Source organism: Mirounga leonina, unplaced genomic scaffold (genome assembly GCF_011800145.1).
Source record: "Mirounga leonina isolate KUSES-001 unplaced genomic scaffold, KU_Mleo_1.0 Mir_115, whole genome shotgun sequence".
Taxonomy (NCBI): domain Eukaryota; kingdom Metazoa; phylum Chordata; class Mammalia; order Carnivora; family Phocidae; genus Mirounga; species Mirounga leonina.
The window spans coordinates 30,388,829-30,533,007 of record NW_023270268.1 but is presented as its reverse complement, the minus strand read 5'-3'; the positions used below and the strand labels follow the sequence as shown (position 1 = coordinate 30,533,007).

Sequence of the window (144,179 nt, the reverse complement as noted above, 5' to 3'; positions counted from 1 at the left end):
GGTTGTGAATGTTGCCAGGAAAGGTGGGAAAGCAGAAGCCAAACTCTCATTTGGCTCACCTGCAGGAAAGGGTGGGGAGTCAGGAGAGCCGGACTGGTGGCCAGGCTTGAGAGTTAGCCAACCTTGCTCGGTTGGTTTCTCAGACTCTAAGAGGAGGAAAAGACAGAGGTCCTTTCCTACCTGGCAGCCTACTCAAGCTAGCTGCAAAAGAAGCCCCAGTGATGAGCATATTCATTTTACAGACAGTTACTGAACCCAGGCCCTACCCTCCTGGAGACACTGCCCACTGGGGGAGGCAGACACCCAACTTGGCCTATGAAGCACAGTATGATAAGCAACAAGACAGAGGCAGGTCCAGGGTGCTGTGAGAGGACTGGGAACGAGTGCCGGGCCAGGCTGGGGCAGAGTGTGGGCACAATGGGTCTTCCGGGAGGGGCTGTTCTCCGGTGAAGTCCTGAAAGAGCCGGGACTGGCCAGGGGATACAGGGCAGGGGGAAGCCTCTGCTGGAAGAGGAAGCTCTAACTATGGCCTCTACTCCAGAGTCCTCTTTAGTATTCTGAGACCAACATGCCATTGTGCTGACTTTTTGCTAAAAAATCTCCATGGATTGTGCTAGATTGTGGTTAGATTGGCTAGCCTTTAAGCCTTGAGTTCTGAGGTCACTTGGTAAAGATGAGTGGGATTATAATTTCCACTGGGCCCAAGCAGGCAGCTGGTCTCAGGGATGAATTTGCTTCAGAAATGTACCCCCTTGGGGCACCTGGGTGTCTCAGTCGGTTAAGCATCTGCCTTCAGCTCAGGTCATGCTCCCAGTGTCCTGGGGTCGAGCCCCATGTCGGGTTCCCTGCTCTGCGGGAAGCCTGCTTCTCCTTCTGCCTGTAACTTCCCCTGCTTGTGCTCTCTCTCTCTCTCTGACAAATAAATGGATAAAATCTTTAAAAAGAAAGAAAAGAAAAAGAAACGTACCCCTTGCCATGGAGCTGCTGTAGGCCAGGGCTCTCTTCACTGATGTGTGGACTGTCCTCTCACCCCCCACAACCTATGTGTCCAGCACATGTACCCTCTGGTACACTTCAGTGAATGGTTGATCCCTAAGTCTCACTCCATTTTTGTGCTTAAAATCAATAGAAGGCTATAAGCCCTACCTATCCCATATTAAGAAAAATGAGTTGAAGTAATAAACTCTTTGAAAAACCATAGTTTCCCAAAGTATCGTTATATAGAGTAATAGTTCTTAAATGTGAGTATGCTTCAGAATCACCAGTTAGTGGGGGTTGAGGGGGAAGGGTTTGTTTAAAATGTATTTCACTCACAGATTCTGAGTGGGGAGGTCTCAAGTAGGGCCCAAGAATCTGCATGTTTAAAACCTGTCCTAAGGAATCCTGATGCCACTGGTCTTTGGACCGCACTTGGACAAGAACTGATACAGGCGAACTAACCTCTGTTCTCAGTAAGTCCACTTAGAATGGACTCTCCTTCTGTCAAGGTTTGGACAAATCCCATAAGTTTTTTTTTTTTAATCTGTCCTTGAAAGGAAGCATGCAGGGAGTGGGGCTGAGAGGCACACCCTCTATCGTGCAGGATGGGGACCCTTAGGAAAACCAGGGTGGACCCTTGGGAGTCCCACAAAATAGACATAGTCCAGTGAGCACAGAGGAAGGCTACCACCTCCCCCTCTCCTCCTCTTCTTCCCCCTCCTGTTACAGGAATTGGACACATATGAAGCAGACCAAAAGCAAACAAAAACCACCCGATTTAAAATGCCTCCATTGGAATCGGAACCAGATCGCAAAGGCTCATAGTTCCAATGTCTGGCACCTGAGCAGTGACAGCAATAATCTTCATCGAACCCAGCGCTCAGGCCCTTATCTAAGAATTGTCAGGACAGGAAGGCTGACCTGTGGGTGGCCACACACACCAGCGATCGCCAAGCTCTTCCGATGTGTACCTCAGCCTCCAAACATGTTTTTGCTTGCACCCCGGTCTATCATGTAGTTGCCCTCCTCTCACTAGCTGCTATTGATATAAGGCAGTTCTTTTTGATATTGTAGCAAGGCTCATCATAAATGATAGTAGCTATAACTTCAAAAGTTTTGACAGGCTTGAAATTAGGAGATTTGTGTCATGTCAGATCTGTTCAGACTATCATTGTTTTTATGTCACCATGCAGCTAAGAGCTCAGATGAGGAGAAGTGACAGCTCAGTCACTGATCTGTCTCTGGCTCACTCGTGCAGGTACTGTTAGTATTAACTTCAAACCTTGGTTTCTTCAGAGGAATCTGTAACATCTACTTGTCTGTGCCAAAGGGATTACTTTAGTTAAATTATGTAATATATGGGCGCCTGGGTGGCTCAGCTGGTTGAGCGACTGCCTTCGGCTCAGGTCATGATCCTGGAGTCCCGGGATCGAGTCCTGCGTCGGGCTCCCTGCTCAGCAGGGAGTCTGCTTCTCCCTCTGGCCCCCCCGCCCCCCCCGTGCTCTCTCTCTCTCTCTCTCATTCTCTCTCTCAAATAAATGAATAAAATCTTTAAAAAAAATTATGTAATATACTCTGTAAGTCCAGTCCACCGGGAACACATAAACCATACTGGGTCCTGGACAGTGCCCCACTCTTTCTTCAGAGCACCACTCATTCTTTGTTAATACAGGACTACTGGGCATATGACCCAGTGAGGGAGCCAAGGTGGCACCAATCTGGATATGAAATATTAGTGAAACTGTATTCTTATTTTCAGATTAAAAATATAAATGCATACATAAAAGTTCTAGTATTTTCCTCCTGCGCCTCCAACATCATCTTGCATACCTAAGTTGGAGACAGCTGACCTAACTGGATCCTGCTCCCCCAGGGGCCCACCCTGGGAGCCAGCCTTCCTCTCTCAGGAGGAGGACCCAGCCATTAACCAAGCCCCTGAAAACCAGGCAGGCAGACCCCTACCCCTGGAAGACATTCTGGCAGGCAGAACAATCTCATGTTCCAGTTTAGACTTCTACTTTGGCATCTGCAGTTGACAACCTCCTCGTGCTCCCTTTTGTTGGATTGGGATTTTGGCAGCCTAAAGATCGTGCTGAGGCCCGTGGTAAGGTGGGGCCGGCCCACAGAGTTTGGGGGACTCCCTTAGGCTCTCTGGTCCAAGCTTGGACTGCATTCTTGAGGTTTGTGGGGGGACGGGAGCCAGGCTCCGGGCACCAGCATGGGGAAACAGCAGCCCCTGGTGGCCAGGACGCGCCATGCCTCAGACCCTCAGCATCCCTCCTGCTTTAAGACTTGCCAGACCCTCAACTTGACGGTCAAGTGTCATGGTTATTTGCAGAGAGCTAGGTAGGAAAGACCCGGGTTTCTAGCTGGACTCATCTGTGTGGCCCCAGGCAGATTAACTTCTCTGAGTCTTAGTGTTCTCGGCGTTAAAATGGGATAAGCGGACCTACTTTTTAGAGCTGCCACTAGGGGGTAAATGAGATGATGAATGAAAACTAGTACATGGTGCTCAGTACCTGGGAAGGACTTGTGCTATGACGGCGGTCATGATGATTAGATACTGATGCCTCTAGACATCTAAAAGCACCTGGAAAATGTCTCTAGGCACAGCCCTTGAGGGAGAGTGGGAGATCCTAAGCAGGAACACATGTGTTTCCGCGCTAATAGATACGGATGAGCAGTGAACGTAGGTCCAAAGTAGGTGCGGGCAGCGTGAGCCTATGTGTGTGAGCCTGTAGGTGTGTATGTAGGTGCACAGCACGGACACAGTAGAAAGGCAGCGAGCTGCGGGAGATGCGCAGTGCATATCCCAGAAGGGAGCAGTGGTGACAAAAGGGAAGCCAGTGTTACTTAGTCCTGTAATCACACTGCAGAATTAAACTCTGAGAGAGGATAAGAGTTTATTAACTCAAACAACAATTACCTATCGATCATCTACAATGTGCTGGGCAGAGTTGACGAAATTGAACAAACAGCCCATCACAAGACACTTTCATATAGAGACAGACCAGTGCTGGTTCTTACCCAGTGGGGATGGTGGGGGGCCAGTCTAGACTGGTGGTCTGCGGACTAAGCATTGTATTCCCTGCAGTCACCAGAACAGAATAATTAGAAGTGCACAAAGCCAGGCCCTGACAGAGTAAGGATTTTTCTACTCAGGTGGCCTGACAGAGGTATGGCATCATTCAGCTCTTTAGAATGTGCTTGGGCCTGCATGCATAGTCCCAGAATAAGCCAGAAAAATGCATGAGGGGCACTCTCTCAACCCCTGCTTCATCACTGGGACTCCCTCCAACTGAAATCCAGTTCTATGAAAAGCTAGTAACCTCAGAGTGTTCTCCAGCTTTCTCTTCGCCACCTTCAGAAGGGGATGTGGGCCTCACCTAGGTTTGCTAATGGAGAAGGAGAGAGGAGCTGGTGGCCCAGAGAGGTACAAAGGATCTGCCAACACCTGGTAGGGCCCCTATGGGACTCTCAGTCCTTCCACTGTCTGGAAGAATTTACACATTTGTCCAGATGAACTGAAAGATCAAAGGGCATGAACCATTTGTTCCTGTGCTCCGCATCCTGCCCTTAAATTACCTCTGATTTATGGATATTCATCTTAACACTCTTGAGAGGCACCCTGAGCTTACTGTACTTCCTGCTTAAAGTAATTCTTAAACACCTACTATGTCCTGGGCAGGGTTAACAAGATTAGGGGTAGAGAAGGATGGGTGCTGAGGTCAGGGAAGTCTCTTGTCCAGGCTGAAGCCTCCCTTTCTCTTGACTTGGGCTTACCTCATTTGCCCTGCCAGTGACATTGAGGGTCTGCCTTTGGCCCACTTTTGCCTTCACCAAGCAGGAACCATCAGGTATTCTCTCTGCCCCCCGGCATCACCATTTAAGATAAATGCAAAGTTGTTGGTGTTTCAATGTCTCTGCTTTCTTGCTAGTTTGAAAAGTAACGCTGCTTCAAAATTTTACCTCTCCTGCAAAGATTCAAGACAGATGTTCAGCCTGGAGATGGGCTAGGGTGGGAGACAGGCTGGGAACCACGCACCATTGAAAACGCTTCTGTGGAGACATGAGGTTAGACAACAGAGTCCTAAGGCTCCAAATCCAGGGTTGCTGTGGATCTGTTTTTCTGTTCCCAGGCCCCCAGCCTTTTCCTGCCTCTCTTCTCTCCCTGACACACTGGTCCTGTCTTTCTCGGCTCTGTCCTCAAACTTCAAGAAGGAGAGAAACAAAGGAAGGAGCCAATCCACGGAAAAGGGCTCGTCCAAATTCAAGTCTTTTACAATTCCTTTCGGAGGGTTTAGAAGGCTTTAGTTAAAGGTACATATAAAACTAAGCCAAATCTTTTTTAAAGGTAATTATTAAATTCAGGGAAAAGAGACAAAGAAAACATAACCATAATGAACTTCTTGGCTCAGCCATGAACTATACTCATATATTTATCCCCCCGAAAGTAACTAATAATTTAACGAAAAAATTGGCCATAGCAATCACAGCAGGATGGAGAGAAATGCGGTGGTGGCAAGGAGATGTTATTAGTGCTAATCATTCACCTTCTATAACACAAAGTCAAAAGATAATATCCAGAGTTGAGAAATACAGAAGTACATACCAGAAAAAAATAGCTAAAAGGTTAATAGCTAAAAGGGTATCAGGAGCAAGAAATTGCTGGACAGTGCTACCAATAAACCATAAAGCCGCATTTTATTTATAAAATAACCTTCATGCACTACTTCAATTTTTGAAAAGTAATAATGGAAAATTTTTAAACACAAGCTGAATGTGGAAAGTAACATTGAAAAACATTTCCTTTAAAACAGAGTAAAAACCAACAGATGGAACATACGAGATAAAAATAAAATGACACAAGAACAAATCTAGATGTCTGGATGCAGGAGAAAGACAGAGAAGACAACAGGAGGAGACAGTTGAGGAAATAACCAAAGGACATTCTCCTGATGCAAAGAAAAACACAAATCATCCAAGCAAGCATCCACAGAGGCCAGGAACATGAATGGGGAATTAAGGAAAAGAAATTCAGACGGCCGATAAACACAGGAAACAATACTAAGTCAGACATTCAGCTAAAGAGATACATAGGAAAACACCAAATGTTTTCGCTAATCCCAACTGGCGATACTTAGAAAGCTGGATAATACCTAGTATTAGTAAGTGAATGAGACACTTGGATAGTATTGAGAATGCAAACATTTTGTGGGAAAAACTGGCAAAATATGATCAAAATTTAAAATGTCCTTACTCGGGGCACCTGGGTGGCTCAGTAGGTTAAGCGTCTGTTGATTTTGGCTCAGGTCATGATCTCAGGTTCATTGGCTCTGACTCCGTGCTCAGCGGGGAGTCTGCTTGTCCCTCACCCTCTGCTCCTCCTCTCTCTCTCTCTCTCTCTCAAATAAATAAATAAACGAAACCTTTGAAAAATAAATAAAATGTCCTTGCTCACCATTCCAGCAATGTCACTACTAGGAATTTCTTCCATGCATATACTCATTAAAACATGTCAAGATACTAGTAACAGTTCAACGGTGTTTACTGCAGTATTGTTTATGGCGATGTAAAACTTGAAATGTCCATCAGCAAGGTACGGGTTAGATCCATGATGCTACAGCTACAAGTGGAATGAGGGAAAGCTGACTTTGTTAAGTAAAGCAGAACTGTTTTCACTCTTTGCATGATATTGTATTATTTTATGCTTTAAAAATTGTTAAGTGGAGGGGCGCCTGAGTGGCTCAGTTGGTTAAGCGGCTGCCTTCAGCTCAGGTCATGATCCCAGGGTCCTGGGATCGAGCCCCGCATCAGGCTCCCTGCTTGGCGGAGAGCCTGCTTCTCCCTCTCCCTCTGTCTGCCGCTCTGCCTATTTGTGCTCTCTCTCTATCTCTGTTAAATAAATAAATAAAAATCTTAAAAAAAAAAAAAACAAATAAAAATTGTTAACTGGAGTTATCTGGGTGGTGGTATTATTGCCATCTTTGTTTTCCTCATAATACATTTTGACATTAAACCAAATACATGTTTTATTTTAGTTTTGTGTTTTTAAGGGACCCACAGAGGGCCAATGAGGGTACTAAAGAAATATCACATTTAAATGCACTTGGATAGGGGCGCCTGGGTGGCTCAGTGTTAGGCGTCTGCCTTCTGCTCAGGTCATGGTCCCGGTCCTGGGATCGAGCCCTGCATCGGGCTCCCTGCTCGGCGGGAAGCCTGCTTCTCCCTCTCCCACTCCCCCTGCTTGTGTTCCCTCTCTCGCTGTGTCTCTCTCTGTCAAAGAAATAAAATCTTTTTAAAAAATACATAAATAAATAAATGCACTTGGATAAAATTTCAGAACTAAAAGCGTAAAAAGAAAAATCATAAAAACTTCCAGAAAGAAAAACCAGCTTATATATGAAGAAATGAGATTCAGCCTGACATCAGATCTTGCAGGAAAATTAATTTGAATCTGGAATTCTATAGCCAGCAAAATTACTACCCAAAGTGAAGATACAATAAAGACATTTTCAGAAATCCAGAGAGTCAGAAAATTTACCATTCATGCATAGACAGTCTTTGAAGAAATCACTCAGGAAGATGTCCCACTAAAACAAAGTAATCTAAAAAGAAATATGTGAGATTTGTTTTAAAAAGTGGAAGCTGCATATAAGAAGCAATATAAACATAGAAAGAAAATGAACCCATTTTCAAACCTAGTTTGAACTTTGATGCCTGGAACATTCTCCTTTGACCTACAAACGTTTAGTAATCTAAGACTGTTTTGTTCTTAAGAGCTCCAGTCACACTGCTTGATTCTGCAGCAAACAATATTTACACAATTAAAACATTGTAATTATATGTTAAATAATGTGATTTATATGGGGGTTTAATATCTTAGACTCAATCTGTAGACAAAACATGCAACGAAATGAACAGAACAGAATGTAAATATTACAAACCTAGTAGAGGTTTGTACAAAGTAGAGGGGGAAATCATGCTGAAAGCCAGGAAACTAAATTCTCTAAATTCCTTTAGCTGCAATTAGTATAGCACAAGCCAGGCCTGGCTGATTAGAGTTTAGGGTTCCATTAAACGTAAAACTGGGGTAAGAGCCCAGGCCAGATGTAAAGGAAGTGGCTGCAGTGATATATTGGAACTGTCTTTAACTGCTCCCTAGAGCTGATTGTCTTCCTCCCTTTCCAACTCCTCATTGGCGTGTTGTTAGCCTGAAATTAGCCATAGTGGGAATATTTACACCACAGATATGGTCACACTCTATACATGAGGGCTTTTTGTCCTCCCAGAGAGCCCATTGTTAAATACTTACCAGCATACCAGTTGGAAAGCCTGAGTCTCTGGCCTGAAGGATTGTAAGAGGAAAAAGAGGAGGAAGGTGGTGAAACCCTCAGGGTTAGATGGACCCTGGTGGTGGGGCAGGGGGAAGCAGTGGCATTCTTAGACAGTGAAATCTTCCAAGGCCAAAAGTAACTACTATCTTGGACCTATTGAACTCTGCTAGTACAGCCCCAAAGTAGCTGCGGACAATATCTACAAGAATAAGTGTGGCTGCAATGCTTTGAAACTAGAACTCAATCACAAGAGGAAAGTCGGAAAGAACTCAAATACATGGAGGCTAAAGAGCATCCTACTGAAGAATGAATGGGTCAACCAGGAAATTAAAGAAGAATTAAAAAAATACATGGAAACCAATGAAAATGAAAACACAACTGTTCAAAATCTTTGGGATGCAGCAAAGGTGGTCCTAAGAGGAAAGTATATAGCAGATCACAACCAACACCAAAGAAATACAAACAATTATAAGAACATATTATGAGCAACTCTATGCCAGCAAATTAGATAACCTGGAAGAGATGGATGCATTCCTAGAGATGTATCAACTACCAAAACTAAACCAGGATGAAATAGAAAACCTGAACAGACCTATAACCACTAAGGAAATTGAAGCAGTCATCAAAAATCTCCCAAAAAAACAAAAGCCCAGGGCCAGATGGCTTCCCAGGGGAATTCTACCAAACATTTCAAGAAGAATTAATACCTATTCTTCTGAAACTGTTCCAAAAAATAGAAACGGAAGGAAAACTTCCAAACTCATTTTATGAGGCCAGCATTACCTTGATCCCAAAACCAGACAAAGACCCCATTAAAAAGGAGAATTACAGACCAATATCCCTGATGAACATGGATGCAAAAATTCTCACCAAAATACTAGCCAATAGGATCCAACAGTACATTAAAAGGATTATTCACCATGACCAAGTGGGATTTATCCCTGGGCTGCAAGGTTGGCTCAACATCCGCAAATCAATCAATGTGATACAATACATTAACAAAAGAAAGAACAAGAATCATATGATCCTTTCAATAGATGCAGAAAAAGCTTTTGATGAAGTACAGCATCCTTTCTTGATCAAAACTCTTCAGAGTATAGGCATAGAGGGTACATACCTCAATATCATAAAAGCCATCTATGAAAAACCTACAGCAAATATTATTCTCAATGGGGAAAAACTGAGAGCTTTCCCCCTAAGGTCAGGAACGCGGCAGGGATGTCCACTATCACCACTGCTATTCAACATAGTATTGGAAGTCCTAGCCACAGCAATCAGACAACAAAAAGAAATCAAAGGCATCCAAATTGGCAAAGAAGAAGTCAAACTCTCACTCTTTGCAGATGATATGATACTTTATGTGGAAAACCCAAAAGACTCCACCCCAAAACTGCTAGAACTCATACAGGAATTCAGTAAAGTGGCAGGATATAAAATCAATGCACAGAAGTCAGTGGCATTCCTATACACCAACAACAAGACAGAAGAAAGAGAAATTAAGGAGTCAATCCCATTTACAATTGCACCCAAAACCATAAGATACCTAGGAATAAATCTAACCAAAGAGACAAAGGATCTGTACTCCAAAAACTATAAAATACTCATGAAAGAAATTGAGGAAGACACAAAGAAATGGAAAAACGTTCCATGCTCATGGATTGGAAGAACAAATATTGTGAAGATGTCAATGCTACCTAGAGCAATCTACACATTCAATGCAATCCCCATCAAAATACCATCCACTTTTTTCAAAGAAATGGAACAAATAATCCTAAAATTTGTATGGAACCAGAAAAGACCCCGCATAGCCAGAGGAATATTGAAAAAGAAAAGCAAAGCCGGCGGCATCACAATTCCGGACTTCCAGCTCTATTACAAAGCTGTCATCATCAAGACAGCATGGTACTGGCACAAAAACAGACACATAGATCAATGGAACAGAATAGAGAGCCCAGAAATGGACCCTCAACTCTATGGTCAACTAATCTTCGACAAAGCAGGAAAGAATGTCCAATGGAACAAAGACAGTCTCTTCAACAAATGGTGTTGGGAAAATTGGATAGCCACATGCAGAAGAATGAGACTGGACCATTTCCTTACACCACACACAAAAATAGACTCCAAATGGTTGAAAGACCTCAAGGTGAGACAGGAGTCCATCAAAATCCTAAAGGAGAACACAGGCAGCAACCTCTTTGACCTCAGCCGAAGCAACTTCTTCCTAGAAACGTCGCCAAAGGCAAGGGAAGCAAGGGCAAAAATGAACTATTGGGACTTCATCAAGATAAAAAGCTTTTGCACAGCAAAGGAAACAGTCAACAAAACCAAAAGACAACCAACAGAATGGGAGAAGATATTTGCAAATGACATATCAGATAAAGGGCTAGTATCCAAAATCTATAAAGAACTCATCAAACTCAACACCCAAAGAACAAAGAATCCAATCAAGAAATGGGCAGAAGACATGAACAGACATTTTTCCAAAGAAGACATCCAAATGGCCAACAGACACATGAAAAAGTGCTCAATATCGCTCGGCATCAGGGAAATCCAAATCAAAACCTCAATGAGATACCACCTCACACCAGTCAGAATGGCTAAAATTAACAAGTCAGGAAACGACAGATGTTGGCGGGGATGTGGAGAAAGGGGAACCCTCCTACACTGTTGGTGGGAATGCAAGCTGGTGCAGCCACTCTGGAAAACAGTATGGAGGTTCCTCAAAAAGTTGAAAATAGAGCTACCATATGATCCAGCAATTGCACTACTGGGTATTTACCCCAAAGATACAAAAGTAGGGATCCGAAGGGGTACGTGCAGCCTGATGTTTATAGCAGCAATGTCCACAATAGCCAAACTGTGGAAAGAGCCAAGATGTCCATCGACAGATGACTGGATAAAGAAGATGTGGTATATATATACAATGGAATATCATGCAGCCATCAAAAGGAATGAGATCTTGCCATTTGCAATGACGTGGATGGAACTGGAGGGTATTATGTTGAGTGAAATAAGTCAAAAAGAGAAAGACATGTATCATATGATCTCACTGATATGAGGAATTCTTAATCGCAGGAAACAAACTGAGTGTTGTTGGAGTGGGGGGTGGGGTGGGAGGGATGGGGTGACTGGGTGATAGACACTGGGGAGGGTATGTGCTCTGGTAAGCACTGTGAATTGTGCAAGACTGTTAAATCTCAGATCTGTACCTCTGAAACAAATAATGCAATATATGTTAAGAAAAAAAAAAAGAAGAAGAAGAAGAAGGTAGCGGAAGGGGAAGAATGAAGCGGGGGAAATCGGAGGGGTAGACGAACCATGAGAGACGATGGACTCTGAAAAACAAACAGGGTTCTAGAGGGGAGGGAGGTGGGAGGATGGGTTAGCCTGGTGGTGGGTATTGAGGAGGGCACATTCTGCATGGAGCACTGGGTGTTATGCACAAACAATGAATCATGGAACACTTCGTCTAGAGCTAATGATGTAATGTATGGGGATTAACATAAGAATAAAAAAAAATTAAAAAAAATTAAAAAAAAAAGAATAAGTGTGGCTGTGTTCTAATAAAACTTTTTTTGAGAGAGAGAGCGCGCACATGCAAGAGCATGTGCAAGTGGAGGGAAGGGAGGGGCAGAGGGAGAGGGAGAGACAGAATCTTAAGCAGGCTCCCTGCCCAGTGTGGAGCCCAACGCGGAGCTCCATCTCACAACCCTGAGACCATGACCTGGGCCGAAATCAAGAGACAGATGCTTAACTGAGTCACCCAGGCACCCCTAAAATTTCTATTTATTAGACAGGTGGCTAGCCCATGAGCCATATAGTTTGACAACCTGTCATCCAAGGCAAACACCACAGGAGGGCACTTCAGACGTGGCACAGAAAAATGGCTCAACAGCCATAGAGGGAGTTAGCTGGATAGCTGGATATTAGAGCCAGAGGCCCCATCTCTGGCTCCTCATGGCTTCCAAGTGGCTTGCAAGGAATCCAGAAGTTCCGGTATCCCAGGTGAAGGGACACAAAGGTGCTATATCAGATAGGATTAGGTTTGGCTTTATAGTAGCTTAAAAATGCACAATTTAATCATGGCTTAGAACACACACACAGGGGGCACCTGGGTGGCTCGGTCAGTTAAGCGTCTGCCTTCGGCTCAGGTCATGATCCTAGGGTCATGGGATCGAGCCCCAAGTCGGGCTCCCTGCTCAGTGGGGAGCCTGCTTTTCCCTCTCCCTGTCCCCTACTTGTGCTCTCTCTCGCTCTCTCTCAAATAAATAAATAACATCTTAAAAAAAAAAAAAAAAAGAACACACACACGCAGTTATCCTGCCATGTAAAAGCCTGGAGGCTGGCTATCCAGGGCTGGTAAAGTATGAGAGACCCAGATCCGTCCCATCTTTTCTCTCTGCTATTCCTAGATGTGGCCCTCATCCACATGGTCCAAGGTGGCTACTGAAGCTGAGCCATTCTATCCACCACACCCAGCAGGCAGGAACCAGAAGTGGGCAGCCCTCCCCACGCCCAGCTTTGTGGACGTGTGACCCGTGCGATTGCCTAAAGCCCCTCACTCAGAAGAGTCCACACTTATTTTAAAGATGGACTATCACCATCTTGAAATTCTGAATAACATTATCTTTGAACCTGTATTTTGTAAGCGAAATTCAATGGGACAACGGAGTGTGTCCATGAGCAGAGGAGATAAATGTGATATGTGTGTCATCAGCCCTTGCAGACCTTGTTCTAATACAACATAGGTCAAGCCTGCTACACATCTTTCATAAAATGCTTGTAGTGTGCTCAGATCCACACAATCTTCTGATTGGGCCTCCATGCAAGCATTAATTTAATTCTTTGTTCTTCCTGTTTTGAATATTTAATTGATTTTATGTAGGATGTACAATATGCGTGCCTCCTCTTCCTTGACACCCATTTGCATATGCATATAGTGTTTGCAATGTACTGGGAGCACAGATTTCCAGTGCACCCATAATGTGTGGGATTTCAGCAAGATTCCAAGCAAGGACAAGGTAAGCATGTTATGTCCATGTCTGAGTAAGCAGGAGCTAACAGCTCCAAGAGGACAGGCTTTCCATTCAAACCAGAACTTGTTTGAAATGCAGAAAGAAGGCAGTGGCATTCTAAGAAACACAGAGGACCAAGGACCTATTGTATCCTTATTTACTTGTGTTACGTACCCGTATTAGTCGATCACTCACTTTGAAAGTGATGACAGATAAAAGATAGGGAAACCCATAGTTCATTTTACATTCAGCCCCTCTTTACTAGTCAGTAAGGTAAAGGTAGAGAATGTTGGTACAATGTGAGCACATCAAGAGGTAAAATTGAAGTACTAGTTTTATACAATGTTTCCACTCTTAGGTATGAGTAAAATACAAATGCATGCCCAATCTATAAAATATAAATTGTATAATTCCTGTGATTTTGCCTAAGAGTTAAATGCTTTTAGATTTTGTGTTTAAAACCGGCATTGCACAATATAAAGATGAATGATAGAAGTCATACTAATAGTATGAAATTTTAATTTTGCTTTACTTAAAATGTCATTAAATAGCAAATAAAAAACTATGACAAGTAAAGAGAGAGGCCTCCAAAGAAAAAGGAACACTTTAATATTTTAGTACCTGTAGTAGTACTTTTTTCCTGCTTTTTGAACAAGGGGATCCTGTGTTTTTATTTTACCCTGAATCCTGCAAATTATGTAGCTGGCCCTGGCAGCACATTGCCCCAGGAAGCCATATGGGACCAGTCTCACCTCTCATGTTAACTGACAGGAGCCGACGCCCCTCTCATCACAGCAGAGGTCCAGAGGATCCAAGGATCCTGAGGGTCCCCACTTCAGTGGATATGGCAAGGGTCCTTACTTACCCAGATAGTCAGACGACATCTTGAGGAGAGGAAAGGAAGGGGACAGAGCTCAGGGTTTTCCAAGAGTCTACGGAAATCAGCCACATGAGGGAGTTCAACTCCAAGTAGATTGAACGCTCCAGTTGAAAAGAGACGGTCTATTGTTACAAGGCAAGCCCAGGCTTCCCCACTACGCAATAGGGCGGGTCTGCTAGGGAAGATCCCATTTTCTCCGCAGATCTGATGAGGTGTATACACTTACAAGCCTGCTACCCTCTGGATCCAAGCCACTTTCTGTCTGAAATACCCTCCTTCCTGCTTCCCCTTCCCTTCTTCCATCCCCTAGTCCTGGGACCCTTGGTTACAGGCTAACTTCTCACCTCACTGCACTCAGCTCAGGTGTCTCCTCACTCTCTTCCAGCGCTCGCTGCAACCTGCACCTGCCTAGTTTCAGAGAAGCAGTTTGAGGGACAGCGGGCATGGCACTCGCCATAGGGCCCACGGGCCCAGAGTGGAGGCTTCCTGCGGCTCACTTACCGTCTTTGAGCCTGTTTCTCCCTATGGAAAATGGGGGTGGGAGGGGATAACACTAGACCCACTGACCTTCCAGGATTTTTAAAAATTTAGTTTTTGAAAAGGTACTTACACATACACCTAGTACACAAGGCAAATAAGTGTATACAATGAAAAGTCACTCTCCTTCCCCATTCTCTCCTCCAGACTCCCAGTTGGCTTCTCCAAAGACAGTCCCTGTCACTAGTTTCGTTAGCTTCCCTCCATGTGCGAACATATCGTACGTCATCACCTATGCAGCATTCTGAGGGAGAATGCATAATCAGACTATAAGGAAGCATCAGATAAACCCAAAATATTGTTTTTTAAAAAGTGGTGGTTATAAAGCATCAATGTCACAAAACACAAAGAAAGGCTGTAACTGTGTTCCACAATTAAGAAGGCTGGTAGATTAAAGCATTGTATTCATGTCAAAGTTATCAAAGTTGGTATAAGTGTACTGTGGCTATGTCAGAGAATCCCTTATTAGAAAATACATACTGCTGTATTTAGGGGTAAAGGGCCATTATGGATATAACTTACTCCCATATGATTCAGGAAAAAAAAGTGTGTGTGTGTGTGTGTGTGTGTGTGTACAGGTGGGTGTGTTTGTATATGAGAGGCGGACAGAGGGCATAAATCATAAAGCAAATGGGGTAAAATGTTAACAATAGGTGAATCTGGTAAAGTATTGATGAATATTCTTGTATTATTTTTATTTTTGCAATGTATGTCTAAGTTTGAGATTATTTTCCCTAAAAAGCTGACGTTCATATTCGCAGGTTCCCTATTTGCAAATTCACCTACTCACTAAACTTCAACCCCGACAGCAATATTCAAGCACGTCCACAGTCATCTGCAGACTTTTACAGAGATGTGAAAGATTTAAGTTGCCCAACCCACATGTTCCCAGCTGAGGTCAAACGAGGCGGCATTCTGCCTTCTGGTTTCGGCTCTCATACTATAAATAACTGTCCTTTTTGCAGTCTATTCAGTGTCATGTTTTTCACATCTTTGTGCTTTCTGTTGATGATTTTGCTGTTTAAAATGGCCGGCAATCACAGCGCTAAAGTGTTGTCTAGTGCTCCTACGAGCAGGAAGGCTATGATGTGTCTTCTGGAGAAAATACATGTGTTGGACGAGCCTCTTTCAGGCATGAGCCCTAGTGCTGTTGGCTGTGAGTTCAATGCTTATAAATCAACAATATATATTAAATAAGATGTTTTTAAACAAAAACACACATAAAATCAGGTTATATGTGTATTGGTCAGTTGATGAAAATGTGACCAAGGTTGGCAGGAACCTAACCTTGTATTTCCTCTGGGAGCAACAGTTTGGTATCGGCTAATTCAGTGTTTGCGGCAACTTCATAGAACATAACTACCGTGAATAACAAGAATCAACTGTTCACATACGTGTATTTCCTGCACAAATGACAGATACAATGCACTGTTCTGTACCTCGTATTTTTAAACACTAGTTTTAGAGATCATGCTATTATATTCATTCTCTTGAACAGATGCCTGGTATTCCCCACATGGATGTATCCTAACTGATCTAACCAGTTCTCTAATGACAGAGTTTTGGGTTTTGCCTTTTCAAAATGCAAAGCTAATCATGTCACAGTCCTGAGTAAAGTGCTTCCATGGCATCTCCTGGCTCTTGGGATAAAAACTGAAGTCCTTAATCATGACCTGCTGGACACCCTCACACAGCATCCTTCATCTGCTTGTCTCCTCTCCAGCCTTCTTCCACCCCCTGGTATTATCCACACTCCCTCTGCCACAGAGCATTTGCACTAGCTTTCCTCACAAAACAGTTTCCCCATCTCTCACCCCTGACCTGATCAACTACCCTCTTCCCTCAAACCTCAGCTTCACAGATCGGTTTTTGTTTACTAATGAATCCTTGGGCCTCGCACAGAACTGGCATATAGAAGATGCTCAGTATACTTTTGCTGAACAATGGAAGGAATGAAGCAGAAGGCAGGCAGGGAGGGAAGCCAGCTGGTAAGGATTATGTTTACGTGGGTCTCTTATTGACCAAACACTTGGTCTGAAACTTCATGGAACAGAAACCATACAGCTGCCGTATCTTCTCCTCTCAAGCTCTCAGTTCATTAGCACTGAAGTGATTTTTGTTGGATTCAACAAGTAATGATGATGGAAAATTGGTGAGTTTTTCTGAAAAATTGCTGAACTTTTCTATGCTAGTTCCTCACCATGAAAAGAAGGTGATAATGTCTGGCTCTGGCTTGTTGTGAGTAACACACCTAGAACTTAGCACACATTGTAGGGGCCTTCCCCTCCCCCAACTCCAACAATCCAGAAGAGGTTGGCCTGTTCTCTAAGAACATTCTCAGCATATTGGCTCAGAACAAAAAATGTGAGTACAGAACAAAAATACTGAATACAAAGATCCACTTACTGTCACCATTGCCCCATAGGCCATCTTCTACTCTTCTTCGAGCCAAGAGGTGTCCACTAGAGCCAAGCTAAGGAGAAGAAACCAAAAAGGAAGTGTCATGTCAATGTGTTTTCCCATCTCCCCAGGGGCTGATCACTGTGTTCCTGAGCAGGAAGGGAAGGAGCTCTTTTAGGATTGTCACTGGCCTTTGGCTCCTTTCTACCTTTGAGTGACTAATTCTATTTTCACGGATTCTCTAAAACTATATGAAACTTGTGGTTAAACCCACATCCTTCCCCTATGCCAAATGGCCCCCACCCACATCCTCCCAAGTTTGGGTTGCAAAATGAATCAAACTAGTTCACAGAAAAGGCCTGAGAAAGAGAGAGAGAGAGAATATACGGGGAACCCTCTGTACTAGAATCCAACCAACAGCTTCTCACCATCACCACCCCTCACCTCGGTCTGAACCACCTTCATTTCTTGCCTGGTTTATTGCAACACCCTAGCTGATCCAGCTTTCACCTCTAGCCCTAATCTGTCTCCATGTATAGGATTGCCAGATAAAATACAGGACACTATGTTAAATTTGCATTTCAGACAAACAACAAATCATTTTTTAGTATAAAGATGTCACAGATACTATATGGGATACATTTCTACTTAGAAATTATTCATTTATCTGAAATGCAAATTTAACTGGACATGATTAAATTTTATTTGCTAAATCTGGCAATCCTATCCATGTAGCAACCACAGTCATCCTTTTAAAATGTAAATTAGCTCAATTCTAGAAGAGAGCCAGACAGTAACTTCTCTGACATCGGCCATAGCAACATTTTTCTAGATAGGTCTTCTCAGGCCAGGGAAATAAAAGTAAAAAATAAACTATTGGAACTATATCAAAATAAAAAGCTTCTGCACTGCAAAGGAAACAATCAACAAAACTAAAAGGCAACCTACTGAATAGGAGGAGATAATTGCAAATGACATATCTGATAAAGGGCTAGCATCCAAAATATATAAAGAACTGATAAAACCCAACACCCAAAAAACAAATAAGCCAATTAAAAATGGGCAGAAGACATGAACAGATATTTCTCCAAAGAAGAAATACAGATGCCCAACAGACACATGGAAAGATGCTCAATATCACTCATCATCAGGGAAATGTAAGTCAAAACCAATGAGATGTCACCTCACACCTGTCAGCATGGCTAAAATCAACAACTCAAGAAACAACAGGTGTTGGCAAGGATGTGGAGAAAAAGGAACACTTATGCACTGTTGGTAGGAATGCAAACTGGTGCAGCCACTGTGGAAAACAGTATGGAGGTTCCTCAAAAAATTAAAAATAGAACTACCCTACGATCAGGAATTGCACTACTGGGTATTTACCCAAAAAATACAAGAATACTAATTCAAAAGGATACATGCACCCTTATGTTTATAGCAGCATTATCTACAACAGCCAAGATATGGAAGCAGCCCAAGTGTCCATCAATAAATGAATGGATAAAAAAGTGGTGGTATGTGTGTGCATATTATCAATATCTATATCTATAATGGAATATTATTCAACCATAAAAAATGAAATCTTGCCATTTGCAACAGTAAGGATGGATCTAGAAAGTATAATGCTAAGCAAAATAAGTCAGAGAAAAATAAATGCCATGTGATTTCACTCATATGTGGAATTTAAGAAACAAAACAAATGAGCAAAGGGGAAAGAGAGAGAGAGAGAGAGAGACAAAGCAAGAAACAGACTCCTAATGATAGAAAACAATCTGATGGTTATCAGAAGGGAGGTGGGTGGGGGGAAAGGTGAAATAGGTGATGAGGATTAAGGAGTGCACTTGTTGTGATGAGCACCAGGTGTTGCATGGAAGTGTTGAATTACTATATTGTACACCGGAAACTAATACTATACTGTATGTTAACTAATTGGAATTAAAATGAAATAAAATGAATAAAATAAATAAAATGTAAATTAGCTCATAACATCCATCTGCTCAAAATCCACCAATAGCTTCCCATCTCTGAGCAAAGTCCTTACCTTGATCTGCCTTCCCCGGTTCTTCTTGAACCTCATTCCTTACCGCTCTCTTCCTCTGCCACTCAACCCAGCCACACTGGCTTCCTTGTTGTGCCTCACACTTCCCTCAGATAGCCACATTGCTAGCTGCTTCACTTTCTTTAGGTTTTTGTTCAGATAGGATTACCTTCTCAGTGAAGCCTTCTCTGATCACCCTTTAAAAACTGGAGCCATCCTATCCTCTGTCACCTCCCCCTGCCTTTTCTCCATCACGTGTCATCTTTAACATACCACATTTACACATATTTGTTGGTTTGTTCTCCAGTTCCCTGACAAAACGTATGGTCGACGAGGGCAGGCATTGTGTTTTGTTCAAGCTGGATATCCAACCCCAGAACCCTGCTTGGCAAATCAATAAATATTTGTTGAACCAATGATGAAACCAAGGGCAAGAAGCACAGCCAAGGAAGCCCAGAAACAAGGGGGGTTTGTTTTGTTTTTCTTTCTCTGCAGGCCTGCTCTAATCTTTCCCCACTTACTCATCTTGCTCAATGCCCCCTTTGGCTGCCTTCCCACATCTCACCAGGACTTTTCAGGGGCATCATCAAAAGACTGGAATGATCTGATCAGCTCAGCTCACCCTCCCTTCCTCTCTCTCTTTCCCTCTATCCTTGCTTCCCTTCTCCCCTCCCTCCCTCCTTCCCTATCTCTCTGTGCCACTTGTGTTTTTAATATTTTTAATGAATGACTAATATTTCTAAAAACAGACTTTATGTTCTTAGTGTGCCAAACAGGAGTGGTATTTCTCTGACACTGACACTTTTTAAAGAGCTTTTCCCTCCATGTGGATTTCACAAGAAGTAGGCAGAGATTATGACATTTTTATAAAGGAGAAACCAGAGGTTCAGAAATGTGAAGAGAATTGCCTAAGGTCATAGAGCTCATAGGAGGCATAACTGGGACTTCAGCAGCTCTGTTTGCCTCTGCCTGGTGCAGAGCTCATCATCACATCACACTTCCTTTGACAGGCCCTTGGGGAGAAGAAGAATACAACCAGTTCCACATGGATCTCTGCAGCCACACCGCATACATAGGAAACTATTACTGCTGCCTCTCTGTTCATAAACAGGTTAAGATACAAACATTAGGTAAAAGTTAGCTCTGCTCAGGAAACAGAAAGCAGGCTATCATGTGGGAGGCAGGGAACAAAGTGTAGTGGATTTTCAAAGCAGAAAGATAAGGGAAGCTTCCAAAAGTCATACTCTTTCCGGGTCTACCAGTCAGCTAAGTTGTAGAGCTGAACAGGCTGGTTACAAGGAAGGTGGCCCTGGATTTGAATCCTGGATCTGCCACTAACTTGCTACGTAACCTTAAGCAAGTGATAACTTTGCTGAATTTACTTACTGAATTACTTATCCACTTTCCACACTGGTAAAATGATCATTGTAGCAGCAACTTTATCAACTTTTTTTAGATTTATTTATTTATATTTAGAGCAAGAGAGAGAGAGAGCACAAGTGGGAGGGTCAGAGAGAGAAGGAGAGAGAATCTCAAGCAGACTCCATGCTGAGCACGGAGCCCAACACGGGGTTCACTCTCACAACCATGACCTGAGCTAATACCAAGGGTCAGACGCACAACTGACTGTGCCACCCAGGTGTCCTACTTTATAGACTTCTGTGTGCACATAATGTATATAAGCTTTTATGGTGCTCACACATAGCTGTTATCACATAAAAGTTGTCTGTATAGGGCTGCTGGGTGATTCAGAGGAAGTCAATGGGGCCCTGGGGCTCAGAGATGAGAGCACAAGAAATGGGAGCAGGGGCTTCTCAATTTCTTTTCCTTTATTCCTCCCTTCCTCCTTCCCTCACGTTGCTTTATTTTTAGTTATAAAGACAGTAGAGCAACAATTTTTAAAGAAGTTTAGGAGTAGAGAAGAAAAATGCAAAGGAAACGCTCATAACCTCAGTATGATAACTGAAACATCTTACTTTGTCCATACTTAAGAGTCAGTTTGCATTCTCTAAATATTGTGTTTTGAAACATCTTCTGTGTTGCCTCTTAGGATAGGTTGTGCTTCAGTATCAAACAACCCCCAAATCTCAGAAACTTAACATGGTAAGAGTTTATTCCTTATTTACCCAATTCCCCCTATGGACCTAAGTGACTCTCGTGCAGTTATCCACCATGTGGTGACTTAAAGATGAAGACACCTTTAACCTTATGGCACCTCCATCTGAACACACAGTCTTCTCCCTGACTGTGATGGAGAATCAGGCGTGGGCTCTTAAACGCTTGAGCCCAGAAGAATATTTATCACTTCCTAGTCACGAGGCCATATCTTACAACAAGGCAGAGTGTGGGGAGGCCTGGGAAATGTAGTCTTCCATGTGTCCAGGAAGAAGAAAATTGAGAGTACTGTTGAGCCATCTTTTATGCAACTGTTTTTTTTTAAGACTCCATTTATTTATTTGACAGAGAAAGAGACACAGCGAGAGAGGGAACACAAGCAGGGGCAGAGGGAGAGGGAGAAGCAGGCTTCCCGCGGAGCAGGGAGCCCGATGCGGGGCTCAATCCCAGGACCCTGGGATCATGACCTGAGCCGAAGGCAGACGCTTAACGACTGAGCCACCCAGGCGCCCCTCTTTTATGCTGTATGTTTGCATAACTTTTCATTGATTGCACATTCCATAATTTATGGTTAGCTATTTAGATTGTTTCCAGTACTTCAATATTATAAATATAAGCAGAACTCCCCAATTTCACTATGCTCATAGTTGTAGCCACACTGGCACCGAAACTACCATATTGTCAGATCTGGGCCCACTCCACCTCTTCATTCACTGCCTCAGCTCTTATCCTCACCAAATCAGATCAGCCTCAGCTCCTTCTCAGAGTCTGCAGGTGGGTGATGGATATTTAAATTCTTCTACTCATTCAGGTATATACACCGAGTGTTTGCTGTATGTGAGGCACTATACTTGACATACATATGGGGACATACTACCTCCTCTGCCCGGAGCTGTGTGGAATACTGCTAAGAACTGTTTCCTAACAGTCTGCTGGTCTATGGCAGAGGGGAGAGGGTAGGAGAATACTCCTGTCCTTGCTCCACATGGCACTCAACCATTTAGGCCCTGAAGCTGCACTGTTTGGACGTGGGGTCTCACATAGTCCTTTGTTAATTCTTCTCCTTCCACTTCTCTCAGTCTTATGGTAGTAGAGATTCAAATCCTCATATTCCCCATGGTCTTCATCTTTATCCTCCCTAGAGAACACTCACTCATTCTTCAACCAAAATGCCAAAGCTGCCATGTACATCAACTGATGCAAACACATGCTTGTGGAGAGGAGCATCCCCTAATGCCACCCACCAGGAGCATTGTAGACTCAGGGCCACCAGGTCATCCAGAACCCTCTCAGATGTCAGTAATACTCAGTAGACATCACCAAGAAAAGTTTCTTTCTTCCTTTAGATTATTTCCCTAAGATAAATTCCCAAATGTGGGATAATTGGGTCAAAGTATTAAAATATTTTTTATGGCCCTTAATTCAAGTTGACAAATTGTTTTTCAAGATTTACATGGTGGATAAGCACTATCTACAATAATATCAGTTCCTTGCACTGTCACCAGGATTAGGAATAATCATTGTTGTAAATTTTATCACTGGGATGGACAAAAATCATACTTTTTCCTTGTTTTAATTTGCATTTCTGTGATTACCACAGGCTTTAATCTTCTGCCATATTTGTTTCTAGGAATTTTTTCACTTGTATGATTTATTAGCACAGATGTTGGTTTATTTATTTATTGAAAACATTTTTTATAAGTACTCTATATAACAAAGATGTTAGTCTTCTGGCCATGGTTGTTGCATCTTAGAGCCTCCACTCCACCCTACCACCCCTCTTCTGCTCTATTTGCCTTTTTATTTTGGTTATTTTATTTTCATTGTTTTTGTTGTGGTACAGAAATTTAAACTCTTTTTTTTTAATTCAAAGTTGTCAGTCTCTTCCTTTGTGGTTTCCTCTTTCTTTTTTGTTTTCATTTCATTCATTTTGTTTTGTTTTCATTTCAAAGCTTGCAAGCATATTACCTGTCCATCAATAGGGGACTGGGTAAAAAGTAATCAGAAATATCAATATATTCTGCTTTATTATAAAGTTATCTCTGGGATATATTGTTAAGTGAAAAAAGCAATGTGTAAAACAATGTGTATAGTTTGCTATCTTTACTTTAAGAAAAAGGCAGGAGAAATATGGAGATATATATCTATATCTATATCTATCTATCTATATGATAGATTGTATGATATTTTTTAAAAAGGAAAAAGTAGAATAATAAACCAAAAACTGAAAAGAAAACAGGGCCCTTTGGAGAAATGGCTAGGGCAGGAAATTACAAGACAAGCCTGGAATATCTTGGGTACCAGAAAACAAGGAAACTATCAGAGACTACTGGGTTTGTGCCAAAAAGACACAATAGCCAACAGGAAGGACTTTCCACTAATCAAAAATGGAATAATTTGAATATTAAAAATAAACAAAAAATGTCTGAGAAAATAATGACATATGTGTGTACTTGATTAAAACACAAATATATTAAGATCACGAGTCCATAATGATATTAAAAAATAATTCACTGGTCAGGTAAGTGGATGCTAGGGCAACTCATTATTTTGAAAAGTAGTAAAGAAAAGAATAAAGAATTTATTTATTTATTTATTTATTTTTTAAATGTTTTATTTATTTATTCATGAGAGTCAGAGAGAGAGAGAGAGAGGCAGAGGCAGAGGGAGAAGCAGGCTCCCCGCCTAGCAGAGAGCCCGATGCGGGACTCGATCCCAGGACCCCGGGATCATGACCTGAGCCGAAGGCAGACGCTTAACCATCTGAGCCACCCAGGCGCCCAAGAATAAAGAATTTATTTTGCCTCTTCTATACAAACTGTATTTCAGAGTAACTGAGTAGTTGATGAAAATGAGTTTTCCATTATAGATTTCCAGCTAATAGATGAGAAGGAATGTGGTAGACAGCCTCCAAGATGGCCCCCAATGATCCTGACTCCTGGTATTCACACCCTGTGTGGTCCCCTCGTATGCTGTACCAGGGTTGACCTTTGACCAACAGCACATAGAAATGATGGTATGTCACATCTGAGATTAGACTATAAAAGACTTTGGCTTTCATCTTGTTCTCTTATTCTCTTCTCTCTCTCTCCCTTTCTCTCTCTCTCTTTCTGTTTCTCTCTCTCTCATTACTCATTCTGGGGCAGCTGCCATACTGTGAGACATTCGAGTAGTTTATGGAGAGCCTCACTAGGTAAGGAACTGAGTTATCCCGTTAAAAGCCAGTAGGAACTAAGCCTGCCAACAACCAGGTGAGTGAACTTGGAGGTAGATCCTCCAGCCCCAAATGAATGGAGTCCCAGTTAGCAGACTGACTGCAATGTCATGAGAGTCTCTGAAGCAGAATCACCCAGCTAAGCCACTCTCAGATTCCTGACCCACAGAAGCTATGAGATAATGCTCATTGTTTTAAGCTACTAAAATTTGGAGTAATTTGTTATGCAGAAATTGCTAACTAATACGAGGGATGATAGAGTTAGAATATCACAGATTTGTACTGACTAATAACTGGATGTGAGCAATGCTCATCAATGACTGCTAAAACCATAAGGCACAAGGCTAAGGGGGAACTTTAAAACTGATGGGTCTGCAGGGTGACAATATCTGAACTTAGTAATCAAATTAAAAAAAAATTTTTTTCATACTCACAATTATGGTTTATTATTGTGAAGAGTACAGAGCAAATTCAACAAAGGGTGAAGTCCAGGGGAAACCAAGTGCAGACTTCCAAGAGTCTCTCCCAGTGAAGTCACCCAGGACACACTTAATTTCTCCAGCAACAAATCCCTGCAAAGTGTTGTCAGTCAGGAAAACTTGATTGAATCCAGGAGTCTGGTGTCAGTTACCCAAACTTATAGTGCCTGTGTGACCAACTGTACCACTGGAGCTCCAGACCCCAAGAAAGAAATTATTTTTACAAAATATCTACACAAACTGGTACAGTGTGAGGAATCAAATATTTAAAACAACTTTATTTTTTATTAAATTTTTATTTAAATGGGCACCTGGATGGCTCAATCATTAAGCATCTGCCTTCAGCTCAGGTCATGATCCCTGGGTCCTGGGATCAAGCCCCACATTGGGCTCTCTGCTCAGTGAGGAACCTGCTTCTCCCTCTCCCTCTACCTGCTGCTCCCCCTGCTTGTGCTCTCTCTCTCTCTCTCTGTGAAATAGATAAATAAAATCTTAAAAAAAATAAAGCTTTTAAATTTTTGTTTAAAAAATTTTTATTATGTACAATTTTTTATTATGTACAATTTCAAACATATAAAAAGTATAGACATTAATAGGCTGGATTCTATATGCCTCACTCAAGCATTAACAATTATCAGCTCATGGCCAGTCCTATTTCATCCATAACAGCACCCAACTCCCCTCTACTCCATCACCATACTGGGTATTTTGAAGTAAATCCCAGACACCACATCATTTCATCCACTGATCAATCTTAACATCACAAAAAGAGAGACAAATAGACATTACATGTCTCTTATGTGATGCAATTAGAAGTCTTCGACATTATCTATGAAGTGTTATTGCTAAAAAAAAAAGAAAAGGAAAGGAAAAGACCTGAACTTGAAATCAGGTCCCATCTCCAAGTTCACAGGAAAATACAGAGGATATGTAGGAAACGCTACATATAAGTGACTTGATTTCTTCAAAACACAAATGGATTGAAAGAGTGCAAAAATAAAATTAGGAGATGTATCAACCCCAGAGATGTATGGACTATATTAGTCAGGGTTCTTCAGAGAAACAGAACCAACAGGATGTATATAAGAGGAGCTTTATTATAGGCATTGGCTTACACAGTTATGGAAACTGACAAGTCCCATGACCTGTGTCTGACATCTGCAGACCCAGGAGAACTGAATTATATCACCAGGTCTAGAGGCCTAAGAACTGGGGATGCCAATGGCATAAGTCCCAGTCTGAGTATGAATGATCTAGAGCCACAAGTGACAACGTCTGAGGGCAGGAGAAAATGGATGTCTCCGTCCAAGCAGACAGAGCAAATCTGCCTTTCCTCTATCTTTTTGTTCAACGCAGGCCCTCAGTGAATTGGATGATTCCCACTCTGAACTGGTGAGGGTGACCTTCTTACTCAGTCTACTGATTTAAACGCTAATGTCTTCTGGAGACAACTTCGCAGGCACACCCAAAAATATCGTTTTATCAGCCATCTGGGCATCCCCTAACCTAGTCAAGCTGATACACAGCATTAACCATCACATGAACCTATTTGGAAATCAATTCAAATAAGAAGACATTGTAAAAGATACTGTGAGACCATCAAGGAAAAGAGAACATGAACTAGGTATAAAAGGATATTAAGGAATTATTATTGATTTCATTAGGTGTGATAATGGGATTTGTGTTGCTTTTTCATTGTTGTTCTTATCTATAAGGATACATATTGAAGAATTTATGGATAAAATTAAACTGTATGATGCTTCTCCCTCTCCCACTCCCCCTGCTTGTGCTCCCTCTTTCGCTATGTCTCTCTCTGTCAAATAAATAAAATAAAATAAAATAAAATAAAATAAAATAAAATAAAATAAAATAAAAATATTACTTATCTTGATTATGGAGTTCTCCTTTAGTTTTGGATCCAAGGCAAGTGTCTCACTCAACTCACACTAGTGGCTCTGGGAGACTAAATGTAAACACAGACGTCAAGAGGTAAGCAATGCAATAGCAGGATGGGATGAACACTATAAAGGCAAGTGTGGTAGAGAAGCGCTAGGGAGTGAGAAGAGAGAGATTAGGAGAAAGTGTGTATGTGTATGTGAGCATGTGGATAGTGGTGGATGGCGGAGGCAGGATGGGGAATCAGGGAGCTTTCCAAGGAGTTGCTGAAACTAGAGAGAAGTAGAGGGAATTCAGGATATGTTTTCAGGATGGAAAAGATGTGACTTGCTAATGGCTCAGAAAGAGGAGGGGAGTGAAAGGTAGGAGATTGGGTTCAGCTTCAGTAATGGTGAACAGGGGTACCTTTAACTGAGGTGAGCAATACTGGGGAGGAACAGGATTCAAGGGAACCAAGTTTGACTTTGAACCATATTAAGTGTGAGCTGCTTATTAAAGACACACAGAGCTGAAAAAGCCACTCACAAAGACAGGTAGAAAGAGAGGAGCAAGAGACACAAATTTGGATGAGATCACTTACGGAAACAGTGTCAGGAGAAAAATGGACTGGGCACAGATCTCAGCTCTGGGGCCACCAACACTTAATGGTCAAGTAAGAAGGGGGAGCCAGGAAATGAGGCCGAGAGGTCGCCATCAGTGAGGTAGGAAGAGAACATGGAAAACATTTCCTAAAGAAGAATTGTGTGAAATACTGCTGAGAAGTGAAGTAACTGAAAAAAGAGAACTAACCATTGGGTGTAATAACAGGCAACCCAGATGTGGGCAGTTTCCATTGAGTAGGGAGACAGAAGCCAGATTTGGAATGAATTGACAAATGAGTTTGAGAGAGGCAAGGAAATGAAGACAATGAATCTGATAATGCATTTAAGCAATTCTTCAAGGATGGAGAACAGAGAGGCGGCTTGGAAGAATCAAGTTGGAGCATAATCCATAACCCTCAGTTCTACTATTACTTACAGTATTTTGTATTGAGTACAGCTCTGTTTCAGGAAGCTGTAGAGATTGATTTCATGAGCATGGAATACTTTGTGAGAAGATTATAAAAAGGAAGTAATTTGTTTCACGTTTTGCACATATTTTTTATATATTAGCTTTTAACCAACTATGACCATGGCAGAGAAGGACATTAGCTAAAAACATTAGGTCTAAATCTGGGGCTGAGTTTTTATTTTTTTATTTATTTTTCTTTTTTCTTTTATTTATTTATTTGACAGAAAGAGACACAGCGAGAGAGGGAACACAAGCAGGGGGAGTGGGAGAGGAAGAAGCAGGCTTCCCGCTGAGCAGGGAGCCCGACGCGGGGCTCGATGCGGGGCTCGATCCAGTCCTGGGATCATGACCTGAGCAGAAGGCAGATGCTTAACGACTGAGCCACCCAGGTGCCCCAGGGGCTGAGTTTTTAAAAGCAAGAATCATTTCTTGGGGCACCTCAGTGGCTCAGTTGGTTAAGCATCTGACTCTTGATTTTGGCTCAGGTCATGATCTCAGGGTCATGAGATCAAGCCCTGTGTCAGGCTGCATTGGGTGTGGAGCCTGCTTAAGATTTTCTCTCTCCTTCTGCTCCCAACCCCCCACATGCTCTCTCTAAAGAAAAAAAAAAAATCATTCCTTAAGGCAGGATCTAGGGTACAGGTAAGGGAGGGGTGAGGGAAATTGAGCCCCACTGATGAGCAGAGCATCTTATAGCTGAGACAGGGATCTGCCTACCACCACCCACGTAGTGAGTGCGTTGAGTGGACAAACCTTTAGAGCAGCCTTGAGAGGGAGCAGCCTCAGTGACACTTTGCACCTCAGAATCTGTGAGCAGCGCACCGTTGTCCCTTCGCTTTCCCACAAGAGTAAAGCCAGAACTGTCCCTGATAGCTCCAGTCACCCATGGGGGGGCTCCTTCCCTCACCAACAGAAGCAGTAGAGGTTGCATCTCTTCTCTCCCACCCCCCAATCCCCCTGTTCTCCAGTGAAGAGAGATGGAGAGAGGAGAACAGTAAACATGCATTTAAAAAGCCATGGACCTCATCTCTCTTATCCATTTATTTTTAATTAAGCTCAGAGGGAGAAATTGCCTGCTTTGAGAGGTAAAGAAACTTGTTGTGGGTTTTGAATTCTAAACCCAAGACACCAGGTAGTATGCTCTCCTTAATATTGAAGGATTAGGGAGGACTCCATTCCTCATTTCAAGCAAACTGTACTATAAAATATGACAACCTCTCTGAGTCCTGCTTGTTGTGCCCTTATCTGTGGCTCTTTTTACATTTCCTTCTCAGACTTTGGGCAAGGACTGCTCAGACGGGCATACGTTTCTGTACTTGAGACAAGGAAATGCAACATTCATGTAGTCAGCAACTTTGGCTGCTCTGTGGCCATACTTTGCCCAGAGGTACATCCAGAAACACACAAATCCACCTCCAAAAGTTTGTAGAGTGAGACAGCTTTTACTGAATGTTCTCCCCAAAGGGGCAGTGAAGGGAAAAATTTATGCCATCCAACATAGTAATGTCTCCCAGTCCCTCCTCTTGGGAAGAGAAGTTGTCTCTTTCATAAAATGACCTCACTTCCTCCTCTGGCCACTGGCTCCTCACTGCCCTCTCTTGTTCCTCACTTTCTCAGGAAGGCCTGCTGTCAGCTTCTGCTAGCTTCCTCTCCACCCCTCACCCCAGCAGTCCTGACTAGTCCTGACCAGAGATTTCCTGCTGTTGAATATTATCAGTCAAAACAGGTGTATGGGCCCCACTGTCGCCCTGTGACAGGACTCTCATTTTAATCACCGAGGCCCTTGGAGTTTGGATTAGTTTCCTATGGTAGCTGTAACAACTTACCACAAACTTAGTGGCTTAAAACAACACAAATTTACGACCTTCAATTCCGTAATTCAGCAGTCCCAAGTGGGTCTCAAGGTGTCAGCAAGCCTGTGACCCTTTCTAGAGGCTCTAGAGGAGAATCTGGGTTTTGCCTTTTCCAGCTTCTAGAGGCTGCCACATTCCTTGGTTCTTGGCCCTCTGACATCTTCAGAGCCAGCAAGCACATTACTCCGACCTCTGCTTTCTTCCCCGTATCTCCTTATCTGACTCTGGCTGTTCTGCTGTCTCCCTCTTCCACATTTAAGGACCCATTTAAATACCCTGGCCATGCCCTTATAATCCTGGATATTCCCCCTGTCTTCAGCTGATGAGCAACCTTAATGCCATCTGCAAACTTATTTCCCCTTTGCCATATAACAGAACATATTCACAGTTTCTGGATATTAACGATATGGACACTTTTGGGAGACCATTTTTTGTCTACCAAAAAGTTCAAAGGCTAGTGTGGCTTGTGGTAGCTTGTGGGGGAATGGTCTCCTCTTCCTGTAGCCAAAGGTTATACAGGAGAGATGTTGTGCTGGGCCCTAAATTCAATTCAAGTGGGTGGCTAAGGGCTTAGCTAAAGTCTTCCTCCAAGGTGAGCATCGAGCAACCCTTTCTCAATTTTATTTTTATTTTATTTTATTTTATTTACTTTTCCAATGAGTATTTATTATTAGTTAAGCCATGATTCAGAATCCCAGGGTAGGGATCACCATGCACCCTGGTCCCCCTTCACCACCCTGGGAGAAGGATGAAGGACAGAGGAGAGTTGGGTAGAGCCAGTTCAGATCTTCCAGGAAATGTGCCTTCTGCCTGGCGGTCGTCCGAGGCTGACACCCAGGATATAGGGCAGAGGGACTTGTACACATGCCGGTATCATTCGCACACGGGGACATCACAACCTTTAGCAGTCATTGCCTTCTCACAGTGGTGGAAGTCCAGGTAGTTCTGCCAGTAGTTCCTGGTCTGGTTCTGGTTGGGGAAGCGGCTGTTGAAAGGTGCAGTCTGGTTGATTTTGGTCTTGACGTCTTCTGCCATGGTGCTGACTCTAAACACATCACAGCATCACCTCGCAGCTCAATGTGACCCTCAGCAAAGACGCCAGAGTCGGACCAACCCTTTCTCAATTTTAACTCTGCTGCAATTCTTGTCCTTTACCCCCATATTAGGGGTGGTTGGGCCAGGATGGGTGGCAAGTGATTTTCAGAAGAAACACTGATAAGCAAACACTTGATTTTTTTTTTTTTTTCTTGCAAACACTTGATCTCTAATCCAGAGACATTTTCTCTCCATAACCACTTCCATGCTCTCCTGGAAACCTCTTGGCTCACAAACAACTGAGCCATTCAGATTTTGGTAGACATCTTGGCATTTGAATGTCTACCCCATCCCAGGTTAATGCCAGACTAACATTAAATTCTTCTCATTGACTCTGGGAGGAGGGAAAGCACTGTCTCCCTGGGGCTCTGATTTGTAGATGAGGAAATACAGGGTGGACATTTGTTTTGATCTGGGAGTGACCATCACTCCAGAATCCAGGTTTACACGGTATGATAAGATAGTCTCCAAAGACAGCTGTCATTAATTCCTTATCTCCCTGAATGCACCTGCTGCTTCTCACATCAAGATGTGGAGTCTAATTCCCCTGCCTGGGCTGGCCTTAGTGACTTGCTTGACCAATAGAATGTGATGAGAGTAATATTCTGGGTCTTTTGTGGCTAAGTCACAAGGGTTTTGCTCGATCCTCTTGGAATCTAGCTATAATTATGTGAGCCCATGTAACATGGAGAAGGCCAATGTAGGCTCTCTGGTTAATAGGACCTGCTGACTTCCCAGCTGAGAGCAGCATTAGCTGCAAGCCACAGGGGTGAGCTGTCTTGAGTATCTAGCCCAGCCAGGCCTTCAGCCGATGCCAGCCCCACTTGTTATCTGAATGCAACAGCATTCAAGGCCCTAAGTGCAAACCAACCAACTGAGACCCAGCCAACTCTTAGAACTGCGAGCAATAAAAATAGTTACTTTAATCCACTAAATTTTGAGGTAGGTAGGTTTGTTACAAAGCAATTGACATTTAAGGTATACCTATACCCTTGGGGGAACCGAGAACAAGTCTAGGCAATGTGATGCTGGGGAGGCTACTGAAAAGTGCCAGATATTGATAGAGAAGATATAAAATGTGTGATCAATAAATAATAAAGACTAAGTGCCATAGGATTTTGGAAGAGGAAGATAATCACTTGTGGGGAGCTTATCAAGGAAGGCTCCCTGGAGAAAATGAGATTTAATCTGAGTCTTGAATCCTGGGTAGGCTTTAACAGGTGGAGAGTAGGGATAAGAGATGAAAGAAGTAACGTGGACAAAAATGGCCAATCAAAAGAATGAAGGGTAGATGAGAAATGCGAGTAGATTTCCTGAAAACACTCATCTTTCAAGATTCAGCACAAGGGTGCTCTCTCCTAGGCACCCTCCTCCACTTTCTCTAATTTTCCTACCTTCTGCCTTACTTGAACTGATCGCTCTGCTTTTGTCATAGCACCAGGAATACTTTGGGCTATACTTTTTTTTTTAACACTCCTATTATGGTTAGGCTAAAGGTTAAGTGTCTATAACAAAGAGTTCCTCAAATACAGTGGCTTAAATCATGTGGATATTTATTTTTCTCTCCCATATAACAACTTTCAGAGAAGACCTGCCCCTCATGGTCATTCAAGGACACGGGTCCTTCTAAGTCATTGCTCTGCTATTCCCTTGGGCAATGTCACTAACTTGCCTGGTTGAAACTTGGTCACCAGCACATCCAGGCTCCGGCCAGTCTGGAAGTGGGAAGAGAGGTAGAAAGAAGGCAGACCTGAAATTCCCAACCCAGAAGTGGTGTATATCACTTCCTTCACATACTTTTGGCAAGAACTTGGTCACATGGCCTCACCTAAGCCCAAGGGAGGCTGGGGAATTGTAGTACAGCTGGACAGCCACATGGAACAGTAATTCTATCCCTAGGGAAGAGAGAGATTTGGGGTGGGCAGTAGCAGTCTGTGCCACTTCCTCTGAATATAGGAGCTCCTTGAGGACAGGAACCACATTTTCTTCATCTATTGTCCCTGCACTGAGCCTCCTGCCTGACCCAGAGGAGTATTCAATCCATACCTGCTGAATGGATAAAGCTATCACAATGAGTGTCCTAGGCTGGATGTGATAGTCCTAGGCTGGATGTGATAAAGGTGCAAGGCAGTGTGGGGACCTGAGAAAGACAGGACAGATGTGGAAGTATTTAACAGGGAAATGCACAGGGCTTGCCAGAACAGAGAGCTTTTAGTGTTACGATCTTTCGTGATCTGAGTTGACAGCTCTTTGGCACAGGTTTAAAGAACTTTAACTGAATACCTCACTTAACAGACATTTATTGAACCCATTCCAAATTTAGGAAATTCCTCAACTGTTTCAAAATCACTTTAGGAAGAAGCGTGCCTCGAGCTTGAAGACTTTCAGGGTTCTTTCTCAATACTAGCTTCTGCCACTGTTATCAGGTTCGAGCACCTAACCACACACCAGGGTTTTCACCCGGCAACCATTCCGCACCATTGACCATACCTTCCTGCTCTGATACCACCTCTCTGGAGTGCTCACAGACCCCCAGAAAGTGAATGTGTGTGCTCATTCTCGGATGTCCAGACACTTTCTCTTTTCTAGAAAACCAGGCTCTGTGGCTAAGTGCAGTCCAAACATGTTATTCTTCAACATCAGTACAGGTCTTAGAATCAGTACAGACTGAGCCTGAATTCTGGCTCTGCCCTTTACTACCAACGTTGGTAGTAGGTTCCAGTTACTTCATCTGTTTAAATCCCAGCTCCTTCACCTGTAAAATGGGTATTGGAATGGGGCTACGCCACTGGGTGTGCGAGGATTTAATGAGGTTCTGGGCATGAAGCTCTTGGCCCTTAGTATTGCACTCAATAAACAATAGCTCATCCACTATTATGACAACTAGGTCTTCAGGCCTCCGTGGCTTCTCACATCAAAGGCTATAAACAGGTGTAACAGAAATAATAGCCAGTTATGGCTGTGCACAAAACTCAAGGGTGCAAATTGGAACCTTAGTGATTTCTTGACCTGGCCTTAATTTCTGACCCCGTGGCTCTGTCCTAGACTCCAGAGGACAATCTGATCCTGGTGCATGCAGTCCCACCCCAAGATTTCTTGGCCACATTTGGGATGATTATCAAATTGGAGCTCAGAGCTCCATTTTTACTTCCTCTGCACTCCTCCCTGGTGCAGCATAATCTGACAACTTTACTCATCAGCATAGTCACCATGCAGAGGGAGAACTGGATCCCTTCTTTGGTCTCCTATGCTTCTGGGACCCATGCTTTTTGTCAGCTACTGATGTCCCATGGTTGTGGTGCTCTCTCAGAGATGACGACTCTGAGAGAGGTGGCAGCCCTAGTCAGTGGCACATTCAGTGTCATCCAATAGATCAGGCCTGTCCCTCTTACCTCGTGGGACAAGCTGAGTTCACTCCCCACACCCTGCCAGGCTAGCTTGTCTCTCACTCCTGGCTAATCTGTGGCTCACTACAAGCTCATAGAAACTCTCCAAGCCATACTTGGTCCTGTGAAAAACTGGGGCCCTCTCATGTCCAAATGGACAATGCCATTATCCCTCTTGCTTCCTATTATCAGAGGTGTGAGACCCAGTTGAGCAAGCGCAGCTGGGAACCTGAACCCATACGTCTTCCTTCCCGTTATATCCCCCTGCCCTTGAGAACGGTGCCCCTTCTCTCCCTCCTCTTTCTCCTCTCATGAGAACTCATGCTGAGAGGAGTGTCCCACCACTTATCATCTTGTTTTTCCTTTATAGCTCTGCTCCTCCATCTCTGTCCTCCCCAGCACAAAGCTCCTTTTATATAGGTGGAAGGGACTTACACATGTGCACAAACACATACACACACGCACACACACAGTAGAAACCAGTTCTCTGAGTTTGTGCATACTTTCCAGACTGTCTCCCTACCACCAGAGAACAGAAGTTCTTTGAAATGATAAGCTAAGGAGTCTGCCATTCCTGTTAGCAGGGTTTTTTTTTCTTGTGGTGGCCAAGAGGAGTGAACATGCCATTTGATGTCTCAGCTATCAGTCTGCCACAAATTAATAGTTCATGTTTTATCCTGTCTTGTGAGTTACACAGGTTTTTACCAGGTTACTGTAGTTGCAAAGGAGGCCTACCAGCCTGCTCAATTCCCAGAGTGGGCAGAACCCACTTCATGGGGCTCCCATCAACCCTTCTATTTCCCATTCCAATCTTTTCATTTAACTTTTATCAAAGTTATACATATAATTTTAAAAGTCAAATAGTCTTTCTGGGCTCCTCTCCCGTCCTCCATTCCATTCTCCCTTTAGTCCTTTAGCTGGTTCTTTTGATTTGCCTCTATATTGCTCAAATTGGGATCACATTGCTACTGCTCGATTTATAGGCATTATTTATGGATTTCCAAGTAGGGAGATGAAGATTCCATTTCTTTTAAAGACTTCCACACATACTAATTCGCCCTCCCTCCACCAATACTTAAAGTTTACTTTGTTTTGACGATATAAATGCTAGTCACCGGTGAGCTGGATGGTATAGTTTAATTGCCTTTCCCTTCTCAAACAACGTTTTGTTTTCCCTGGAGCTCATAAATGCCCTTTTCCTCCTCCGCTTAGTTTTCTGTGTACTTACATCTAAATTCTGTCATCTCCTTGGGGACTTTGCTCCCAGATCCTTCCACCTAACACTTTGGACCACAGCCTTCTTGGTCTATAGCACAACTCCCATCTCTTATTTATTCTCTCATCTTCTTGGTCTTATTTGCTACCTCTATATGTTTGTTCTACTTTCTGGGATATTTCTTTGGCTTTTTATTTCAACTTCGCTATTGGCTTATACGTTTTTTTATTGTCATAGTTTATTTTTTGACTGTTCTTTGCTTTTTGACCTTTTTTAAAAAAGCAACCTAGTCCTATTTCACAGATTCTACGTTATCGTTAATTTCTCTGGGAATATGATTATCATATTTAAAATATTTTCTTCATTCTTGGCATTGTCTCTATCAATACAGATTCCTTTTCTTTTCTTTTCCTGTTTATTTTGGTCTTTGTCTTTCAGTTGAAGAACTGCCTCAAATGTCTAGTGGTCCTTGCCTTTCCTTTCCTGTTTAGGAGCGCAATGCTAAAAATCTGATTGTTGACTGGTGATCTTGACCTGGAGTAATAAAGGTGGAGGGAGCAGTAGGTGTCAGTATCTTTTGCTGGTTTCTTCTGGACTGCTTAGATTCCCTGTGGAAAGATCTCCAATCTCCAGCCAGCATTGTGGGAGCTGAGTGTAGGAAGAGGGCTGGAGAAGAGAGCGGGGTGAGGGGGGGTGTCTTTTCTGGTCAATATACAGACTTCGACTTTATCTTCCTGTTTTTAGTACGGTATCTCAGCTCTCATCAGTGCCTCACGTCTTCTGGTCCAAAGACCTCTGTTTTATCCTTCCCAGATCATTAATTTTTAGTTTTGTGCTCAGACTGGGGAGAAGACCCCAGGATCTATATGCTCCTCAATCAGTCCTGTTCTTAGCCCACCTTGCATTTCCCTCTTTCTGAGCTATCTGATGCCTCAACTCCTGACTTAGGTTTTAGCGAAGTCAATTGCCACTGATCATCCACAGTCAGCTTCCAAAATGTAGTTACCGCTGTCCCTACCACTGCTTCCCTTTGTTATTTGGGTTTACACCCTTAAGAAAAAATCCCTTTCCTGCCATTTTCGTAGGGTTTGGGGAGAGTGAAGAGATAAAAACTGTGTTCAATCTGCCATCTTCAAGCAGAAGTGTTTCATTCTATTTTAGTCCTTTCTGGTTTCACTTGGGAACCATCCAAGCTAGATGCTATGATGTAGCACTTTAAACATCCTCTACAACCAGGCTCCTTTTTCCTTCCACTGCTCTGGATCTGCATCCGAATGGGGATTATTCCACAGGCCATCTTTTCTCCTCTTGCAAACAGACTGCTCAACACACAGATCACTATGACCTCAGATACCACACTTCTCAATTTCAGCCTCACTCTCAACAGTGCCCAGAAGAGCTTAAAGGTCCCTGGTCAATACCATTTTCCACCTCCCCAGCAATTGCAGGCACTCAACCCTTTTACCAACCCCCCAATTCTACCCTACTCCTCTGTGCTTTAATCCAGAAATACTTCCCTTCATATTTCAGGAAAAAAACAGAAGCAACCAAATGTGGATTTCCTTAACTTCCTTCCCCTATTTGTCTACCCCATGAAGGAATCTGTGTCTGAGCCCATCCGGAGCCCCCTCTTTAGCAGACTTGGGCCAGCACTGTAACAGGCTCTGCTTCTGAAGCTGTCAGAGACACTCTTCCCACCGTGTTGACCACACTGTGGCTTTCAGAACCAGCTCCTCCTGCCTCTTTGGGACTTAGCTCCTCCTGTTCTTTGCATCTTTGACCTCTCTCCCTGTTTTGGCACATTCCTGTCAGCTTAGAAACAACTTAAATGTTTCCACCTCAGAAGAATCTCTGTAAATCCCCACTTAGATACTGCGCTCTCTTTCTCTCCTTACTCTTCCACTGGGCTTCTTGAAAACATTGGTGCTCATTATCTCCACTTGCCCTTCCTTACTGCTTTGACCTTTGCACTCAGGCTTCCGCCCGCCAGTCGCCCTCACCGATGCCCCCTTGGTGGACACATGTGTTGGGCATCTTGCAGTTCTTGGCTTACTTGGCACTATTTAGCACGATGGGCCACCACCTCCCTGATGAACCACTTTTCCTGGACTGCACTACTGCTCTCCTGGTTCTCCTCACTCTCCTGCCACTCCTTCTCTGCTGTAGTTTTTCTTTCTCTCCTGTCCTTGATGTTCCTGTGCCCAGTGTTCCATCTCAGCCCTCTTTTCCCCTCCTTCTCCATAAGCTTCCCCCGTTCATCCCATACTAACCACCTGGTCTCTCTTGCCACCTCTGTGTGGATGGCTATATCTCTACCCCAGTTGTTCTGCTGAGCTCAGACCTGCATTTCCATCTGCTGGCAGGACATTTCTGCCAGGATATTCCACAGGAACCTCAAACTCCGCATGCCCCAAGCCAAAATCACTATTGCAGAACCTAAACTGGCACAAAGTGCTTTTTGCAATCTTCGTGAAATCTTGGGGGAAGTTACTGCAGTCTCATCTGGGAAACTGGATGATAATACATTCCCTATAGGATCAAATGGTCTCATTATGTCTATGACATATGTCTAGCATTCATCAGAGTGATTGACATCCTGTCCATGCTCAACAAATGGCCCCATCATTAGTAGTAGCAGAAGGAGAAGGAGGATGGTGAGAAGGGTTAGGCACTGCCATAACCTGTGCCCAGTCCAAACACCCGGGATTCATCCCAGGCCCCTGCCCCCCACCCACACCTGCACCTCCCTGCCCCCTGCCAACCTTACACAATCTGTCATTACGCCTACTGATCCTATCCCATAAATATCTCTCATATCAGGTTTCCTGTTCCTATCCTCACTGCCCTGCCTTCCCAGTTCAGTCCCAATCCTCTCTCACCTAGGTATTGAAAAGTCAGGCTGCCTGGTTTCCCAGCCTCTGGTCTTACCATTTTTCCCTCCAGTCCATCCTCTAAATCTTCACCAAAATGATATATCTATCATGCCTGTCTGACTGTCACATCTCTCCTAAGCATATTTCAGTAATAATTATAATTGTAGCAAAGAGGGAGAGAAGCTAAATATTTAAAATCATAACTGACTACAGCTGCAACATCCCCTAAGGCATGCATTCCTCCTGAGCACAGGGCTCTGTTTGGTAAAACACCTGAGTGGATGCAGAAGGTGAACAGTTGAGAATATAACACAAAGAGATAGCTAAACTCTTCTGCAGAGGAAATAAACTGGAATTAGGGGTTTGGAAGACATCTAGAAAGGAAAGAAAGTTGAGGAAAAGCCTTGGGGATGGGGAGATTCCAGCTTACTATCTCAGTGGGTGGCTGGAGAGAATTAGGTTATTGTGGAGTGGGGCTGTCACATAAAGATTAGAGGTGTCTAATATATCCTCTCAAGATCTGGACTGTTCTGTGCTGCTCTAGAACCCCTCCCATTCTGCCCTCAACCCCACTGCCCTTTGCTCTGCCTGGAGGCAAAGTTTTGGCTGGCATGCCTGGGAATAGGGAGTTGGGGTGGAGATTGGTGTGTCTGGGGCTGAGCTTTCAGCAAGCAGGGCCAAGAGTTTGCTTAACAATGGAAGGGCTGAGCAAATAAGCAGATACATTGTGGATAATGGGATTCAGGTTTTTTACTGTCAGAGAAGAGAGTTAAAAATAGGTAATGAGGAAGGAATGGTGTGGGACTGGAATCAGGGGTATTGATACAAACTCATGGATTTTACAGACCTATATGTGTATGTAGGCATATAAGTACACAGAATATACACGCATAAATATGTTTATTTCCATACTCTGTCTCCTGAGAGGGCCTAGAATCAGTTATATCACAGTAGCAATTTAAGCACAGCTAGCTCCCAAATCTTGGTTTCTCAATACCATTCTCCACTAAAAGGAACTGGGGCTCTTAAGAAAAAGGGCTGATTCCAGGCTGGGACAGAAATGTACAAGAGAAGACAGGAATATTTTGTTGCTTCATAAAGTAACGAAATGTTCAATGAATGCTAGAGACCTAGCAAAAGAACACAGGAATGAGCTGAAGGAGCTCCCACTGGCCAAATCTCAAATATCCCCAAATACATTTTGAGGATGAACATATATAATGATAGTAACAGATTATAATCCATTGAATAAAACAAGAGTCCATACTGATGTAAATAAATGAAAAAAATAAATAGGAGAAAAGAAAAAGGCCTCCCTGAGGTTAAATGCCAAATAAATATGAAAGGAATAGTTAAGTTAGAAAATCATCAGTGGGTGATCAAACTAGTGGATAAAAGTTTGAGGGGGGGATAAAGAAGATGTGGTATTTATATATACAATGGAATATTATGCAGCTATCAAAAATGAAATCTTGCCATTTGCAGCCACATGGACGGAACTAGAGGGTATTATGCTAAGCGAAATAAGTCAATCAGAGAAAGACAATTATCATATGATCTCACTGATACGAGGAATTTGAGAAACAAGACAGACGATCATAGGGGAAGGGAAGGAAAATGAAACAAGAAGAAACCAGAGCAGGAGACAAACCATAAGAGACTCTTAATCTCAGGAAACAAACTGAGGGTTGCTGGAGGGGAGGGGGGTAGGAGGGATGGGGTGGCTGGGTGATGGACTTTGGGGAGGGTATGTGCTATGGTAAGCTCTGTGAATTGTGTAAGACTGATGAATCACAGACCTGTACCCCTGACACAAATAATACATTATATGTTAATAAAAAAAAACCATAGTTACCATGCTTTCTAAAAAAAAAAAGCTTGAGGAGGAACCAGAAGTTTACATAATTTACAAAATTACATAATCTCAAAGTATCTCCCCCCAAATTTCTTATTAATCACAAAGGAAAAAATAGTAACTTTACTATTTTTCTACTATTACTATTTACTAAATACTATATATTTACTACTAGCAAGGAAATGTATCAGACAACATATTAACCAGGTGGTCAAAGATATTATCACCAGTAATGGGCCAGAGTGACATCATGGGCCTTCTTCTTCTTCTTCTTTTTTTTTTTAAAGATTTTATTTATTTATTTATTTGAGAGAGAGAGAGAGACAGATCATGGGGAGGAGGGGCAGAGGGAGAGGGAGACAGAGTCTTAAGCAGACTCCATGCTGAATATAGAGCCCAACGCAGGGCTCAATCTCACGACCCTGAGATCATGCCCCTGAGATCAGGACCTGAGCTGAAATCAAGAGTCAGATGCTTAACCGACTACACTACCCAGGCGCCCCAACATCATGTACCTTCTGATATGATATACTGAGAATACATCATTTCAGTGATATTCCTGTCAAAAATGCCTAACTACCTAAAAAGATATGACAAATAAATACAAAGTCTGATTCTGGATTGGATCCTGGACGAAGAAAAAACAGTTATAAAAGACTTTTTTGAGACAACTGATGATATTTGAACATGGACCATCGATTGGAAAATAGTATTGTATCAATGTGAAATGTCTGTATTTTGAAAATTGCACTGTGGTTATGAAAGAGAGTCCTTTTTCTTAGAAAATGTACAGTGAAGCATTTGGGGGAAGAGGGCATTATGTCTCCAACCTATTCTCAAATGGTTCAGAAAAATGCATATTTATCTATCCATCTAACTATTAATGATAAAGGAAATGGAACTGAGAATTTCCTGGAATTTTCAAAAGACACCAGATCAAGGAATCTCAGTAAATTTCAAGCAAAGTAAACGGAAAGATAGCCACATTCATATATATCCCAATTAAACTGCAGAACACCGTAAAAAAAAACAACAAAAACTTAAAACAGCTATAGAGAATAGACAGATGATGTGTCAAAGTGGCAGTTAGACTTACAACTGACTTTCCGATGGAAATAATGGAAACCAGAAGACAGGTAAGGAAGAGTATGTCTGGAATACATGAGATCCCTTAGGGGGGGTCTCTTAGTTTATCATGCCCTGTGATTAAGGTTAATGGCAAACTATGACAATTCAATCCAGGTTGTATCAGTAATGGCCAGACTCTTTAGGAAAGATTTGGGTCACCCCCACCAGGTAAAGAACTAGGACTAGCTGCAGAAGTGTATATTGGTCTTTAGGAGGGCGATTCAAGAATCTATCAACGTTATAAAGTAACTGCCTTTGATTCAGCAATTCCACTTCTGAGAATCTACCCTTTTAATATATATAATATGTATAAAGATGCATGTGCAAGGATGTGTGGTCTATCACCAGAACCATGAAATCTATCATGATCCATCCCAACCAAAAGAATACCATGGATATACCTCTGTATGCTCTGTCATGCAAGCATCCTTAAGATCTCAATTTATTTCGATCAGTGAAAATAGCAAATCATGCAGACCATTACCTTTTGTACAATTTCATTTCTATAAAACTGAAAGTATGCACAAACACACAGTTGTGTGTCTAAACACATATACAGACAAGTGTGTGTGTGTGCGCGTAAATATCGAGAGAAAGAGCTATAAGAACATACACCAAACTGGGAGGTGGGGGAAAGAGATGATGATTTGTATCAAGGAGGATGTTTTCTTACTCAGTGTACTTCTGTGATGCTTGAGTCTTTCACAACACAATGGGTTAATATATTGCTTGTGGATGGAGAACATTTAAAAAGTAAACTGCTCTAAAGTAGACAGACCAGCATTCCCAACTGCTCCTTGAAAAGAAAGGGAATGTTTTCAAAACTTAGAGCCACCCCTTTCTAGAGCCCTCCCCTAGCTAAGTGAACTCAAGGCCAGGGTGAGGAATTGTTCTCAGGGCTCTGTGGGCAGGCATCTATTCTCTTGGACATGAGCTGGGACTCTGAGTGGAGCATCAGACTCCGTGTATGGAACACCCCAGTCATTTCCATTATCTGGGAGGCGTCATCCCAGCACTGCCCCATGCAGGGTGGCCGACGGCTCCCATTCACCCACCCTGCTGTATCTCAAACCCAAGGCTAGCCTTTTTTAGGAATAGCAAAAGAAGCCTTGATGATAGTGTTTTCCAGGTCTCTGAAATTTGTGTCCTGGAGTAGAATAAGGTCAACCACAGTGACAAGCAAAACCAAGAATGAGGCAGTGTGTAGAGTATGGTGATGATTGCAGTTTTCATTTCCTCTAGGCAGAGAAACCTCAGGAGGCTGAGGTCAGGGCTTCCCAGCATTTTTACCCTGAGACTTATTGGGACATTTCAAAAGTTTCCCCCCACACCTTGGTGTGTGTGTGGGGGGCAGATGATTCCTTCTCCAGGGATGGGATGAGATTGTATGCTGAACTTTGTGTGAGACCAAGTACCCTGTAGAGACAGGAGAGACTGGGAATTGGTTTGTTCTCTGGGGAGTTAAAGTGTTGGGACGTTCACAATTTTAACCTTATTTAGAAGTTAACATCTGAATATAGATTTGAAGAGGTAAGAGATGAAGCCAAGTGAAAGTCAGAAGGAAGGGTATTCAGGTCCAAGGAGCAGCAGGGCAAAGGCCCTGAAGTAGGATTGTGTCTGGTGTGTTACACAACCAAGAAGTCTTTGTGGGAGGGAAAGAGATAAGATCAGAAGGGAAGGGAGGAAGATGGAGAATGAGAACTGCCTTGATAGCTTGTGAGGACTTTGCCTTTTATTCTAGATGAATTAGGGAGCCGTTAGCAGTCTAAGAGCCAAGTAGAACCATGATTTGGTTGTGTATAATAGGATAGTTCTGGATGCTATGTTGAGAACAGATTTAATGAGTAAAGGAATAAGGGGAAAGCAGGGAGGCCAGTGAGGCAGCAACTACAACAGTCCAAAGGAGAGCTAGTAGAGTTGAGATTTTCTTGACAGAGTGGCCAGCATCACCTGGAGAGCCTGTGATACTCTTTGGGAGACAGGGACTCTTTAGAACAAATAATGAAATGAATATACCACTTCTCTGTGTTTCTACCCCCTGAGGTTGATACTTTTATTAGTCTGGGGTGGGACCAAAGAATTTGCATTTCTACAAGTTACCCCGTGATAGAACTGCTGGTCTGGGAACCATACTTTGAGAACCACCAACTTTTTCTTCACAACACTGATGAAAATGTGCAATGAACATGTGTTTATCATATTTCCTCAAGAGAGCACCTTGCTTACCCTTGTGTCCCTGTGCCAAGCATGATGCGCTGAGCTCAGCTCTGGGCCAGGCATGGTGCTGTACTGAATGAAGTTCTTGAGCATCTCTGGTTTGAATGGTTTGGAGGTAACTGGTGATTAAACTTTTCAGGAAATGGTCATTAGAGGGAAGGGATTCATTATAATAACAATGACAATGGGTGTGACACTCCGCCTGGGCATTTTACTACATCTTCTCCAATTAAATCCTGTGAAAGCCCTGTGAGTCTGGCATTATCACCTCTATTTTATGAATCTTGGGGTTTTATTTTCCCAAGGTCACACCATTAACAAGTACCACAGCCCAGCCAGGCCTGACTGACCGCTCTGCTGTGTTTACATCACAGGCTACGTCAGGAAGTCACTGATACCAGGAGATTGCCTTGAAGACAGGAGCTTCCTCACTTGGGGACTGTGCGCCATTTTGAAAAATGCAGGGAATATGCCATCCTTTAAAAAAAAAAAATGCCTCCTGCCTGAATTGAGAGCCCTGTTCACACAGCACCTTTCCAGCCCCAAGCTCTTCTTGACAGAGCGCTGGTCCCCTAATAGGTAGCAGCGGCTGTCCCAACATAAGGCTTTTTGCTGACCTTTGTGGGTTTTTGCCGTTCTCTGGTGGAGCACGTTTCCTCAGCTCTCACCTTCTTCTCAGCCTCCTCCTGTAGGATGATGGGCACAACTCCGGGGCTGAAGCCTCACAAATCGAGGCCAGCCTCTCTCTAAATGGAATCCATCGCTCTCCCGAGAGAGGGGGAAAATAAAGTTCCAGGACTTCCCGCCTCATCAGTCGCTCTCTTCCCCCGCCCTCCCCAGAGGATAAAAATAGCCTCCTCCCGGGGCCTCCCAGCCGGAGCAGCAACGGCGCCCGGAAACCGGGCCTGCCCCGCGAGCAGATGCGCAGGGACGCGCGGGGCGGCGGGCGGCCCGGGGATCAGGGAGCGGACCTGCCCGCACCGGCGAGGTGAACCGGCCGGGAAGGGACGCTGGGAAGTCTCAGCCGAGAGAGGGGGCACCTGGAGCAAGTTTGAGCGCGATGGTGGGGGCTCACATAAATGCACCCGGAGACCTGGAGGTCCGCGCGCACGGGCTCGTTCGGAAGCCTTTGGAAAAGCCGAGGCGTATCCGCGATTCTTAACCTCTTGAGTGGCCCGGGACTCGCTAGCACAAATGACGAAACGTACCTAGCACTTCTCTGTGTGTGCCCAAGCACACAACGGAGAAACACACACACACACACACTTCGGCACACCACAGGTTAACAAGCCCAGACGAGGGTTGATAATGGGGACGCAGACGATTATAAAAAATAAAAATTCCTAACGTGTAAGGATAAGGTTACTAAAGTTTGCTGAGCAGGATCCTTTTGGAGAATAAATGCATACTGTCTTTATCCATGGGAAGTGACACAGAAATGTTAATGTTCATCTCCGATGGTGGTATAAAAGATGCTTTCTATTTTTCACCATTTTCTCAGTAAGAAAAAAGCAGGTTTCTCTTTTGCTACCAGAGCGGCCGCATCAGGCATTATCCTGGATCTGGGGAGCCTATTCAGCGGCAGCTGCGGCCCGGGCCGGCCTGCCTGGACTGTGTCGCGGGGAGCCGGGGTGTTACAGACAATAGACAAGCAAACATCAGGCTGGTGACAACGTGGGACGGGGTCCCTTTAAAGGGTGCCCAGGGAGCCCTCAGCCGGCGGCAGCACTTGAAAGCCCAAGCGCTCCCAGCCTGGTCGCGACCAGCACGGAGCGGATGGTGCGTGCGTGCGCGATCTCGGGGCGGCGGCGGCGCGCACGGGCGCGCCTCCGCGGCCAGCCCCCTGCAGTGGACGATGCCGCCGAAGCGGCGGCGGCGGCGCGCTGCGGCGGTCTGAAGCGGCGTCCGGCTGCCACGGGCCGGCGGCGCGATGAGCTGGGCGGCCGCCCCCGGCTCGGGGCTGTGAGGGGCTCGGGGCCGGGGGTGGGTGGCGGCGGCGCGGCGGGCGGCCAGCGCTCCTCCTCGGCGGCGGCGGCGGCCATGCGCGGGGCGGCGCGGCCGGGGCCGCGGGGCCGGGGCCGCCTCCCCGGGACCCGCGGCCTCAGGGCCCCGCCGCCGCCGCTGCTGCTCCTGCTCGCGCTGCTGCCGCTGCTACCCGCACCCGGCGCCGCCGCCGCCCCGGCCCCGCGGCCTCCCGCGCTGTCGCCCGCGACCGCGGGGCCCAGCGTGAGCCTCTACCTGAGCGAGGACGAGGTGCGCCGGCTCATCGGTGAGTGGGGCCGTCTGCGTCGGGGTGGGCAGGTCGGGCCCGACCCCGGCTGCTTCCGGCCTCCCGGGGCCCAGCCCTAGAGCGGGGGACCGGGGCCAGGTCGCGTCCAGCTCCCGGGGGTCGTCTCGGGGCCCTGGCCTTTGCCTGCCTGACTTGGCCAGGAGGTGTGGTCCCTGCCCGGACCCCGCCCCGGGTCAGCCTTCCGGCCTGACCCCTACGTCCTCACTGTCCCGCCGCGAAAGACCGGGGATCCACCCCGTTCCGTCTTCCCCGCAGCCTCTTCGGCTTTTCGCCCTATTCCCTATTCAAGCGCCCAAACTTTTCTTCCCTGATGCACCAAGTTTCTTTGATCCTTCCTAGGCGTGTCATTGTAGGGCCCTGGATTTTGGATTTTTCGAAGTCCACGTTTTATTTAGACCAAACCTGCAAACCCCTGGCTGTGGTTTTGATGCCCCAGCAGAGGCCACAATACTGTGCTCTTACTTTCTGGTTATCATACATCTTTTTAAAAATGAGGTGGCGGGGGGAAGGGATAGGTTAGAAGGGCACTACATGTTCGTGGCAGTCTCCAAATCTTGTGACGGATAAGCATATTTTTAAATGGGGAATGAATCTCTGGGTAGCAGACCTGTTAGCTTCTTCAGTATCTTTTTGGTTCTTGTCTTGGATATGTTGGACTGTGGACTGATCTGTATTTCAGGGCCACTCTCCTGCTCTGAATACCTTGTAGGGAAAGGAGAACTTAGCTTTGGGTCAGTTGGTTGTACCTTTCCACCTAATATGCTTTGTCGTTTGGGGAATTAATTTGAAAAATAATGGTGTTTTTGTGCTGAGACTGTGGATTCTGGAAATGAGCCCTAAGAGGAAGGTCTGATAAAAATGGCCCCAAATGGGAAGTCTTTGGTAGTTAAGGATACCTACACATTCTTTGTGTGTTAGACTTTCTTTTGTGTGTTGTGGCACAAAATAACAGTTCTCCCTCCTCTTTATTTAATCTCAGGTTTGTGGTACATCTTAGTGAAGGAGGGGGGATTATTTTTTTAATCATCCATTATCTGTCAGTTTCATTTTTATTTTTTTAAGTTTATCTTGAGGTCGACTCAGTGTTGAAATGGTATTGCTTTTAGCAGTCTGTTTAGACATTGTTACATATATGGGTTTGTAGTCTTTAATCAAAGAAGAATGCTGTGTTTTTGTAATGTCCTGCCCTTCTTAATCCTCTTTTTAGTCTAGTTGAATTAGCTAAATTTAGTTGAGATGAATTAAAACTGCAAATTAGGTTAGTACTTGGAGCATAAGACTAAGGTTTAGGGAAAATAATGAATGCTTACAAATAGACTCATATCACATAATTATTTAAAAATATTAATGCATTCTGCATGGTTTTTAAAGTTTTTTGGTTAAAAGCTTGTATATAATTTGTGACTTTGTTTACATATAAGAGTACATGTTAGAAACCAGCCAAGTGGGGGTAGGGGTTAGGAACAACCAGAGGCTGACATTGACTGCCTGCCATTTACGGGCCCCTACATGTTTTATACACATCATTTCCTCTAATTTTCTTGTGACCCAGTTGAGTAGATACTATTACTCCCATTTTAGAGTTTAAGAAAGTGAGGCTTTAACCTTTTCAAGGTCACACAATTTATAATTATTAAAAAAAATAAACAGTGTTGACATAGGCCACGAAATTATATTAAATTTAATGAAGATATTGTTTATATAGAAGTTTTGTTACGGCATTGTGGAAAAGAAGTCATTGCTAATTAATACTTGAAATAATGTATATGTATTTGTCACCTGACCGATGAACATCCAGCTTTATGACCAGGAATGAGCTGTTGGGAGGCGGGGAGGGAGGATTGCTTCACTGATCAATCTCTGGGGTAAGAGGGACCTCCAGTGGTATTTTTTCTAATGCAGATAGAGTTGACCTGTTAAATTTTGACTCTCCTTGCCAGATCTAGGTCCATCTCCCTCATCCACCCTACCTTAAAGTATTCCTTGGCTGTTCTGGGTGGGGAAGAACAAGTGGGTAGGACTCAGATGTGTACCAGGCATCTTGAGTTCTCAGACTGCAGTTTCTCATAGAAACTCTTACGGTGTTTAAGACTACTTGAAATAATAGTTTGCACTACATTTTTGTATCATTGTGGGTTAAATGCCTCTGAAAGCTGACTTGGGAAACTAGTCATCATTTTATAATATTTCTAAGACGATGAGTTTGGAATTCCAAGTAAGAAACTTATAAATGAACTTGATAGTGACAGCTTTATAAATTGAACTAATTGCCCTTGATATGAGAATAAGTTGGTGTTTTAATCCAATTAATACGTGCACACAGTTTAAAAATCAAATAGTGCTAAAAGGCTTAACAGAAAACACAGCAGTGTCCTACCCTTGGTCTTTTTATCCTCCAGGTCCTACTTTCCAGTGGAAGATACCAATCTTACACTAGTTCTGTTTATTTATTTATTTTCCTGTTTTTTACTTTCATGTTTTGAAATTAATATAGAATAAGCATTCGATTGCCTAATACCATAATTGAGCACTTGCACTGTTCTCTGCCCCAGTTCCTCGATATAGCTACGTAACAATTTTTGGTAAAACCAACAATCAGTATTTACATTATTGCATATATATTTATTGCTCACTTCTGAGTTAAATAGTGATGCCAGATTATGGGGTTTTTTTTCCCTGGAGCAAATAACTGCCTTCAACTTTTTGGTTAGTTTTTCATGTATTTATGGCTACATTCCTCAAATACCCCAAGAAATATGTTCAATGCCTTTGATATTTTTTTCCAGGTAGCACAAATCATCTCTCATTTCTACTGGGTTTCCTCGTAGAGACTCCCTGCTTGGGAGCCTTCGATCCTCTTGTTCCATTCTGGCCAGTAGGATTGTTTTTCTTGTAATTTCTGTTCCCTTCTCTCCTGCCTTGGAGCCTGTTTCCTGGATCACTCGTTTTCTTTTTCTTGGTTTGCTTTGTTTTGCTAAAGCGTATCTTCAGTAGCTTCCTAAGAAGGGATGCATGGGAGGTAAATTATTTGAGGCCTTGCATGTCTGAAGGTGTCTACCATAGGTGCTTTATAGGTCCTTTATAGATAATTTGGCTACATTTAGAATAGTAGGCTGAAAATATATTTTTTTCCCATAATTTTGGATTGGATTTAAGGGTTTCTGATGAAAAACTCAAAATCATCTGATTTTTGTTTGTTTGTTTTTATTTTTCTGTTTTTATTGAAGCTCAGGGCCTTTTTCTCTGGTATTCTGAAATTTATTTTTAAAAAGATTTTATTTATTTATTTGAGAGAGAGAGAGAGAGCAGAGAGGGAGAGGGAGAAGCAGACTCCCCACTCAGCAGAGAGCCCGATAGGGCTCAATCCCAGGATCCTGAGATCATGACCTGAGCCTAAGGCAGACGCTTAACTGACTGAGCCACCCAGGCACCCCTGGCATTCTGAAATTTTAATAAGCTTTTGTGTGGGTCCTTCCTTCTGTTCGCCTGTTGTCTATCTTGTTTTAGTAGGCCCTTTGGTTCTAGAGACTCATATTCTTCAGTTTTCAAAAACGTCTATTACTTTGATGATTTCCTACCCTTTATTTTTTGTTTTTTTCTTTCTTAGACATCTATTGGTTTGATTATTGAATCTCCTGGAATTGATCTTCAGATACTCTTAACCTATGTTTCCTCTTGTTTATATCTTTGTATTTGGAGGTGGAAAATGTGTGGGTGGGAATCTTCTCAATTATGTCTTCTAAACTTTTATTTTGAAAATTCTAATGATGCTTCTAAGTTTCAGAAGCTCTTTTCTCTGTTTTCATTTCCATTTCTTTTCTTTTTTTTTTTTTAAGATTTTATTTATTTATTTGAGAGAGAGAGAATGAGAGAGAGCACATGAGAGGGGGGAGGGTCAGAGGGAGAAGCAGACTCCCTGCTGAGCAGGGAGCCCGATGCGGGACTCGATCCAGGGACTCCAGGATCATGACCTGAGCCGAAGGCAGTCACTTAACCAACTGAGCCCCCCAGCGCCCTCCATTTATTTTCATTTTCTGTTTCCATTTTATTCTTTATGGTTGTATTATCTTTGAGGTGTGTGTATATATATTTTTCATTTTTCCTATATGTTTAATATGTTTTTAATATTTCTTCTGCTTCCTCCAGTGTGCTTGTTCATTTCAGGGTTCTTTTTATGGTTGTTTAGATCACAAACGTCTGGTCATCCTTGGCTGTCTGCAATTAAGAGTGAGATGCTGAAAAGTTGATTAGGAGAGAGAGTATGTGTGCTGGTGGTCTAGTGACTTCCTTTGGAGTACAGGTAGACTTTTCATTGCCCATCTACTCCACATATCGGCACCTTCACATCTTCCTTGAGAACAGTCAGTGTCTGCAGAGAAGATACTTCGAATAGCCTGCCACTGATGTGTTTGGTAATACACTGGCTGCCTGGGTTTGGGTTATGTGGTTGAGGAGGGAAGGAATGGAGATAAAGGCCACCCACCATTCAAGCTGTAGACTTTGACTGCTCCTCTTTACAGTTCTTCTGCCTCTGTGGTTCAGTTTCTTCAGAAAAAACTTAGGGTCTCCTGCTGGATCTGGTGGCGCACCCCTTGTAGAGGCCCCCCCTTTGTCAGTCCTGAGCCTCAGGCTGGCCTTTGGTACCTCAGGGGTCCTGAGGAGCAGTGACCACTTCTTCCTCTGGCTCCCCTCTTGGAAAAGTTTGTTGAAATGTATGTTGTGTTGTTGTCTTCTTTCCCTTTCTGTTTGTCTTTGTGGTTTAATGTCTTTGTGATTTCATTAGTATCATTCAAAGGAGTTTGGGGATGAAATGGGGATAAAGGCCAGTGGTCATTCCACAATATGTAAATGACAGTTAAGGTTGGGCTTTGACTATTGAAGAGCTGTTGATGTGTAACAGGTTTGTTTTTTGTTTTGTTTTGTTTTTTTGTAGTAATATTTAGAAGAGTAGTGGTTGATACTTTTTAGAATGCTGCTGGAATGTAGCAATCTTTTGCCTTTGTCAGGCACAAAGGTAATTCCTGTTTCAAGTATATACTGTTATTTCCATTTTATAGATGAGGAAACAGACTTAGAGGAAGTATGTAGTTAACCCAGTTCCTTGGTTGTGGGGCATATAGTCCTGATGGAAGTCTGTCTGTACAGAGACTCCAAAAGCCTCAGGAGCTTTTACTGTCCATGTGGCATCGCTATGTCCCCAAGCCCAGTTTCATTGCTCTCATTTACTCTTCTTAACAGGCTGCAATGTAGACATTCATCTCCCCATTTTTACTGGTGAGGACTTTGATTTGGGGCCCTTTGGGCAGTGAGTAAAGGGTCTGGTCTTGCCTCAGTCCTGCTTGAATCCAGAATCTTTGCCTCTTTGTCAGCTCTGGAGGAGCTATGATTAACTGAAAACACTCAAGAAGTAGAATCTGAAAGCCTGCTACTACATGTTTGTGCTCTTGACTGTTATCTGCATCCTCCTATGTTCTCTCTCTAATTGTATTAGATAATGATACATAATTCTATGTATCCTCATAATAATTCTAATAGTATTGAGTTCCCTGGAAATCCAGGGCTTGTGAAACTAGTATGTGGCTGGGGCAGTGCTAGGAGTTTGCTCCTAGCAGCATGCTGAGGGGTGAGAGCTATTGTATAAACTGGTTATGGCAGCAGTGGTGGTAGTGATAGGGACTCTTGTAAGGGTCAGGGGTCTTCTAAGAATAGACTCTGCCTCCCACCAATTAGAAATTCACTTTGGGTAACTTGCTTTTCTGTTGAAGTAAATACCCTCTGGAAGAGTTAAGCATTGTTCACATCTTATTTAAAATCAATTAAATACAAGTTGAGATCAGTGCTCCCCAGATCAGTCCAGTAAAAATTTTTGAAGCCCAACCAAGTACTGTATATTGTGGTAGAAAATGGTGACTCAAAATTATTAAATTCCTTTTCTGGAGGAACTCAGAATTTCGGAGGGGAGACTAACCATTTTATTGAGGACTGTAACACTGAGATAAGAGTCATAGTGCTGATTGACATAAGTAAGTTATTGTAGGAGTGAATACTTTCGACTCTAGAAAGGGGAAGGGGAGAGAGCCTTGGAGAGTTTAATGAAAGTGTTCCAGGAACGGAGACATTTGAGGATGACTTTGATAGGCAGAAAAGGGGAGCAGTTCTTGTCAGGTGAGAAAACAGCATGAAAAAGCTATAGATGTACGGAAGTAGATGGGTGTGAAATCAAGAAATAGGAAAAATCTAATGTGGCTAAAATGAGAAAAATTGGCAAAGCCGGGAGTGGCAGAATATAAAGCTGGGAGGTAGGTTGAGATTAGATTAGGAATTTGAATTTCATCTTGTGGGTAATGAGCAGCTGTTGGAAGAATTTAGGAAAAGAGCGTGCACAAACAGGACTGGGTTACAGAAAAGTTGACTTTTGGCTCCAGTGGAAGGGGGCTTGGAGAAAGACAAGCTGGATTTGGGAAATGGGACAGAGTCAGCCTTGTGCTGATAAGAGGGATCAACTAGGGTAGTTGAAGGAGTGGGATAGATTTGTGAGGAATGTGCGCGGAGTTTGGAAAAGACTTAGTGGGGGAGACCTGACGTTAAAGCAAAGAGAGGAGTCAGAGAGGACTCCAGGGTTTCAGATTTGGGCTGTTGAACTGAGGAACTCTTTCCATTTGGGAGGTAGTTGAGGGAAAGAAAAATAAGATGAGCCATGTGTTCCTCTCCTCCCAGCACCTCTCTTTCCTCTTAAACCTCAGGCCAAGTGCTTGGTGGGGGAGGGCAGTGAGAGTGTCCTCCCTACTGATGTGTCTGGCATACCCTGAGAGGTGTGGGGTGCTTGCTGGTGGAGTTGGTTAGCACCCTGCAGCAAACTCTTAACCCTGGGCATTTTGGGTGGGGTTGGTGGCATTGATGCAGCATTAATTTGAGTCCATGTGTTCTTCATTGGGAGAGCAAGGCTGAGACATTGTGCAATTGTGGGTTTTGAGTTTTTTTTCCCCCTTCTTCATGCTACACATGTGGGAGAACTCTACCCAATTATGGCTAAACCTGTCCCTTATGAGTCACATCCTGAGTTGACTAGTCAGTTCTGAAGGTGCTGCCTAAAATACTGTTCGGATTTTAAGGGTCACTTTAGAAACAAATGAAATCTGAGGGTATTTTTTTGAGCATCCTGAATTGAGAAGTTTCATAGCATTACTTTTGTGGTTTTAATGCAGTTATGCCAGTGTGGTGAAAAAACTTGCCAGCTATACATACTAAAACAAAACAAAACAAAACTTGGACATAAAACAGCATGAAGAAGCTATAGATGTATAGCTTTAGCTACTCTGAAGTTATATTACACTTAAAAGTGCTTTTTTGTGTTATCCTTGTTGATGCAAATCAAGTACAATATTTTCTGATCAAAATGTTATTAAACAACTTTCATTTATGTGGGACCTCTTAAGATGTGATGTGCCAAAACAAATGTGTGTATATTGCTGAGTTACATAATAAATACTTAGTGAGTGATTCTTTTTACTGTGCCCAGCAAGTGTTATTACTAAGCAGTAGAATATTTCTGAAAAGTAATTTCATAGGCCTCATGCTTGTTCATGAGATAAATATGTTATGTCTTGTTTATAAATAAATATGTTCTTATATAAATATGTGTGTTTTAGTATACCTCTTGCTATATGCCAAGTACTTCACATGTGTTCTCTTTTTGTTTATCAATCATACAAAGTAGGTGGCATTGACATTTTTTTTTAATAGATAAAGCTGAGGGTCTGGGAAATTACGGAATTCACGGGAGGTCACAGAGGTGTCTGGGGCTTTGTGACTCCAAAGTGCATACTTTCTCTCTGTTTTGCCTCTGAAGGTTAGCAGTTTACTTAGTCTATATAACTAGAATCATCTGAGGGGCTTAAACAAAATAGGGATTCCTAGACCTATCCTGAGCAATTTATTTAGGAGATCAGAGATCGGGCCCAACTCATGAGCTTTTTGAATGCCATGTTTCATTGATTATAAGTTTTCTCACGTTTGAACATCTCTGAAATTGGAACCATTTTACAATCAGAGGTGAGTCATCAGTTAACTGACAGTTCTTTTTTATCTTTCTTAGTGGCACAAAAAATAATGGTGCAGTCTAGATTAAATGAAATATGGTATTGTAAAAGGATTACCACCTTGCCTTTTTTGGGGGGGGTGGGGGAGATATCTCTCACAACTCTCTTTCAGCGTTGTAAAATTCACTGGTGGTATTTATTATTTGCTTGTGGTAATGGCTGTGTAGTAATATCCTTGCAAGGAAAGCAAATGATGGCAGTGAGATATTCCCATTAGGTTTACAAGCAATAGTAATCAGTTATCAGCTAGGAAGTGCTGCCAAAAGAAATATCAGTGATTCTCAACCTTATTTTGTGGAAGTTTTCTGGCCTTTCCCTAGACAAAGGCATGGCTACCCAACCATATTATGTTTTGTGTACTGTGCTGACTTAGACTTTGGGAGCCTTGTAGGGACCTCTGATGAAAGCTTATGGATGCATCTTGTGTCCCACAAAAGCTGGTTCTGGAAGGGGGCATATTACATTCTGTATTTCATCCTGGTATTCCCTGACCTCCTACATGAATTTTTAAAGATTTGCATACATCAAGGTTCACTTAATTGTGTTATATGACTTTTGACAGATGTATAGTGTCATGTATCCACCATCGTATCATATAGGATAAATTTACCACCCCCCAAAGATCCCCTGATTTATTTTAAATGAATTTGCCTTTAAAAATGTATTTATTTTGGGCGCCTGGGTGGCTCAGTCGGTTAAGCGACTGCCTTCGGCTCAGGTCATGATCCTGGAGTCCCTGGATCGAGTCCCTCATCGGGCTCCCTGCTCGGCAGGGAGTCTGCTTCTCCCTCTGACCCTCCCGACCCTCCCCCCTCTCATGCTCTCTCTCTCTCTCAGTCTCTCTCTCAAATAAATAAATAAAATCTTTTTAAAAAAATGTATTTATTTTGGGGACGCCTGGGTGGCTCAGTCATTAAGCATCTGCCTTCGGCCCAGGTCATGATCCCAGGGTCCTGGGATCGAGCTCCGCATCGGGCTCTCTGCTCAGCAGAGAGCCTGCTTCTCCCTCTCCCACTCCCCCTGCTTGTGTTCCCTCTCTTGCTGTGTCTCTTTCTGTCAAATAAATAAATAAAATCTTTTAAAAAAATGTATTTATTTTGAAAAAGCTCACAGATTCAAAAATAGAATAATATAATGAACCTATGGTACCCATCATCCAGCTTCAACAACTATCAACTAATGGCTTTTTTTTTTTTGGTCTGTATCTCTCCACTCCCCAGTCTACTCCTTTGCTCTCACTGCCCTGATTCCCCACTTGGATTATTTGAAGCAAACTCAGACACATAATTTTGCAAAAACTTTTTAGTATGTACCTCTAAAAGATAGGGACTTAAAATTTTATAATAACCATTACCACGCCTAAGAAATTAACAGTTCATAAATATCAAGTATCTATGCTGTTCAGATCTTTCTGATTTATAGAAAAATGTTTATATGGAGACTCTTGCCTGCCACCTCTTTCCTCTTTTATCCCCCTTCACTTCCCATGTGTTTAGTTCCTCTGGTGCCAAGCTCTTTCTCACCCTAGGGTCTGCATTTGATGGTTGCTTTGCCTCACATACTTTCCCCAGGTCCTTACAGGACTGGAGCCTTACAGATCCAGCTTACAACGTCACTGCCTCAGAGAGCCTTGCCTTCCTAGGGTTGACCCCCAGTGCCGCTCTGTTCTTATCACCCTGTTTTATTTTAAGCATGTTATACTTTTGTTGTTTCTGTCTCCCCCTATATGAAAGTTAGTTCTAGTTGAGTAAAGACCTTTTATATTGTTCCACTCTATATCCCCAGCACTTAAAACAATATCTGGCATGTAGTAGACATTCAGTAAAAGTTCAATGAATGAATAAATCATACTTCTTTTAGGGAAGATTCACTATCTTATGCCTTATGGGGGTCATCATTCTCTTTTTTTTTTTCTTAAAGATTTTATTTATTTATTTGACAGAGAGAGACATAGCGAGAGCAGGAACACAAGCAGGGGGAGTGGGAGAGGGAGAAGCAGGCTTCCCGCAGAGCAGGGAGCCGGATGTGGGACTCGATCCCAGGACCCTGGGATCATGACCTGAGCCGAAGGCAGACGCTTAACTACTGAGCCACCCAGGCACCCGGGGTCATCATTCTCTTTATCATTTCCCATTGCCTGCTGAGTTATTACCCAAGAAGGGAGTTGGGCTGGACTTACTTATATTTATGAATGGGAGTTTAAAAAAATTAGTTTTTAATACCTTATTTTCTTTGAGGTTGCCTGATTTTCCCATCTCTGTTCCTTGTACCCCTCTCTCTGGGTAAGGTGTCCCCCATCTTGGCTTCCATAGCTCTACACTCTGTACAAACAAATCAGTATCACTATACCCATCACATTCTGTCTTTTCCATATACTGCACTAAGGCCACCCCAAGGCTTGACTAGCAGCTCCCAGCAGACTGTTGGTCTGCAGGACAGTTGAAGGATGGAAAGTATTCAAAAGAGATTCTGGCAAAAGCCTTTCCAATTATTAAAAGCTGGGAAGTGCAATTTCTCATCTTTTCTTCTGAAATGTTTAAGCTACTGTTAATTCTGTCCAGTGCATTTTTTCATCATACACATTGTAGTTTACACCTCTAGAAAATTGATTTGTGTCTTTTTATATCTTCCATGTCTCTGCTTAACTTTTGACCATGTGAAGTACAGTTATAATAGTTGTTTAAATGTTCTTGTCTACTAATTCTGACATCTGTGCCAGTTCTGGATTTGTTTCAATTTATCACCTATCTATCTATCTATTTATTTATTTATTTTCCTTTTGGTGGGAGGGCAGGGCATGCCTGGTAGTTTTTGAGCGAATGACAGGCATTATGAATTTTACTCTGTTAAGTGCTGAATATTTTTGTATTCCTATAAATAGTCTTGGGTTTTGTTCTGGGACTCAGTTAAGTTACTTGGCAGCAGTTTGATCCTTCTGATCTTGCTTTTCGGACTTGTTAGATAGGACAGGAGCAATGCTCAGTGTAGGGCTAATTATTCCCCACTACTGAGTTAAGACCCCTTTTTGTACTTTCTCTGGTGACCTGTGTGAAGCGTGAGATTTTCCAGTCTCGCTGGTGGAAATAGGTGATATTCTAGATCCTATGTAAGTAGGATTGTAACATTTTATCCCCTCTCTGTCCTTGTGCAGCTTCCTTGTCCATCCTCTGGTCAGTACTTAGCTGAAGACTGGAGGGCAACCATCTGCAGATCTTGAAGGTTTTCTGTGCTGCTTTCTCCTCTGTGGTACTTCATCCTGCATACGCTAGCTGTCTTTGTCTTTCTGAACTCTCATATTTTGTATGGGTCTTGGCTATCTCAGACAAGAGAGTTAGTCTGGTCCTATTATTTTATCTTATCTAGAAGTGGAAATAGTCAAGGATTATCTTTATGATTGCTTGCATCTTTTCTAACTTAAATTATTTGTCAAAGAGAATTTAGTCCAATTTAAAGAAAAAAGTTTTATGGTTTTGTATATGTGTGCATGCACATGTACACAAATGTGGGAATATAGATAACGTGGTGTGGGACAGTACTGAATTCTGCATTTTTTAGTTTTAATTTCATCTTATGGCATATGTGTTTAATCAGTGTAAGTGTTGGTTTCTTCATATGTAAGACGAGATGCTTTTCAATTACAACAGGATGTCTGTTACCACAGTTGGTATAATGTATGTGAAAGTCCTACATAATCCTCAGAACAATTTATTTTAGTTATTTGTGGGAGATTTGCATGGTTTTGGATGAAAACTAAAATTATAGAATGTTTGAAAGAGAGGTCACTTAGATATTAACCTGGTTGATTGATTGTCTTTATTAGCAACACTTAAAACTCATGCTCCAAACAATTATTTACTGAATGTTTACTAGGCCTTATTTTAGGGGCTTAATGTATTTTAATAAATAGATAATATTTTAATAAAGCAAATAAATATCCCTGCCCTCATGGAACTCACTTCTAGCAGAGGGCTAAGTGACTTGCCTGAGAAGAGAATATAGCTTTGGAACTGGACTTTAGGTTAGCACTTTGCAATGCAAGTTGCTGGCAGAGAGAAGTGATGTTTGTGAGTTCTCCATTGTGCTTTGAGCCCCTGGACATAACAGTCAACTCTAAGTTACTAATGGCCTCCATGGCTGACTGAGTTCAGAGATCATGCTCCTATTAGGAGTTGGCTATGAAGTAAGTTGAATGATGATCACATAAAATGGTAACTTATTCCATCTCTATTACAGAGCTGTACCTGCAATGCATGTTTGAGCTGGTGGTCAGATTATTTTCATTTTCAGATAGGATAGGAACCAATGACAAATTATTTTCCAGAGTATCTTTTGACCAGATACTGGAACATTGTAGCACTATGGCAGGGCATGCTTCATATGTTATGCTGTAGTGTTGGAGATTATGGGTTGTTTTTGTCACTTGTTTTACTTGGATAGGATTTGGGAAGCACTTTTATCATCTCTGCAGTTGTGGAACAGATCACATCTTTGGGGGCATTCTTTTATGGATTTTTTTTTTTTTTTAGATGACAAATATGTTGATTAGACCCAAAATCTTGTTCTTTATCTTCTATTTTAGTGTCTAGCCCTCTTTATAATTTCTTATCCATCTACTATAGTATTTTCAGATGGGGAAGGTGACAGTCATGATTTGAGTCATCCATTTGAAATCAAAAGTGACCTTACTCTACTTTTGATTCCACATAGGTGATATCATCACAGGTACTAGAGAGAGAAACCTGAGCACAGTATTTATGATGGATAGCTTTGGGCTTCCATTTTCAGGGATCATGGAATTACATTGAAATCTACTTTCTGAAATGTAATCTCTGGAAGATGGGGAGGAGAGATGCTTAGTAAATGGATCTTTGCACCATGTAGCCTCTGATCTGTTAAATCAGTGGTAACAAATAGCTACTTCAGTGGATTGGTTTTTTAAGTAAACTGTTGATTTTGACCACATTATCGTGTTTTCTTCCTGAAGGGGCAAAGTAAGGAAAGGTGCTCTGTGATTGCAGATGCCTTGATGAGAATTGTACCTTGGGAGGACCAGGAGATTCCCTTCCTTCAAGTTAACTCCTTAGCTATACCTCTCAGGGACCAAGAGGGTGGGCCTGCTTGCCTTTCCTTCAAGGAGGCCAGTTTTAGGCAGGAGATGAGGAGGCAACCTGGAGGAAGGGAGTGGAGGGAGGGGGCATGTTTCCTGTTGTCTTCTATTGTCAATCAGGCATACTGTTTTTCTCTTCAAAGCTCACTTTTATTCTTTTTATACTCTCTGTGTGTACATGTATATGCTCTCATTTGAGTTCTTTGGAGATGCTTAAAGTTGTAGGAGAAAGATTGGAGGAAAATGATGAATTGGTAGAGGATTACATGAAAAATCTTATTCTATAAGATTATGGTTTAAACAGTTACAGAGATGGAAGATTTATGTGCTTTTTCTTTTGAAGATTTTATTTTGTCAGAGAGAGACAGAGGGAGAGAGAGAGAGAGAGTGAGAGAGCACAAGCAGGGGGAGCGGGAGAGGGAGAAACAGGCTCCCCACTGAGCAGGGAGTCTGATGTGGGGCTTGATCCCAGGACCTTGGGATCACGACCTGAGCCGGAGGCAGATGCTTAACTGACTGAGCCACCCAGGCACCCTTGCTTTTTCTTTTTTAATTATAAGGAAAGATGCCCCTTTCCTATAGTCTAATTTAATTTGTAAATTCCTTGTCTTATGATGTAGTTAAATATTAGGTCTCAGCTAATTTTCTAGTTATAATTTGACCATAGCTAGATTTATTAGATTCTGAAGGACAAATTATTTTATTGTACCTATTTCAGCTTATTAGTTTCCATAAACCAGGAATATTTGAAATAAGATTGATCACCTTATTTATTTTCTTTTAGCATTGATTAAAATATAGAGTATTTAGTGGTTTTATGCATAGAAAGCGATGTTGGCTTTTTTTTCCTCTGGCTCATGTATTACACTATACTCAGAACTTAGATTATCTTGGCTAAATAAATTTTTTACTTAAGTTTTGACTAGCATTTAGAAACTGGATGATATCATAGAGTATAAGAGAGGTTTGGCTGACATTTGGAAATCATAGATGATATCATAGAATAATAGAATTTTGTGGCTGGGAGGGACATTAACATCATCTGGTTTAACTCTCTTGTTTTATAGTTGAGAAAATTGATGCCTAGAGAAAGTGGTTAAGTAATTGATTGCCAGAGTTCACTCAGTTACTTACTTGTAAAAAATCTGCTTTAGTTCTGTTTCCACGACATCATTTTTGTTTTCCTGTCTTAACTGATTTCTGACGTTTTCTTTAAAATATGATTTCCCTTAAAATTCATCTTTGATGTAGTTGATTTTTATCAACAGGCTGCCATTCATGCATCTAACATTTGAGTAGCTACAAATATTCTAAGACCCCAGCCCTGCTCGTGAGGTGTACGGGGTAATAGGGAAGACAGATGCGTGAACAGCTCCCTGGAATGTATTTTGTTAAGTGCTATTAAAGGTAGCTCATTTTATAAAGGGAGACGGTTTCCTCCTTGGTACTATTCAGCTATCGTTGTGGCCTTGAGAAACCAATAGTTAACTTTTAAAATCATTTGGAAAATTTTTTGAACTATTGAATTATTTGAACTTGAGCTAGGCAGGCCAGATCATGTAGGACACAGGCCTTGAATTAAAGTTTGGACTTAAGGGACGCCTGGGTGTCTCAGTCGGTTAAGTGCTTGCCTTTGGCTCAGGTTCTGATTCCAGGGTCCTGGGATCGAGTCCCTCATCGGGCTCCTTGTTCAGCGGGAGCCTGCTTCTTCCTTCTCACTCTGCCACTCCCCCTGCTTGTGCTCTGTCTCTCTCTGACAAATGAATAAAATCTTAAAAAAAAAAAATAAATAAAGTTTGGACTAAGATTGTATAGGAAAAAATGAAATTTCCTTAATGAAAATTGAAAGTTTTGGGGAACAACTTTGGTTTCTTGGCTTCGAATTTGGGTTGTTTAAAAATAAAATTATGAACAAATGCCATAATTTCTAGTAAGAGCAACATTCCTACTTTGCTGGAATTGGCAGTGAAAAATTTAAGTCTGGTTATTGTAACTGAACAACTGAAATGTTTTTCGTTCTTTTTTAGAACAGAAAAATTATACTTACTTGAATAACAAAATGCTGCCTCTTCAGTCTGTGGCTGTCCACTCTTGCTTCTCTCCACCTTCCAGCAGAGCCCCTATATCCCTCCACCCACTCTACTTTGCCTGCTCTGTTCTCTTTTCTGCTGGCCCTTTCACTTTATCTTGCAGAGCTCCAGTTCAGTTTTGAGGTCCTCTCTGACTCTTTTCATAATCTCTTTATCTCTTCAGCTTAACTGAGACCTGATTTTCTCTTGTAAGTGATAGTTTCCTCATAATTCTTTCCAGTCACTGAAAGCAATTTTATTATACTCCCTCCCCATTTATGGGGCCAGAGGCCAGCTTTTTCTTTTTTAAAAATAATAATTTGTTGAGGTGAAATTCATATAACATAAAACTAACCATTTTAAAGTGAACAGTTCAGTGCCATTTAGTACATGTACGATGTGCAACCACCACTTCTTACTCCAAAACATTTCCATTACTCCAAAGTAAAAACTCCTTACCCATTAACTCCTCCCCCTCCCCCAAGCCCCTGGCAAACACCAATTTGCATTCTATCTCTATGGATTTGTTTATTCTGGATGTTTTGTATAAATGGAATGATAAAATATGAGACTTTGTGTCTGGCTTCTTTTATTTAGCATAATATTTTGGAGGTTCATCCACATTATAGCATGTATATCAGTACTTCATTCCTTTCTGTGGCTGAATAATATTCCATTCTATATATATATCAAAATTCATTTACCCATTTGTATGTTGATGGACATCTGGGCTGTTTTCACATTTTTACTGTTATGAATAATGCTGCTATGAACGTGTATAAATGTACTTGACTGAGTGTCTTCAATTTTGGATATATACTTAGAAGTGGTATTGTGGGCTATGGTAGTTCTATGATTAACCTTTTTTTTTTTTTTAAAGTAAGCTCTACGCCCAACATGGGTCTTGAACTCACAACCCTGAGATCAAGAGTTGCATGCTCTGCTTACTGAGCCAGCCAGGTGCCCCTATGTTTAACTTTTTGAGGAACCACCAAACTGTTTTACACAGTGGCCGAACCATTTTGCATTTCCACCAGCAATGTATAAAAATTCCAGTTCTCCACATCTTTGCTAACACTTACTATTCTGTTTTTTTGTTTGTTTGTTTTTTTAATTAAAGCTGTCCTAGTTGTGTGAAATGTCCTAGTGGGTGTGAAATGATACCTCATTGTGGTTTCAATTTACGTTTCCCTAATGACTAATGATTGTTGAGCATCTTTTTATGTTTGTTGGCCATTTGTGTATCTTCTTTGAAGAAATGTCTACTCAGGTCCCTTGCCTATTTTTTGAGCTGTCTTTGTTTGTTTGCTGAGTTGTTAAGTCCTTTATATATTATGGATACGAGACCTTTACTAGACACATAATTTGCAATATCTCCTCCATTCTGTAGGTTATCTTCACCTTCTTGATAATGTTTTGATGCACAGAAGTTCTAAATTTTATGAAGTCTAGTTTATCTACTTCTGTTGCTCATGCTTTTAGTGACGTATCAAAGAATCCATTGGCAAATTCAAGATCATAATGACTTACCCTTATGTTTTCTTCTAAGAGTTTTATAGTTTTAGGTCTTATATTTAGGTTGCTGATCTATTTTGAATTGTTTTTTATATATGGTATGAGGTAGGGGTCTAATTTCATTCTGTTTTGTGTGGTTATCTAGTTGATCCAGCATAATTTATTGAAGAGGCTGTTCTTTCCTCATTAAATGGTCTTGGCATCCTTGTCAAAAATCAGTTGGCTAGAAATATATAGGTTTATTTCTGGATTCTCAGTTCTATTCCATGGGTCTACATATCTGTTGTTATGTTGGAACCATACTGTTTTGGTTTCTGTGGCTTTGTGGTGAATTTTGAAATCAGGAATTGTGAATTCTTCAACTATGTTCTTTTTCAAGATTGTTTTCTTTTGGGAGCTATGTGCAATTCCATATTAATTTGAGAATCTGCTTTTCCATTTCTGAAAAAAAAAAGGTAGGTAGAATTTTGATAGAGTTTGTACTGGTAGATCCCTTCGGGTAGTATTACCACCTTAACAATAGTGAGCCTTCCAATCCATGAAGATGGGATGACTTTCCATTTATTTAGGTCTAATTTAATTTCTTTCAGCAGTGTTTTATAGTTTGCATTGTTAAGCCTTTGTTCATATTTATTGTAAGGTAGTTCATTGTTTTGGATGTTGTTGTAAATGGAATTGTTTTCTTAATTTCCTTTTTGGATTGTTATTAAGGGATCAGTTTTTATCATGCATTACATCCTTCCTTTCCTATTTTGATTGTTTTGCCCCAAGAGAGTGATTCCGCATCCTCTTCCTTTTTGATGTCAGTGATATTTACTTATATGACCTTTGACCCATTAGGGTTCTTGGAATCACCTGACTTCTGTAAGATGCTCTTCATAACTTCATACCCTGACTTGTTTTTATTTCCCTCCCTTTATCCCAAAGGGTATTAAAACCTGCCCTGATTGTTTTCTCAGCTATTACTCCTTTGACCATGGGTGTTCTAGTTCCCAGGTCTCTTTTCCAAAGAAGACATTTACTGAAATGGCCACTTTAGACTTGGTCCATTTCTTAGCCCTTGGAACTTCCTTTTTCTCACCAGGACACACCAACCTTCTTTCTCAATCATTCCTTTCTACTGAAACCAGGCTCTGTGACCTAGTGGCCTAAAGAGTTACATATTTCCTGGCTTGCTACAGACTGGCTCAATAAAGCATACCTGAATAAGATTGTTTCCCTCGTTGCCTATCTAACCATTCCCCATTGCCCACTTCACCTCTGTGGAGCCTACCACATCACTTGCAGACAGTGATAACTCCTGTCATCTGCTACTCCTGCTTTGAGACTGCATTTAATTACTGTTGTCATCTTTGACAAACTAATAATTGATAGCAATTAGAAAAGAGTGAATTATCTAGATCCCATCTTCGTTTGTCTTTTATTTTTTCTTTTCTTTTTTTAAGATTTTATTTATTTATTTGACAGAGAGCACAAGCGGGAGAGGGAGAAGCAGGCTCCCCACTGAGCAAGGAGCCTGACGTGGGGCTCGATCCCAGGACCCCGGGATCATGACCTGAGCCAAAGGCAGATGCTTAACTGACTGAGCCACCCAGGTGCCCCTGTCTTTTACTTTAAAAAAATTTTTTTGTGAGGGGCGCCTGGGTGGCTCAGTCAGTTAAGCGTCTGCCTTCGGCTCAGGTCGTGATCTCGGGGTCCTGGGATGGAGCCCCGTGTCAGGCTCTATGCTCTGTGGGGAGTCTGCTTCTTCCTCTCCCTCTATTCTTGCTCTTGCTCTCTCTCAAATAAATAAATAAAATATTTAAAAAATTTTGTGAGCATATGATGGAGAAGGAAAGAGAAAGAGTATATTCAAAAATAAAGCATGATGTTCTCCACAAATTTTATCTTTTCCAAAAAATCAGCTTGTTGAAAATTCTTTTTATTTTATTAATTATATTTTCTGATTATCAAGGTAAAAACATACTTATTTAGCTTGTTTGGAAAGTGTATAAGACCATAAAGAAGAAAAATATACATTATTTAACCATGGCTTGGTAATCTTTGGTAAATATCTTTCCAATATTTTTTCCATGTTCTCATTTTTTTAAAAGATTTTATTTGTTTATTTGGCAGAGACAGAGATAGCGAGAGCAGGAACACAAGCAGGTGGAATGGGAGAGGGAGAAGCAGGTTTCCTGCTGAGCAGGGAGCCCGATGTGGGACTTGATCCCAGGACCCAGAGATCATGACCTGAGCCGAAGGCAGACACTTAACGACTGAGCCACCTAGGCACCCGTATTCTCATTTTTTTTTTAAATGTAGTTGAACTCTTATGTAATGGTTAAGAATATAGGTGACTTTTTGAGGTAGAGAATACTTCAAAATTTGTAGTGTTAAGTTTTCCATTCCTCCCTGCCTCCTTCTCATCGCCCTGTGGTCAGATTGTGGCATATACATTTTCTACTTTAAGAAACTAATTGTGCTTTCCTTATGGCTGATCACTTTTTGTAAATCTCTTACAGATGCTTTGAAAGAATTGAATTTCCTATAAAGTGCTATCTTAATGTGTCTATATATCTATCATTAATTATAGATAGATATATAAATTATATGCTCTACATGCTAGTATCAGTCATAGACTAATAGTTTTGTACCATGATTATACTTACATTGGGTTCTCTCCGTATTTCCAGTATTTGGGGAAGGTTGTACTTCCATTGGGATCTCTTTGTATTTCTCATATTTGGGGATTTTTGGACTCTTGGCATTTTGATTTAGAGCTGTAAAGATTCAGGATTATAATACTTTCATTATGAGTTATACCTTTTCTCAGTATACAGTGCTTCTTTATCTCCTGTTAAAAATAAAACTGTTACTAATGTCTCAAAATGTTTTAGATTAACTTTTGGGGGGAAGAATATATAATTGGTCTATTCTCTGATGCCTTCTCAGAATCTGTTGTCTTTACATATGATGAAAATTTGTCTAGGAATAGAATTCCTGGCCTGCTTGCTATGCCCCTGAAAAATACTGCTTTATTGCCTTCCCTGTCATGTTCAGTTTCTCGTATTACTGTCATTCAGATAGTGAGCATGGGTATTCTAAGAATTTTCTTCTCATTTCAGCCCCATTGTTAGTGTTGCGTGTGAAAATTCTTTGATCTTCTCTTTCCAGTTCTTAGTGCTTTGCCAGATTTTACCTTTTGGTATACCTGGGTATTTTAAGGGAAAGTTAGAGGAAGGTGTATTAGTCACTAATAATTTATCATTGCTAGTGTTAATATCAAAGATATTATCTTTGCCAGTGTGGTTTTTGTTGAATTTCATTGCTTGGGGGCTTTCTCTCTAGCTCTTACTGGCCTTCGTGGATTACTTTAGGCAGTAACTGGATTTTTGTTCAGTGAATTGCTGCAGATATGTGTGTATTTCTTTAAACATGTTTTTGAAAACCATGTTTTTTCCAGTTTTAACTTTCATAGGAAATTTAAGAAAAGAAAAAGAATGAAAGCATACAATAAGAAAATCCATAATCCACCATTTATAATCAACCACTATTAATATTTATTGATATTTCCCTTCTTTTCTGAGAAGTGGAGCATGCACATCATGCATATACATATACATTTAACTTCAGTTCACTGAACATTTATGAACACTTATTACATGCACAGTGTATTCTAGGTGCCAGACATTGTTAAAAATGTGCTGTATATGGTTTGTATCTTTCCTGTTTTTATTTTATGTTGCAGTCTAAGCAAAACCCAATTTATTAAAAAGTATTTGTAACAGTCCTGTTCATGACTTCACACTAAAACATGTCCTCAAAGGGGAAGCTCAATATATCATATAGATGAACAGGGAGATTTGATTGAAGGGGTGTAATTTCTTGGGGTACCACCACTTTCCTTCTCCAAAGAAAGAGAAACTCTTGAAAACTGTTTTCTGTTATGGATGTACAGTATTATAGTTTATTGATTGCTGCTCTATTGTTGGTCATTTATTTTGTTTTCTTCAATTTTAAATATTATTTTGATTAATATCTTTATATATAAAAATTTGAATCTGTATTTGGTTTCCTTAGGGTAGATTCTTAGAAGTGGAATGACTGGGTCAAAGAGTATAAATATTTATAAAACTTTGATATATATTCACAAATTGTTTGCTTGCTATACCCTAACATTTAGTATTATAGTTAAAGACTATAAACATTTCTGTTACAACATCAAATGCATTCCTAAAAAAAACCCTTCAGGATTGCCTGTTCACTAAAAATAATAGGACTTATGGGGAAAATAAGGTTAAAGGCGGACCACTCAAGACCTCTGCAGTTTTCAAACCAAGTACTAACAAAAGCATAATTGGTACCTTATGAGATAACTTGGACAGCCCAGTCAAACCACTTAGCACAGCTGAGGCTGCCTCAGAGGAGAGTTAAAGGATATTAAAATGTAATAGGATGGAAATTGCTGGCCTGCATGGTCTTGAGAAGTGCAGATGTTAAGTAGATTTGTAGGCCAGTGGAGCTGCCATAGAGGTGGGCACCAGAGGAAGTACAGCTTGCTGTGTTCCAGGAACTGTGTAGGCTGGCTGTGCCCCTCTGAGCAGGAAGCCCTGGGTGCAGGTGCTCATTTTTAGTTAAAATAGGGCAGAGAGGGCTCCTGCCTGGCAGTAGCTGAGCCTTAGTGAGGGTCTTTTTCTTTTCCACAGAAAGGCATAATTTTTACCTTCTGACCCAGTTCTCCTTGCCTGGGAAAATTCAAATGTGAACCATTGTAATTTTTGTGTTATACTGGCACTGTTATTTTATTTACTAACCACTTATAAGCTAATTGGTGTTATAGGAACCTGTCTTATGACAAAACAGAGTGTTTTGCTAATTCGTTGGGCAAAAATTTGAATCTCATTTTAATGGTTTCTTCAAAAAAGTTAAAAGCCTTTCAAACTAGGAAGACTGTTAACTATTAATCTTGGTTAATAAAGAATGTCTATTTCAAAACAAATGTTTTCAAAATCGGTAGTCGGAAAACACCAACTGTTTAACGATCACATTAGAATTTAAATACCTTAATCTAGAGTAGTAAATTTCAAATTTCCAATTTATTTTGGTGGCCATTGTTTATAGATACAGATCACAGGACTCCAAACTGTCAGCAGCTTATAGGTATTTTTTTAAATTTTTAATTAACATATAATGTATTATTTGTTCCAGGGGTACAGGTCTGTGATTCAACAGTCTTACACAATTCACAGCGCTCACCATAGCATATACCCTCCCTGATGTCCATCACCCAGCCACCCCATCCCTCCTACCCCCACCACTCCAGCAACCCTCAGTTTGTTTCCTGAGATTAAGAGTCTCTTATGGTTTGCCTCCCTCTCTGGTTTCGTCTTTTTTCATTTTTCCCTCCCTTCCCCTATGATCCTCTGTCTTGTTTCTCAAAATCCTCATATCAGTGAGATCATATGATACTTATCTTTCTCTGATTGACTTATTTCACTTAGCATGATACCCTCTAGTTCCATCCATGTCATTGCAAATGGCAAGATTTCATTTTTTTTTTGATAGCTGCATAATATTCCATTGTGTATATATATCACATCTTCTTTATCCATTCATCTGTTGATGGACATCAAGGCTCTTTCCATGGTTTGGCTATTGTGGACATTGATGCTATAAACATTGGGGTGCACGTGCCCCTTTGGATCACTACATTTGTATCTTTGGAGTAAATACCCAGTAGTGCAATTGCTGGGTCGTAGGGTAGCTCTATTTTCAACTTTTTGAGGAACCTCCATACTGTCTTCCAGAGTGGCTGCACCAGCTTGCATTCCCACCAACAGTGTAGGAGGGTTCCCCTTTCTCCGCATCCCCACCAACATCTTTCGTTTCCTGACTTGTTAATTTTAGCCATTCTGACTGGTGTGAGGTGGTATCTCATTGAGGTTTTGATTTGGATTTCCCTGATGCGGAGTGATGGTGAGCACTTTTTCATGTGTCTGTTGGCCATTTGGATGTCTTCTTTGGAAAAATGTCCACTCATGTCTTCTGCCCATTTCTTGATTGAATTATTTGTTCTTTGGGTGTTGAGTTTGATAAGTTCTTTATAGATTTTGGATACTAGCCCTTTACCTGGTATGTCATTTGCAAATATCTTCTCCCATTCTGTTGGTTGTCTTTTGGTTCTGTTGACTGTTTCCTTTGCTGTGCAAAAGCTTTTTATCTTGATGAAGTCCCAATAGTTCATTTTTGCCCTTACTTCCCTTGCCTTTGGCGATGTTTCTAGGAAGAAGTTGCTGCAGCTGAGGTTGAAGAGGTTGTTGCATGTGTTCTTCTCAAGGATTTTGATGGATTCCTGTCTCACATTTAGGTCTTTTCCATTTTGAGTCTATTTTTGTGTGTGGTATAAGGAAATGGTCCAGTTTCATTCTTCTGCATGTGGCTGTCCAATTTTCCCAACATCATTTGTTGAAGAGGCTGTCTTTTTTCCATTGGACATTCTTTCCTGCTTTGTTGAAGATTAGTTGACCATAGAGTTGAGGGTCCATTTCTGGGCTCTCTGTTCTGTTCCATTGATCTATGTGTCTGTTTCCGTGCCAGTGCCATACTGTCTTGATGATGACAGCTTTGTAATAGAGCTTGAAGTCTGGAATTGTGATGCCGCCAGCTTTGCTTTTCTTTTTCAACATTCCTCTGGCTATTCGGGGTCTTTTCTGGTTCCATACAAATTTTAGGATTATTTGTTCCATTTCTTTGAAAAAACTTGAGGGGGGGCACCTGGGTGGCTCAGTCATTAAGCATCTGCCTTAGGCTCAGGTCATGATCCCAGGGTCCTGGGATTGGACCCGACATTGGGCTCCCTGCTCTGCAGGAAGTCTGCTTCTCCCTCTCCCACTCCCCCTGCTTGTGTTCCCTCTCTCGCTGTCTCTCTCTCTCTCTGTCAAATAAATAAATAATCTTAAAAAAAAAAAAAAAAGAAAAAACTTGATGGCATTTTGATAGGGATTGCATTAAATGTGTAGATTGCTCTAAGTAGCATAGACATTTTCACAATATTTGTTCTTCCAATCCATGAGCATGGAATGTTTTTCCATTTCTTTGTGTCTTCCTCTCTTTCATGAGTATTCTATAGTTTTCTGAGTACACATTCTTGCCTCTTCGGTTAGATTTATTCCTAGGTATCTTATCGTTTTGGGTGCAATTGTAAATGGGATTGACTCCTTAATTTCTCTTTCTTCTGTCTCGTTGTTGGTGTATAGAAATGCAACTGATTTCTGTGCATTGATTTTATATCCTGCCATTTTACTGAATTCCTGTATGAGTTCTAGCAGTTTTGGGTGGAGTCTTTGGGTTTTCCACATAAGGTATCATATCATCTGCAAAGAGTGAGAGTTTCATCACTTTACCACTTCTTTACCGATTCGGATGCCTTTTATTTCTTTTTGTTGTCTGATTGCTAAGGCTAGGACTTCTAGTACTATGTTGAATAGCATTGGTGACAGTGGACATCCCTGTTGTGTTCCTGACCTTAGGGGAAAAGCTCTCAGTTTTTCCCTATTGAGTATGATATTCACTGTGGGTTTTTCATAGATGGCTTTTATGATATTGAGGTATATACCCTCTATCCCTACACTGTGAAGAGTTTTAATCAAGGAAGGATGCTGTACTTTGTCAGATGCTTTTTTTGCATCTATTGAGAGGAACATGTGGTTCTTCTTCTTTCTTTTATTAATGTATTGTATCACATTGATTGATTTGCGGATGTTGAACCAACCTTGCAGCCCAGGAATAAATCCCATTTGGTCGTGGTGACTAATCCTTTTAATGTACTGTTGAATCCTATTGTCTAGTATTTTGGTGAGAATTTTTGCATCCATGTTCATCAGGGATATTGGTCTATAGTTCTCCTTTTTGATGGGGTCTTTGTCTGGTTTGGGGATCAAGGTAATGGTGGCCTCATAAAACGAGTTAGGAAGTTTTCTTTCCATTTCTCCTTTTTGGAACAGTTTCAGAAGAATAGGTATTAATTCTTCTTTAAATGTTTGGTAGAATTCCCCTGGGAAGCCATCTGGCCCTGGGCTCTTTGTTGGGAGAATCTTGATGACTGCTTCAATTTCCTAAGTGGTTATGGGTCTGTTCAGGTTTTCTGTTTTTTCCTGGTTCAGTTTTGGTAGTTGATACATCTCTAGGAATGCATCCATTTTTTCCAGATTATCTAATTTTTTGGCATATAGTTGCTCATAATATGTTATTATAATTGTTTGTATTTCTTTGGTGTTGGTTGTGATCTCTCCTTTTGTTCATGATTTTATTTATTTGGGTCCGTTCTCTTTTCTTTTTGATAAGTCTGGCCAGGGGTTTATCAATCTTACTAATTCTTTCAGAGAACCAGCTCCTAGTTTCATTGATCTCTTCTGTTCTTTTGATTTCTATTTCATTGATTTCTGCTCTGATCTTTATTATTTCTCTTCTCCTGCTGGGTTTAGGCTTTATTTGCTGTTCTTTCTCCAGCTCCTTTAGGTGTAGGGTTAGGTTGTGTATTTGAGACCTTTTTTGTTTCTTGAGAAAGGCTTGTATTGCTATATACTTTCCTCTTAGGACTGCCTTTGCTGTATCCCAAAGATTTTGAACAGTTGTGTTTTCATTTTCATTGGTTTCCATGAATTTTTTAAATTCTTCTTTAATTTCCTGGTTGACCCATTCATTCTTTAGTAGGATGCTCTTTAGCCTCCATGTATTTGAGTTCTTGACAACTTTCCTCTTGTGACTGAGTTCGAGTTTCAAAGCATTGTGGTCTGAAAATATGCAGGGAATGATCCCAATCTTTTGGTACCGGTTGATACCTGATTTGTGACCCAGGATGTGATCTATTCTGCAGAATATTCCATGTGCACTAGAGAAGAATGTGTATTTTGTTGCTTTAGTATGGAATGTTCTGAATATATCTGTGAAGTCCATCTGATCCAGTGTGTCATTTAGAGCCTTTATTTCCTTGTTGATCTTTTGCTTAGATGATCTGTCCATTGCAGTGAATGGGGTGTTAAAGTCCCCTACTATTATTGTATTATGTTTCTTTCATTTTGTTATTAATTGGCTTATCTAATTGGCTGCTCCCATGTTAGGGCCATAAATATTTACAATTGTTAGATCTTCTTGTTGGATAGACCCTTTAAGTATGATGTAGTGTCCTTCCTCATCTCTTATTATAGTCTTTGGTTTAAAACCTAATTTGTCTTGGGGCGCCTGGGTGGCTCAGTTGTTAAGCATCTGCCTTCGGCTCAGGTCATGATCCCAGGGTCCTGGGATCGAGCCCCACATCAGGTTCCCTGCTCAGCAGGAAGCCTGCTTCTCCCTCTCCCATTCCCCTGCTTGTGTTCCCTCTCTCACTGTGTCTCTCTCTGGCAAAAAAATAAAATCTTAAAAAAAAAAATCTAATTTGTCTGATGTAAAGATTGCCACCCCAGCTTTCTGTTGATGTCCATTAGCATGGTAAATGGTTTTCCACCCCCTCATTTTAAATCTGGAGGTGTCTTTGCATCTAAAATGAGTCTCTTGCTGCATATCGATGGGTCTTGTTTTTTTTTTTATCCAATCTGATACACTGTGTCTTCTGATTGGGGCATTTAGCCCATTTACATTCAGGGTAACTATTGAAAAATACAAATTTAGTACCATTGTATTGCCTGTAAGGTGACTGTTACTGTGTATTGTCTGTGTTCCTTTCTGGTCTATGTTACTTTTAGGCTCTTTCTTTGTTTAGAGGACCCCTTTCAATATTTCTTGTAGGGCTGGTTTCATGTTCGCAAATTCTTTTAGTTTTTGTTTGTCCTGGAAGCTTTTTATCTCTCCTTCTATTTTCAGTGACAGCCTAGCTGGATATAATATTCTTGGCTGCATATTTTTCTCGTTTAGTACCCTGAATATATCATGCCAGTCCTTTCTGGCCTGCCAGGTCTCTGTGGACAGGTCTGCTGCCAATCTAATGTTTCTACCATTGTAGGTTACAGACCTCTTGTCCCGAGCTGCTTACAGGATTTTCTCTTTGTCTCTGAGACTTGCGAGTTTTACTATTAGATGTCAGAGTATTGACCTATTTTTATTGATCTTGAGGGGGGTTCTCTGTGTTTTCCGGGCACAGAGAGGGGGTTCTTTTGATGCCTGTTTCCTTCCCCAAATTAGGGAAGTTCTTTGCTGTAATTTGCTCCAATATACCTTCTGCCCCTCTCTTTCTTCTTCTGGGATCCCAATTCTGATGTTGTTTTGCTTTATGGTATCACGCATCTGTCGAATTCTCCCCTTGTGATCCAGTAGTTGTTTATCTCTCTTTTTCTTAGCTTCTTTATTCTCCATCATTTGGTCTTCTATATCACTAATTCTCTCTTCTGCCTCATTTATCCTAGCAGTTAGAGCCTCCATTTTTGACTGCACCTCATTAATAGCCTTTTTGATTTCCACTTGGTTAGATTTTAGTTCTTTTATTTCTCCAGAAAGGGATTCTGTAGTATCTTCTGTGCTTTTTTCAAGCCCAGATAGTATCTTTATAATCATTAATATGAACTCTAGTTCCTACATCTTACTAATGTCTGTACTGATTAGGTCCCTGCCAGTCGGTACTGCCTCTTACTCTTTTTTTTTTTGAGGTGAGTTTTTCCATCTTGTCATTTTGTCCAGGGGAGAATAGATGAATGAGAGAACAAAATAGCAGCTTATGGATATTAATTTATTTGTTGAGGGGAGAAGGCATAGTTTTGTAGTGACTCTCATTTATGGGAATGGCTTCATCCAGGATTATGCAGCATTCAGTTATAGCACCAGAGAAGACAGAGGGTGGGGGAGTCAAGTCAGTTCAAGACGGGTCGTTTTCTAGGGTTGGGTATGTATGTCTTACATAGGCTGGTGGGAGAAAGTTGAGGGTACTAGGAAGAAAGTAATTGAAGTAATTGGGGTTGAGGGCAGTAAGAAGAAAATGAGGAAGTGATTGGTATAATAAAATGGGAGAAACAAGGAGATTTTGGATACTGGAGAGCTTAGGAGCCCAGAAAACAGCTGTTGTAACAATAAAGGGAAGGAGCTGAAGAGTTACTAGTTATTGAGATATTACAGCTCATGATTTTGTAGGTAGAGCAATTTACATATTGCTACTATCCATAGAAATGGGTTGCTTTGGTATAGGTGAAGGTTGTTGGGAGTTGAGGAACAAAAGGAACGCTGAAGGACAGGTTGAAGAGTGCATTGGTCTCAAGGACATTGGGAACCTGCCATAACGAGTCAGAGAATAAGTATGTATAGAAATTTTATAAACTGGTTCCAGGGGCACCTGGGTGGCTCAGTCGTTAAGTGTCTGCCTTCAGCTTGGGTCATGACCCCAGGGTCCTGGGATCGAGCCCTGCGTCTGGTCCCTGCTCAGCAGGAAGCCTGCTTCTCCCTCTCCCACTCCCCTTGCTTGTATTCCCTCTCTCACTGTGTCTCTCTGTCAAATAAAATCTTTAGAAAAAATAAATAAACTGGTTCCAGAGTCCTCAATGAATGAGGTAGCTAAAATACTGGGAAGACTAGAAGGTGGCATAGTTTGATGGTATATATCTGAAAGGAAACAGGACTTTTGATAAGTATACTTAAGTAATCATCTGAAGTGCTTATAGAGATTCAGGGCAATGCCCATTGAGGGTGGGAGAATGGGTCCTTCAAGGCTCTACAGGGCCAGCTGTGCTTCAAGGGGAAGAAGTTGGTGAGTCACAGTGGTTTTAGGGGATGACAGTATAGAAAAGAGTCATTGAAGAGAGGGGGTCATGGATGAACAGCGTAATAAGCATGCCAGCATAAGTTGAGGTCCAAAGAGGTTTTAGAAGCTTGAGAAAGTTAGCAGACTCCAATCTTTATTCAACCTTCTGTTGGAGTGTTGTGGAGAAATTGCTCTGGTGTCTTCAAAGAGAATGTTTTCTAGTTAGGAACCTTGGTTTCTATCTAGAGTTTTAATTGGTAGAACTGGAGAGACCTTGAGCAATTTGGGGAGAACAGATGTCCCTAGGATTTTGGAACAGGAATTAACCATATCCCTCAGTCTCATGAGAGGTAAGAACTCAGAATTTTTAGTAGGACTAAAATCACAGATTATTAAAGACTGCATGCTTGGCTTGAGGATGTGTTTGCTTTTTTGTTTTTTATTTCTTTTCTGCTTTTATAGCTCTTTTTCATCTGGCTTTATAGGGAGTTGAATTTACAGAACCCATAGAGGTTTTTGATACTTAGAACTGTGCCTGGAAAACAAATATTTATACATTATTATTATTATTACTATTATTACTACTACTACCAGTAATAGCATTATAACTGTTATTTATTAGGAACAAAGTTCTTTATTTCCCTGTGAAAGATGTTTTAAGTTTAAATTCGGAAGTTGTTGATCACTTAAGATTATTTTTTTTCTAAAGCTTTTTATCTTAGTGCTAGTGACATAGTATGGTATGCAAGCTTTCTGAGATTAGAAAAAAGAGGTAAAACCTGTTGACTTTTTTCTTCCTCTTTTGAAAATTTTAGGTTAACTTTACATATAATGAAATGTGCAAATTTTAAATGTACAGTTGATTGGATTTTGAGAAATGCATACACCTATGTAAACACTACCCCAGTTAGATAAGAACGTTTTTATTACCCGGAAGTTCCCTGGTGCCCCTTTGCAATCAGTTCACCAATCTCTCTCCCACCCCCTTTCCTAGGCAACCACACTGATCTGATTTCTATCACCATAAATTAGTTCTGTCTGCTTTAGAATTTTATATAAATGAAATTATATAGTGTGTAGTCTTTCATGTATAGCTTCTTTTGCTCACAAAGTCTGCGAGATTCATCCCTTTTGTTACAAAGTCTCAACAGTTTATTTTCATTGCTGAATAGTATTCTATTATATGAATATACCACAATTGGTTGTTAATTCATCTGGTGATGCACATTTGTATTATTTCCAGCTTTGGCTCTTCTGAATAAAAGTGTTATCAACATTCATATATAAATTTTTTTGTGGACATACGTTTTCATTTCTTTTGGGTAATGACCTAGGAATGGAACTACGGGTTCATAGGGTATGTGTATGTTAACTTTATACAAAACTGCCAGTTTTCCAAAGTAATTTAACATTTTCATACTCCCAGGAATGTGTGAGAGACACAATTGCTCCAACATGTTTGCCAACCTTCAGTAATTCTTATAGGTGGAAATGATATCTCATTGTTGTTTTAACTTGTATTTCTCTGATGATTAATGATGTTTGGCACCTTTTCATATGCTTATTTTCCATTTTTATATGTTTTCTTATGAGAGGTATGTTCACATCTTTTGCCCAATTTATTTAATTGTATTATCTCTTTTTAGTTTGTAGGAGATCTTTATATAATTTAGAAACAAGTCCTTTTTTTAAGAAAGTCGTGCTGTGAATCTTTTCTCCTAGTTTTTGACTTGAACTTCATTTTCCTAACAATGTCTTTTGAGGAGCAGAAGTTTTTAATTTTGATGATGACCAGTTCATCTGTTTTTTTCTCTTTTGGTTCATGTTTTGTGTGACCAGTCCAAGAAATCTTTATTTACCCTAGGTTGTGAAGATACTCACTACATTTTCTTCTAGAAGCTTTTATACTGTTATTTTTTTACATTTAGGTTTTTAATCTATCCCAAATCAGTTTTTGTGTGATATGTAAAATAAGGGTCAAGATTTTTCTCTCTTTACTTTTACCAGGTTTTGGAGTCCAGCTGGTGACAGAATATCCACACTAAGTTTTTATCTGTTTTGATCCTTTGTTTTCTGAAATAATATTAGTTTCCAACTATGATTGTGAGATCTCCATCTTGACCTCTGCATACCATAAGGTTTCAGGCTCACAGTATAGATTCAGTAATGAGATTTACATTTTGGTTGATCTCCCCTGTACCCTTTGCCTCCAGTGTGTGGAATATATATGTCATGCATTACTAGAGGGACACCTAGACACAACTTTAAATAACAGCAAATCAATTGAGAGAAAGTAACCCTGCTTTTAGTCATTCAGTTCTTTTGGATTGAGAAAGCCTCTATTTGATTCTTTACTTATTTCAAATACTTGCTAATACCCTCCCTCCCTTTTTGTAAGTAGTGAGATGGACTCAAGCTCACTCACTGCCTTGCTAGGCACCAGTGTTCAGCTAGAATTTAGTAATATTTTGCTTTCCTTTTAAGTGATTTTTTTTTTTTTGCTACCTTGTATTTTTTCACAATAATTACTAATTTTCCACTGAAGAGAGTGATTAAATTTTACCTTTAAAATTTTTGTTTTAAAGGGTGCCTGGGTGCCTCAGTTGGTTAAGCAACTGCCTTCGGCTCAGATCATGATCCTGGAGTCCCTGGATCGAGTCCCACATCGGGCTCCCTGCTCGGCAGGGAGTCTGTTTCTCCCTCTGACCCTCCCCCCTCTCATGTGCTCTCTCTCATTCTCTATCTCTCAAATAAATAAATAAAATCTTTAAAAAAAAATTTTTGTTTTAAAAAATTTAATCGATTTTAAAGAAAAATGTTAAATACAGGTAGGATGAAGGGGGATGACAGAATTGGAGAATGTGGTATGTGTTGGAGGTTGGATGTGGCCCTGATGGAAAAGGTGTATGGGAGTAAGTGAAATTTGGGAGTTGCTTCTCCAGCATTTCTCAGGTGTCTCAGTTATTTCTGCTTTATCTGCAGAACTGACTTGTTTAACAGGTGTTTCCTGAGCATCTGCTTTGTGCAGAGAAGTGTCCTGAGAATATGAGGAGAAATCTGGTGTTCTCCACCTTGTCTAAGGTAGGGGAGAGGACATGTGTTGATGTGGCTACTAGTGTGAGTGTATGATGGTAAATGCTGTCAGAGCAAGTGGCCAGGATGTCTTTGCCCATGAGGAAGGGGAGGTCATCTCTAGCTGGGGTCTTGAGGCCTTGGCTCAAACTAATGTTTTTACAAAACTACATGTCTTTCTCCCTTCTATCTTGAATCTCTCTTCCTAAATCTCCATCAGTTTTGGTGGGAGAAGGGACTGTCGTTTGTAGGCATTACTCTGAGAAGGACTGTGTCCAAAAGGAAGTCACGTTCATCCTCAGAAGACAGTGGCTCCCAGAGTTCTGGATCTAGCACACCTGTGTTTAGTTGGATATTTACTTAATTGTTTTGAGTCCCAGGTTCTTCTTTATTGATGATAGTGAAGCCCAGTGTCCTTCCTGCTTCATTAGACAGCATATGTAAGAGACATTTATGATGTACATTTGTACATCCATATTATTTTCATTCTTATTAGTATTTGAAATACTGATGGTTAATGATTTTGAGTGCATTTTAGGTGTTTAATTCTTTTTTTCTCTTTTTTTCCCCCTAGGTCTTGATGCAGAACTTTATTATGTGAGAAATGACCTTATTAGTCACTATGCTCTATCCTTTAACCTGTTAGTACCCAGTGAGACAAATTTCCTGCACTTCACTTGGCATGCAAAGTCCAAGGTAAGAGAGTGGTCAACCAGAGATGCCAAGACAGGACCACTCGGGCCCAGAGGCCGATGCAAGGGCTGTATCTGAGGGATGGGCTGCCGTCTGTGTAAAAGGGTCTGTGGGTGGTGGGCTGTGGCAGTACTGGGTCTTTTCAGATTTATGTTTTAAATCTTTAGCCTGTTCTTTTTTTTTCTTTGTTAAAGATTTTATTTATTTATTTGGCAGAGAGAGAGAGCACAGCAGGGGGAGTGGCAGGAGAGGGACAAGCAGACTCCCCACTGAGCAGGGAGCCTGATGTGGGGCTCGATCCCAGGATCCTGGGATCATGACCTGAGCCAAAGGCAGATGCTTACCTGACTGAGCCACCCAGGTGCCCCTCTTTAGCCTATTCTGTTAGACTTTCTCAAGTCCTTTAAAATGAAGGTAGCCATCATTTATGTGACTAGCTAATGACAAAACACTTACATCCTTTCAGGCTTTTCAAGGAGGGATGCAGATCTAGTTTGAAGAGGGAACAGTTGGACCTGCTAATGACTGCTGTTACTGTGAACTGATAACAGTAGAAGATGGGGAAGTGGGCTAGGTGTTTTGGACATGTTTGATATAATGGATACAGGTCTGCCATTTATAGAGAAATGGTAAAAGTGGGATACAACAGATGCAGGCACCCATGTGTGCTGAGGCTAAGCTCCTTTAACAGTAAGGGACCTTCTGCCTGGCTTACTTGTTGCTAAATTCTTCACATTTTCTCTGACTGACTCCATGAACATAGGTTTTCTCATAGGTCAAAGAATGGGGGCTGAGGGTAGAGCCCACCTCCTCCAATCAACTTTAATTTCTTTTATTAGCATTATAATAAACAATAGGATTTTATTTGGGAAATAAAAATAGTTTTGCTACTAAAATCTCTTCGAGTTTTTTTTTTTTAAGTATTATAAAGTGGTGTCTGTCCTGACATTTGTGGCAAAGTCGTTTAAATTTGATGACTTTAACAAGATCTTTTTATCTACTTAGAAAACAGTAAAGAATATTAGGAAAATTCAAGTATTAATAGAATTGTTTTTACAACTATTGAGACTTTGTAGATCTATACCCCAAAGTAATCATTGTTTATAGTTTGGTATACTTCAAACTCATTTTTTTAAAAATCTTTTTAAACAAAAAGGGGATTTTATCATACCTATATTGTACAACATTTTTCCCCTTACTAATACGGTATTTCGGCATCTTCCCATTTCTCTACTTGTAGATTTAACTCATTTTCTTTAATGGCCTTATAGTATGATATTATATGGATATATGATTATTTCTTAAGGGCCTCACTGACTCATGGATTTTTGATAGCATTTCACTATTTCAAACAATGCTTCCTTTCACTGTTAGAGATAGTTTCCTTCAGTTCATCTGGCAGGCAAAATCCATGGCACAGGGATAGGGAAAACAGTTGGTAGTTCATCTTTTGTTGATGTTTCTTCCTTTGTTATTGATGAATATAGAAACAGAAAAAATATGTGTGCAAATGTGTACCTGGATATATGTATGTATGTATGTGTATGTATATATAGGTATATATGTGTGTCTGTATACATGCATTGAGAAATTTTTGTGCACTTGTGGAATTATTTTTGAGTAGTAAGTTATCACCAAGTAGTGAAATGGCAGGGTCAGAGTGTGCATGTTTAAAATTTTGGTTGATATTGCCAAATTATTTCTCCCTTCCCTCTCCCAAGATGGTAGCAATGAACCAGCGTTCCTTGCCAAGTGAATAGGGGTGCTTATTTCTTCAATTCACTTATTTTTTTTTTAAAGATTTATTTATTTATTTATTTGAGAGCGAGAATGAGAGAGCATGAGAGGGGGGAGGGTCAGAGAGAGAGAGGCAGACTCCCTGCTGAGCAGGGAGCCCGATGCGGGACTCGATCCCTGGACTCCAGGATCATGACCTGAGCCGAAGGCAGTCGCTTAACCAACTGAGCCACCCAGGCACCCTTCAATTCACTTATTAACACTAAATATTTTAAGTATAGTCGTTTGCTAATCAGATGAGTAAAAATGATTATATAACTACCCATATATTCATATTATTATTACAGTTGATCCTTGAATAATGTGGGGGTTATGGGATACTGATGCCCCCCTGTAGTCGAAAATTCATGTATAACTTTTGACTCCCCCACACTTAATCACTAATGGTCAAATAACACATATTTTGTATGTTATTATATACTGTAAATCTTACAATAAAGTAAGCTAGAGATAAGAAAATGTTAAGAAAATCATAAGGAAGTGAAAATCCATTTACGGTATTACACTATAAAAAAAAATCCATGTAAATGGACCTGTGCAGTTCAAACTGGTGTTATTCAAGGATCAGCTATATATATATATATACTCAAGCATACATTACAGAAACATTATACCCACATATTCATACAGGCATTAAAATATAGCTGCAGTAATGCGATTAAAGTTGACTTAGCTTGGATTCTGGGTAAAACATGTGCCTTGTCTGGAGCACCTCAACTATCCAACATTGTTGCCTTGGGGTATCCAAATATGGGCCTGCTTTTTTAGTGGTGGATTCATCTTTAGGGTAAAAACTGCAAAAACAGAGGTCAAGAGAGAAAATTCATGTGAAACAATTAAGAACATTTAGTAAATGGTAACCTGGATATGCTGAAGTGTCAAAAGATACAGATAATTCAGAAAAGGTTCACATGAGACATTTTAATCTGAGATATGTCAGTTTCAATGAGTAGGCACCTGAACTCTTCAAAGAAACTGCACTAACACATTTTCCAGTATTCTTATATAACATTATGTGACATTATTTAGGGGTGGGGGTAGCTTTTAATTTTGATATAAGTTCCAACATAAAAATTACAAGAATAGTACAAAGAATTCTCCTATATCGTTTACCCAGATTCACTGATTATTACTGGTTTGCTTCATTTGCTTACTTTATCATTCATTCTTTCTCCCCACCCTCAGGCACACACACTTTTTTTCTCGAACTGTATGAAATGAATTGCAAGCATCCTGTCCCTTTAGCCTTAAGTACATCAATTTATATGTTCTCAGAATAAGGGCATTCTTTACATAACCAGAGTATAGTGATCAAAATCAGGAAACTTAACATTGATACAATACTATTATCTAATGTATAGTATTCACATTTCATCAGTTATTCTGATGATGTTCTTTATAGGTCTTTTTTTATTTGATTCAGGATCATGCATGCAGTTGGTTGATGTACCTTTAGTCCTCTATTAATCTGGAACATTTCTTTGGCCTTTTTTCGTGTGTCTTGACCTTGATATTTTTGAAACACAGTGTCCCTCAATTTGAGTTGTCTGAGGTTTCCTCATGATTAGATTCAGGAATGTCTCTTTGCTAGTAACACCCCAAAAAAGCTGTCCTTCACAGTGCACATGGTATCAGCTTATCCCATTACTGGTGATCTCTGCTCACTCAGTTCACTAGGTTCCTCCACTGTGAAGTTTTCTCCTCTATAATGAGTAAGTAATTGTGGGGAGATTTTGTGAAATCATATTTTAAAAATTCCATTCTTTATCATGCTTTCAACTGCTAGTTTCTGCATCTGTGTTTAGAATTAGTTTTCACTTTTTAGCCAGTGCTGTTGAAGAGATTTGTATGTTCCCTCTCACTGGAAGAGGTCAGATCCACATTCGGTAAATATTAGGTGGGAGTATTGTAGAAGGAATGGGAATTCAAGCATTTGTGGAGTAGCTGGTCTTGAATTTTAAGTTCCCTTGCTACTCTGAGATCCAGTGTTTCTGTGAACATCTTTCAGGCAGAGAAGCTTCTTATATTCTCCAAAAAATTGATACTTAATCCTTTGTTACTTTTCCTACTTTTAATGCTGATGAATATAAAAACACAATAATACATATATTTTGAAGTAGTGAAAAATCTAATGAAATAGAGAATCTACTATTCTGTTGACCTTGAATAGGGTGTGATTATTTCTGGACCCACTTAGGAAAAAATAATGATACATCATGCGAATGGTTCCTGGGCAATTATATGGATAGTGACTTGTGAATAAAAAGGCAGTGTGGCATGTGGCAGTTGTAATTGAACAGAATTCAACCTTCTCTTAACCTTTCCTTTTTAAAAATACACATACATTGGATGTTTTTATTTGGAGTGAGTTTCAGGGATCTGATATTGCTGATAGTGGATGTCTGAGGAATTTTAGGAGCCTGCCACAGGAGGAAGTTGGAGTGGAGGAGAGTAGAGAGAGGAAAGGGTTCAGATGAATATACATATTTGAAAGGGTTCAGATGAATATATGTACTTGTACTGGCCTAGGCACAGCGTGGGTCAGGAGGCGCCCTGGTATAGCTCTATGGTCCTTCTAAATTCTTAATGAATAATTTCTAAACTACTTCTGTGGCAGGTTTTAAATACCATCCTTAGTGCACATTTGAGCTACTATTGCTGGTATGATATTCCTGGTAAGGCAGAAAGAAGTTCCTTGACTTGTTGGAGGGCGTCACCACCTATTTACACATCTAGCCAGAATCCTAGGGGGGGGGCTATACTTCTTCTCCTACACCTACCAAGTCCAGTTGATTATCTCTCATAATTATACCTTAAATTCATCTCCTACCTCTTTTTGGACCTGATGCCCCATCTGTAGTTTGGGCCTTCATTGTTTCTTAACGAGATATGGAAATAGTTTTCTAACTGGTCTCCTTGCCTCTGGACTGACTTCTTGCTGCACTGCTGCCGCACCTCATCCCCCACCCTCTGCCCCCCAAAACTACTCCAGGGCTCTCAGTTGCCACCAGAATAAAGTTCTGATTTCCTAGGAAGCCTTTATGATCTTGTTTCTGCCTTTCTTTTCTACTTCCTCTTCAGCTAGTTGTTTAGTGCCATTTTGTTTTGCAATGTTTTGAATGCTCTGGACTCTGTTACATTGCTGCTGTTTGCACTGCTAGAAATGCCCTTTCCCCATTCTTTATCTCTTGAACTCCTGTTCATCTCATAAATCTCAGACCTGGTGTCACCTCTCTGTTGGCTATGTCAAGTGCTCCTTTCTGCACCATGGCACCCTTCTCTTTCCTCTCTCATAGCCCTTGTCATACTCTAAGAATATTGTAATGGTTGATCTTCTTTTCTATCTCCCTCCTAGATGCAAAGCACTTCAAAGGAGGAACTCCTTTTCATCTGTCTCTGTGTTCCCTCTTCCTGGTATATAGCACCTGGTACTTAGTTACAGGTGCTCTTTTACTGACCACAGAAGAGATGCACAGGTAGAAGCCACAAAGCACAGCTCAACAAACAGGGATCTTCTTAGTGGTTAGAGCTTTTTAAGGTTGGAATGTATTAGGAATGGTGAATTTCCTATTTCTAGAAGTGTGAAACATAGGCTGGGTACACTTGACACCAGTTGTCCACCTGGGATTTGTCAGGTATTTCACTGTGATTAAAGTTACAAATTTGAAGACATGAATGGAATTCATAGATTGAATATATAGCTAAACTAATTTCGCAAGTTCATCTGTAACAGGATTTAGAATTTAGGGGCAAGTAATCATCTTCTATCTTAAAATATTTTATAATAAAAATCTAAGGAATATGTTTGTGTTAATCCAGTTTCAGGCTTTGGCCGCATTGCAACCCCTAATTCCAGTTTTATGTCATAATCTCTTTGGTAATTTTGGCACAGTTGAGTAATTAAACTTTGTTTATTTTAAAAATTTATCTTTTGAATAATAATGTATGCATATGGTACAAAATTCAAAAGGCATAAGGGGTATACAGTGAAAAATAAGCCCTCTATACTTTGCTAGTCCATCCCCAACCAATCTAGACACCAAGTTGCCCTTCCATTGGCAACCACTGTTATGTGATTCCTGTCTCCCATTCTAAAGGTAGTCGGTACACAGATAAGCATCTTTGTGTGTGTGTATGTGTGCGTGCGTGTGTGTGTATATATATATATTTTAACAAGTAACATACTGCGTACTTTCTGCAGTTTGCAGAGCACTGAACAACATATCCTGGTAAAGTTTCTCTGTCACTGCATATAGAGTTGAATGTTTTTTCTTTCAAATCACTGAAAAATACACTATATGGTTACAGTTTGGTTTATTGATCAGTTATTATGAGAAAAAAAATAAGACCCAGATTTGGGAAGGGACTTGCTTAAGGTAGTAGAAGCGGAAGACAGAGGAGATAGAGGTGACTTGAAATGGGAAGGTCACACAAGGGGGTAAGATGTGGCTTCTTCACCTGAGAAGACACAGAGGGTTCTTCACCTGATCATGTTGGCTCTAGGGATACAATCATGAAATTTCTGGAGGAAGGCCACAGCTCCTAAGCTCTAACACTTTATCAGAAGTTCTCAGTTCTTGCTTTTTAAGGTGTGCCAGGAGGTAAAATATTTGCTTCCAAATATCTCCAGGCTCTCCTTGACATACCCGTTCACACTGTAGATATTTTAACATTAGTTTTCACACATCAAAGCTTTTGCTAATAGTGTTGCTTTTCAGTGTTTACCTGGTGGTTGTTTTGTCTGCCAGACCAACTGTGGTCTTCTCAGAGGCTGAAGCTGTATCTTAGTGAGTGGTGGTTAAATACCATTGGTTAATTGCATTTGCAGGTGGGATGAGAACTCTGGTATTTCTTCTCTTTCACAAGACCACATGGTCAAAAAAAGCAAAGACTACTAGGTGGTTTTAACAAATAGTTTCTTCTGTATTCCAGAACATTCACTAATATATGGGAAAAAAGCATGCCACTGCATCTGTTAAGTGTCAGTAGACGTTTTAGGCAGCTGGAAGGCAAAAATATATCAAAATATAGCAGAATACTCCCCCAACTCACATCCACTCTGTAGCTGTTCTCTGGTTTCAGGAAATCTTCATCCTTGTCAGGAGAGTCTGCAGGGAACTTGTCCAGAGTTCCTACAGCAGCCCCAGGCCAGCCGGCAGTATCTCCTGCAGAGTGGGATTTCTGTGAAAAAGGCAGCACTTCTGGTAAATTCAGAGAAATTAAAAGGCTATACGGCTATAGGCAAATGTATTCACGTTAAATCTGTACTGTGTTCCAGAAGGAAATGGCTTTATTCATCAGCTGCCTATTTGCAATTGCCATTTGTTTCCAAGTAAGGGAATATTACCAAAAATGTTTATTTTTTAGCTTATTCAAATATTTACATTTTCTCTAGCTTCTTTTCTGAAACATTTTGGCTCACTCTTTTTTTCTGATAAACAACTGCTGTTTAGATTTCCTTTGTTCCAGTAGATTATGAATGTTAGCTTTAGAACGGATCTGTTTCTTCAAAGGATCATGGGCAAGTGAGAATCCATATAGATCGATACATGGCAAAGTAAAGAAAATTAGACAGTGATAATTGGCAGTTTGTTCTCTAACCCCAGAAACTGCAGTCTAAAAAATTAATATCCTAAGGATTTCAGAGAGTGAAGAGAACTGCCTTGTGAATGCCTGGCATGTTTAGATAGTCCCTCAAAAAGGGAGCCAGCAGAGGGGCAGGCTTCTGTGCTTTATACTCCTTGTTCCTCCAGGCTACTTTTCTAGCCAAAGGGTCAGCCTTCGCAAATCTTCTACCCAGCTCCACTCACGAGCTCATTTCCCTCCTCCTCGCCTCTCTGAGATACTCGGGTGCTAATCTTGTCCCCTGCCCTCTGCATTGCCATTAGGGCCTTTGACCCCGTTTGCCATTCTCTGCTTTCCTAGAAGTTCTGGTCCTTGGTTAGCTGTGCCTCTGCTTATAATAACTGAGACCTAGAATAAAAGAGACAGCAAATGTGGGGAAACATACATTTGGCTTTGAATCTGTTAAGTTTGAGAGCGATAAGATTATTATATATATATATATATTATTATATATATATATTATATATATATATCTATCTAGTAGGTAATTGGGCATATGGGAGAGCTTGAAGGTATAAGAGAGTGAGAGACAAGTGGATGATACGAGATTCTATCAGTGGTGAAATGGACTAGAACCTAACATACTAGAAGAGAGTTCATTATTTAGAGAGGAGGATATATCTCTCCTTGGGACTGGAGTACAGAGGTTGAGTACTCTAACAGATCTCTCTGGTGCTGATAAGAATGACAGAAAGGAGGTTCCTGTGGGTTAGCTGAAAGAGATGACGACATTGTCTGAAGAGTGAGGAAGTAGTAAGGGCAGCAGGTGGTGAAGTGGTGAGGTCCTGTGACATTGCAATGAGTAGACTAGGGAGGGAGAGGAGTTGTGAAGAAGGGCTTGCTGGCAGGATTAAGGGCCTGCTCTGAGCCTGGAGGGTCCTCTTTGTGTAGAAGCACCCTTCTCTCTGGGGATATGATTCCCTGCAGCAGTGCTGGGCAGCAGTAGAGTTAGCGATTGTCAGGGTGCTGGTGTGGCCCTCTGAGGCACGAGGGTGCCAATATGACTGTGTCGGTAAGTCGTCTTTGGAGCACAAGCTCTGGGAAGTGAAACCAAGTCCTTGTCTGGGCTAGAGAGGAGGGAAATAGCTGAATTGGCCATTGCATTCAGCTCTGAGCACAGCCCTTGGCTTACAGATGTGCTTCATAAATGTTGGCTGAATCAGAGTGGTGGAGACAACTGGTTTTGTAGGAATCAGAAATAGTGATGGGATCTTTGATTGGGTGGGATTTGTGCATTTGTTGTGGTTCTGGATTAATTCTTTATTATGTAGCAATGCTGAATACTTAATATTGGAGCCACCGGGAAGATGGCAGGAGACAAAGTGAGCCAAGGGCCAAGGCCTCTGCAAAGTTTTTGTCTGTTGTTGATGTTGATGGTATGAGAAATAGCCATCTTGAGTAGAATTTGTGAACTTCAGGATATAGGGGATTTTGCATGAGGGAAGAATGTCTAGAAAGAACCTAATGATCCTAAAAGAATCCTGTCTTGGCCCTGAGGGTCAGGTGTTGTAAGAACTGAATGATAGGGGAAGAGATGACTTCTGAGGAAAGTCAGGTTGCGGGAGAAGGTGGGGAAGACAATTGTGAAAAGCCTAAGAGTGTAGGAGGCAGTTTTAGAATAGTGGGGGTCCCAAGATGGAAGACAGAACAGAAGAGCTGCAGCAATGTTCTTGGCAGAGCACAGGAGTTTGTGTCAGAATCTCTGGGGTCAGTAGTAAGCTGTGCTTGTGGGGAAGTGGGGCAGTAGGGTAGCTACTCTGGAATGACTGCTGATGCCACTGGGGTCTGCATTTATCGGGCGGACCTATGCCAGCCTGAGAGCGTGTTGTATTAATTATCCTATTTGATCCTCATAATGTGTTGTAGTAGCCTCATTTTACAAAAACTGAAACTCCGAAAAGTAAGGGTCACAGAACCTCATGGTTCCAGTCCAGTTCTTGCTTTATTTCTTGTGCACTTGCCCTTCGTGTATTGTCCTGTTCAAAGATAGCATGGATATAGGGATATAGCCAATGCATTCCCTTAGTATTGTTGGAAAGCCTGCTCCTTCTTGGCCCAAATGCAGCCAGGGTGTAGCTGGCTCTCTAGCACCCCCTGGTGGCAGTGACAGTATTGTGGCGTGCTAAGGTAAGCGTGAACACTGACTAGCTCAAGGTACCAGTAAGTCCCGGATACGCAGCAGCAAGAACATTTTCTTTGTTGTGAACATGGCACTTACCAGATACAGCCTTTAACAATTGTTTGTATATGTATCTTAACTGCAAAGTAATAGTTTGATATTTGTATACCCCTACAGTGTTCAGGGACATTCAAGTATGAAAGTGTGAAAAGAGACCCACTCATAGGGGGAGTTAAATTCATTGGCATGAACGCTTCTTATCCATGCGTAGACAGATTTGCCCCAGCCAATCCCTTTCCTTATAAGCTAGGATGATACTCTCTTCCTATTTCTTTTCATCTTTATTATGTCCCGTTTCATTGGCTTTTTTCATTAGCATATAAACACATTGTAATACCTCTCATTAAAGAAAGAAAAACCTCAGAATCAGTACACACACACACACACCCCCGCCCCCCAACCTGGTTCCTTTTTTCCTGGTTAAGTTTCTTAAAGAATGGTTTCCTAAACCTGTTCCTACCACTCTTTTCCCAACCCATTGCTCCTTGGCTCTTGCCAGTTCTAGCTCTTCACCAAAACCACCCTTGTGACCACTGAATGGGAGAGGAGTACCATTCTTACCAAGACCCCAGCGGGGTGTACAAAGAGTAACGTGAAATGTAAGGCCTCATTAAAGGTCTTGAAGGTGGCAGCTGTTCCGAATTTCAGCTGTTGTTTTGCAGTTTGAGCTGTTCCTTCCATGACCATCAGTTTAGCAATAGGGCTGTATTTGTTGATGCTGGTTGGTTTTTGTTTTTGTTTTGTTTTTAAGATTTTATTTATTTATTTGCGAGAGAGGGCACAAACAGGGGTAACTGCAGGCAGAGGCAGAGGGAGAAGCAGGCTCCCCGCTGAGCAAGGAGCCCGATGGGGGGCTCGACCCCAGGACCCTGAGATCATGACCTGAGCCGAAGGCAGATGCTTAACCGAATGAGCCACCCAAGCGCCCCAGATGCTATTTGGTTATGTTAAGCCACCTTTGTAGGCCAGATATTGATAGTTGTTATTGGTGTTCCAATGATATCTTCATAATTACCTCTTTTCCTTTCTGGATTCTGAATTACTTGAGAAATAGATTCAGAGATTAGATGGGCTTCCAAACATAAACTTTCTTTATGGTGAAAGCTGGACTAGAGATATTCTTGAGATATGCTTTGTAATCTGCTTATGGAGTGAGTGGATCTGCAGAGCAGACCTTCATCAACCAGCCACATGGAAGCCCTCAGAGCCTGGCATTTATCAATCAGAGAAGATATTGGTTACTAGTCAGTGGTCTGTAAATTACACATCTCAACAACTTGGCTCTTCATATCTGTCTCTTCAGGGCCTTTCTGTCCGTGGCTGTGTAGTCCTCAGCAAGATTTCTGAATCCTAGAACGAAGATTTTATAGGAGAGTTGTAGTACTGTTCTAGACATGAAATAGAGGGTGGCTTACTGGGTTGACTTTTTATCCAGTTGAAAATTCCTAGGACTGTTTATGACAAGTTGGATTTTGTTATAGCTAGGTTATTTGTACATTTGAAAGACTCATGCATTTACTAGTTCATGAGCTAATCATTGAAGTCAAACTGTTAGTGTCCTTTCTGTTACCACAGATTCAGTTTGTTTGTTTCTACATTTTACAGGTTGAATATAAGCTGGGATTCCAAGTAGACAATTTTGTGGCTATGGACATGCCCCAGGTCAACATTTCTGCTCAGGGGGAAGTTCCACGCACTTTATCAGGTGAGTCTGAAAGAGTTAACATACTGTTTTCAGTTGTGTCCCCCATATCCCAAGAAGAACAGTTTAATAATTGATGCGTAGTATATCTTACTTGATAGGCTTAAGATGTATAAGTACTTTGAAAAGTAATTTTTGAAAATCCTGATTATTTGCACTGTATTTTAAACCATCCCCTCTTTTCCATCCCTTCCAGAACTGTCTGTGCTCACTTCTTCCTTGTCTCCTTTTCTGCATTGCTGGCCTTGGCCTCCTCCTGTGTCTGGTCTTGTTCCTCTTGGACTAAATTCCCACACCGTGGCCTGGATCATCACTGAACACTCTTATCCGACCAAATGACATCAGTCCTATCAGGGCCCACTACCCCCATCAACTGAGTACATTGCAGACTCTCCCGCCATTATGCTGTTGTGTATCCTCTGCCTCTACCTGCCTGTCTGGCCCTGTTGCTGCATTTTGCCCCAGCATTCCAGTGGTACCGTACTACGTGCAGTTTTGACGTCCTTGCCTTTGCATGTGCCGGTCTGTGTATTTGGAACCCCCTTTTCCTCTTTTCTGCTTATTAAACTGTCATTCATACTAAATATTCAAGACTCAAAATCTCCACTGTCCTTTTTCTGCTTCCTTTTCTCCCCCCAGGTCTTAACTCTTTCTTCTGTTCTTCATACTCTGTAGGATCTTGTAATTTGACTGTTTTTGAACTGATCACATTATCTTGTAATTCTTTGTGCTTGTCTCTCCTTGCTGGCCTGTGGCTACCCTGAGGGCAGGAGCTGTCTTTTTCAGCCGTCTGCCCTTGGTGCCTAGCACTGCGTCTGCACAGGATAGTCATGTAATACATGTCTGACTAAATGATTTAAGTGTCATATATACCCAGTTTAACTACTGTTGAGCCAGCCTTTTGAGAAGGGCTCCTGAAGATGTGAGATTTTAAGAAAAGCGAAGCGAACTTTTTAAAACTTAAAGTGTAAGCCGTGTACTTTCCACAATATAGCAGTATCATGGAACTCTTTCTGGCAGTCTCATCTGTTATTATTAGTGACATACATTAAGCTTTAAGAAGGCATAGGAAGGCTTGCTCATTTTTATGGGGCAGTAAAGAAATTCAGAAATGCCCATATTTTTCATATGCTCATACAGATGATAGAATGATACTCTAAATTTGTAGAAAAAGAATCTTAAACTGAAAGATTGAAAAAAAAAAAATGATTTGCACCAAAGTCTGTTATCTCGTTGCTGTAGTAATTGATTAAAGCCAGTTTCTTTTTAGAAAGGGTTTTTTTTTAATTCAGTTGATTAATTTATCAGGTTTATCAGTTTACAGGTTTATATTTAATCTCTTCATTAAGAGAAATACATAATTGCATTTTGGTGGTAAATTGTCTTTCCTTTTTATCAAGTAATTGCTGTTTTGTTGCTGATGTGACTGGTAAGGTAGCAGGGTTTACCTTATTCTGTAGCTTTACTATATTATAATAAGAGGACTTGTGAGACAAAGTGATCTATTAAAAATCATGAGCAAAAGTTGAAAATAGTGATCTCTTCCTTTATGTCTTGGCTTGTTCTTTAATGCTAACTTTTATATCTATAATGAATGAAGAAATACTTAATGTCTAAAGCTATGTAGTCTGAAGGTAAGTTCTGTGAAAATTTCTGTTTAGTATTATGTAAATGTATTATTTTTAGTTTTATGCAACAAAAATAAAGAATTCTAAAATAGTAGGTATTAATATTGATTTTTAGAAAAGTAAAATATCTTTTCTTTTTTGCTCTTTAAACAGTGTTTCGGGTCGAGCTTTCCTGTACTGGCAAAGTAGATTCTGAGGTTATGATACTAATGCAGCTCAACTTGACAGTAAATTCTTCAAAAAACTTTACAGTCTTAAACTTTAAACGAAGGAAAATGTGCTACAAAAGTAAGGAATTTATTTACCAGAGTGTGTGTTTTATATAGATGTGATAAGGTCATAAATATATTTTGTCATCTTTCTACAGATTTGTGACCAAATCTTGATGATAGTTGCAAGTGTGAAAAGAAAGAGTACTAACAGATGAAATTCTGAGATAATCGCCAGGTAGCTTGTTGCCAGGAATCTCCCTCGGGCCCTTCGTTCTCAAAATCTTTTCTCAGAATTGCTAACTTTCCACTAGGGATGTGAAATAGTACTCAAGTGGCTGGTCACCTCATTGTGATAGGGGCCCCTGAGTAACTGAGTGTTCACTGAGTTTTCCTTATAGAAGTGCTGATGCTCAGAAGCATTGCCTGGGGCCAGATGGACTGGGCCTGAGATGGGGACAAGTCACTTACCCTAAGTCTTAGTTTTTTCATTTGTAAACTGGGCATAATAACCTGTTTCAAAAGTTGTTCTTTTTTATTTTCTCTTAGATTAATTGAATCAAACCTAAATCTTAGAATACCATGTATGGGTACTTAATAGATGTTAGTAACTTTGGTTTTGAATAATCGGTTACTTAAGAAATTACAGTGGCTATGAGAATTCCTAGCACGTAGGCTGTAGATGAAAGAATTTTAGAGTTTCTCCTTAAAGGTCATCTAGTCCAACCTGCTCACTTTAAGTTGCACTAAGGTAAAGTGACCTAAATTTGCATGGCCACTTAGGTTACTATCTAAGATAGGGAAAATAAAACCCTCTAAACTTATTGAGTACCTACTGTTGACAGCTGCTTTACTTCCATTGAACCCAGTTCTCTCTAGGCAGTGGGTCTCTCATTACCTCCATTTTCTCAGGAGGAAGCTGAGGCTCAGGGCATCTGACCAACTTGCCAAGGTCAGACAGCAGCTAAGTGGTACAGCTGGATGCAAACTCGTGCTCTTAGCGCCATTGTTAAACTCTCTCTCTCTCTCAAACATTTCCTACTTGAAATTAGTGCTGAGTGTTATGAAAGATCCTAATGCCAGCAAGTGAGTTACAATGGCTGATGTCAAGATACATGCCAGTAAAAAAGCTCTACTGCATTGGAATGGACATTTTTTAAATGGAAAGTTAGCAAGCACCTTTTAGCTTCAGTGTTTTGATACATTTTTCAGTTCTAATATTCTCAGTTATGTACCTACTTTCATGTAATTTTCAAGCCAAAGTGGACTTTAGAGTCTCTCTAGTTCAGTCTAGTCATTATATAATTGATATGAGGAGACTGGGCCCTAGAGAGACCGCCTAAGCTAGCACAGTCAGTCAGTGAGGAGTATAGAAGGCCTGGTTCCTGATCCCTAGGGAAGGGGATGTGACTGTACCATGGTGCTTCGCCTAATGTCTAAAGGCAGCATGATGGCCAAATGTGATGTGATCGATGGAGTCCACCACTTAGTAACCACTGAGGTTAAGGATCAGCCGACATTCAGAATGATCCCATACTTTGTCCATTTTCTTTAATATGTATGCGAAAATTAAATTAAAATACAGTTGGTGTAATTTTCTACTCTGTTTTAGACTTAAGTTTAATATAGTGCTCCCCTTTTCATTTGGTCGTTATACTTCTGGCCACCCCAGTTGTCCAGTTCATGGCTCTTTAATATGTGATCCTAATGTGTTTGTCTGGTTTTCTACCCTACTACATTTAAAAAATTGCAACAGAAAATATATCTGTACTATATCGAATGTTAATGGGTGTTACTGGTAAGAAAATGTTCCTTTTTTACGTGAGAGTGGGGACTGCTTGATCAGGTAAATTTCATTACTTAAGAACTCCTTAGAGCCTTTATACTCTGCTAATGTGAATTATGCACCTCCACAGAGGTTAAAATATGTGTTTCCCCCCAAACTTCTTGACCACAGAAACCCTTTTCATTGAGCATCTGTAAGCAATACCCATAGATTAGGAATTGGTGATTATAGTGATAATTATCAGAATCGTAATGTAGCATTTATTGTCTTGCAACAAATACTTTGTTAGTTCAGGCAGTGTTCTAAAAGAACACAAAACTATGTTAGAGAAAAACTCAGAAAATGTAATTAGAGTATTTAAGGATTTTCATGGAAAAGGAAGAATTTCTAAAGCATTTTTTATCTTTTTTTAAATTCAGAACTTGAAGAAGTAAAAACTTCAGCCTTGGACAAAAACACTAGCAGAACTATTTGTAAGTGTTACTGAGTTACCGTTCTCCATCACGAAGGAAGAAAAATGGCTGATTGCAAATGCACGTGATTGTATAAGGCTTAGAGGCCTTGTAGTGCCCAGTTTGTCAAAAGATATGTGATGAGGCCTTGCTATTTACTTCACTGATGTTTTGTAGATTGGTATATAGTCAGGGGAAATGATTAGAATATTGACATTTTTGTGAAGCAAAATTCATACATATTTTATAGCAAATGATCTATAAGCAAGAATTTATATCACATCATTTCGAATGGTTATAATTAAAGTATGAACATAAAAACATGTATAAGATCCTCATCTCAATAGCAGAAGGTTAGAAAATCTGACTAGTGACCTGGATGGGTTAACCCTCAGCTGATTTCATCCAGGTGAAAATGCAAGCTTAAAGGATACTTAAAGATACGTATTTAAACCTACAGAACAGAAACTCCAAGTAGATCTTTATTTTTTGGTAATGGTTGTGTCTAGATGATATAACTTAGACTTCTTTTTTCCTTTTCTGATGTGGACACATATTGAGTCTTATACTTCCTGAGATAGTTTTAATAGCATTATCTTAAAAGGATAAAAAATTTGTGGTGAGGAGGAATTTCAAATATGCAAAAGTTGAGAGAATGCTCTGATGAACCTGCATGTGACCATTACCCTACTTCAGTAATGATCAACGTTTTGCCAGTGTTGTTCCATTGATTTCCTCCTCCTTTTCTGGATGGGTAAATGGTTGGGGAGGAGTAGAATATTTTAAAGCACAGTTCAGGCATCATATCATTTCATCCATAAATATTCCAGTATGGATTTCTTTAAAAAAGGGCAATTAAGGGGCACCTGGGTGGCTCAGTTGGTTAAGCGTCTGCCTTCGGCACAGGTCATGATCGCAGCCCGCATTGGGCTCCCTGCTCAGCGGGGAGCCTGCTTCTCCCTCTGCCCCTCCCCCTGCTTGTGCTCCCTCTCTCTCAACTAAACAAATAAAATCTTTTTTTTAAAGGTAATTAAAAAAATAACCCACAATCACCCAACACCTATTCACTTGTATTTGATTTATCACATTTAACAAAATTAACAATAATTCCTTAATAAATTCTAATAGCAGACAATTACCTTATTGTCTCAAAAATATCTTTTTATAGTTTTGCCTCCACATCAGGATCCAAATGAAGTCCACACACTCTATTTTGTTGACAGATATTTTATATTACTCAGAAATCACTCACTCCCCCCTTATATCACTTTTTTGTTGATGAAATTGAGTAATTTATCTCATCGAATTTCTCCTGTCTTCATCTTTGTGGTGTTAACATACTTTTTTTTCCTCCTGTAAACTGGTAATTAGATTTTGTACTTGATTAGATTTAGGACCAACCCTTGGCAAGAGTAGTTCATAGATGGTAGTATGTGCTTCCTATTTCATCTTTTTCTCACCTCAGGAGGCAAAGAGTATCTATAGCTATCCCAAAGTAGATTTTTTTTTTTTAGAGATTTTATTTTATTTATTTTAGAGAGAGAGCAAGCAGGGTGGGGAGGGCAGAGGGAAAGAGAGTCTTAAGCAGACTCTGCACTCAGTGCAGAGCCCGATGCCAGGCTCGATCTCATGACCCTGAGATCATGACCTGAGCCGAAACCAAGAGTCAGACACTTTACCAACTGAGCCACGGACAGGTGCCCCCCCAAAGTAGACCTTTTTTGAAGGTAAAGTAATATACATTGTCTGCTTTTTTAGATTATTTCATTTGGATTTATCTCTAAGAAGAAAAAAAAAGTATCTTAAAAAATACCACTGCTCCCCAAATTTACTTTGAAAATTCTAGTGACTTTACCCATTTCTTTTATGCTAGTAGGATGTTATTTCACACAGAGAAACTAGAATATTGCGTATTCTTGGTCTCTGGCTGTCTTTTCTTCAGTACCTCTCTTCTTCCCTCCCTTTCTATCCATGCATTCAGCATCTGTTGAAAGTCTGCGATATGCCTGGTGGTATGATTAAAGCAGGGGATTAAACTGAGCAAAACAGACCCTGCCCTTAAGGGTTTATAATGTAGTGGATGAGATGGACAAGGCACTAATGCAATGATAATAACATAGTGTGGCAAGCTATGATAAGGCAAGTGCAAGGTGCTTTGGGAACCCTACGGAGGGGCATATAATCTCTGAAGGAGTGAGGGACAGTTTCCTGAGGAAAAGTGGCATCTCGTGTGAGACTTGAAGGCTGACCAGATGGTGGCAGGTGAAATGTCAAAGTGAAGGAATGGGAATAGTGCATACACAAGCCTGGAATTTGGAGGTAAACAAGCAGGATACGTTTGGGGGGATCTCCCCAGCAGAGTAGTGTCCTCTTCTCTGTCCTGGTGTGTGCTTGGATAGGTACTGCTAGCACCAGCCTTTAGGACCTCCCTTTTCTGCCCCTTCCAAGATTGAACAGCTTGTGGCATCCTTGAGGAAAGTCAGGCCTTCATTCAGGCTGTGTAAAGTCTAGCTGCCCTAGAAGCTATTTGGTCTTTTTGCTTTAATCTGTTCTGATTTATTGTTTTCTTGATTCAGTTTAAATTTTAGAAAGCAGTCTTAGAAGTTTTTGAAAGCTATGGCTTTTATCTTTTGCCCTTACCTATCCCCAGAACTCCACATTTGTATTTCTGTCAATTTGACATCTCCACGTAGATGTGTACTGGGTACTCTTAGATACAACAAAACTCTTGATTCTCTCTCTTCCGCCAACCTGCCTTTTCCTCCCAATCTTTGTAAAGGTACCATTATCCACCTAATTCTTTAAGCCTAACTTTTGATTCTTCTTTTTCTTTTTATCCCAGTATCATTCATTAGCAAGGTCTGTTGACTGTGCTTCCTCTCCATTAATTTATCTTCAGTAACATTCTTGCCCACACCATTGCTGTCTCTTTTTTGGACTACTGTAGTAACTTTCTAACTTGTTCCCTGCCCCTGTCTTGCACATTCCTCAAAGCATTCTTTACACGACGTGCAGTCAGCTTGGTTTTTTTCCAGGTTTCATCATGTGTATCGTTCCTTTGCTTAATAACGATTTCCTGTCTTATGAAGGATAAAACCCAGATTCCTCAGGTTTTATTCAGTAGAATTATGATGTGAGTACTCATCATCAAAACTTACTTGATGCCTTAGTTACACCAGTTCTGCTTCTATTTGTCTTCCCTGTGCTTGCTCAGATCACATGTATCTCTGTCTCTGTGCATCTCTTCCTTAGTTTGTGTGTGTGTTCGTGTGTGTGTGTGTGTGTGTGTGTCTGTCTGTCTTTGAGTTATTTCCCCCATTGCCAAGGTTTGCTTTCTCTTTCCCTCTCTGTTTTGAATAATAGAAAGTTGAACACAATTTCATGAGTGGGGTCTTGTTACCCTGCCCTTATCTTTAAAAATAAATAAGCAAAATAATCTGTTACTCTCATAAGAGAAAAAGACTAAAAGTTTATTGTTTTTTTTAAATGTGAGGGTCACTCTTGTCTGATCTTTCCACTCTAGACGTCACTATTGAAGAAATATGAAGGATATATAGATCTGTGCTGTCCATTATGATAACTACTAGTCACATGTGACTATTTAAAGTAATTAAAGTGAAATAAAATGAAAACTGCAGTTCCTCAGTAGTACTGGCCACATTTCAAGGGCTTCATCGCCACAGGTGACCAGTGGCTCCTGTATTGGACAGCACACTAGAACGTTTCCATCACTGCAGAGAGTTCTCTTGGATAGCACTGCCATACATAAAAAATGTAAAACTTGTGACTTTTGTACTCATTAATGAAAAATTTTCTTCAAACCCTTTTTTAAAAATTCCTTCAACAACATTAAAAAAATTTTAAAAATTGTGAGAACTTATATCAACACACCACTGGTAACTGATCTTATCAAAGAGTGGGCACATGAAATGAAAATATTTTTTTACAAAGAACAGGATACTCATTGTTTATATTGGGTCATAGAGCAGTTGATAATATTTGTTTAAAAAGCTTAATGTGCTTTTCATTTTTATTTCAGATGATCCTGTACATGCAGCTCCAACCACTTCCACACGTGTGTTTTATATCAGCGTGGGGGTTTGCTGTGCAGTAATATTTCTTGTAGCAATAATATTAGCTGTTTTGCACCTTCATAGTATGAAAAGAATTGAACTGGATGACAGGTATTATACCTATTTTGGGAAAGGAAAAAAATTAAAGCGGTTATTTGCATTTACATGGGAGCCCACACACACCCATGCATTGCGGTGCACAGGGGAGGGAGGGAGGATGATCAGGTCTTGCCAAAAGAAAAATTACTGTCTTTTGTGATTACTGTCATTGTGTTTTCCTGAGTCTTTTTAAAACATTTTTTTGAAGACAGAAATTATAGTTTATTAGTTGGTGGGTAAGAAGTGAGGATCACAATTTTGTTCCCATCCCCTTTAACGTGACTCTATTCTAGACTCCTAGTACCTTTTTAAAATAGCCCTGTTTCTTCCTCCCAGTTCATCCCTCCATCATTATCCATCCATGCATCCATCCTTGCATCCAGTAAACATTTATTGATAACCTGCTGTGATTAAACCATTGGTTCTCAACCTGGTTGCACATTATAGTCATGAGTAAGCTTTTAAAACATGGGTCCCACCTTCCAGAGATTCTGATGTAATTGGTCTGGGGTGGTGTTTGGGCCATCACTATTTTTCTTAAAGCTTCCTGGATAGTTCCAATGTGTAGCCTTGGAGATATGCTAGGTGCTGGGAATATAAAAAAATTGATGCTATACCTTATAGCTTCAAATATTCATCTTTGACATTAACCTATAATTATAAAAGTTTATAAATTTGATGATTATGATTTGTGTAGTATAGTGTGAGAATAGAAAAGGTGCTTGTCCCAGCCTAGGTGGGTCAGAGATGACAGGGAGGACTTTATAGCCAGGATAGGGTGAGAGGTAAAGATGGAGTGACAGGTTTATTTTCCCAGTACATAACTATCATTTTCCTCCTCAGTGATTCCCACTTGGTGACTGAAAGATTTCCAGCTTCTTGACTTGGCTTTCAAAGCCCTCCTTTAGTGGAGAGATATCTCCCATACTCGTTGAACCTTTCTTTCTTACTGTGCTCCTACTTATGCTGCAGTCACATGATTTTATGTTCCACGCTTTGGCCCTGTATATTTAGGGCCTTTACCTATACTTTAGGACTTTAGTTCATGTGTTCCTTTTGCCCACAGGGGTCCCTGCATTTTCCAAGGAAAACAGTCCAAACCTGTTCCTTCTTCAGCTTTCAACTCCCCATTGCCATTTCTTACATGAAGTCTTTTCTAAGTCTCCCAACTGCCCTCTGTTTCTTTCTCTCTCCTACCCTCGGCCTCCCCTTCTCCCTCTTTCCCTCTCTCTCTTTGGTAGCAGTTATTGTACTTTTTTCTCCTGTAATAATTTTTTGTCTCTCCCACTAGACTGTAAGCTTTGTCCAATTAGGGAGCAGTATGTCTTACTCATTACTGAATCCCCAGGCCTACACAGTGTCATACACACAGTGGATAGGCATATTTGTGGCATAAACAAAAACACAAGGGTACAGGGAACTGGTTGGACTCAGTACCTGTCCTAAGTACTCTCTGTCCCTCTGTTTTACTTTATCTGAGTAGAGAAGGAAGAGGAAGTTGGTAAGAATGAGAAGAGAAATACATGGGTGGGACATGTTTCAGAATAGGTTTTGTGTATATGGTGGTGGTGAAGTTAGAATTGGGGTTTACAGAGGAAGAAATGGCATTTGGAAGCTTCTGAGTGGGAAGTAAGGTAACAGGAACATTTAGGTAAAGGAGTCACTGAGGAGCATGACATTTAGGAGTCTTGATACATTTTCCTTGAATGCTTACATGTGTGCTAGGGCTTTGAACACACATTGGACAGAGTTGTGCAAAAACTGTCAAGATACTATGGGGCATGTACCTCAGCCTGCTAAAATAATCAGTTACTGCTCATGCATTGGGTGTTTCGGTTCTTTCCATTTTCAGGCATAGGTTTCCAGACATTGAATAAAAGCAACTTACATTATTGCTTGTTTTCAGAGTATAACCTAGTGGTTAAGACCATGGACTCTGGAGCCAAAGCATCTCTGAATTCTGACTGTTCTACTTACTAGCTTTATGGCTAGTAATGTACTTAACATCTTTGTAGGCTTTTCAAGAATTCTGAGGTGGTACGAGAGTGCCACCTACTGTTCAGTTACTGGAGAGAAACAACCAGTAAATAATTTTGAGTCTGGCCATTTAACCATCAGGGTATGTTGGTTGCAGGTATTATTTAAGTAGTGGTTTTACATATATTATATAACTGGAGCCTCTCAAAAATCCTGGGAGATAGGTTTTCTTAATCCCATTTAATGGGTAAGTAAATTGAGGTCCTTTATTTTCCCCTCTTTGGGGATGGTAATGTTTCTGTTCCCTCCTCTAGACTTCTAACAACATTGATTTTTAGTCTGATCTTTGAGTAGTACTTAGAACTCCAAAAACCGGTGCTCTGTGGTTACCCACTGAAAAGACAGAAATACATGCTTAAGAGGTATTAATTTGTAGTAATCTTGAGTACAGGGTTAGCAGTTGCTTGAGCCTACCATCTTCTGGATCTCCCATATTACTTAAAGAATGTGATATAATGGAATGCTTTAAGTACTAGAGAATTCCGAAAAGTTCCATAAATTCTAAAAAGGTGGGATTGAGGAAGAAGGAAAATGTATGTGATTCAGTAAACTTGAACCAGATACAGTACCCTTTCCCAAGCCTTGAGCATGTTGGTATATTTGATTTACTTTGATATTCCTTATTTGATATAGGCCATTTGATTTGAGACCATTAGTGGAAGAGGCCTGTCATTCTACTCCTTTTTTTAAAAAGCAATCTAATTGAATGGCATGGGCTCTCTTCCTAAGAGAAGACCCGTAGGTCCCTAACATGGTCTTTGTGCGAGGTTCAGGCCTACTATCTGTGGTGTCTGAGGACTAATACCTGCATTTCTGAATGACTGACAAGATGAACCTGCTTGAGACGGTGGAGGTAGACAAGAAAAATAGCTCTTCATTATGAAATGAAAATTTCAACATGGAATGTTTGATGGACATCCATGCATTATTGTGATGGTCATCAGGATTTTAAGCTGGTTACAATGGCTGCATGCATTTTTATATGTACAGAAAAAGGAAATTTCTCACTGAAGCTGACTTACCAGTTATTTCTCTCAAAAATTGTTTGCAGCATCAGTGCCAGCAGTAGCTCCCAAGGGCTGTCTCAGCCATCTACCCAGACGACTCAATATCTGAGAGCCGACACACCCAACAATGCAACTCCTATCACCAGTAAGAGTTAATTTAATTCCAAAGATGATTTACTGACGTTGTCTGTGGTCTGTCTGCCAGTGGCACCTGTGTGCTTAGTTATTTGTGCGGCATGTGTACCATCCCATGTACATAGTATCTTAACGTGCATAGAATTAGGCTTGATCCCCAACTTCTGCTTTCTAGAGCATTGAGTGAAACATTCTAAACTTAGAGTAGTAAAAATAATTTTTAAAAATTTAAGTTTAATTGCTAGAATTAATTTTGGGGGAGATTTCCATAGATTAATTCCATCAAAAGGGATACTGAATCGCTTCTATAGAAATTCAGGAGGAATATTTTCAGGTAGTAACATAGACTAAGCCATTGAGCTGTATGAAAACAGAGTCTTAGATTTTAATGAATTGTTTGATAATCTTAAGGGCTGTGGACTTTACATTGTGTTTTTTTTTAAGATTTTATTTATTTGAAAGAGACAGAGAGCCCTCGGCAGGGGAGGGAGGGGCAGAGGGGGCAGGAGAGGGACCAACAGACTCTGCCTCTGCGCTGAGGGTGGAGCCAATCCCAGGACCCTGAGATCATGATCTGAGCTGAAACCAAAAGTCCAACACTTAACGAGCTGAGCCAGCCAGGCATGTTGTTTTTTAATCACGATAGGAAGCTAGCTGCCATTAGAATTGAGAACATGGAATCTGATTTCCTTTCTCTTTAAACAGGATTTTGATGAAAGTTTTTATACTGTAACATATTGATGTTGGGGAAAATAATCATTCTTAGAATATAATTTAGACATAATGAGGAATCAGTCTCCACACAAATAAAAAACAACATAATCATCAAGATAAACAGTAGACCAGAATCAGGGCTAAATTCAGTAGTGCTATTGATTAATTAGGTTCTTACAGGCCTGTTGTGGTCTTTCTTTCTTTTTTTTTTAAAGATTTATGTATTTATTTATTTGACAGAGAGAGCGAGTGTGAGAGCAAGCACAAGCAGGGGGAGTGGCAGGCAGGCAGAGGGATAGGGAGAAGCAGGCTCCCTGCTGAGCAAGGAACCCGATGTGGGGCTCGATCCCAGGACCCTGGGATCATGACCTGAGCCAAAGGCAGCCGCTTAACCGACTGAGCCATCCAGGCACCCCTGTTGTGGTCTTTCAATACTGTTTGCTGTTAAAAAGAACTAGGATTCGGGGCGCCTGGGTGGCTCAGTCGTTAAGCATCTGCCTTCAGCTCAGGTCATGATCCCGGCGTCCTGGGATCGAGCCCCGCATCAGGCTCTCTGCTCGGTGGGAAGCCTGCTTCTCCCTCTCCCACTCCCCCTGCTTGTGTTCCCTCTTTCGCTGTGTTTCTCTCTGTCAAATAAATAAAATCTTTAAAAAAAAAAAAAAAAGAACTAGGATTCTTTAGGGAAGTGGATGATTTCAGGACTAAATCAGAAATGAACAAGATAAACCTGGGACATGTTGAGATGGGACATTTGAGCATCAAAAAGAGTGACTGCAGTGACTTGAAACTGAATATGTAAAAATCCATGAGTTTGTAATAGTTTTTGAAAAAGTTGATCATGATCATGTGAGGTAACTAATAATGCCTCATTCTGATGACTGGCTATATGAACTGTGTTTCATATTTCAGTGGTTTCAGAGTAACCAGGTAGTGCTGGTTGGTGAGGGAAAATGCTTCTTTACAGAAGAATCCTACTTAATAAATGTGGAAGGAGTGATAGAAAATCATATTTGCAACCTCTGTTAAAATATTTGATTCAGGAAAAGTTCATCAATGTTTAAAACCTTGTGAACAAAGGGAAATGGGATCATTTGAGGGATCAGACTGTCACAGTCTCACTCCACTAGTGAAACTTTGCATCGCTGACAGTCGGATAGCTAGATATTTTGTACTCCCACATGTGATATACTATCCATAGAGTATTTTTATCTCCCTTCCCCACTCCAAGAGTTAACCTGCACCAAATCACAGCTGTGGAACTGACTGGCAGTTTACAAGAAATACAGGGATAGAGGAACAAGTTAAATGATACTGGAAGAAGCAGATGCTGGATATTCTCTAGGATAACTGAGCTGGTTTCTTTAATAAGAGTGGCAAGAAAAAGAAGAGGGGAAAGAGGGAATGCTCAAGATTAAGTAAAATTTATAAGAAATCATGACAATAGTTACCATCACTGCCAATGAAAGAAAGAATTATATGCCCTTTAGAAGATATGATGACAATTATGAAAGTAGGTTCAAACTATCAGAAGAAACAAGTCATTGCTTTTAATGTTTAGATGTCAAGCTTTGCTCATTAGTCAATTCTTGATTGTGACTATGACCTTGAAGAAGTAGAGATTCAATTATTATTATTATTATTATTTTTAAAGATTTTATTTATTTGAAAGAGAGCGACACAGCAAGAGAGGGAACACAAGCAGAGGGGTAGTGAGAGAGGGAGAAGCAGGTTTCCCGCCGAGCAGGGAGCCCGAGGTGGGGCTCGATCCCAGGACCCTGGGACCATGACCTGAGCCGGAGGCAGACGCTTAACAACTGAGCCACTCTGGCGCCCCGAGATTCAATTATTATGTACTAAAAGGAAAATACTTTTTAAAAGTCCATCAAAATTATTTATTAAAAATATTTTTAGATACTATCTATAAGAAGTATTATTTTTATGGACATTATCTTAAGGAGATAGATGGTTCATTTATTATGTATGGCAAAAACAAACACTTTTTAAAAATACAATGGAAATTCATTTGTGTATAAATAAAAAGAGACAAAAGAGAGGAGTAAAAAAATATTTGAAGACAGAATGGCCAAGAATTTTCCAAAATAACAAAACACAACAGACCACAGATCCGAGAAACTCCCAACAGCTCCAGGTAGGATTAAACATATACAAATACAGACACATACCTGCATATATCCTGTTCATACTGCTGATCAATGGAATCAGGTGTTGTCAGCTTAATCCGTTGGTCACAAAGCTCCCAAGCATATCATCTAGATACTGTAGCAGCCATTGGTGACGGTCATCTAGGTCTGCTAACTCTTCAGGGAGTTTTCTTCCCATATGTTTACCGAAGTGCATAAATCTTAGAGACACCATTCCAATTTTTACTTGCTGATGCTGAATCCTTCTTTGATTCTAACATTTTTTTCTTGGAATGAAAAGTTTAAGTTATGGCTAGGTAATTTTGTTTTTGCTGCCAATGTAGTAAGAATGGGAAATATGGGAGCTGAGAAACAGATGTATCTCACAGTGATTTGACCAGGCTATATAAAACGAGATTGATTAAATTGATCAGATGTTTTGTTAGAAAAGATAGTTTTACAAACATCTATTCATTTGAAAAGTTTTTTTGTTAGGAGACTATATTAGAAAATCTTTGGGAAAAAGTCCATAAAAGGGATTAAATTAAACACTATGAGTCAAAGCTTATTTCATTTGGCTGAAAGGCAGTTGAAGTGGTGGTAATGGTAATATTCATTTTAGTGTTTATTGTTTTAATTACTCATTTTAAGATTTTGGGGTAGGTGAAAAGTTTTTCTTTAAAATTTAGTTTGGTCTTTATAGGTAATTTTCCCTGTTCATGTCTGTGCCTTTTTCCTTTTATGATTTTTACATTTATTTATTCCTGTGAGTTGAGTCCTGAGGTTTTGACTGAATTAATTGACCCTGATGGCATAATAAGGGTATTTATATTTCTTGGTCTGGCTTTGTTGGCTCCTCAGGTTATCCTACCCTGCGGATAGAGAAGAATGACCTGAGAAGTGTCACTCTTTTGGAGGCCAAAGCTAAGGTGAAGGATATAGCAATATCCAGGGAGAGGATAACTTTAAAAGATGTACTCCAAGAAGGTATTTATTATCTCAAAACCAGTTTCTCAAGGAGGATTTAATGTTAGCACTTTAAATTTTTTTATTTCAAATTTTAAGAATTTCATCTCTTTGTGTTTAAGGGTAGAAGTGCATAATTTATTTCCTTTATACAACTGATTTTCATTTTTTATTTCTTTAGATCTTTAATTTGCCTTAATACAGCTTTGGCATAATTCTTAATTTTCAAGTATATTAAAGCATATATTATATATTAGCGTTTTTTACCTTTAAATACATTTTCATTCTTGTTTAAAGATGATATCGCCACCTAGCAAGTCTATTTGCTGTGACAGATAGTATGGGGACTCTAGCAGACAGAGCAAGCATGGGCTTTGGAGTTACACCCAACTTCCAATCCCAGTCTCACAATTTATCACCTGTGTGACCTTGGAGAAATCATTTAATGTCTTCCACGTCCAATTTCCTCTCCTATAAATTGAGACTATATTGTCTGTTGTTGAACTAGGTGTGAAGATCAAATGAAATGATGTATTAAGTGAACTAACACACAAGAGATATTTTATAGATGTTATTACCCTTCCCTTCCCCACTTGTTGGTCCTTCTTTTCTTTCTTGAGTTTTAGGGTATTAATTGGGGAGATGGCTGACAGAAGAGTATAGAAATTAATAATAAAGTACTTCATTGAGCCACTCAAGTTGTTAAAGAGAATTACCTTTCTCTTTCCACAATCCAGTTTGGAATGTTTTAAATATATATGAGTCATTCTGAATTCATCTCTTCGTTGAGATGGTTATAGGTCAATCACAGCTAAGAGAGAGGCTTGAACTGCCCCCAGTGACAAATAGTAATTAAAAGAAGCAAATTTTTGGGGTCTATTTTTGAATGTATGATGGGGGTCCATTTTTCTCCTTTGTTATTCTGAAACTAAGCCTAGAAGCTAACTCATAAATGCCTCTACTGATACCCAATTACTGAGTTCCGGTATTCCTAGCTATAACATTAGTTTATTTTGGATAATTCAGAAAGAATTCTCATATACTTAGTTTAAATATGACATTTCTAAAAGCACGTTAAAATATTTCTTAGTTACAAAGAATTTCTCTTTTTTGCTTTTAAAAATTTATTTATTTATTTTTTTAAAGACTTTTTTTTTTTTTAAAGATTTTATTTATTTGACAGTGAGAGATACAGCAAGAGAGGGAACACAAGCAGGGGGAGTGGGAGAGGGAGAAGCAGGCTTCCTGCCGAGCAGGGAGCCTGATGCGGGGCTCGATCCCAGGACCCCAGGATCATGACCTGAGCCGAAGGCAGATGCTTAATGACTGAGCCACCCAGGTGCCCCTAAAGACTTATTATTAGAGGGAGAGAGAAGGAGAAAGCTTGAGCAGGGGGAAGGGGCAGAGGGAGAGAAACGAGCAGACTCCCAATGCAGGGGATGATTAATGATCTCATTAATTATTATTTTTCCTTTAGGTACTTTTGGGCGTATTTTCCATGGGATTTTAGTAGATGAAAAAGATCCAAATAAAGAAAAACAAGCATTTGTAAAAACAGTTAAAGGTAGGATTTTTTTCCATACTATTTCCAGAATGCTTTCCTAAGGTGGATCATGCCAGTGAAATTTCATCTCAAATTCTCAGTCTGTGCCTGACTTTAAGTCAGTCCATGGTAATTTAGCTGACATGAGACTAACTTTTGAGGAAATTTGGGTTGTTCTCATAAGGTATAGAAAATAGAGTTCTAATAATTTAAGATGTTAAAACACTAGTTATTACCCATGTTTGTAGTTAAACTACATCCATTTGACTTCATTGTTGCTGTATCTAATACTGTGTTTTCCTAGGTAAAAATTTTGTTTTTTCCCTCTTAAAAACATTATCAGTTTTTCTTTCTTTCCTCCTTCCCACTCCCAATACTGCAGTCTATAAAGAATAAAAAAATGAACCCCAGACTAAAAGTACCTTATGTGAATAGCCTTGTTCACTTTCCTCCCACTCCCCCTGCCTTTTTTCTGCTGTTATATATAATGCTGCAGAAAATATCCATGTGTGTATGTCTACTTTTTGGCTTACTTTTATAGGTATAGCTGTAGTTGGCATTGCTGTCCCAAGAGGTGTTTACATTTAAAATTTTGATAGATACTCTCTGATTGTTTGCTAAAGGGTAGCACTACTTTATGTTATCATGAACAGAATACCTATATTCACATAATCTCCTTTTGGAGAAATTGATGCTTAATTTTTCACCTTATAATTGATATTTATAAAAGTTTAAATCTTAGTTATATCTGTTTGCTCATTTTAAGAGAAAGAAAAATATAATTTATAGGGTGCCTCATGTCTGACAGTGTCTGATACAGACAGATGACAGGATGTTAATTTTGAAAAAAACAAATTTAGCATTTTGATGTAGAAATAGAGGGAAAAATTAAATTCAGTTTTATATATAGGAGGTGACAGTTTTATGAAATTTTCGAAGTTAGTTTATAAGATCGTATGTTTTTAAATCTTAAATGAATTCATGTAAAGTATGAAGGGTTTATGTTTATTGTTTCTAAAAAGCTGTACTAACCTAACAAAAAAATGTGAAATTTGATTTTTTTTAATTTAGCAAAATTGCTTGCTTAAGGATCCTGCAAAAACATACACACACAGACACTAAACCACTAAACCACCACACAAACCACTAAACAAGTGGTTTAACTTACTATACTGTTCAGTATGTATTTTATCTACCTACTTCTAGCCCCAAAGCACTTTTAAAAGGTAATGTTTAAGTTAGGTCCATTAGATTTCCTGACTAGTTTTGAAGAATATTTTACATATTACTCTTTGTAAATGTAAAATTTGAACCCTAAGTTTAATAACTGTTGACTTTTGTCACATTTCCCCCATTTTTAAGGAAATATTTCTCTAATTTTAATATTTCTTCTGGGGTTTATACGTAATCTGTGGGCAGTTTACAACTGGGCTGTTACTAATTTGTTCTGAATGAATCTTGAATTAGCAGAAGAGCCTTCTAATCAGAATTGGATTGATTTAGGGTTGGAAGCGGGGGGGAAGGAAATAATAATGATAAGAAAACACAATGTGGATACTGGGACTGTTTCACAAGATAAGATTTCTCCTTCCGGATACACTTGAAATTGTAGTCACTTGGTTGTTTCTATGCCTTACCACTGTAATTATAATGTTCCTTCTGAGCTAGCGGGAAATAAGAGAAAGCACAGTGAGTCCTTAGCCAAGATGTGGTCCTGGTTTGCATGAGAAACAAAGAGGAAGTGCATTGACCACAGCCCTTGCCTCAAAATTATTAGATAACTCCACATGATTGGGTATTTCTGAGATTTACTCTTTTGGAATGTTATTATTTTTTTAATTGAAGCTATGTAGAGCTGACCAAGTTCTTTCACAAATCCGTATGCTTTGTTACATGCCACACAATTAGAAGTGCAGCTTAAAATGCAAGAAGAAAGTTTTCAAAAGATTATTGCCCTTTGCAAAGCTTTAGGCATAAGCAAGAAATTGCAGTTTGGCTTCTTAAAATATTCATAAATTTGCACAGAGACTTAATGGACATTCTAATATAAATTTACAGAGATTAAAATTAGGAATCTGAATTTCACAGTGAATATTGTGAAATTGAATTTGATAGAATTAATTTGCGGTTATTGGTGTTAGGATCTTGTTTTGTTTCATAGCTGCTCATATTTTGCAATTTTGAAATAAGTTTTTTATCATTTTGTTTTTTCTTGTAATATTTTGGAATGTAAGTATTTGAGTATTTTTTTTCAAATGTATACATCTTAAAATAGACATTTCAGTATTTAAAATTAAAAGACTTGGACTAGACTGGGAAAGGAATCCAGGAAATTGATTTTTTCTTACTAAATGGATAAAATTATTTTTTCCCAAACTCAGAGTGTTCTTAGATCATCATCCAGTTCAGGTGACCCTTGCTTAATAGAGTATGCTTATTAAAGTTAAGAATTTGAAAAAAATTATGCATAAAATGACATGCCCTGAAAAATTAACTTTTACTTGGTTCTTAATACCCTTGACAGGAAAGTAAACAATTACTAACTGGGTGCAGACCTCCAGCTATTACTATTGCAATCTGAAAAAGACCCTACTGGTCCCCAAATCATCCTGGCCATAATTTATTTTTTTATTTTTAAGATTTTATTTATTTATTTGATAGAGACACAGTGAGAGAGGGAACACAAGCAGGGGGAGTGGGAGAGGGAGAAGCAGGCTTCCTGCCGAGCAGGGAGTCCAATGTGGGGTTTGATCCCAGGACCCTGAGATCATGACCTGAGCCAAAGGCAGACGCTTAATAGCTGGGCTACCCGGGTGCCCCATGGCCATAATTTAATTAAAATTTATTTAGACTACAGAGAGAGAAATAAAGGCACATTCTGCCATTCCTAGATGATCCTAAATTTTGAGCAGTTTTTAGACAACTAGAGTTTATTCCAGCAGACATTGGTGTGAAGCACCTTTTCCAAAGAAGTACCAAGTGTTTCAAGTTCTTGGCTTTTTGTCCACCCATCTTACATTCCTACAAAGGTTTTAAACAAAATGAAGCTGTCTGGAAAAGTGGACACAACTAGCAAGTATGAAAGAGAGAGTGATTCTGGTTAGTTTTAGAAGAAAATGAAATTTGTGGTTTCTTAGCTTCAACAGCTCTACTTTTAAGGAGCAAATGTGACACAGACTCCTAGTGCCTGACTTCAGTGTTCTGGATTTTACTCTTGGTTCACTATTTTACTAGGTAGAGCTGGGATGTGGATCTTAGCTCTGCCACTCTTTCTCTCTTTTTCTCTCTCTTGTTGCATTGATCAGAAGCTTTATAAATTATTACTACTATTTTTACTGTTGATATACAAATTAGTCTTTTTCTTCATATAGATCAAGCTTCTGAAATTCAGGTGACAATGATGCTCACTGAAAGTTGTAAGCTACGAGGTCTTCATCACAGGTGAGAGAAGAAACCACCCAGCACTTAAGTGTTAATAAGCATGGTAACATTGTATGCTACATTTTTATTTTAAGAACGTTGTGATATGTTCTGAATTGAAAGCTTTTTGGAGTAGCTTTTTTTTTTTAAGAATATTAAAGTGAAATGCGTGCCTAGTGCACAAAATTTAAAAATGCAGTGAAGTATAAAGAAGAAAATAAAGCAGAGTATGTAAGTCCACATCTGGATAAACATAGCTAAGCTTTCAAGAGAGTTTTTACATATTTGTATGCGTATTTTCCTTTAAAAAATAGGATAGTGATATATACTAAAAAATATCTGCTATGAAATTTTTTAACAAAGGATACCAAAAACAAGCATAATTAACACCAGTAATCCCGTCTCCTAAATTCAGTGATAGTGAACATTTTGTCTTGTTTGTTTGGTGTTTGTGTATATGTCTATTATCTATCCAGATGATACATAGATACTTATGAGTGTAGAAATATTTTAAAGTAAAATGGATATCTCAACACTTTCAACACTTTCAATTCATTTCCAACATGTAATTCCACACGCCCCATGACGATGTTTTCTTAAATAATCATAACACCATTATTATCTTTAATAAGGTTAATAGGCTTTTTGATATAACAAAACAATGTACCTAACTCTTCATAGAAGTGACTATGAATTCATGTCCACATTTTAAAAAGATATGTAGCAGCTGATTGAATGGATGTACTATGTTTTATATTTAACCAGTGTCTTATTAGGTCATAGTATAATTTAAAAAAAATACTGGTAGTTCTATATAAAGAACTTTTTTTAAAAAAAAGCTTGATTATAAGTCCTCTTCACAGAGCTAAAACGAAAGCTTCTACCTTCTGAGACAGAAAGGGCTTAAATATAGTATTGCACTATGCAGCAGTATCAGTAATGGGGCAAGGTCTTCGTTTTTTTTTTAACAGCTTGTAAAGTCAGTTTCGTTTGTATGCCTATTGCAGATTTGGTTGCGTATATTTACAAAAATGGGACAGTGACCATCCCTGTTGGAAGATATTTATGGACTTCTGGGGGAAAAAAACACATGAAAAAGTGATGCATGCAAAAGGCAGCATGCATTTTAATTTCTGGGTACTTTGAGCAGTTACTTGGGTTCTGCCAAAAAATAAGATGACTATGCAGAGTTCTGTTTTGAATGTCATTTATACTTTTGTTCATATTTGAAAGAATTTGAGAACCTAAAAAGAAGGCAGCAGTTGTAAGATTAATAAAATGGTAATGAAAATCAAACTGAGTTTTATGGCATTGTGATGGTGGAAGAGAAAACAAATAAGCCAACAATGAAGACACAAATATTTTTGCTGTGATTGAACATAAAACATCTCTTAGCTTCTGGGCAGTCAGGCTTGAGGAACCATTAAAAGTTGATAAATCTCAGTATTAGAAGAGAAACAACCATAAATATTCCTTGGGGGAGGAAAAAAGGTTTTCTAGTTTCAAATTGTGAGGCAGCTGCCTCATTAAGCTTATAATCTACTTGGGACATTGATTAATATAACTGAACAGATAAACTTTGTAGTTTCACTGAGTATAAAAAATCCCGGGGACCTTTGAAAAAATTGAACACACAGTACTGAGCGACGGAAGATGTCCCATTGAAGGGTTAAAGTCAAGTGGTTGAAGAAAGTTATCTTCCATTGGCCTGATTCAGTCCAAGTGTAGAACTTACAGAGGAATGGATGGCTAACTCATTCCTGAGACTGTATTTTCTAAAAAACACATTTTGTTTCCTCTGAGTAACAAAATAAGAATTGGTTAATGGTCATTTGGAAATGTCCTTCTTGGCAGTATTGGAAATGCTTGATGTTCTCTTATGCTGACACTAGGGGGAAGAGTCAAAAGTGTTTAATACTAGTATGTAATGTTAATCTAGTACTTCGGTACCTACCTGATATTCTTACCCTGGTAGAAGGTCTGCACCACTTCAGCACAGGAGTGGGAGACTGGACAAATCCAGACAAAGCCAGGATTTTCCTAAGAAGCAGTTTTATATCCATTGTAGCCCAAAGATGGTTTGGCTGAAAAAATGTTCAGAACAAGTATTTGGAGCATTTTTCATGTGGCTTTTCAGCTGTAGTGTTTTCCAGCCAGCATCCTATCAGGATGAATTAGCAGCCCCAAGACACCCTTGGGTGATGGAATTCCACATGCTAAATGGGGTTGATACTGGACATTCAGTGATTGGGGAAAGTCTTCTAGAGGCAAATTGTGTAGCTTAGTCATAGTTAATTGTTCTTCCTGGCTATACAGTAATACCAGGACTCCTAGGTTTTTTGCTTTTTGTTTTTTTAAGTAGGTGCCACACCCATTGTGGAGCCCAATGCAGGGCTTGACCCTGAGATCAAGACATGAGCTGAAATCAAGTGTTGGATGCTTAACTGACTGAGGCACTCAGGAGCCCAGGACTCCTAATTTTTAATGAGCAAAACATATTGTCAATATGTAGAAAATACATTATTATTCTTTACACTCATTGTTGCAGGCTTTTTCACTTTTAAGGGTACTAGGGCCTACCATGCTTTTCTTTCTGACCCCTGGTGTTATGGCTGTGTCTGTGCATTTATTTGTTCATTGGCTTATTCTTTTTTTATTTTATTTTATTTATTTATTTGACAGAGAGAGAGATAGCAAGAGCAGTAACACAAGCAGGTGGAGTGGGAGAGGGTGAAGCTAGCTTCCCACTGAGCAGGGAGCCCGATGTGGGGCTCGATCCCAGGACTCTGGGATCATGACCTGAGCTGAAGGCAGACGCATAACGACTGAGCCACCCAGGCGCCCCTCATTCGCTTATTCTAATTCATGAAGTGCCAGTTTTGCACTTGCAACTCTGCTAGGCCTGAGGGATAAAAATGAACTTAATGAGCTTCAGTGTTCATATTACAGAACTTATCAAGCAAACGAAATACACTCAGTAAGAAATGATGCCTTGTTTCAGAATTTAACTTTTTAGAACTGGTTGTGGTGTATAATTCCACATGCAAAACATGTTTACTTCGTGTTTTAACATTCCACAGGTAAGAATTGTAAAGTGTTGAAATATTTTAAAGCATTTTGAAAGTTTTTATTCCTTTTTCCACTGGAATTTGTGAGAATAATTTTTACTGTAAGTTAAAATAGCTGTAGAAATAAAATTTATTTTATTTTAATTGTAACTTAATTTAATGACATCAGAAGTGCTTCATAACAGAGTGCTCTTGAGTTATTTCTCCTTGTAGTTTGGCTCTCCACTGGCCCAAGCTGCCTGATGGCGACCTTCTTAACACTGAGTGCCTCCTAGCTCTCCCTCTGCAAGCACACTGGGCAAGACTGAGAACTAGATGCAGTTCTTGTCTCATGTCCCCACAAAACTTTCCCTTCCTCTGCCTTGTTCTTGTCTACAGCACCAGTTTCTGCTTTCATCCATTCTTCATCTAGGTCCCAGATCTTCCTCTTTATCCTCCTTTCCTTTATAAAATGGACAGAATGAAGACCAGCCATTTTGTACTTTAAAACATCTTCATGCGGCTTGTTACCTCTTCTGGAGGGCTTTTAATGATTTGATCTCAAAAAGCACTAAAATACCTTTAACTGTTCAGTGGATTTCAGACATGAGGAGAGGAGCAGAGGAGTAATTTTGGGGAGGGGGGTTTGAGAGATCGGGTAACTCCATTACTTCTAAAATCATGGTGTGCTCAGTTAAACCTGAATGCAGACCTGCTGTAGTCATTTTAGTGTGCATGCGACTTGGTGTGAAAAGAGGCTCTGTCACTTCCCTTGTATTCTTTCTTGCTCTCCTGGGAGGGCATATCCATTGGTCCAGGGGAAAGCACAAGGGTTTCTGGAATCAGATGAAGCTTTGAATTTTTTTCTCCATGCACTTGTTGTTTGTCCTTGGCAGATTATCTAACCTCTCTCTCTATGGGTTTCCTCACAAAGTGGGACTAATCATCACTGGCACTGTTAGACTGAAATGCAAGCAGAAGCTGTACTTAGAGGGGTTACCTTGTGCAAGTTTACTCATCTCTGAGTCCTCATTTTCCGCTCCTTGGGGTTAGTGCTTTCCCTTTTAGTAACTCCTGTGCAGCATGAAGGGAGCCCATAGCTTTCACTTGGGCACTGTTGGGCCAGAATTGTGTGACTGTGCTTTTAAAAGAGACACATGCTCAATTGAGACAATTGAGACAATTTAGAAAATCCAGAAACGGCAAGGTAGCAAGCAAGGTAGAAATGATCTAAAGCCCTGCAACTCAAAGACAACAACTTTTAATTCTTGTCCTATTTTTGTGCAGAGTTTTATTAGTTTTTCTCCATGTTTGGAATTATCCTGCAAACATATGTGAATTTTGTACCTTGCTTTCCTATAAGATAAACATTTACTCCTCTTAACATCTTTTTGTGACCATTTAATTGTTATATACTGTCCTATGATTTGGGTGTACTCTTGCCTTACATTTGCACGTTGAAGTCGTTTGCAACTTTTTGCTATTAATATTGCATTAACTATCCTTGTTCATGTAGCTTTTTAATGTTTAATATTTCCTTATTAAATATCTTTAGAGGCAAAATTTGCTAAGTTAAGGAATAGGAATGTTTTTAAGGCTATGTTACTTGTGTTGTCAGATACTTATTAAATGCTTATTTTTTGTGGCACAAAATACAGAGCATTGGGTATAAAAATAAGAGTTCATGTTAGTTTTTGCATTTTAGAAATTTTTAGCATAGTGGGGAAAATGAGATAATTATGTATAAAGTTACATAACCTTGGAGAAAATTAAATTATTTCCAGATACCAGTGGAAAGAGGTGTCATTAGGCAATAGGATGAAAGTATTTATGTGTGCCATGGAAATTTAAAGAGAAACAAGAATGCTTTGGCTTTATTCATAACAGCATTTTATGGTTGGTGTGATGCCATGTTAGAGGTATGGAAACTAAGGCCAGGAGAGATAGTCACACAGACTATCTATAAATGGTAAATACAGGATTTAGAAATCAGATTCTAAGTCTCATGTGACCAGCTAAGGATATCTTGGCTGTTGTGGCAGTTGAAGCCTCTTTGAGGTCTTCTTGATGATCATATTCTGGTCCATAGTCTGCATGGGGGTCTTTTTTTTTCTTCTTTAATGTGTTGATGGACTTAAGGGTATGTTATAATACACTCATAATGCGTTAAGTCATTTTTAAATGTCTCTGATTACCCTTTAAGAGTAAAGATTTAGTGTGGCTAGAGTGTGTCTTCAGAGAATCCAGTCCACAGGAAACAACTTCGAGTTTATAGCTTTTCCCTACCAAGAAAGTGCATATGTAGAAAATACTGAAGTCTAGTTTTAAAGGGCATTTGTTAATTTTATTGCATTTTTAAAGGTAATCATGTTTTTAAGTATGTTTGAGATTTTCTTGTTTTAGGTTATCTTTATTACTTTTTATTAAAAATAAGCCTTTGAGGTTTTAGATTTCACTTGTCTTTTTCCTGATTTCTTGTTATTTTGTAGAAACCTTCTTCCTATTACGCATGTGTGTATAGAAGACGGAGAAAAACCCATGGTGATACTGCCTTACATGAATTGGGGGAACCTTAAATTGTTTTTACGGCAGTGCAAATTAGTAGAGGCCAATAATCCACAGGTGAGAAAAATTTGCCCAGATATCAATTATTTACCAGGAACTTCTGATAGTATCTTTGAAAGTAGATGTTAACCTTCTTGTATATAAACTGTGTAAAAGCCTGCAAAAAGAAAATGAGCCAGAAGATAATTATAACCTGTTGATTTAGAGGAAGATGGTTTATGATTCCTGTCTTGAAGGTTGCACTTTACTGATGCTGAAGTTTTTCCTTTTTCTCCATTGTGTGTTTATTTATAATCACCTCAACTCTAACACCATCTCCGTCATTTTCCTGATAACTCTTTGAAGGCACTGGTACTAGATCTCCCTTCTAGGAATGGAAACACACTTGACTGAGTCATTTGGTCCATATTGTATCAAAAGCTGGTGGTGACTGGAAGTCTGGATCATGGAGATAATTGGATCTATTTTTAATATGCTTGGCTGTAAGATGTCAGTCATCTAAGAGTTTCCTTCTCTTCACTGCTTGTGCACATAGCTGTGAAGCATTTGGCTACATTCCAGACGCATGGTGGTAGTTATCCTAAAGCGTAGCTGTTGTTTTGTTGCCTACTGTAACTTGTAGCCATATTAAGTTTGTTTTAGGGTTTATAATAGTGTACGTACTATGGTTACCAGGAGAAAGTGGATTCAAAGGCTGCATTGAGTACTTGACTTAATATGTCACTATGCTTTGTAAATTGACAGGATTAAAGCCAGGGTTCCAACAAGTTGTTGGAGGCTGTAGCCCATCAGCATCACCTGAGGAAGAGTTTCATTCCTCAGCCCACAAGACTGGTATCCTGGCTCTACGAGGAACACGTCAGTAGTGAGAGCTGTAGACTTCTGTTAGCTAGAAAATGGTCCCCAGAGATCATCTAATAAAAACTATGAGTTTTAAAGAAGAGAACAGGTTACTGAATAGTAAGCACTGGAAATTTTACCTTGAGAGTCATGGAACAAATAATTATTGAGCAGCTACTATATGTGCTGGATGTTGGGGAGCTTACCTGACAGATGAGAGAGGCGGTAAAGTAAATGGTAAGTTATATTACAGAATGGTAAGGCTGTAGTAGATACAAATATTAGGGAGCTATGAGAACATATTCTTGGTCAAGAAGTAGGTTTTTAAAACTCCATGTGTAGGTGTGAAGAAGTATTTTGGGATGGAGTAGGACTGTGGAATAAAATAAGCAGCTGACTGCCATCATCATTTTTGTGCTAACTGCAAACGTCTTTTTTTTTTTTTTTTAAACCACAGGCAATTTCTCAACAAGACCTGGTACACATGGCTATTCAGATTGCCTGTGGAATGAGCTATCTGGCCAGAAGGGAAGTTATCCACAAAGACCTGGCTGCTAGGAACTGTGTGTAGGTGCCATGAGCTCATCATGTCATTTCAGTGGACTGGGGGCTCTCCCCAGGAGTCACAGTGGGCATCGTATGGTATTGAAGAATAACTGTGATCCATATGTTTTAAATACGCCAATTGTATTTGATGTTCATGTCTCTACTTTTCAGCATTGATGACACACTCCAAGTTAAGATCACAGACAATGCCCTCTCCAGAGATTTGTTCCCCATGGACTATCACTGTCTGGGGGACAACGAAAACAGGCCAGTTCGGTGGATGGCTCTGGAAAGTCTGGTTAATAATGAGTTCTCCAGTGCTAGTGATGTGGTAAGTTCTAGAACTCCTGGATATCAGCAGGCTTTATGTTTTAATTTTTTTTTTCTATCTTTTTAAATCTAGTAATTGTTCCCTGAAATATTTCAATGAGAAAGCAAGCGTAGTTAGCTCCATTCAGTCAGTTTCTGGAAAGAAGCTGTGCCCCAAACCATGATCTGTGACTGTGCATAATCACATTTCATCCTCAGAGTAGCCCTGTGAGGGGGCTGTTAACACTATGAAGTAGCTGGACACTAATATCCCAATTTTAAAGGTGGATATCAAGGCTTAGAGAGGTTTCCATAGCTGATTATTTTTCTTTCTTATTTAAGTCTCAGAATGACCAACTGGTTGCCAGATCATAGAGATTTATTGTTTTCTTCTTTTCAAACAACCTCTTCCAACATTATGACCTGTGTAATTTATAATTCCCCAGATGTCACTCTCTTCCCTTTTGTCGGTTTCTGAGTAGTTCTGCCCACCAGAGCAGATCATATAGTGGGATCTTTTATACTTAGTGATGAATAGTTTCAGAAGCCATGTTTACTTGTGGGTATTTTGCAGATATTTTAAGTTGCTTTTATTTTTTATTTTTTGAATATTTATTTGTCAGGGAGAGAGAGAGCACAAGCAGGTAGAGTAGCAGGCAGAGGGAGAGGGAGAAGCAGGCTCCCTGCTGAGCAAGGAGCCCGATGCCGGGCTGATTCCAGGACCCCGGGATCATGACCCGACCCGAAGGCAGACGCTTAACCAACTGAGCCACCCAGGCACCCCTTAAGTGGCTTTTAATTTCTCATTTTTAGTCGGATTTGAAAGATGGATTTATTTTCCTGTCTCTTGCTTATTGTAGTTTATTATTGTAGCTGAATAGCTAGAGATTAGGTGAAACTTGGGCTTATAAGGTCCCACTCTGTGACCACTCAACAATGTTAGTGTTTGTTACTTATAAAATCTTATAGATTGTTTGCTTCAAAGTTTCAGTTGTAAAAATCGGGCTTACTATATCATTGTATCTTGTGTCTCATCAATATGTTTTATTTACAGTATAGGGTTACCCTTTTACTTCCAAGTTTGTATGGTTTAAGGATTACTCTCTTAATATTCTCATTTCCCCAGTGTTATTAGTGTCCTCTGGATGCTATAGCAAATTATTGCAACTTTGGTGGTAAAACAACAGATTTATTCTCACAGTTGAGTTCTGGAGGTCAGATGTCTGATATCAAGGTGTAGGCAGGGCCATGCTCCCTCCAGAGGTCCTAACGGGGAAACCGTCCTTCTTCCGGCTTCGGGTGGCTGTTAGCATCCTTCATGGCTGCATCTCTCTGCTTCTTGTTCATATCACCTTCTCCTCTGTGTATGTCTGTCTCTTAAAACTCCTGCCTCTCCCTTATGAAGATAATGTGATTGCCTTTAGGACCCACCTATATAATATAGGATAAGCTTTTTTGAGGGGAGGAAAGGGTTGCATTTTTGTTTTTGATTTTTAGTTTTCTCAAATAATGTGAAAAGAGAAAGCAGAGTTTGATTTTAGGCTACCACATGGCTGCTGTATTGAATATCATTAAGGACCAATTTTACTCTTACTGATATCGTACTAGTTTTGGGGGTTGCCAGATCTTTATTTAGAAGTTCTGAATTATAGCTGGAATTCTTTGCCACTTCTACATTAAGCAAAGCTGTTTTCACAGGGGTGCAAATGAGTTTAACTTTGGTTTTAGCACATAGCTTTAAAACAGTATCAGTTAAATGAGAACTATATGGTTTTCAAATCTACCCCTTGAGTAGAAAGGCTTACATCTGAATGTTTTTGAATGCAGGAAAGTAAAAGAAACTTTGTTCATTATTATTATTTTTTTTAATCTTACTCTGTTGTTGATTTAAAATATTAAGTCACTCATCTCTTTGGGATCTTTGTATTTTTTTCAGTGGTTGATTTTTGAAATTTATGATTTTGTTACTCATTGAAATATAGCATAATTGCCTTAGCAGAAATGAAGGGGCAATTGTGTTGAACCCAAAACTAGTCTAATGGGCAGGAAATAGATGTTTCTTAAACAAGTATGCCATGTAACTTCAAAAGATTGGGGATTGTTTGATTATTCTCTTAAAAAAATGATTATTCTCTTAGAAAAAGGAATATTGATTGATTGGTAATATTTCAAGGGGATATACAAGATGGCCAGTAATGCTGTTTGCTTACACATGGAAGCCCCCAAATTATGCATTGCTTAATTTAATGTATTTGTATATTTCTGTGTAAGGCATTCCATTGTATATTTAAGCAGTAATAGGAATTGTGTTTTACAACATTTATGATTAAATATTTCACAGGAACACCTAAGTGAAAATTAAATTAGATAATACAGTTTCGACCAGTGAGACTAATAGTACATCCCTCAGTAATGTGATCTACATCTTTTCAGCCAGGGACACTGTCCTGTTAGCTGATAAAATCTGAGTTGAGGATACGTGATTTAGTTAAGCAAATATTTCAAAATTATACTTAGAATTAGTTACTTTTATGGTTATGGTATTTTAGAAATTTTGCAGGAGTTGACATATTTTATGTTAGAATTTGTTTTCTGTCAGAATGTAGTTGTACTAGATATCTTGTTGCTGCTTGAGCACTTGACAGCTTTATTTTTAAAAAATCTCTGTGAACTTAATGGTGAGCAACTTAACAGGAGACTTACTTTAAAATCATGATTACTTTTAGTGTGTCTTGGCATAAACTTACTTGAAATGTCTGTGTGACCCAAATTCTTCTGGCTATACTTAAAATGTGATGGTGACAGTACCCATTGATTTACATTTAGCATGGTTAACCCCTAAAATGTTCAGATTTTTCTTCTTTATATTCTTAGTAATTCATTTCTTTTAAAGTATATGTACATATATATATATTTTTTTCCCTAAATATCTTGCCTTGGATAATTAAGATTAAAAGGAATAGGAACACTGCTCTGTTTCCTATGACTGTGATACAAATATTAGTGTAAAAATCCATTTTTCAGTTTTCTGGGATTGAATATTTTTGAATTCTTTTTTTTAAGATTTTATTTATTTGAGAGAGAGCACAGAGGGAGACTGAGAGGGAGAAGCAGACTCCTCACTGTGCAGAGAGCCCTACACGGGGCTCGGGGCTCGATCCCAAGACCCTGAGACCATGACCTGAGCCAAAGGCAGATGCTTAACTGACTGAGCCACCCAGGCGCCCCTACTTTTTGAATTCTTACATTAAAACACAAATGTTAAAGATTGTTTTTTTAACATTTGTATTGAAAATATATACATATAATCATTATTCTCTGTTCCTGTTTTTCTTTTATAGATGGAGTTGGGGGTTCAAAAACTACACTTAATATGCTACTTTGGGGCTGGGAAACTTTATACATAGTCATATGCAAAATAAGTAATGTAAAGCCACTCTCACCAGTCTACACATGTAAAATACATATTTCAGGTTTAAATGTAACACTTAAGAAATGGTATTACTGCCTTGGAGAGGGCGTTTTCTTTGTCCTTTAAAAGATCCTTAACATTTTTGCATTTTTTTTATAGTTGAAAGTTCTGTGTGATTTGTTTGGAAATACATTAATGTGTTCCATCTTAAAAATAATACATTGCATCTCTTGTGTTTTTACAGTTTTTACTGAAAGGATTCAATACTTCAGTATGTCAAGATTCTTATAATGTTAATATCAACTTTTAACTGTTGAACTTAGGAAATATGCACAACTAGATTTTGACTAGTTATAAATCTCTTTTATTATTCCAAGCTATGACATCATCTTAGGCAGTCTTAAGAATTTCTGGATATTGTTTTCATCAGATGTAGATACCACCATAGATTTTTTTCTGTAATTTTCTTTTCTTTATTTGAAAATAGATTTCTTGATTTATATCTTCTTTCAATTATTTAGGTAATTATTGTAGCTAACATAATTCCGCTGTTAAGAAACTACATCCTACTAAGAGACTAAATGCAATCAGGAATGCACAATTAAGTTTCTTTCTTGGTGCTTTTTTGTGTTTACAGTATTACATTGTGTTTAAAAAACATTTTCTTGGGAAAAACAAGTTAAGGAAATGATTTCCATGCTAATCTTATCAGCATGGCTTATAGCAATGAGGAGACTCTTTAAGGTATTTGAACAGTTTTTAGGGTGTAAATTAAAATGTGTTCCTGTGCCTTTACAATATTTATTTTGTGAACATTAAAGATGACCTAGAAGAAGAAGGGAAATCTGCAAAGTTATCCAGATACTATATCTACAGCAGAGTGCTTCTTACTGCTCTTGTTTGCCCAGTGTCATGGAAAGTCATTGCCACACCCTGAGCAGACTTGAGCAGGAGAAACTCACATTCATAATATACCCATGAAGAGTGGTCTTCTGAACTAATGTGGTATCAAAGAGAAAGGTCCAGTTTTCAGAGAATGCTTACTGTTTTTAAAAGTACGGAAAATTTTCTGTTTTATGTTGTTTCTTTCTTGTTAATTTTAGAATAATGCTTAGGTTCCCAGTATTTATTCCTTTCCATTATGGTTGTAAATTTTACACGTCAACAACCTTAGACTTATTTAAACATAAAATTCACATTTTAAGAGGAATAGCATTGTATGGTGACAAATTGTAGCTAACACTTGTGAGCAGAGCATAACGTATAAACTTGTTGAATCACTGTGTTGTACACCTGAAACTAATGTAACATTGTGTGGCAACTATACTTCAATAAAAAATAACTAAATAAATAAAAACTAGCATTAAGAGGAATTGATATAAAGACATTAAGGAAAACCTGGAGAGGTGAAAGGATCATTCAGATATTAAGAAATAAAGATTGAAAGTTTAATATTATTAACATTAAGAAAATATTTTTTAGTTGTATTTAATATTATTTTAATAGTCCTAGTATTTTCTGGAAAAGAGGAATAAATGGATTTACTTTAGGAATAGTTGTTATATTTTCAGAGGTGGCTGGTTGCTGTCTTGTGATCAGGTATTGCCCTTGATGTATTTTCTGTATTAGGCTCTCCCTAAGAATAGATATTTTCCTCAAGAGATCTTGTGAATATCCCTTTCCCTTTCCTTCCTTTTCCTTATCATACTATTTAACATTACCTTCAAATAGCCTGTGTTCTGATGGAGCAATGTCTAACTAAGCATCTAGTGCAGTAGAGGAAAGTCTCATAAATAGCAGATATATGTGATGGCCTGGTAGGTATCCCATATTGGTTCTTCTCCCTTTCCTGAACACAGATTCTAGGGCAGATTCATAGCAGAAGTGGTCTCTTTTCAATCATGTATGATACTCTGTGCCTAAAGATTGCTGATTTTTGAAGTTGAGTTAGCAACATGTACTAAATTTGACACCTGATATAGTCAGTGCATTTTATATATAGTCATTATATACCGGGGATCATTTGAAGCTGGGATAAAAAAATATTTGCTACAGTGATAATCTGGAGGAGTATTAAGATTTTTAGGTGATAGTTAACCTTGAAGAATTGCTGAAAGGTCCACTTTAAGGGTTACTTATATAAATCTATTAATGATATCTTAAATTTTAAGTAGTAGAGCTTTTTTAAAGTAATGTACTCCTTCCTATAGATGCATATTTCAGTTATGGTTATTGAAAAGACCTAGAAACTATGTCTGAAAATTTAAAATTCATAGGATAATAAAAGCTTCAAAAATTGGATATTTAGGAAGGGATATATACTAATAAAGCCTGTACCTTGTGCACAGTGGATGTGAGTTTTGAAAACTTGTGAAAATCAATGTTAGTAAGTTAAGTGATCTCAAGCTTTCACTGCTAGGAATATTCCTCCATGATATTTTGATCTTCAAATTGAACTGTTTTTTCAAAAAAATTCAATTTAAGGGGTGCCGGGGTGGCTCAGTTGGTTAAGCTTCTGCTTTCAGCTCAGGTCATGAACCCAGGATCCTGGGATCAAGCACGGAGTCAGACTCCCTGCTCAGCAGGGAGTCTGCTTCTCCATCTCCTTCTGCTCCTCCCCCCCAACTTGTGCACTCTCTCTCTCACTATCTCAAATAAAATCTTCTAAAAAGTTTCAATTTAGTTAACATTTACTGTACTATTAAGTTCAGAGTAGACTTCAGTGATTCATCAGTTGCATACAACACCCAGTCCTCATTATATCAAGTGTCCTCCTTAATGCCCATCACCCAATTACTCCATCCCCTCACCCACCCTCTCCTCTAGCAACCCTCAGTTTGTTTCCTGTAGTTAAGAGTCTCTTAGGATTTGTCTCCCTTTCTGTTTTCATCTTATTTTATTCTTCCTTCCCTTCCCCTATTTCATCTGTTTGGTTTCTTAAATTCCACATATGAGTGAAATCATATGGTATTTGTATTTCTCTGACTGACTCTTTTTGTTTAGCATAATACTCTATAGTTCCATCCACATTGTTGCAAGTGGAAAGATTTCATTCCTTTTGATAGCTGAGTAATATCCCATTATATATATATACCACATCTTCTTTATCCATTCATCTGTCAATGGACATCTGGGTTCTTTCCATATTTTGGCTACTGTGGACATTGCTGCTATAAACATTGGGGTGCATGTGCCCCTTCAAGTCATTATGTTTGTATCCTTTGGATAAATACCTAGCAGTGCAGTTGCTGGGTCGTAGGGTAGCTCTATTTTTAACTTTCTGAGGAACCTCCATACTGTTTTCCAGAGTGGCTGCACCAGCTTGCATTCCCACCAACAGTGTAGGAGGGTTCCCCTTTCTCTGCATCCTTGCCAACATCTGTTGTTTCCTGAGTTGTTAATTTTCAAAGTGAACTCTTAATTAAAGGGAGTTGGTAAAGAAAGACCCATACTCCTTCCCCTGGTTTTCAGAGCCTTTGTTTCTTGCCTTATCTTCCCTTTTTAGTTTTATATTTTCCATTGTACATTTCCTTATATTTTGCATTTCATCCAATCTGGAATTCTTATTGGGTCCAAAGACACAAGGTACTTTTGTGCCCTTTGATTTGGTCTTCTTTGGACCCCCAGAGAATTTTGTACTTACTTAATGGCACCTACCACTGCTGCCTTACATTTTTATGCATAAGTCATTCTTCCCAGAATGGGCAATGGAAGCTCTGCTTTACTTATTTTCCTTTAAGAGGTGTTCCATAGTTACAGAATTGAAATGGATATACATATGTATACATTTTGGGTCATTTATTTTAAGAACATTCACAGCCAGCTATGTTAATCTTATCCCTAGAGAGCTGTGTACTTGAATGTGTAAAAGAATCCTGAAGGGCTCACACAGACCTCTTGTCCTCTTCATTTCCATGCAGAATCTCATATTTCTCCTTGTCTTACTCTCAGACTTAACTTCAGAGATTCCATGTCTTTTGACTACAGTTGTTATTTATGGGTACATTTATTAATTGACCTTTGTGCCCTGAGGCTCCCCTCTTAACTATCAGATCTATTGCATAGATGTCTGCTCTGCCTTCCTACCTGGGGCCCATGTTTCTGAAAACTTCAGTGCAGTCTTTGATCTGTACTTTTCTTTAGTTCTGCTGTTGGAGTAAATCTTAAGTCATTGTGACGATATAACACAATTGAAGACAACAGGTAGAATATCTGGTTTGGGGAAAACATGATTTATTTGATATGAGGCATATTGAATTCTAGATGCTAATGGATGGAACGTGGGTCTGGAATTCTGGAAGAACATAGAAGCAGGATATTGGAAATTGGACATCAGCTTCATTAAAGTGGGGATTGAATGAACAGGAGGGTTTGATCCCAGAGGTAGTGAATTTAGAGAGAGAAGAAAGCCAAGGGAAGAATATAGGGAATATGTAGTTTCAGTTAGTGAGAAAAGAAAGATGAACAAAGAATTAAAACAGAAATTGAATGTTGTGTCATAGAAGCCAAGGAAAGAAATAGTTTCAAGGAGACTTTAGTCTATAAACATACCTGCAGTGGTCAGAAAGGATTAGGAAATCATAGAGGGCATTTGAATGAGTGGATTTAGTAAATCATTAAAGGTAGATGTGATTGTTGTGGGCTTGGTGGGAGATGTTAAGGGGGGGGGCAATATGTAGATTACACTTAGAAGAAGTACAGCTATGAAAAAGAGTGAAATGATCTTAGTTTGGTAGGATGGCAGGATGAAGAGAGGCTTTATTTTGTTACTTTTCTACTTTGCTTTTTCTTGGGGGGTGGGTCCGTTTGGTTTGGTTTTTAGGCCAGGGAGAAAGAGATTGGACATGTGGTTTTTGGAGGGGAGGTACAAGAGATGACAGGTGAATGGGCTCAGGAGGCCAGGTTAAAGGTTAAAGGCATGGGAGGAGGAATACCTTTCTTCTCAGATGGGAGTAAAGCAAGAGATAGAAGGAGAGAGAAGATACAGGAGATTCTTGAAGAAGGATCTCTCATTGGGACAACTTCACGTTGCTGAATATATGTGTAATTGGGGTTCACAGAGTGAAAGGGAGGGACAGAAAGAGTAAGAAATACAGACTGAAATGTTTCCACATTTGGTGAAAACTAAACCCACAGATCTAAGAACTAAACAAACCCCAAATCCAAGAAGCAAGAAGAAACTAAACCATAGTGCATTATAATCAAATTGCTCAAATTAGTGATAAAGAGAAAATCTTAAAAGCAGCCGGGGGAAAAAAACAAAACAAAACATGTTGATACAGAAAGGAACCAAGAAAAGGATGGCAACAAATTTCTCATTGGAAGCCATGCAAGAGCGAGAACAGTTAAACATTTTTAAAGTACTGTAAGAAAAAATCCTGTGAACATAGAATTCTATACCCAGGGAAAATATCTTTGAAAAATGAAGGGGAAATAAAGACTTTTTTAGAAATACCAAAGCTGAAATAATTGTCATCAGCAAACCCATATTACAAAAAAATGTTAAAAAAAAGTCCTTTAGGAACCAACGATACTAGATGGAAATACGGATCTATACAAAGGAACAGAGAGCACCAGAAATGGTAACTATATGCATAAATATATGTTTTTTCTTATTATTTAAATCTCTTTAAAAGATAATTGAATACATTTCAGTGCCCCCTCTCTCATTGATAAAATAGAAAATCGTTAAGGATTTAGATTTGAATGACAGTATCAACCAACTTGATCTAAATAACTCAGAACACTCCGCCCAACAACAGCAGAATCCATATTCTTTTCAAATGTATATGGAATATTGACTAAGATAGACCTTATTCTGGGCCATAAAGCAAGTCAGTGAATATAAAAAGATTCAATTCATACAAAATAGGGTTTTGTGAACACAGTGAAATTAAATTAGAAATCAAAAATAGGAATCTAGAAAATTCCCAAATATTTAGAAACTAAATAATAGACTTCCAAATAACCCATGTGCCAAAGAAGAAATCAAAAGAGAAATTATGAAGTATTTAGAATTGAATGAAAAAAATAACAGTAATTCAAAGTTTGGGGGATGCTGCTCAAAGGGGGAATATATATACTATTAAACATCAATATTAGAAAAGTCTCAAATCAGTGACCTAGTTTTTATCTTAAGAAACTAGAAAAAGAGCAAATTAAACTGCAAGTAGGCAGATGAAAAGAAATAATATAGACAGAAGTCAGTGAAATACGAAATAGAAAAACAGTAGAGAAAATCAGTGAAACCAGTGCTTAATTGTGAGAATACTATTTATGATAAATCTCTCACCAGACTAATCAGGAAAAAAGAAATATGTTGCAAATTAACAATGTAGTGAATGAGAAAGGTGATAGCATTACAGATTCTCACAGGTATTTGGTAATAAGATTATGAACAACTTTTTCCCAGTAAATTCAGACACTTAGGTGAAATGGACAAATTCTTTGCAAAATAACTTTCAGAGCTCGTTCAAGAAGTAGATGATCTGAATAGCCCTGTATCTGTTAAAGAAACGGAATGTTTAGTTAAAAACCTGCCTGAAAGAGAAAACTCTGGGTCCAGAGTGAGTTTTAGGGCACTGGCATTCCAAACATTTAAGGAGGAAATAATACAAATTCTATACACTCTCTTTCAGAAAATTGAGGAGAATACTTTCTAATTCATTCTATGAGGTCAGCACTACTTTGAAGTAGCACCAGACGGCGAGAAGAAAAGAAAACTATAGATCATTATTCCTCGTGATCATAGATGCAAAAATTCTAAACAAAAGTTTAGCAAATAGAATCCAAAGTATAGTTTAAAAATCATATTATGGCCATATAGGCTTTATTCCAAGAATACAAGTTTGTTTTACCATTTGAAAATCAAGCAGTGCAATATACTGTATTAATATACTAAAAAAGAAAAATTATATGATCATCTCAGTAGATGCAGAAGAAGTATTAGGAAAAAATCCTCAATTCATTCCTAATAAAAATTCTCAGCAATATAGGAATAGAAGAGAACTTTCTCAATCTGATAAAGGGCATCTACCAAAACCAAAAACACCTATTGCTAACATTATACTTAATTATTAATACTGAATTATTTTACCTAATAAAAGAAAGAAGACAAGGACGCCCACTCTCTATCACTTCTCCTCAGTGTTGTACTTGAGGTTCTAGCCAGTGCACTAAGGCAAGGAAAGGGGGGAAAAAAAAAAACAAGGAAAGATTGGGTAGGAAAAAGTAAGTATTTATGGACAACATGATCATCTATGAAGAAAATCCGGTGTGATATACAAAATAGTTACTAAAACTAATAAGTGAGTTTAAACAGATTAGGATACTAGATCAATGTATAAAAATCAGTTGTATTTCTATATACAAATAATGAAAAATCAGAAATTAAAAGTTTTTTTGGATCATTCTTATTGCATATATTTGACATATAACCTTGTAAATTTAAGGTTACAACATGTTACTTGGATACATTTATATATTGTAATGATTGTTGTGGTGGTATCATGTTATGTAATTATAGTACAATATTATTGTCTATATTATACTATGCATTAGATCACTGTGGCTTATTTATTACTCATTGCAAGTTTGTACCCTTAAACAACATCAGTTTTATCTTCTCGCCCCTCATCCCGTGGTAACCACCATTTTACTCTCTATTTTTCATGAGTTTGACTTTTTTAGATTCTACATATAAATGATATCATATATTACTTGTCTTTGTCTGCTTTATCTCACTTAGCATAATATTCAAGGTCCATCCATACTGTTGCAAATGGCTAGATATCCTTCCTCATGACTGAATAATATTCCATTGTGCATATACCGCATCTTTGTTATGCATTAATTGGTAGATGGGCATTTAGGTTGTTTCCATATCTTGGCTATTGTGAATAATGCTGCAGTCAACATAGGGGTGCATCTGTCTCTTCAAAATACTGTTTTCATTTCTTTTGGGTATACCTAGTAATGGAATTACCAGATCGTATGTAGATCTATTTTTAATTTTTTGAGGAACCTCCATATTGTTTTCTTTCCCCAAGTTTTTTTAAAAACTTTATAAAAACAGGCACCCGGGTGGCTCAGTCGTTAAGTGTCTGCCTTTGGCTCAGGTCATGATCCCAGGGTCCTGGGATGGAGCCCCTCATCGGGCTCCCTGCTCAGCGGGGAGCCTGCTTCTCCTTCTCCTACTCCCCCTGCTTGTTTTCCTTCTCTCGCTTTGTCTCTCTCTGTCAAATAAGTAAATAAAATCTTTATTAAAAACATAAAAGCATCCAAAAATATGAAATTCTTAGGACACAAAAATGTGAAATATCTACATAATGAAAACTATAACACATTATTGAGAGAAATTAAAGACCTTTATAAATGGAGAGCTATTAAGATATTAAGATGTTAGTTTTCTCCAAATTGATCTATAGATTTTAACATAGTCCCAAAGAAAATATTTGCAGGCTTTTAATTTTTGGGGTAGAAATTGACAGATTGAGTCTAAAATTGATACGGAAATGCAGAGGATCTATAATAGCCAGAGCAGCTTTGAGAAAAAAGAAGTTGGAGGTCTGATTAAAAATTACACTAATCAAGACAGTGTAATGTTGGCATGAAGGTAGACCAGTTAAACAACAGAATACCTAAAAGTTGACTCACATACGTATGGACAATTAATTTGCAAAAAAGTGCAAAGGCAATTTGGTGGAGAAAGGATTATCTTTTAAACAGTCCTAGAGTAGTTGGATATCCAACAAAAAAATGAACTTTGATCCAAAGCTTGCTACACATACACAAAAATTAACTCAAAATAGATCAAAGATTTGAATGTAAAATCTAAAACTATAGCACTTTTGGAAGAGAACAAAGAAGAAAATCCTTTGGAAATTTGTGTTAAGCAAAGATTTCTTAGGACACCAAATCAAGATCCCTGGAAGAACAAAACAGGCTGTCAAAATTTAAAAACTTACACTCTTTGAAATACAGTATTCAGAGAATGAAAAGACAAGTCACACTCAGAGAAAATATTTGCAAATCATACACATCTGGTAAATACATACAAAATATATAAAGAATTTTTTAAAACTCAGTAACAAAAATGGGCAAAATATTTGAAGAGATGCTTCACCAATGAAGATATACAAATGACAAGCACATGAAAATATCAAATTCATTAGTCATTTGGAGAACGCAAAGTAAAACCACAGTGAGATAGCATTACACACCCATTTGTATGGCTAAAATTAAAGACAAGTGTTTGCAAGGATATGGAGGAACTGTAGCTTTCTTACGCTGCTGCGGGAAATCTAATACCTAGGTACATTCACTTTGGAAAACAGTTTGGCAGTTTCTTAAAAAGTTAAACATCCAGAGCACTTGGGTGGCTCAGTCAGCTAAACGTTCAACTCTTGATTTCGGCTAGGGTCATGATCTCAAGGTTGTGAGGCCCAGTGTGGAGCCTACTTAAGATTCTCTCTCTCCCTTCCCCTCCCCACCCCCCAAAAGTTAAATATATCTACCATATCCAGTCATTTTGCTCCTAGATAAATGAAAGCATATATCCTTACCAATACTTGTACACAGATGTTTATAACAGCTTTCAGTGACTAAACCTGGAAATAATCAAATGTCCATTGTTTGGATAAACAAGCTGCTATATTCATATAATGGACTACTATTCAACAATGAAAGGGATGGACTGTCAGTGCATGCTGTGTCATAGATGAATGCCAGAATCATTATTCTAAGTGAAAGAAGCTAGGCAAAGTGTACTGTTTGAATGATTCCATTTATATAAAATTCTAGAAAATGTGAACTAGTGACAGAAAGCAGATTAATGGTTACTTGGGAACCGTAGGGGTGGTGGTGGGGAGGGCCAGGAGGAAAGGATTCTAGAGCAGGAAGAATCTTTTGGAGGTGATGGATATGTTCATTGTCTTGATTGTGGCAATGGTTGCAGGAGTGTATACATATATCAGAACTTACCAAACTGAGCACTTTATGTGCATTTTATTGAATGTCAGCCATACTAAAATAAAAATAAAAACTATCTTTGTTATCTGACCACTACTGCTAACACATCTAAGATTAGTTTCTAAATTTGCTAGATCTTAAGACTGAACAAAGACTTCTTTATTTTTATTTATTTATTTTTTTTTAAAGATTTTTTTATTTGAGACATAGCAAGAGAGGGAACACAAGCAGGGGGGAGTGGGAGAGGGAGAAGCAGACTCCTTGCTGAGCAGGGAGCCCGATGCAGGGCCCGATCCCAGGACCCTGGGACCATGACCCGAGCCAAAGGCAGATGCTTAACAACAGCCACCCAGGCGCCCCAAGACTCTTCTTTAAGATACTGAGTTCCGGGCTTCAGAATTACTAGGATAGGACTGAGGAATCTGTACTTGTAACAGACACTCTAGATGATTCTTCTCATTAGTCAAGCTTGGAAAGCACTTGACCCAGATTAAATTAATTGCACTTTGGTCATCTGAATACCATTTCCGTGTGTGAGAAGGGGATGTTAGGTTTCTAGTATTAACAGAAGGGCTAGTCCTAAGACACCTGATGGTGCTGCTTTTTTGTGGTCAGATGAGACCCTTTAGAAATGGACAGAATTCTTTTCTCAGCAGTCTGTAGTATACTGAGGTCAGCCTTGCCTTATAAATTCCTGAAGTAACAGAATGGAAATCTCTTAATAGCCCCAGCATTAGTTAATATTACATTAAAGAGTAAAAAAGAATCTTATTTATGTACTTTGACAGCTCACATCAGTATATGTTGTTAGTGAAAAAAAGTTTCATATCCTGTATAGAAGCTATAAAATAACAAATTGGGAGAAGAGAAATAAGATGAATAAAAAAACATTGTTATTCTCTAAATGTTCTTTAAACGGATATAGCAGCAGCCTTTCATAAAACTCTGGAAAAAACAGCTTGACCTTATTGCCCCCTTTCCAACGACGTCAAACAAAAGGAAATTATAGAATAAGTCTGTCTAAATTTTAAATGGCTTAGTTATCGGAAGACTTTAGAGAGCAGTTTTTCCACAAATCATCCTTGTGCTATTTGGTCTTGATTTTTTTTTTTAAAGAGTTGGTGAGCCAACATGTAATTAATCACTTTTGTTGGCTTTTAAGGAAATGAAACTGCAGTGTACCCTTTGGCTTTATTGTTCTTCATTTTGGTGTTTTTTAGTGTTGCAATGTAATATGAGAACCTTAGGTGGATGCTTAGCGTTAATAATGTGAACAAAACAATGTGAAAGAAGTAATTTTTTTTAAATCAGCTTATACAGATTATACTGTTTTCATACCTTTGCACCTTCCATATCTCAGATATGAGCAGCATTACTGTGAAGGTCCCTTAGAGTTGGGAGTTGTTAGAGTGTACCTCCCTTGTCAGTGGATGGGGTTAGTCCCTGTGTACAAAATGGCAGTATCCACTTGTTATTAATTCCCATTGTTTCTTCCTCCAAAATCTAGTTTGGATTGATTATTCGTTTTTCATAGCTGCTGCCACAATCAGTGAATAAGAACAGATCCATCTCATTTCATGGAGGAGGGGTGGGAACACCCAACCAGTTTTACTTTCTTGGGCTCTGTTCCATCAGAGTAGTGAACTACCTTCCATGTGTAAATTAGACACGATTTTTAAAATTAAGCATTACTAATCATTGTCATTATTAAAAGTTTACCTAGAGTACGCTTTTAAGATAGACAGATACCTGGATGTATGCAGGCACCTTCCTTTAACTTTTATTAATTTGAAATCATTTTTCCATTTTTAAACCAGTAGTTGTTTGTTTGTTTAAGATTTTTTTTTTTTTTTATTTGACAGAGGGAGCATAAGCTGGGGGAGCGGCAGAGGGAGAGGGAGAAGCAGGCTCCCTGCTGAGCAGGGAGCCCAACGCGGGGCTCGACCCCAGGACCGTGGGATTGTGACCTGAGCCAAAGGCAGATGCTTAACCAACTGAGCCACCCAGGCGCCCCTTAAACCAGTAGTTTTAAGGAAAATTCCAGTAGGCTCTGTATGGAGATTTTTTTTTTTTTTAATTTATTTCTTTATCTCAGAGAGAGATCGAGAACACAAGCAGGAGGGTCAGAGGGAGAGAGAACCCCAAGCAGATTCTGCGCTGAGTGCAGAGCCTAATGTGGGGCTCCCATGACCCCGAGATCACAACCTGAGCTAAAGTGAAGTCAGATGCTTAACTGACTTTGCCACCCAGGCGCCCCTCTGTGGAGATTTAAAACTATACATCCATTCCCATCTGTTCCTCCCTTCCTTTCCTCCCCCTACCCCTTTCAAAAACACAGACCTCTGGGATGGGCATTGCTCCACCCTAATGAACTGTTAATGAAAAAGATACTAAGTTCCAAAGACTTAACTTCTTGGTTTTGGTATTTAAGGGCATGCTGGCTTCAAAATGAGTTGGGAAATATTCCCCTTCTTCTGTTTCTTGAAAGAGTTTGTGTAAGATTGTGTTGTAGGTTGAATTGTGTCCCCTGAAAAAATAGGTTGAAGTCCTAATCCCCAGTACTTTAGAATGTGACATTATTTGGAAAAAGAGTCTTTGCAGATAAAATATTAAGATGAGGTCATACTCAATTAGGGTGGACCTTAATCCAGCATGACTAGTATCCCTTACAAGAAGAGATACAGACATGTGAGGGGAAAATGTCTGTGAACACGGAGGCAGAGCGTGAAGGGCTGCATCTACAAGCCAAGGAGCACTAAGGACTTCTGGCTACCACCAGAAGCTGGGCGTGAGCAAGGAAGGATCCTTCCCCATGAGTTTTAGAGGGTGCAAAGCCTTGGCGACACCTTGATTTTGAACTTCTAGACTCCAGAACTGTGGGATAATACATACTGTTGTTTAAGCTCCCTAGTTTGTGGTACTTCATTATGGCAGCCCTAGGAAACTCATATAAATTTGCCCTATTTTTTTTCTTTCAAGTTTGTTGGAATTCACCTAGTGAAACAGGATGTAGTTTTCTTTGTGAAAAGATTTTTAACTACAATTCAATTTCTTTTCTTTCTTTCTTTCCTTTTTTTTTTTTTTTTAAAGATTTTATTTATTTATTTGAGAGAGGGAGAAGGAGAAGCAGGCTCCCCGCTGAGCAGGGCTCCATTCCGGGACCCCGAAATCATGACCTGAGCCAAAGGCAGACGCTCAACTGACTGAGCCACCCAGGCACCCTGAATTCAATTTCTTTAATAGATATAAGCTACATAAGTTTTCTGTTTATTCTTACATCTATTGGTAATTTATGTCTTTTGAGGAATTTGTTCATTTCATCTAAATTACTGAACTTAATGTTGTAAAGTCAAGTTTGTATTTTTTGATATAAGGATGGTCCCTCTTTCATTTCTGATATCAGTAATTTGTGTCCTTTATTTTCTTTGATTAATCTAACTTAGTGGTTCTCAACTGGGGGCAACTTTGTCCTCCCCACCAGGGGACATTTGGTAATACCTGGAGGTATTTTCAGTTTTTACACTTGGGGCATCTAGTGAGTAGAGACCAGGGATATTGTTAAACATCCCACAAGGTATGGGATAGCTTCTCACAACAAAGAATTATGCACCCCACAATATACATAGTGCTGAGGTTGAGAAACCTGTCCTAGAGTTTATGATATACCCCCTACTTTCAAATAATATTATACCATTCGTGTTTAATATAAGCACTTAAAATATTTCCATTTATCATCTTCTTCCATCCTTTATGCTACTGTGGGCATACATTTTACCTACTGTATACATTATAAATCATACAATACATTATTACTATTTTTGCTTTAAACAATCTATTAAAGAAACTTGAAAATAAAAAATATCTAATTGTTACTCATGTTTTTAATACAATTCATTTTCTTTGTAGATCCAAATTTCCATCTCAGCTTCTTTTTGTCTAAAAAAATCTGTATTTTTGCCTTCATTTTTGAAGTATATTTTGGTTTGGTATAGAATTCCCCATTGATAATTTTTTAAATATCCTAAAAATGTCTGTCCACTGGGTTTTTTGTTTTGTTTTGTTTTCATAGATTATAATAAGAAATAAAACCATTGTTCACTAACACAAATTTTTTAAAAAACAACCTGTTTATTTTAGGGAGTATTTCTGGATTTTGTTACAATATTGAAAAATAATTACTTAAAATTTAATGCACTATGTTCAGATCTTGTAAACAGACTTGTTTTTGACTTGTGTTTTTCCTTTTCTCTATTTCTTTCTCCTTCATTCATTAAAAAATTTTGTTTTTTGGGCCGATTACCTCTCTGAGCCTCAGTTTTCTTACCTGTAAAATTGGGCTACCAGTGCTTCTCACAGGTTTGTTGTGAAAATTAGATGGAGATAAAGGATTCAAAATGTCTAGAACAGAAAGGACTCATAAAAATGCCTTCCTCCTCATCCAGCTTCAGCTGTTCTCACCTCAGGGTTCATGTGTGGCAGCGGATCAGCAGGAGTCCCTACTCTGAGTCCTTTCTGGCTGCATGGCAGTAACTCTGTGTAGACATGTTGCCTGCCCTCTGCACAATCCCTATGAGCCAGTATAACCACAGCTGGGCCAAAATGGGGAGCTCTGGTTGGACCATGAATGAACACTCTTGTCACTGCTTCTGATTTCTGTTCCTACCAATAGTTCACATGTTGATTTTAAATAAATCTGATCTTCTACTCAAGCAAGGTTAGAAGATATTTTTTCAGGATGCTTTAATCTGTTAATTTAAATTATTTGAATATAGTAAAAATCCAAGACATCTTGTATTTTACACAGTTTACATATTTAACTTATTCAGAGTGCTCTTCCCTCCAGTTAGGCTAAAGTTATAATCATTTTCCACTTCTCAATTATACAGACTAGCTACAGTTACTTAATGTAACAGATTTTTCATATTAGGAAAATATTAGACATAATTAGCTGTTTAGGGTAGTTGGTCTTGTAATCAACAGTAAAAACCATTCTTTCCAAGGGATCTAATTACCTTAGAATATATAATAATGGTATTCCTATTAAAGGGTGCATTCATTAAAAGGCTCTTTTCTGTCCCAGCAAGAGAAACTAACTAGCTATGGTAGACTTCTTTTTGTAGATAATATTTTGCTTTCCTTAAGAGTTGGGTGCTATTTTTGGTCCATACCTGGTCCCTTCCCTCATTCTGTTTCTCCTTCTCTCCTCAGTGGGCCTTCGGAGTGACACTGTGGGAGCTCATGACTCTGGGCCAGACGCCCTATGTGGACATTGATCCCTTTGAGATGGCCGCATACCTGAAAGATGGTTACCGAATAGCCCAGCCAATCAACTGTCCTGATGAGCTGTGAGTTTCTCTGAGCTTGAAGACATGGGTTTCATTCCATTTATGATACTAGAAGAGCCGGTCTCCGTATTCATACAGAGACTTCCCTTTGGAGAGTAATGACTCTTTAGACTTGAATTAGACTCATGGAGAACCACAGAGTCAGCCAGACTCATTCACTCTTTAATACATTTGACATTAGAACATTTTTTAGTTCTTATATTTGTAGTGTTTAGTCTAATCTGAGAGACCAATAATGTACATAGTAAGAAAATACTGAATACTGTGTTAGTTATTCTATATAGAGTGTGTATCCGACTTTTATTGATACAGCCTTAGTTATAGAAAGCCTTTCTCATTGTCATCTTGCCTTGCCATTTGGTGTCAACTGATATGTAAGAAAAATGTTCCAGGCTGAGATAGTTCTTGTTTCCTGCCTTCTTCATGTAGGTAATCTTCCCATATAAAGGGAGTAGGGTGGGCAGGAGGCTATTGAGGGGTGATTGAGTGCACAGATAACTGTGGTCTTGCTTCCTGAATCCTCTGAAGGTTTCTATACCATGGTGAGGTGGCAACTTTTGCACTGATAGTACTGTAGATCCAGTGTGCTTAGAGCTTAGATTAATCTTCCTCTTCCTCCAAGTTCTTTCTCCAGAAAACACAGGTTGTTATTTTGTCTGTGTTTTAGGGATTTACATGAAATCTCTATATTTGCTGATGTATTTTGATATGATGTCATGAAGAATTGAAACCCACACATAAAATCCAGATAACGTGTTTTAGTTTCTTTTCATTTTAGAACTGCCAACATATAGTAATATTCATTGATTTTTAATATGTCATTCTCCCCATGCCCACCTTTAGACAGAAAACAACTGGCATCGAATTGACCTAAAGATTAGGAGTACTGTAGCATCATTAGCACAATTTCCCATTTTTGTCACTGCAGATTTGCTGTGATGGCTTGTTGCTGGGCCTTAGACCCGGAGGAGAGGCCCAAGTTCCAGCAGCTGGTACAGTGTCTCACGGAGTTCCACGCAGCCCTGGGGGCCTATGTCTGACTCTCCTCTCACAGTCCCATGGCATCAGGAGCACGGTGCCTGTCGGGGCTCCCTTGGAACCAGTCATGGATGCTTTGTACGTCACGCAACACCAGCAGAAGCACATATGTCTTCCGGAACACCGTGCCTTAGGAATGCTTTAGAATCTGAACTTTTAAAGAGAGACTTAATAATGTGGAATATTTTCTAGATATCATTTTTATTAGGTTGAACTGAAAAGGTTTTTGTAAATTTTCTGGCCCAAAATTTTTTAAAACATAGTTACTTTGGACTAGGGGTACATTCTTACAAAATAAACAGTTTTAAAAATTGTTTAAACACAGATACCTGGAATAGCTATCTTAGTGCCAACTGCTTTTTTATTTTTTTACTTCATCAAGGTAATGTAGGTGAGTCACCTTTAAAGTTTTTTTTTTAATATTTATCACTAGTCTTGGGAATGGTTTGTCTTCAGAATACATTACTTTTTCTTAGGAAAAGGAAAACAGCATAAAAAGATGTCTGGTTTGCCTTGTATAGGAAAAGGCAATATTGGAGGAAGAAAACTTAAAAGCTAGGGGACAAAAATTTTAAAAAACCCTTAGAAACAGAAACTATCCTTTTGTGGGAAACTGTTTCTTTTTTATTAATGAAAATTATTTCTGCTTTCTTATTTTGGGGGAAGTAGAAGCTGAATTCATTGAAACACTTAAATTTTCCATGACCAGAAGTATGCTTCAGGCAGGTTAGTCAGTAGTAAACAATAGTGATTTTATTTATTTTTTACTCTCTGGGAAAGGAGATAACACTATTCCAGAAAGTGAAATCATGTTTCTAAGGTTAAGAATCCCTTTTATTGCACCTAGAATAGTGCTATGCACAGAGGCGGTGCTTCAGTTGTTCTGGGTAGTGTAAAAAAAAACCAAAAAAGTAAACTGGTAAATTTTGTGCTTCAAGGCTGACTTAAGTATAAAGTTGTTTCTTAAAACACTTGAAAAATTAAAGGATTTGTTTTATAATAGTATTGAAAATATTGTTCATAATGAATGATTGGTTGTGTTTGGTAAGTCTTTGAACATGTGCCATCTAGATAGATACCCATGTAATCAGGCTCCTAAGCCCTAACACAGTTGCAGCTGACTCTACTTAACCTCCAAGTTCTAACAATTTGGGATCATTATTACAAGGAAATATTACAACTTTGAAACTTTTCTCCAGAGCCATTAAGTGAGGGATATGTATGTGTTTATGCTTGGTTGTAGTTGACCTAAGGCAGAGTTGAATGAGCCTCCTAAATAGTTAGGCCTACCGGTGCCTGCCTCTACTCCCGTCCTCATAGGTATATTAGGAAGAATGCACAGCAGTTGGAGCCTTTGCCATTATTAAAGAAGTTTTGTGAATCAGCACATCTGGAAAAATAGCTCACACCACACATGCTCTGTCAAAAGCAAGCCAAGAACATGATTTTTCTGAGTACCACTTATTAATAACACTGGTTCTTTGATTTTATGAAATACTCAGCCCCCTGAATGTCCAGTTTTCTAAAAGCTCTTTGAACTCTTTGTAAGTTATAAGTGTTTTTGTTCACAACCTGTAATCTTAGAAGGCATTCAGTCAACAAATATTTATTTGGTTCTTATATGTATTATGCACATAGAATGGTTCAACTCTAGCATCCCTTCCAGCATTCAGTGCATTCTGTTTTGTGTTCAGGTTATTGCATTGTTGAGATATCACAGTTCTTTGTATAAGATCAGTTCAAAAGAAAAAGTGCTGACATCTTTGATCCCAAATTAGCAGTTGCTCTCAGAGGTGCTCTCAGTTTGCTGGGATGTGTGATGCCTTTAACCTTATCTTTTTGTGTTTGTAAGCTGTTTCATTTTATGTATGTGCATTTGTTTTAGTAGGTGGTTTAAGACTTTAAATAGATTTTTCTTGCTGAGCTACTTGGAGTCATTGACTTCAATGAAAAGGGCAGTTATAAGATTTCTGTGGCTGGTCTTCTTCCAATTGTTCTGTTGTAGGGTGTGAATATTACTGAAGAGATTTTGCAGAAAATATACTTTTTATAGGAAAGAAGCAAATTAACAAGGCACTGATGTGGTATTACAAGCTGGCTCTAATGACCTAGAGCTCTATTGCAGTCTGTCCTTTCTTCTAACACCCGCATTGTAAGAAAATTTTATTTGTAGAAGTAAGGAAGATTGGGTTATTCATTCAATACATGTGTATTTATTGAGTGCCCACTGTTTGTCTGGCTCTCAAGATATGCAGGGAATAGGAGAGATGAGGTTCCTCCATTTCTAGGTTTTACATTCTGGTTGGGAGAAGCAGATAATGAACATAAGTAAGATTTTGGTAAGTGCTATGAAAAACAAGAACAGTATCATAGAAAAGAACTTTAGGTGTAATATTTAGCTAGGCTTCTCTGAGCAGGTGGCATCTGAGCTGAGATCTGAATGACAAAAGGCCAGCTATGAGAAGATCTAGGCTGAAGGGACACAATTGCAGGGACCTTAAAGCAGGAATGAGCTGCCCTCTAGACTTGGCCCTACCTGCTCATCTTCCAGCTACTGCTGCCGAAGAAGAGGACAGGCCAGTGTGGCTAGAATGTAGTTAGGGATGGAAGGGTACCAGATGAGGTCTGGCAGACACAGGAACAGAGAGCAGCAGGGCCTTGTAAGCCACGGGGGCACATATTTTATTCTAAATAAAATGGAATTTTTCATTCAAGGATTTTTTTAAATAAGGGAGTGATATGATCTGACTTGTCATTTAAAAAATATTATGCCAGGTCTTTTGTAAAGATTGAGTTTTAGGGAGGCAAGGGGGAAAGTAATAAGACTCTTTAAGAAACTGTTGCTTAGTTTAGGAAAGAAGAGACAGTGGTTTTGGACCAATTTGGGTAGTATGGGTGATTGGAAGGGGCAGATTGGAGACATGTTTTGAAGGTAACAGACAGGACCTAGATCCTTTGGATGTTGGAGGGTTGGGTAGAGAATGAAAGAGAGTAGTCAGGGATAACTAGTTCGTTTGGGGCTTGGGCATCTGGTTGTATGGCCAAACTATATATGGAAATGGAAAAACTTTAGAAGGAACATGATTTTGCTTTGGCAGATGGAATGAATCAGTTATCTGTTGTAGGCCATGTTTGAGGTGCCAGTTGGTTATCTAAGTAGACAGATGAGAGTCTGCAGCTCAGGGAAGAGTTCTCATTGAACATACTAATGTAGGAGTGTGCCATGTAGACTATATATTTAGAGTCATGGTATTGGATAAACTTACCTCTGGAGAGAGTTTAGATGGATGGAGGTTTTAGGACTGAGTCTTACACTCTCTCAACATTTAACACTCTAGTGAAGGAAGAAGAGATACCAAAAAAAGGACTGAGAAGAAGCCACTGTAGTTGGAAACAGCAACAACAAAAAAAGGAAAATGAGGTGTCGTGGGAGCCCAGGAAAGTAAGTATTTCAAAATGGAGAAAGAAGCCTCTATGGGATTTGGCAATATGGAGGTTATTGACAAAAGCAGTAGGGATTGGAGCAAGCTGAAGTATGAATACAATGTGGGAAAGTGGAGACCCTGCTATAGTCAGCACTATTGAAGAGTTCTGCTGTGAAGGGAAATGGAGCAGTTAACTACAGGAGATCAAAGAAGTATTTGGGGTGTGGGTTGGAGGACTGGGAGGAATGCATGTTTGTTTTCCAGGTAAAGATACAGTACTGCAAAATGTTCCACAGGCTAATGGGAATGATCCAATAAAGGGAAGAAATCCCTTTGCAGTATGGGACACTCTTTTTTCTTGTCATTTGATCTACAAGCATGAAAGACTCTACTCCAGCCCCCAGGCCCTTTGATTGTGGTAAAGGCTGTATTTTTGGCAGGGGAAATGTGAAGGGGCGGGGAAGGAGTACACAGAATTTTAAATGTTTCCATTATTTGAAAATCAGCTTCTGTTGAGTTCACTTCCTTAGGGCTTCAGACCCAACATGGTCATCTTGCTTGCCGCCATCATCTTTTGCCCCATCGCCTCCATAACTTCTGGACTGGCCTTGGCCCTTAACCCACCCAGCCAGCCAGTCTCTGCTAGAGTAATGCTTCCTCCTAGCATAGAGCTGCTGTCCCTGCTTAGACCCTTAACACTTTCCCAAAGCCTTCAGGATAGAGTTCCCAACTCCCAGGTACACAAAATCAACCGCTCTGCTCTGCAGTTTCACCTCTTCTTCACCAACTCACAGCTTCCTGCCTGCATGCGTTGTGTCATTTCATGTGTCCTTTCCTTTGAATGTGCTGCTCCTCTCAGAGTGCCACACTCCAGTCCAGATCGCCCAGGAGACCGATCTGACACCTTACCCTGCTCCTCCAGGCTTTGTAGTTGCTTTACAGCCTTGTTCCTAGGTTTGCACTCTGACAAAGGTAAGATGCAGGCTTATTTTTACCACTTGACTGTGCATTCCTTGAGGATAGCAGTTTGCATGTCATTCACGTCTGAATCTCATTTGCTTAATTAGTGCTTGACACATGGCAGGGTTGAATATTTAATGAATTGAGTAAAAATAACTATTTACACAAGAACAATTTGGCTTAAAAAAAAGTCTGCTGATTCTTTAAAAGCATTATCTCTTATTTAAAATACTGTGTTATCAATGTGATGTTTATATTCAACTTCGAAGAGTTTAAGTTTTATGTAATATAAACCAATACAGCATGAAATAAAGAGACAGATTGGTAGGGAAGACTATATCCCACCCCAGTGGTGGCTTAAAAGCACCCTCCTCCCCAATCCCTTGCCCACCTTTTCCCTTCATTTTCCCTGCTTTTTCTTTGGTCACAGGAATAATTAACCCAATGGCATATTGTTTTACAGGTCCACAAGGTCAGCTTTATTTGGAGTTGTATATGAAAATAATTACCCCAAATGAAGTAATTCATTGACTTTAGTGGGAGAATGTTTTCCAGGTCTGCCCCTTACCCTCACCTCATAGAATAAAAAGGTGGTGATATAATTTATGGGGCTAGAAAGGAAAAATACAGATAGTTGCTTATTAAGTTAATTTTTGTTTCTACATTCATTTTTGTGCTTAGGATAACATTGAACTTAATGCTTTGGGACACATGAACATCGTACATAAGTGTATTGAGTACATACATTTTATATATAAGTAAACTGAATCTGCAGGCCTCTGTTTGCTCTCTGAGTGCTGTTCTTTAAGAGCTTAATGGGAAATGTCTCTTAACCCTTCAAAGAACAGATGTTAGAAACTTATTTTAAAAAAAAAGAAATGGAAATTGATATTTGAAATTATTCTTTGAGCAAATGATAGTATGCCATTTGTTCATACTTGGTTTATCCCACATTTCAAAACTAAAGCATTTCTTAGTGATTTATTTTTAGAGAGGGATTAAGCACTCCCATGGGGATATATCAAGCTTGAGGAAAACATGTATAGTTTGAAAATAAAATAACTATTTTTTTAAAAAAAAAGAAAGCTGACTTCGTGGTGCCTGAATGTTACATTTGAAATCAACTTTTTTGCATCTTTCTGAGTCTACTTTTTTGCCTTTTGCCTTCTTGGCTTCAAGAATAAGCACAGGCTAATATTAGATAGGCATGCATCATGAGGGATAGCATTTGGCTAGAAGTGATAGAAATCTAACTATAATCACTTAACCAAATAAGAGGTTTATTTCTCTCCCATTACAAATCCAGAAAGAGGTAAACCAGGTCTGGTATAGTGATTCCAGGGTATCATCATCCATTACCTGGTCTCCTCCATTTTTGCTGCTCTGCCATCTTTAGCATGCTTTTGCTTTCAGGGACCACCCCCCCAAGACCTAGACCTAGGAAGAGGGGAAAAGGATGAAAAGCAGAAGGTATGAGTAGCTAAGTCCTTTTTATGAGACTATTAGCTTTCTCATAGTGTATTTCCACCAACATCTTACTGGCCAGAACTATAGTACATGGGCAGCAGTTAGGCATTGTGGGAAATTAGATTTTATTGGGCTTTTTTTCAACAGCTTTATTGAGATATAATTCACGTATCACCCATTTAAAGTGTACAATTTAACGATTTTCACTATATCCACAATCGAATTCATTTTTAGCATTCCAAACAGAACCCCATATCCATTAGCATTACCCACTCCCAGCCCTAGGCAACTACTAATCTACTTTCTATTTCTACATTTGCCTATTCTGGACCTCTTATCTAAGTGGAATCATAAAATATGTGGCCTTTTGTGTGTAGCTTCTTTTACTTAGTGTTTTTGAGGTTCATGTCATAGCATGTATCAGTACTTCATTCCTTTTTATTGCCGAATAATATTCCATTGTACGGATATATTCTATTCATCATTGTATGGATATATACTATTCATTTGTGAGTTTATGAATATTTGAGGAAATTGTTTTTTTAGTTGAGCATATTCTTACCCTGAGCAAAACTGGGTTTGCATTAGTAAGGAAGTACCATCTAGTTGCTGATGGGCAGCCAGCAATGTCTGTCTCTGTGCAGAAATGGAGTAATGGACTGGAGTCTGGTCTCCTGTAGCAATATCGTTAATGCTTCAGCAGTTCTGTCAAGTATGAGAGGAAGTGCAGTGATTGTGAAGTTTTAATGAATGGAGGGAATGCCCAGTCAGCTGCTTTTAAGGTTGACGAGGACTGCCGTGTTTGAGGAGAAAGCCTGATAGGGATTATTACCTAAACTTTTAGCCTCTAAGTCTGTGTCCTGAAAACCTACTATTCCCTGGTGATTGCTGTTACTTTGGTCTCTGGCTCTACTGTTTTTCATCAGTCCATAATTCTGCCACCACTTTATAGATTTGAGCTTGCAAGGATATTTATTTCTCCTCAGTATTTGGCCTGCAGTATCTCCTACCAAGTGCCTTTCCTCTAGCTTCATGGTCTGATTACCTAGGGCCTTTGGAAGTAAGCCAGAGATTGGCTATATGTTTCCATAAAAAGTCTTATTAAAAGAGCTTAAATAAACATTTATTTATTTAATGCTATATCACCTGAATCTATTGAACTATATTTCTATGCCTTTATTTAGTGTATTTGCGTTCATATAAGGTTTGTTAATTTTTGAAGTTGAACTGTTTGGCCACCGCATTATTCAGTATACACCTAAAGAATGCCCTAGAAGTTGTCTATATAAGTCAGGGAACAGGATACTCTGGATACTCTGATAGATTTGAGGAATTGGTCATAGGTCCTGGCCCCAGAAAAGCACCAGAATTAGTATTTTGAATAAAGTTCCTTTAACTCTGACTTTGCTCAGAATGGGTTTGACTTACCCAAAATCTCTTCATCAGGAAATGCAATGTCTTGATAGACCTGTGTTTTAAGTTTGTGTTGGAATCTCTAGGCAGTGCCCCTCTGGCCTTTGCTCTTTTTGTTCCCCCAGAAATACCTACAGATGACTTAGCTGAAGGAAGGGCAGCTTTATTTGACCTGACAAGCATTCTTGGTCAGCAAAGCAGACTCTTGTCTTGTGATAAGTA

At 39.7% G+C, this 144,179-nt stretch overlaps 1 protein-coding gene and 1 pseudogene across 2 annotated transcripts; one reads left to right on the top strand and one right to left on the bottom strand.

The window, feature by feature from the left end:
* Positions 1 to 28,512: 28,512 nt before the first annotated feature.
* On the bottom strand, positions 28,513 to 39,823 carry LOC118003898 (annotated as a pseudogene).
* A 5,779-nt stretch (positions 39,824 to 45,602) lies between these two features.
* Positions 45,603 to 138,606, top strand: RYK (receptor like tyrosine kinase). Of its 2 annotated transcripts, none has more exons than XM_034994990.1 (15): positions 45,603 to 45,831; positions 77,990 to 78,111; positions 89,315 to 89,414; positions 91,193 to 91,327; positions 93,454 to 93,507; positions 97,526 to 97,670; positions 100,747 to 100,847; positions 104,554 to 104,679; positions 106,136 to 106,222; positions 109,573 to 109,642; positions 115,158 to 115,290; positions 116,531 to 116,640; positions 116,791 to 116,950; positions 135,518 to 135,654; positions 136,583 to 138,606. In XM_034994990.1, the coding sequence occupies exons 1-15, from the start codon at positions 45,603 to 45,605 to the stop codon at positions 136,692 to 136,694; spliced, it is 1,821 nt and encodes a 606-aa protein (XP_034850881.1). In that variant the 3' UTR covers positions 136,695 to 138,606. The 2 variants fall into 2 exon arrangements, with proteins under 2 accessions (XP_034850881.1, XP_034850872.1); XM_034994981.1 differs by having other exon boundaries at positions 104,545 to 104,679.
* The last annotated feature ends 5,573 nt before the right edge of the window (positions 138,607 to 144,179 follow it).

Excerpts from the sequence above, each read along its gene's own strand:
- RYK (XM_034994981.1), top strand. The coding sequence starts at position 45,603 with ATGCGCGGGGCGGCGCGGCCGGGGCCGCGGGGCCGGGGCCGCCTCCCC. Across the intron at positions 100,848-104,544 it reads CAATGCAACTCCTATCACCA|GCTCCTCAGGTTATCCTACC; the intron begins GTAAGAGTTAAT and ends CTGGCTTTGTTG. Across the intron at positions 115,291-116,530 it reads TAGAGGCCAATAATCCACAG|GCAATTTCTCAACAAGACCT; the intron begins GTGAGAAAAATT and ends TTTAAACCACAG.